Source organism: Vidua chalybeata, chromosome 7 (assembly GCF_026979565.1).
Source record: "Vidua chalybeata isolate OUT-0048 chromosome 7, bVidCha1 merged haplotype, whole genome shotgun sequence".
Classification (NCBI taxonomy): Eukaryota; Metazoa; Chordata; class Aves; order Passeriformes; family Viduidae; genus Vidua; species Vidua chalybeata.
The window spans coordinates 12781148-12882568 of record NC_071536.1 but is presented as its reverse complement, the minus strand read 5'-3'; the positions used below and the strand labels follow the sequence as shown (position 1 = coordinate 12882568).

Here is a 101421-nt window from a genome sequence, read left to right as displayed (position 1 = left end):
CACCCCACAGATTTCTTCCATAGATTATATTTAGATTCCCTGACAACATAAAAGGAATGATTCTTAATTTTGTGCCTCTGTGTACTTTCCATGGGGGCTAAGATGTCCTTAATTTCTCCTCAATACTTAACCACATTTATGTAGGGTCAAACCTGCCTTATGGCTCTTTTAATCTGGTGTATTATCAAGACACAGCGGTGTGGGACACATAGGCTCCTGACTAAACCTAGTACAAGAAGTTCAGAGATGAGCTGAGACTGATACCAGCAGCAACCTGATCTCTACAGAAGTAGGGATTAAACACATTCACCTGCACCCTAATGCAGCTGCCAAAGACAATCCCAAGGTGTGCTGGGCCAAAATGTTCTTTAAGAATTTCTATATGTACTGATGAAGGCCTTAGTGTGACGGAGAACTGGCACAGATATGAGAGATCTGAGGGGAGAGAGGTGGAGGCAAGTGTTGTTTGCACTGTGCAGACTTTTAAAAGGATGGGCAAGGTTTGGTCTTCAGCCTGAGCAGATTCCTCACCTTTACTAAGCTAGGTGAGGTGTTATCAGGCCTTTCCCTAAATAGATCATAAAAACTCGTGCAGGTGATTGTTTTATGAACAAAGGGGGGAAACAACAGAAGCAAAACAACAGCAGTGGCCTCCAAGTCTCTGCTGGGGAAAGAGGGACAGGCCATAGGCAAACAGCCGAGCCCCAAGGTGTGTCGTGGCAGGCTGCAGGAAGGGACAGGGTTGCTTAAAGGTCCTTGACACGGGCACGGTGCTGACTCTGAAACCATCCCCCTGCCCTGGCTGCAAAGTACCTCCTGTAACTGGCTCTGAGCTTTAGAGAATGAAATCCAATTTACCTGCCACAAAGAAGGGCTTGGTGAGGCCTCCCCGGAGCCGGTGGGTAAAGGAGGGCTGCCAGTTCCCACCCCCGAGCTGCCCCCCTCCCAGGCAGACCGGAGGGAAGGGGGAAGGGGCAGCTATGGCAGTAAGTGCAGGAACAATTCACTGGAGAGCCACGGTGCGCTTTGCAGTTTGCCCACTAATTACTATTAAGCCCCGGTTCCTTTTTGTGTTCCAAGGGGCGTCTTCAATGTGGCACTGCTTCTTGGGCCTTTCATGCGGCTGGGCTAACCCCTGAATAGCGGGCTCCCCCCGCCCCTCCTCGCTACCTCTCCCTTTTTCTTTCCCCCTTTTGCTTTTCTGATAGTATTTTCTGTCCATGTTGTGTAAGGCCCTAAATGAATCTTGACTGCCCCTACAGCCGACTGGAGACGCACAAAAGCGGCCCATTCCAGTGGCCACAGCGCCATTGTGTGCCCTAACAATGCACTAATTGGCGGCGACAATTGTGCGGCTGGGGAAGAAGAGGGGCCGCGCGGGGGGGTGGGGTGGAACACGGGACATGGGTCCTTTCCAATCACTGAGGCGGGTCAATAAAAAAGAAAAGTGTGAGGAGCGAGAAACGCGCTCTGCTCCGCGTCTCTCCCGCGGGCACGTCCGTGCCCGTCCCCGGCAGCTTGCTCCCGCATTCCTACATGGAAGTGTAAAGCGAAAAATTGTAACGCGTGGCTGTGCAGAGCAAGAGATGTGCAATCTAAGAGGGTCATCACAATCTCCCAGGCTGTCTCACCATACCAGAGGCTGAAGAACTCATGTGATGAGGACACCACTGAGATATTAATGGGAAAAGGTCACACACACAGCCAAGAAGATGCTGGTGCTGAGGCACTCTGCCCTGGTAGAGTACATGGGAGAGAGAGAGCATATGGGAGACTGCTCACCTGTTTCTAAACTGAGTTTAACATATCTGTATTTTGTACCAGGACAGTGGGATGCAAGGACAGGGTGTCCTACAGCACTCTGCTGGGGTAGGTACTGGTCCTGTGGACTAGAAGCCTGTGGTGCTGTTGGGAGCAGGGGAATGAATCTGGGCCACATCTCCAGCACCAGCAAAGCTGAGGGATAGAGGTATGAAAGGGACAAGTGGCATGGGTCTGAAGCTGCTTATGTCCACTGTTACACCACCCAGGACTCAGGAGTGGTATTTCAGTCTCACACTAAAATACGGCAGGAATGAGCCCATGGACTTGGAAAGCTGTCCCAGTATGAAGCTAGGCCTGGAGTTTGAAAGCTGATGTAGCTGACAAGTGAGGGACAGATTTCAGCTCTATTCATTAGCTTTTAAGATAAAATATGGGACAAGAAATGTCATGGACAATGCTTTTGAGAAAGAAGTATGGAAGGGTCATCCAGTTGCGTTGGCTCAAAATTAATTCAGACAGTTGAGAGACATTGGGTCAGATGCTGAAGTGCTCAACACCTACCCATCTGTTTTCCATACAGCTCCTATCAGCTCCCTCAGAGAACAGTGAAGACCAGCAGGTGTGGAGCACTGTGGTTCCTGACAGAGAAAGCAAGGCTGGCAGCAATATTCAAATTTATGAGGGGCTTTGAAAAATCTTCTGGGCAAAGATGTTTCTCTTATTTGAAGCTGACTAACCTTTGAGAAGCATTGTCCAGAGCAGGGTCAGGAAGCAGGTAATTCTCCTACCCCCTCTCAGGACAGCTGTGGGACTGCTGTGGTAGGGGGGACTTCTACTAGATGTTTTGATAAAGAAGAATTACTTCCTGCATCTGGAAAGAAGCAAGAAAACACCATCCCATATAATGGCATCTAAACAGGGAACAACTCCATAGGAACCATCTCTAGTGGAAGAGCAATACTTTTCTAGTAAGTCCCATGTATCAGCATGGCGTGGAGAATCAATCTTGCCATAACCTCATGAAGGGCAGACACAAGAAGCAGGGAGGACAAACTGGAGCTACAGACCCATGGACAGGCAGGCACTGTGCCTGGATCTAAACTCCCTGGTGCTCTGACTGATTAGGACTGGCGTTTCAGTTTGGTCCACTACAAACACTAAACTCAGATGAGAAGTCTGGTCCTGCAGCCAAAATGCTGAGGGGAAGCCTACTGTGAGCCCAGTGTGAGTAGCAGAGTTGCAACAGCCTAGAGCTGGAAGTGTGCAGAGTCAGGGTACACTGTGTAGAAACTCTGGGACACTGGACTCTTGCCCTTTTCACCCCATGGCCACACAGAGCACAGTAGTTCTCTTATTGTAATCTCTCAGGTTTTATGGTTCAGCATTTCTGTGAAACACCAAAGGACATCCCTGCTGCCAGGAGGAACCCTAATCTCTCCACTTATTGCAAGGTGGACTTATCAGCTGCGTTAGCTCCTAGAATGTGGTGGTGGCAATATCCTCCCTGAGACAAAATCATTCTTTACCTGCTCTAAACATAGTAAACGTGCTTCTGCTTGCCCTCCCATAACAGGCCTCCACACAACTGCTGCTGACAACTATGGAAACATTCCCATGGATTGCCACAGATGCAGGAGGAGGGCTTTATATAGTGAGACTTCTCTGCCTCCCCTTTGCCCTAAGCCCTTCACAGAAGTACTTTATTGTTTTATGACAGTGCAGTTAACACTTGACATAAATCTCTAAGCACAGCTAACAATGTTGATACTGTGTAAATACCTACAGTAGAGACCTGTATTTTATTATGCTTTTGCCCTCTTTTACCTGTTATCACCCAGGGTTAACTCTATGCTAGATGCACTTGTATTTCACAAGGAACCTGCCAATTTTATACACTGCTACAGCTCCCATCTTTAAATACTAAGAGCCCAGCTCTGGTTCTTTGACAAACTGCAGTTTTCATTAGAGCCAGCAGATCTTGCATCTGCTTAAAGGATCAAACATGCTGTCTGTCAAATCTGAAGCAAGTATCCTTCAGAAGTGCACAGTCCAAGGCAGAACAGGACATTTTGCAATACGTACACAAGAAAGCATCCACCAATGTCACAAGCCATTGTGTGACAGTGTCTGATGACAGGATGGTGCTGGCATTTGTTTTCCACCCTAGCCTTGCTTTCCTGGGCATTTGTACCACTGCTTTCAGAAATCACTGCAGAGGAAGGTACAAACTGAGGGAGAGACACAGAATCACAGAATAAGCTGAGTTGGAAGGGACCCACAAGAACTAGGGAGTTGAACTCCTGGCCCTGCACAGCATCATCCCCAAGAGTCATTCAGCCCTGTGCCTGAGAGCATTGTCCAAATGCTTCCTGAACTTTGCCAGGCTTGGAGCTGGGACCATTTCCCTGGGGAGCCCGTTCCAGTGCCCAACCACCCCTTTCCCTAACATCCAACCTAAATCCCCCCTGACACAATTTCAGGCCATTTCCTTTGGTCCTGTTGCTGGTCACCACAGAGATCAGTGCCTGCCCCTCCTCTTCCCCTCACAAGGAAGTTGTAACTGCAGTGAGGTCTTCCCTCAGTGTCCTCTCCTCCAGACTGAACAGACCAAACGACCTCAGCTGCTCCTCATATGGTTTCCCCTCAAGGCCCTTCACCATCTTTGCTGCCCTCCTCTTGGATGCTCTCTAGTACCCTAACATCTTACTTGTACTGTGGTGCCCAAAACTGCACACTCCTTGTGTTTCATTACTTTGTTGCTGCACTTCAGATATTTGCCTGCAGTGTCAGTCAGAAATAAGATTAATTTATAATCTTAAATGCTAGAAAAGCACTTTGGACTGAACTGCTTCATGCACGCTGATTACATCTATTACTTTCTTACACTGATTCAGTAATTTGCACTTTCTTATTTTTAAACAGTACCTAACTTTAATTATAATTCCTTCTTACTTACCTCTAAATGCATCATGATAAACATGATCTTCAACTAAATGAAAGTTCAGTCCTTTAACACAAGCTCTTATCTGACTTGTCTTGCTTTCTAGATGACCCTCACAACTTCATTTTTAATATCTATATGAACGCTAATGCCTTGAAACTAAATTATAGAAAATTGAAAGTCACTTACTATAAGCAATGGACTGACTTTTTAAAAGCATGTTTGCAGCTTCAATGCCAAGTTTTATATTTGTCTATGCTTAAAATGGATGGAATTTAGTCCTGCTTGCCTTGAAGACTTTGTCTGGTTTTAATTGTAACACTTGATTATCTGAGATGCTTTTCACCACCTTCTCATAGTGGTAATACTCAGGCCTTTAAATGGGATTACTATTTTGGAGAGTATTTAGTTAAACAAGAACTCTTTTAACAAGACAGTCCAGAGCTATGTACACACACTCCCAGAATATTTTCATTTGCCCTCAGCATGCTCTTAGTGAAAAGGTATGGTAAGCCTCACACCCAGAAGGTCCCCCTCAGTCCCTAAGGAAAGGAGGAGGTTGCTAGCTCTATTCTTTCAGAAAACCAGTCAACTTCATATATTAACCCAAATATTCTTAATTTTGGTCTGAGAGCTAGAAGGGTAGCTCTTTTAAAATTAATTATCCTGACATTAAAAGAAGAGCTAGAGCTTGGATTGGCATGCTCTTCCCAGGGTTCACAGACCCCATGGTCTCTGCTCTGTGTGGTTGCTTTTTCACACCATCTCTTACAGGCTGAAGTGAGGAGGGGAGGTGGCAGTGAAAGGGCAAGGAGATGTCATAACAGAACTTGCTCACCTTGTAAAGCAAATAAGGAGGAAGAGACGGTCTTGCACATGGTTTCCCTGTGCAGCTTGTGTGGTCCCGGTCAAACATTAACTCATTGCTTGTAGCTGATTTCATCACAGGCATGAAGTCCAAAGGTTCCTGCAGGAGAGAGGAGTGACATTCCTGATGGACTTCTGGTCTTTCTGAGGAGGGGCAGGAAGATAGTGAAGGAGGGGATATATCCTCTTTGAAATATGCTGCCAGAGCATAGGGCTGGGTGTGGAATGCTCTGGGGAGTCTCAGGCAGGGGTTTTAGACCCATGAGCTCCACCACAGCTCTGTGCTGCAATCTTTAGCCATCAAATCCAGATTCAAGGAGCTGCAGAAGCTCCTTAGCTGGTGAACTGGAAGAAACAACCAAGAAGAACAAGAATCTTGCCTGCTCCTACATCCATAGGTGTGAGAACCCTCATAACAGGCAAAATCCTTCCCTTCCAGACCCTCAGTGGTCCCCTCAGTCCACCTGGGAGATGCCTCCTTTACTTAAGAGTTCAAGGCCCTGACCTTGGGCCCTTCTGGCAGAGGACATGTGGCAGCTACACAGTAAGCAGCTGCCTCCTGCAAGCCTCCCAGGAGCTGTTTCCAGGGGTGCCTCAAAGCCACAGTAAGCTCCCCTGGGAGCTTGTGGCAGGGGTCAGCACCATTAAAAATCTAGGAATTTGTGGTTTTCCAAAAACACAAGATTTAACTGGGAATCCAAACCCCCAGAGCCTGATGCAGACATCAACAGTAGTTCCAGAGGCCCTCCTGGCTGAGATCTGGGAACAGTAAGTATCATATTTTCTTAGTTTCAAAAGACTTTAACCAGCAGAGAAGCATTTTTAAGAAAACTAGCACTCTTTCAGAGCTTGTCCTACCCATGGTACAGTACCCACCAGAAGGCAAATTAAAAAAGACGCGTAACTTTTTTTTAGTGTTTATTGAGTTGCCTTTATACAGGAGGGACTAGTGCTCTGATGCAGTCACAAGTGAACCCAAATAAACCCTGCTCAAGTGTCAACAAGCAATTCAACTCAATGGATTTAAATTATAACATCATTACACATCAATAATAAATTAAGACTATTGCCCAGGAGTTGCAGATAATTTAAAAAATATCCTTGTCAAAAGTAAAAAAACCAAACAACGCAAACAATGAAACACATGTAACAGTGTTGCAAATAAGTTAACACAGCAGAACACACACATAAGGGTATTCCAAAAACTCAGGGTGCACTGCCAGCAATGCTAAAATTCACTGTAAGTGGTGCAGGTGAGCTGGTGCTCTGGCAGGAAGGAAAGCACAGGCTGCCAGGGACCACATCAGCCACTGTGCTCTGCTGCTCACACCTGGCTTTCCCTGGCTTTTAACTGCCTTGACTGAACTAAAGTTGATTTGGAAGCTGCCTTTATCACTTAATACCTATGAAACATACATTTTTTTTTGCTCATTAATTTACTTTTGCTTACATCAAGTATAGCAGGGATTCATATAAGGTAACCTGGTATCACAGGTATTAATTAAAATTCAAAACTGAAAGCACAGTTTAGTTTAAGGAAAATTAACTTAGTAGACAAGTGCATAAGCAAAACTGAAACAAATCCTTTTTCCACCAAAACAATAGTGTGTATTCAAGGATTTATAATGGTTTAACATGTGGATTAGACAGGAATAAATAAATAATTGAGCCACTGACACTTGTGCACAAAGTCTAATACACTTTGGTCCTAGACAGCTGATAGCTCTCCAGACCTAGATATCTCTAATGCTGACCAGAAGCGGCATGTTTGCAATTTGTATTAACAGCCACCCTAATGAATTTGGGTGAAATTGGCATTTTAAGATATGACTCAAGCCATCACAGCCACACCAGGGTTTTCAAGTAAAGAAGGACTTTGCACATCGTTATCCAGACTGTTTCCTCACTGTACTGCTAAAATGCAGTAACAGCACTGCGGCTGTTAAAGGGGATTCCTGCTACTGGTGTTAAATGTGGACTTACAAATTCACAGTTAGTATGGACCCAGGCTGACACATGCCACATACTTCAGCAAATAATGCTAAAATTTCAACGGGTTAACCCTCTCTCTAAGGTGAGGCTGACCAAACCCTCACTGGGTCAGCCTTCAGGGAGCCAAAGCTCAATTAAAATTGAGCTTTGAGGAAACACCTTCACTCCCACAGCACTGGACCCAGCTGTGCAAGCGAGCAGGGGGCTCTGTATGGGAGTCCCTGGCCACATTGTGTGGACTGGCCAGGGGTTCCAGGAGAAGCAAAACTACCTGTGACCTGACCCTGTTTTAATTCTCTGCACTTGACATTATTATATATGCACAGCTTCTGAAGGTCTTGCACAACTGCATCTCAGGCTAAGCAGCCCAGCAAGTCTCAAAAATACACATAAGAACCAATACCATCTCCACACTATCCTCTCTCATAATGCCCTCACAAAGCATAGACAGTAAACAAATGTTATGGTTACCATTCCTAGCATGATGGAAACTGTCACAAACAAGGGTTTTAAGCTCCAATGCCAAACACATTGCATCATGGCAGAGCATTTCTAAAAAAAATCATTCACTTCTCAAAATTTAAGGCACCAAAATGAGCAAAAGTGAGGAGTTCCCACACAGCTTGGTGTCTTCAGAGCTGGTATATGAAGCCTGTAGAGCTAACTTCATGAAGGCAGAACAAGCAAACTGATTTACTCAGCTGCTCCTGCAAAAGAGCAGGCCCAGCCACAAGAGTGTTTCAGTTTAAGTCTACAAGTTAATAAAACAGCAGATGCAATCAGGAAATCCAAAACAGGAAGAGAGACACTAATATACTGTACTGTAAGGCACTCCTACTGGGAAGGGAAAATTGGAAGGTAAATTACAAAGGAGAGAATGACTGGACTCAACTGGTTCAAAAGCAACACAATGACTTATGAAGCTCCAAGCCTGGCTATAGGCTCAGTACTGTGAGTAAGGACAGGGACAGATACAGTGGAGAGAGAGGGGAGACTGGCTTGCAACTCAGTGGCAGAAAAAAAATTTAGACCTTTATGATGATTATTCAATTAGTTTTTTATACAGATCAACAGTCCGCTGCAATCCAGGCAGTGACCTTTGGGAAGCTTAGGAAACTCGGTGGCTGCTGTTGCTACAGGGAAAAAGCAAAATTCCACTGGACAGCTTCCCCATTTCATTGTAAAGAGACATCCTCTGCTTTTTTAAAAAATCTTTCAAGGCATTATCATCAATCTATTGTGATACACACACTATCCTAATAATAAGAGAAGCCTTGACAAGAGGGGCTCTAGAGATACCCTGATGATTCACTCCTAACAGGGCCATCAGAGCCTGTGCAGTACTGCAAAAAACTTAAGTTCCTCTCAGAAAAGTACCTTCCCTCATACATACCAACTCCTACAATCCCAGCAGTGAGCTCATATTGGCATGTGCCAGCCAGGATATTTTGTCACATCACAAACCCATCATTTTCCACCACGTTAGACAGACAAAAAACAAGAAAAGCAATAGGAGGATTCCTACACAAGAAATACAAATTTCTCTTTTTATAGATTGATAATACAAAAAGAGCTGCAGTTTGCATCCCCTAAGTAGGCCCAACTTCCCATTAAAGGAAAGGTAGATGGTTAGGGTAAAGAGGAAAAGAGACTTGAGTAAGGATCTCAATAGTGTCCTAGATTAAAATAATATCAGACTAACAACTGTAAGTACCTGTAGAGAGTGAAGCTATGGTCCACTGCAGTTAAACATCCTATTTTTACACTGATAACAAGTTCTGTACAAAGCAAAAGCAGTAACCGAATTACAGATCAATTCCTTCTCAGTCAGTTATGAAAGCATCTTCTCTTTGAAGAAGACAAACAGTATATTTTATTCTTGATTCACAATGAAATGGCATTGCTCAAATCGTGCATGGGTAGGACAAGGCTGAAGTACTAATGCATAATTTCACCTGGGGTGGGCGGAGGGTGCGGGCAGAGTCGTGCAATCTGCAAAGCCCCCAGGAACTTTACCAGCTGATGCTCATCCAGAAGTCTGCAGCGCAGAGCCACATGCAGGCTGTGGGCTGCAGAATGGGCAGACAGTAGCAGTGGGAGCATGGAGCACTGGTAGTACAGCAGAGACAGCCATGCAAGGGTACAATGCTGTCTGAAACCCAAACCACCTGCAGAACCCCAGGCTGAGGCTCCTGCTTGCAGATGGCTCCTGAAAATCAACTGAGGGCAGGATTAAGCCTTTCATTATGCTTGCAAAAATTGGTGACAGAATACTTTATCTTACCCATTCATAAGGAATAACTGGTTTTGGATAGGAGCTAGGCATCCCTGAGAGGACATCATCTTCCACATTACAGCCTGCTCATAGAGCTACAGTGAAGCTGTATCACTTTTCCAAAGTAGAAATTAATATCTATTCATTTTAGGAACTAGCTGCTTTACAACAACACTGGATTTTAAAGCAAGTAGCATGATCTCTATTGCACAGTATCCTTTTACATAAAGCTCTGGGCACTGACAGAATATCATAACATGCTCTTGCTCTATGTCATTTGTAATGGCAGTGGTTTCAGACCCATGATGAATTTCAGCAGTTTTGCCAACACCTTTTTTTATCCTTTAAAACTCTGTTAGCAAAGAAACTGTTCTGTAGTACCTGTACAAACCCAGAGCAACTCCAATGCTGTCTATGTTGTTATTCCAGAGTTCAATTCCAATATCTAACATCTATGATGGAATCTATTGGAATTAGATATTCCAATATCTAATATCTATGCACCCACATGACTGGTACTTTGGAGGTAAGACATCTGTCAAAGTAACTAATATTTTGCAATGTCTGAACCTTGATTCCTTGACTCCGTATGGTTTTTGACAATACACTCAAGCAGCCTTCTCCAAAGTGAGCTGGACATGAACCAGCACTGTGAAGTATCATAAATACCAGAGCATGATGATATGAAAAACACCACCACTTTTTCTTTAATGACCTAACATTATGTCTACAGGTAATTCAAAATAGTACCTGCCAGATGCTGACAGTTTCAGAGCTACTGGCTTTGCCACAGCAGTAATTGTAGTGACACAAGCTGAAAAACATGGGAGCGTTCTGTTTATTCAGCCAGTACCAGTGCAGTTCCTGTTTGCCTGACTAATTCCACAATACTTCCCCAGTGTTTGCATTTCTGAACACACAGGGAATTCTTTGCATGGGAATGGATTTGCAAGGAACATTATACCTTTAAGGGTGATAGCCAAAAGCAACTCATTTCACATGAGGAACAGTGAGCTGAGACAGAGACACCATTGTGTATGGGAAGTATTAATTTTAGTGACAAAGGTGCATGATTCACCAGGTTTATTAAGTATGGGAATCCCTACAGCACTTTGCCAAGAACATGGAAGAACCCTCACTTCCTTCTAAAGAATCCCAATGAAAGAAGGATTTCTGGAAAAGAAAGGCACTGGTCATCTAATGTACAGAGATATAAACATGCTTCTGTATATATATATATATATATATATATATATATATATATATATATATATACTATATATATATATATATAGTATTTGCACTCAAATTTCAGAAAGCTACTTTTTTCTTTGACTGGAGGCTGAAAAAGGTAACCACTTATTTTCCAGTACAAGGCAACTCATTGTAGCATTTTACCTTTTAATGTAAGCATGATGTACCCTGTTCTTTTATTTAAAATACTTCAGCAATTAGTGAGATGCTTCAACAATCAAAACTGCTTTCTGCGCCTTGAATGCAACAGTCTGTAGATTATATAGGAAGCAAAAATCAGTATTCCGTATTTTCAAAAACCTATGTGAGAGGAGAGGAAAAATACACATGCAACTGGCATTATTCTCCTGAAACGATATTTACTTTCTATATACAGATGTGTGTGTGTGTGTGTATATATATATATATATATATATATATATGAATGCTCTCATAGGTATGTAATACACATATCACTGCAGGGTGTGGAAAAGAGTCAGGAATGTGAAATGAGGGGAAGATAATCTAACTGCTCATTGGAAGTGAACTCACCATGAATTAAACATACTGCCAGTAACAACACACACCTCCCCAGTTAAATCCATCATCTACTTCCCTTTACAAAATAATTCAGTGTTTTATACTTCCCTGCGTTCCAGGTGTGTGAAGCAGAACCATACCTCAAGGAACTTCACTGTCCACCATGGAAGTCATTACAGAACTATAAGTGCCTTGGAGCTCAAAGAGAATGCAGGATACAAGCTGCATATGAAAACAAGCAAAGTAGTGTTTCACAATTTTGGAGGTATTTGCTAACTAAAATGGGCAAGACCACTTTCCTGACTATCAATTTAACAGGTCCAGATTAGAAAAACATTTGAAGTAAACTTTAGGAAATAAAAAGAAAACCAATGTGAATACTTAAAATGCCCTAAAGTTTCAGACTGGAAGGAGGAAAACCAACATCATGTTACTACAGACAAGGACATAGCCTCCCATAAATCAAGAGTAACCAGCACAAATCTCAAAGGACTTCAGTGACAGAGCTTAACTGATATTCCCAGCCTGAACAAAGGAGTAGCAAGTCCCATGCTTATCTGAATATGGAGTAGTTCACTGAGGTGATTATAAATATATAAACATAACTGAAGGAATTATTCTGTGTCTTATGTTTGTAAGCACCCCGAATAATGTTTAATGGGAGATCCTTTAAAATGTAAATGTACTGATCCTTTAAGATAGTTCTCTGAAAACATGAGGAAATGGAACCAAATGTCCATATCAGAAGGAGACTGTGGATTTAAAATAATTACTGCTCTATTGGATTCTGTGAAACACCTCACCAGAACCCCTGCCAAGGCTACTAATAAATAAATAATACATATAAATAAGTAGATGATTCATCAATTCTAAATGAATAACATAAAAATTAATGCAGTCATGGCAGCAAATATTTTCTGCCTTGAGATAAAGTGTTCTCCAAAGGTGAAGAAGAAAGATGGTACTTAATTAGCTAGACCTAAAGCATTTCTCATAAACCACATTTTGTATGAGAGCTAACGGCTGGACTTGAATGCAGTTTAGCCATTGGCATTTCAAAGCCAACAAGGCTTTATGGCCACTTTGGCAGCTCTTATTCACAGGTGAAGAAGGTCAGGTAATACTTTTCAAAAAAATTTCTGCCTGTCTAAGCAGAGAATTTGCTTGAGCTGGCAGCTGGGAGAGGGATTCTCTTCAGGCTGGCCACTGCCTTAAGGAACTCATGTGTTCTGATATGACAATTCAAACATGTTGCAAGACTCTTCAAAGTTCTCGTCCATATTCAGTTGCCTCCAGAAGGATTTCTGCTTCTTCTGCAATTCTTTACGCACACACCTGGGACATGGTACAGCCTTCACTTTGCACTCAGAATGGAAGACAGCACCACAGCTTTCACACCTGCAAACACAAATTAGTGTCAAAATTGAATCACATAATAGGACCAGAGCATGCAATGGGCTTCACGTGGACTGTGGGCAGTAGGTATTCCTTGACACCATTCTGGGAGCTCAAAAGCATTATGCTTCATTAGAGTGGCATTGTAAAAGACACTGGCATGGCCACACCTCTGCTGGTGTAAAGCTATTCAGGAGCACTAAAATAAATTGACTTACATTCATTTTGCAGTTGCTGAGAATCTGTCCCAGCACTTGTACTTCACAGACAAGTTTTTAGAAGGATTAATACTTATCTTCTTAGTAACTAGCATTCAGGTATATCACTGAAAAGACATCAACTTTGTTTTATGAAAGAAAAGTCTTGCTTTGAATGTAAATAAGGAGTGACTATATTATTTTACAATAAGGTATATTTCAGCATTTGCAGAAACAGATTCTGTGATTTGCAACAACCATGATATGACTTATTTCTCATTGAAGCTTCAGTGGTCAGCTGTTCTGGAAAGAGTAAAGAACAGTCCACTTCAACAGCAGGAGAAGCTGTCATTTCAAAAGTAAAAATTAAACAGAGGTAAGTGATGTTGTCTGCCCTGTGTCCTATGGAAGACTAGACTAGATGAACACAACTGATCTATGTTGATCAACTGATCAATACACTGAGCTATGCTTCTGGCATTCAAAGCTGTGTTACTCTGTTCTCAAATGTGACATTAAGACTTCAAACAAATCAACTGCTCAAACAAGATGACTGGTTTACTTTTGGGGCATCATGAGACAATGAACTTAATGTCACAGCAGATCAAGCCCCAGCTGCAGATGTTGTTGAGCAATGAAACATCTGGCGATCATGAGTGGGCTACAACTCAACAGTTGGACATTCTCAGCCTTTCAATGCAAATATCTATCTGTAGTGATGAGTTGTCACTACAGCTTTGTAACCAAAGGAAAAAGTAAAAGGAGGACTGTCAGAGGTAAAAAGTCTTAGGTTTCAGCTGGATAATCAAATAATAAAAGCAACAAAACATGAAACTTTAGAGTAATCCTGAAATACAAACAATGGATGTTGGTCACCCTTCGTGATTCTGTAGGACATCTTGAAATGCCTTGCACTTCTTTTTCCTTTCTTGTAGCTATTGTAGTCAAATGACTACATAAGAATCCAAGTGCCCAAAGAATCCATTATAACTTTAGTGGGTTTTTTTTGTTGGTTTGCTTTGAACCTGTTTTTCATGGAAATAAGGTTCTTGTCTTCAAGACTGTGAAGAAAAATTGAAAACGTGAAGAAAGAAACCCCCAAAAAGTGAGAAGCCATAAGGCATGTGGTCTGACAATACTGAGAGAAGTCCATAAGCTAACACAATCTGTTAGCTGTGTCAGCTGTATCTCACCTGCAACTTTTAAAAAACCTGGTCTGGCTGCACTTGATGTTTTATGCATGGGTCCAAACATGGCCTAAATTTTAATAACTGCAGAGCTTTGAGAAGGCTATGCAGAGATTTAAGGAGGCACATTTCTAACGAGGATGAACTGATAAAACTTAAATATGAGTAAGAAAAGGCAGGTGAACAAGGCTATGTATAAAGCAGTATATCTACTGGCTTCCATGCTCTCTTGCAGTAAAACTTGACTGTTGGATTTCCCAGCCCAGTCTCATTCTTAGTCTCAGTCTAAATCTGGTTTTGAATCAAGAAACCAGCTCATGCAGAGATGTTTACAATTTCTGTGCTCAGAGAATGTGTTATTGCCTTTATCCACTGAAGCACATACACACATGCTTAGGACTCATACCCCACTGATTTCTTTGGGATTACTGATCTGCCTTGCATTAAGTGTGCTTACGTGCTTTGCTGGGTTGGGATCTCCACAAACAGACACACTAATGGGCAAGGAAGAGACAGAAGACAGCAGTGTCTTTAAAACTTTACACCACTCTGAACTGACACTAATGGTGATTTTATCAAGCTAATTCTCCCTTGTTAGTCAGCAGTTTACAGTGCCCTGGAAGTTGCTAGAGGGTAATGATTGATGAGGAGTGTAATTTTGTGCTCTCACATCACCACCCCCTATGCTAGCCCAATATTTCTCTACAGCACACATGGAAATGACAAAACCTATCAGAAATTACTGCTGAAATGGATTGAGCAGGATGAGAAAAGAGCCAGCACACCTGCTCTCTCAAGTCAAAGGCCATCAGCAGAGCAAACAAAGACTGATGGTGTTCAAATTTATACAAATTCATTTTTCAGAAATAAGGTCAGTAGTAGAAAAGATTAAAAAACTTTTTTCCTATCACTCAGAGTCAAAACAGAGAGAAAAACTGTCTGAACTGTTATTCATTAGAACTGGTGCAGCAGCTGAAGCTGTGCCCAGGACCCCACCCTGTCAGGCACTAAGCAGAGGCAAACAGCCAGCCCTGATCTCACAGTCCCTGCACTGGCACCCACTGCTGTCATCGTGGGTCCATTCTGGTGCCCCCTGACTGCTGCTCTGAAGACCTATTTTCTGCCTTCTCTTGAGAAGGTTGAGCCCAACCAAGGGGTCCAGATGACAGCAAAGCAGCAGCCTGGAGGAAGGGTGCTCTGATTTGGAGAACAAAGCTGCCTCTAGCTCTGCACAGGAACAAGTACAGAGGACACTCATTTCAGCCTTCACTGCATGCTTGTGTCCCCCTCACTGACAAAGTCACCAGGGCAGGGGGACAAGGCAGATCTTGATCTGCCTTCTGCAACTGGAAGTCACTCCTTTTAAAGTGGTGGAGCTATACTACCCCAAGCTACCTACACAGCTTTGATTTTCCTCATGTCAAATACAGTCAATCTTAACGGGCCCTGGAATGCCAACTGGTTGCTGTTTCTAACCTCACTGCGAGAGATTCTCCAGCGATGCCAAATACTCCACCAACATTATATTCCTTTTTAGACTTTTACAAACAGATTGCTTCCTAGTTAATTCTGAGATCTAATTTTATCTCCACATGTGAGTTTCATAGGGTCTTTTGTTGTTTTCAAGCCTCAGTATATTAAAATGATTTTATTGCTCTGGAGAAATAAAATATATTTTGTAGCCTATAAAAGGCCCGCTTAATAGTTCACTACACTTACTTATCTTTCTCTTAACCCTTGTTGTTGTCATTGCTAATACACAGTTCAGGTGCTATTTCTGAATCCTGACTTATTCTTTGTCTAGAGGCCAAAAAGTCCCTACATCCTTTGTAAGAATGCTATTCACCACTGATAATAAGCTGATGAGCCCATAGCCATTCAGGCCTTTCATGTTTCCTTCTTTAATGAATGATATTGTGACACTGCACATTAATAGCATCTTGCTATTTTTCAAACAGTATTTGAAGACTTAGTGAACACTGCATGTTGTTTTCACACAGACTTGCAGTCTTCTAAGAAGGCAGTTGAAATAGCTTCCTCTCTATTTTGGTGGTTTTGTTTTGTTTTGGGGTTTTTTTCCCTCTTTCCTGACCTAACTCAATTTCTGTTGAGACTTTAGGGGGTGTTCTATGTTTTAAGGATGCTTTACTTGTATGGAGTAAAAAAAAATGCAGAGAATAATTCAATCCTCTAAATAATTTCTATTGCACTGGAGAGTGTAAGAGAAAGGGCAAAGCTCTCCACAGCCAGACAGGCATTATAATGCTCTTATTATTATCATCACTAGTTACAAAAGAAAAGCCTTTCTACATTAAAAGCATATAATCATTCCTTGTATGCTGAGGAAATGCTGATGTTAGTACCTCCCAATAAGTCTGGGCATTTGAAACATATAAATATTTAGCAAATTGTAAATTCTGGCATGTTCTTTTCATGCTTCCCATCTATTTTTCCCAGGATTATAGCTCAAGTAATTCTAGATGCTGCACAACCAATTGATTATGCTCAGATTTCTCCTCTGTACTGCACCACCATTAAGTGCCCCTGAGCAGAATCAGGTGCCTGAAGTGGGGGGTACAACACAAAGACCTTTCACCTTAAACAGACAAAATTAAGGAGGGATAATCAACAGGTGGCCCAGGATGTCATCCGAAAGCCAGGTTTTTGTCTTGTGGGAACCTTACTGGTTGACAGACTTACCAATGTGACTGGTATAAAGGTGGGATGAAGCTGCTGGAACCAACAAGGTTTATGAGGATACCTTCAGTCTCATGCACAGGGGCTGGCTGTACCAGATACAGCACCATTCCCACCTCCCAACAGAAAGTGAGAGGTGAACTGGCTTGCTCAAGGTCAACCAGGGGCTCCTAGCAGAGCTGAGAAGGGCAAAGAGCTCCCCTGTCCCACTGTAGTGCCATATTCACCCACCACCCTTTCTTTTGTAATTTTATATATTAGCTTTCATTTTTCATTTTAAAATCTCCCTTTGTGCCAGACCTTGCATACCTTTGGTCAAGTGAGTAATCCCTTGAAACAAATTTCAGCAAGGATTTGATTTAGGGCTGAACCTTTCACTGACTAAACTCTTCAGTTTCTTCTTTCCTACCATGCAGAGTAAAAGCAGGATTAAATGGGGTTATTCATTATGTTTTCCTTAGATGATGCCAAACATTCACCAAGCACCCAAAACACTAAACCACCTGTAACCTGGCTTTTAAAAAACCCCAAAGAGCAAACCACACTGGCTGAAGTAAGCCTTGCCTGGGGATTCCAGCATGATCACCATCCCACACTATGCACATGTGCCTGTCTGCAAGCATTTCTGAATTGCTCAGCTGTGAATATCATACACAGGCCCTTCAAACTCTGAGCCATTAGCAAAACACAAAGAAAAGGAAAAAGGACTAGCCTGTGTTCACTTACAATACAAAAAAAGCCCGAAAGGCAATCAATGCCGGACACACACGTGCAGCAATATTATTCCAGTTGCCTAGGAACCAATGCAAGTAGCCTGCCTAGGGAGGGATGCCCACATGGTAAATGAATGGAAGGAAGTTGGCATTAATATGACATTGATTGAACATTCTAGTTAAAAACCACTGAGACATAAGGCAAGTAAAACCAACCTCTAAATCAAACTCAGTTGCAAAAGACAATACTTGATGAAAAAGCTGGTATACTTTATTGTCTTCTGTTTACATATTCCAGATAACATTACTGTGCTACCCTGCACAAACAAAAAATGAGATAATCTGGGCCAGATGATTTTGATCAGTTTTGACAGATTCAGGTGAAATTAAATTACCAAGAGAACTTAACATCTACTTAGGTGCCTACATTTCCTCAAAGAAGTGCTGAGCAGATCACTTCAGAGTGCTTTGAACTAGCTATCAGCATCTGATAAACTAAGCTCTTTCAAAAATTAGGTACTAAACTACTGGCACAACTCAGGTGAGCCGGGCCTGGGGAAAGGCTTTCTAGCAAAAGACAAACAAATCAAAGCAAGAGAGAAAATTATGTACTTTGAGTGATGCCTTTGACCTGTGCCAAGGTATTTCCTGCAAATACTGTGTACTGCATATTTCTCCACCTAACATCTATCTTTAATATTCTCCCAAATGCTCAAAGTTGCATTTGTCCCGTGACACAGCATCCATAACACAGTAAGCTGTAACTTTGCAAAGATTTCAGCATGCACAGCCCCAGAGGCTTTAGTAAGACTTGTCACTATGTGCAAAGTGCATTCACAGGTCTTATCAGGATGGTGGCCAAAGATTATGGAGGCATCCAAGCTGGTTGATATAGTCAAGTCTGTTCTGTGGCACATCTATTTTAAACTTGGGTCTTCTGGTTTGTATCTTAAAAGGCCTACATGTCTTAACTGATCAGCAGAACAAATTAACAAAGTGAAAACAGTTTAGCCTTGATAAATGAATATGAGCACAAAAGAGCAACTCTCCATGGTTCACATACATCTACAGTCAGCACATAAAAGGAAAGTAATGGATTAAATTGTTAACAAGCAAGTAACTTTACCAGCAAAACACAACAAATTTAATTGCCTGTGAAAGTAATCATTAGGATGATGACAGGCAAGACCAAAACTTTATTAAATGGGTAACATAATCTTAATCATAACCATGATTGCTTAATTATCTGATGGGACAGAAAACATGTTTTAATAAATTCTATTCTCATTCCAAATGTAATTTTCTCAGTATTCCTTAAGATTAAAAAATTGATTTAAATTGTTCGAAGTTATAAAACAAATACAGCCACTACTATAGACAACAGTGCCACTACCCAGACTTCACTTCTGTTGTTGGGTTGTTGGGTCTTTTTTTAATTTTAGGAGAAAGAAACAAAACCTTTTCCCCACATTAGTGAAGAACAAGCAAAATCAGAGCAACTTGAGGGGAAGTGCCTGTTTGCTAATGGGCAAGGATAGCTCTAACAAGCCAATTTACAGCCAAGGATATTTAAAGTCATTGCACAACAACTGTAAATATAAAATAAGTGATATAATATGATAATATTATATGTTTACTCACCGAATTTAAGCCTGAGGCAAATTTAGCCCAAGAAATAAAATAGGAGGTAGATGCTCAGTTTAAGTTGCTGGAAGTCCAGCAAAAGCAGAGCTCTGAGAGTTTACATTAGCTGAAAATTTGGTCCATGAAATGTGCAATTAATTCAAGAGGCTTTAAATAGTTCTCATGATTTAAAGGCCTTCAAAAACAAGGTGAAATTATGAAATTTTGAAAGAACCCTGATTAAGTATTATATAAATATGGGTAAGATAGAAAAGAGGGAAATAAGGGACAGAAGAATCAAACTGACTGGAAGAGGCATCAAAAGGATGGGACAATTTTTATGAAATTGTTTAACTACTGAATCACAGCTTTCATTAAGATCTGTGCAGAATGGCCACCTCCCAAGAACAGCCAGAGAAAGGATGTATCATTAGAAAGCTTATGACTTTGTGAGCCCACCCTTACATCCAAGGCAGCAAACTGTTGTGCTGCATTGTTGAGCAGGATGTAAAGAGCCTGCCAAGCACAGCCCACAGACCCGCTAATTAAGTGAACTGATTGTGTTTGTTTTGGAACCGTTTGCCAACAAAGGAATGTGTCACACTGATTAGTGAGAGAAGGGTATGTAATATATGTGTATTCAAACCCTGAGGAGTGCATAACCCAGGTATTCACTCTGTTTGCCCAAGGACTGACAAAAATGACTCTCAAGCAAATAACCAGACCAAAGAGAAACACCAGCCCTCAAGAAGGGGCCCTCTTTTTCTCGCAGCTGTATCTATCTAAAGAATACCCATCCTTCATAAATTCCTACTGAACACTGTGCCAGAAACTGCTGAGAGTATTTCGGAGAGGAACAATCTCTTCACCTCAAAGCTGACCTAAGAGACCATGAGGATGGAAAGTTAACAGCCAACTGAGAACCACCTTGGAATTGTAATGGCTACTCTGACAGCTATCACTCTTCTCTCCAAAGAGCAAGAAAGGTCAGGGAGGTAGCCAAAAATCCAAATGCCAGCTCAATACAGACATACATATATACATACACACAGGCACAAAAGCAGGTTTCGCTTTTCAAACATGCAGCAAAGAGCTTAAGTTTGCAAAAGATGTCATGCACCCACTTTTGAATATTTCTAACCTAAAAGCCCAGTTTGCTGGTAAAGTTAATAGCTCAAAAGTGAACAAACATTCAAATGAAAAAAGAAAAATATGGTCTTTAGAGTTCAGCAGCTCTTTCCTCCTCAACTCACCAGCTTCAGCCGGGGTACCTGGCAGTCCACTACTGTGAACAAAATATGAATACTATGCTGTAGGAAGCAATTCCAGAAAACCAGGATGGAGAAAAGGGAGTTGTAGGCAATTATCTCTGTACACTGTGGACTCAGAACAGTACAACTAAATCACAAATCTGAGCTGTTTTACTCAGAGCTCTGTATGACAACTGACAAGGAAATTCTGAACACATGATCAGAATTTTCAGGTATAATTCCAAGTCTTCACATGGATCTTTTAGGACTTGCCATTCCATTTGCCACAGGTTACTCTGCACATTTCTCTATTTCTAACTAGCCTCCTAACCTTACCTTGTCTTGTAGTGGTCAGTACACCTACTTCAGAAACCTCTCTCATCTTCAAGAGATGGAAACAAACACAAATTGTATCCATCAATCTGGCCTTCTCCCTCACTGCTTTGGAGCTGATGAAGCTGCACAGTAAAGCATACAAGCTCCTCCATTGGCATAATTTGCCTCCAGAGCAAAAATTTGGAACTGAAATAATCTGGTTAGTTCCACATAGGTGCATGTGTAGTAATGAGATGGGAAAACTAACTAGGAGGGGAAACAGAAAATGCTGGGGATAAAAACAAGGTTTAGTTATAAGGAATACAAAAGGAGTTAGCAGAATGATGAAATAAGAAAGAGAAATATTGGAGAACCTTTCATGCTGATTGTGTTTTAATTGAAACTATTAACAAAGACTGCTGTCTTTGGCATGACATCAACCATAACTTCACATTTGTGACACATGAACACAAGTCCTTTCTCGCTTCTAACTCACATAAACACAGGAGCTAGAGCAGCTTCTGTTGGCTTGAATTGCCGACAAATTCTGTTTGATTCCAGAGGGTTTTGAACTCTGTAATTGCAAGGCATGTCTGATCTCAGCTGAAGGGCAGGGAAACAATATAGACCCAATAATGGTTTTGTGACCAAAAATCCCCCAGACAAATCAAATTTTAATGTAAACTTGTATTCCCAAATGTTCCTTCAGATTCTCATTAATCTTTTGGGAATATCTTCAATTGCCTACTATGCAGTCTCCACAGACATCTTGTGTTTTATGCTCTCTTAGTCTGCCTTTTAACTCAGCCTATCTCACCATGCACCCTAGATACATTCTTTCTTAAAAACTGTTTATAAACTCAGCCACATACCTTGTTTAGCTTTTATCCACTGCTTTGTCAATACATTTTTTTAGAATAAGACTCTGGAAAAACAATGTGCAAACAACCTTTGAAACTCAGATCAGACTGAAAATCCCTTAAGAGTAGTCCTTGGTTACTTGTAATTTAACATCTTTGTGCATGCAAGGGAACCAGATTCTTAACAAACCCTTTTAATAGACTGGTCCTGATTGTTTCCAAAGGTGGGTCCTTGATTTTTGCCCCTTTCAAATGAACACTTTGGAGAACAAATTACAATGACTGTATTTGAAACAGCCAAAAAATACTTATCTATGGATGAACGCTGTGCTGTCAGATATACTGTCTTTCTGTTAAGGGTGGAAGAAAGTATATCTCCTTTATTCAAAATCCAAGACACTGCTGAAAAACAGTAGTAACACTGCTGTATTGTCAAGTCTGCTTTGGTTTCCTGCATTTTGCTTCTAGGTTTCCCATGTGACTCCTGTCCCTGACCTGGCATCCAGTACTCTATATGATCTGAAATAAAGTTTTTTTTTGTTTAGTTTAGGACTTGCACTTACACTTAACTTTGTTGCCACCTGAGAATAGCAATATCATTAAAAAAAAAAAAATCTTGCATACACAGGCACAGAGGAATAAGCAGACAGAGCAGAGATCTAGCCATAACATTTCACGAGGAAAACACTTCAGAATGGATGGTTATTGTTTCATAATGGATGATTCCTGTACATTATGGCCCAGTGATACCAGAGAACAGAAAGATGTCTGTGATCACTCTAGAAAAGTCATTTGGCTTTTCAGGACACTTTGCAAACTCAAAAGAGCTTTGTAAAAATCACACTGTGTGATGATACTGGGGGCTCTTCCCTTTTTGAACGGCTTTTCTGAGACTTACAGGACCTTGGGAAGTAGCACTTCTCATTTGTTTCCAAGTTTGCTCATGGTGGCCTCCCTGGAGCAGTGATCTACTGTAGCTCCACAGAAATGTACATTAGGGGAATCTAGTCCCTAATTATTTAAATAGAAGGTCATGAGGCTGAGAATCCTCAAGGCTTTTTTAACACTCAAATCAAATGTGTGACTGACATTACCACATTGGAGTACCTGCTTGTAGAAATGTCCTCAAAGGGGTAAAGGATTTCTCCATTGTTGCAAATCTCACAGATGAAACCCTTTTGGCTACAAAGGCTGCAGCTGTACACATGAGAGGTGGCAAACTTGATCACCTTCCCCAAGAAAGGAGCCAGCTTTCCTTCAATAACCTGGAACGAGAAGACAATATTGAATGAACCCCCAGAAACAACCAGAATGACCTGAAGGACTGAGACAATACTTCTTACTACAGAAATGAAGGTACATGCTGTTGGTTAAAACAATAGCAAAGTTACTTCCCAACAATTATAGTTCCACAAAAACACAAGTGATAATAGTAATCATTGAAGCAGCAATGATCTGAACACGAAAACTAACTTACTATCTCTTTGTAAATCTCTACATGACAATAACAAAATATTAATAGTAATTTTAAGTACAAAAATGCATTCATACAATAAGGCACAAAGAAGTAAATAGGAAATGAGTTTAAGGCTTCCACATTATCTCTGACAGCTATGAATACTGCCTTACATTTTTCATTTCTTCTTACTTTTTATGCACATATCACAATTTTAGTTGTTTCTTTTCCTTCAAAGTACAAATTTTTTTGCATGTATTTTGTGAACAGAGTCCTGGCTTTAGTCCTTTAGTAGGTCTGTGTTTCCCACTGAAAACCATTCAAATGTAATATCCTGCTCCTTGCCAAAATGAGTAACTTCTTATGTAAAGTCCTGAAGAGGAATTTGGGGTTTTTTTCCCCTTTAGTGCCCACTTCTCAAATCAAGAAGTCCCAGAGAATCCTGCTAGACCATTAGAAGTTATTAGCACTCCTTGTGTTGGTGTGGAAAAAATGACCAAACCCTAAACTGCTAACCACAATACTCATCTAAATTTGTGACTTGGAGACAATGCCTCAATAAGGGGTGCTATTCAGGCAAAATACTTTCCATTCAGATCAAACTTCTAGAGACTTTAAGGAATTCTGCTGCTGTAGGGAAGAATGAAGATGGAATAAGGCCCTAAGTGGATATTCTTCTCTTCTGGGCTTCCTGTGGTCTGAATGGCAGCTTGCCAGATTAGTGATAGAAATGTGTCATGGGATTTGATAGCAACCTCCTGTAAAAAGGAAAAAAGAATGCAGTAATTGCTGACTGAAGAGTTGCACAGGGTTGTGCCCTGGAACCCAAGAGTGGGGAGTTTTACACTTAAATTAGTGTCACACTCAGTTCAGGTACCCCTTCCCTAAATATGGTAACACCACTTGTAATTTGGGTTTAGTATAAACAAATCTAAAGAAAGCAGAGGTATCAACGCTAGGAAGAACAACAGAGTCTGGAAACAAAGGCCAGGTAGTAAGGAAATAAATTTGTGTTCCAGGGCAACTTCTGCCCACTAGCCAAGAAAGCCACTACTAACAAGTACAACTGGAAATGGAGGTGTATGGGGAGTGCTGGTGCTGATGGCAGGGAATGGCACGGGCTGAAATGTGCCCCTTCTTTGCCTTCAGCTCCAGCCTGCTAACAGCACCTGCAACAACAGGAAGCAGCAATGTTATTGCTACTGCAGATAGGACATCTGCTCATGTCAGAGGAAAAATGACGTTCCTATTGCATCCTGGTATAGGAAGATCCCCTTCAACCACAATATAAACAATGCAGAGAAGCTGCTGCATTAAATACAAAAATGAAGCCATAGTTCAAGGTAGTGATACTGCTAACCTTCTACCAGATGGTCAGAATCTAATTTAGCTCCCCTAAGTTAGGGTTTGTTTTTCATTTTGAAGGAAGAAATATTTTGCTTGCAGACTCCACAGTTACAGAGGGGAGACAAAGAAGTTGACAATATTCAATAAACAGAAAGAAAGAAACAGTGAAGCCACCCAAGCAAGTGACAAGGCTACAGTCACCCCCCAAAAACCCACCTAGGCACCAAAAGATGAAATACACATACAAAGAAAATAAATAAACCACAATGCATACACATTTTTCCAGAGAATTTTCATGCTATAGCAGTGACCTCAGGTCACAACTGCTCAGTTTAAAATGCCAGGCTTAAGACACAGTGCAAACAAACTCTCTAAATCTGAACGAATGTCACTGTCAGCAACAATTTAAAAGTTAAATATCTGAATTGAAGTAACATTTTATATAATGTAATAAACACAATTATCATAATCTATTCCCTTCCTAAGCACTGGGGGTGAATTTAAAGCTACAAGGAACAAAAACTTTCCTGTGCTGAAGAGTTCACAACCAAAGCAAGACACATCGAGTGGGCAGCTGCCCTGAGGAGATGGTGTTATTTGCCCCCCTTATTTATTTATTTGTATGGCTTGTTGTGGCACTGTAGTGGGTGGGCTTGTTATTCTGGCCACTGCAGACATACGAGGAAAATGATACCTTCAAAGAGCCATGCATGCCAATTTTGCAATGTGAATTACAGGCTATTTTACTGTATTATAGGAGGAAGACAAAATGCAGCATCAATGTTATCACTGGTTTTAGCATCTGTAAATTTTGTGTTATTTTGTTTCATCAGAGACCTCAAGGCTGTGCACAGGATGATTTTTTCCTTGCAGCCTTCTCTCATTTCTGTTTGTAGCTAATAAGAATAAAATCTTCATCTCCATTTATGCTAGGCAAGCAGAAAGACAGATTTCTATTTGCTGTCCCAGGTTTACTTGCTGTCTACTCTCTGTTTAGTGGTAAGTTTCACAGTGAGTGCTTTATGGCTTGGCTTGGGAAAAGGAGCACAGAACATGTCATCAAATGTTTTAAAACTTCTCCTGTGACTGCCTCTCCAGAGGTGCAGAGTTGGTCAGTTTAGACATCCCAGAACCATGATGGAAGAGTCCCAGCATCTTCTCCTAGCTGTTACTAGAATCTGATTTTGAATTTCAAGGGAACATAAGTGATTGAAGAATAGAAGTGTGATAGTCAAATGTAATGCATTACCCAGATATCATGGAAATTATGGGAGGAAAAGAAAGACCTCAAGAGGCGGTCTTGGCAGAGCCACTAATATTTACATCAACTCTTTACAGCTGTATCTGCTCCTAAAGCCTTTCAGGGATGAAGACTTCATAGCCCCCATGCGGTCTAATCCAGCACCCATCCATTCTCACTGCTGGATTCACTCCTAAGCTTTGACCTGAACCTTTCCTAAGAACATTTCAGTTTACAAGTCAGTTTACGAAACAGAAACTGTGAAATCACATGCTACAAAGCTGCAGAAAAATACATCACATTTCAGAGGTGTGGCAGTTTACCATAAACTAAGTTAAGAGTATGCCAAAGGAACAGAAACCAAATTTTCACCTTTGACTTATCTCTTTAACGTAGGGGATGTCTCAGCAGACACCTGGCAAAGGATTAAAAATATATGCCTGTCTCTTAAAAAGAAAACAGCATCAAGCTTAAATTAAAATTTTGCTGAGTTCTTCTACTTACAGCACACATAACGAGCAAGGTCTGTTTCTAATCCAAACTCTTTGTACAGCAAGCAATTGTTTAATTGGTCAAAACTATGGGTGAGTAGTGGTTAATGATGACATCCCAGTCAGCAAATGACAGAGAGTACAATGCAGCTTTTTCTTCCTTAACTGGTCAAGGAATCCATCCCAACATCACTGTAGACACAGGGCCATGCTTATCACTGCTGTACCCAGAATACATTGGGGTACACTACTTGGTGACAACAGAAGGAAAACAGTTGTGTCCAGAGGTCCAAAGCAATTTGTGTCTCTGAATAGCCCCAGTGTTCAGATCAGAATCACTGTTCACCTCTCTGGATCAGGAAAAACATTTCTCTAAGCTGCCACAAGACAGAAAGCTATGGCTTTACACACAGCAGCTCCTGCGTGTGTCACATTAGGAATTGTATAAAAATACACACCCAACATGTACATACAAAAAAGCCAGGCCCTGCCCTCAAAGCACTTACAATTTAAACCAGCAAAGCAAACACTGCTTTTTACAATAACAGCCACATTATCTTCCACCTAAAATGGGACAAGCTGTGTTTCAGTGAAGCCTCCCTGCCCACACTGCCCACACTGCAGACCATCCCTCTGGCCAGAGTTTGGCTGCAGGTGCCAGGGCTGCCAGGAAGAAAGGAGAAACCAGGAAATCCAGCAAGAGCAGCTACCTGCCCCACTGCCCAGCCTCCTGAACCTAGCCTGGGAAAGCTCAAGCTGTACTGAAGAGCAAGAGGGGAAGGCAGAAACTTGTCTGCAGCAATGGGAGAAATAAAAGGGGTACAAGTATCTGAAGAACACGTGCTGAAAGGGTGGTGGCACAATTATTTTAGATTATTTCTGAAACAGAGGCTTCTTATACAAGTTAATGTTGTGAATAAAGGTAAATCAAACTTTATTCTTGGAATATCTTTGTGTTCAGTTGAGGAGCAGCATAATTCTGAAGAAACAATTGCACAGAGTAAGTGAGGTGAGGGGAAAATGCAGGGACTGCCAAACACCGGCAGACAAGCCAGCGTTGGCAAAGGCTGCGAGAGTCTTTGTGCAGTGAGAAGGCAGGACACGTGCTCTGGTTTATGTGTTTCCTGATTCACCAGGAAGACAGAAGATAAAAGGCAGCAGTGGCTGTGGTACCAGTTGAAGTCCCTTTGGATGCATCACATTAATATGATTATGAGGGCAATGTGTGATCAGTCAAAGTTTATCTATTTGTCAGGAGGGCTGCTTGCCCCCAGAGGTTTCCTGATCCTTCTATTCAAAGACTGGAAGTTACTCATAGTTCCCTTGCTCTATCAAGGTGATGTTTTCACAAACAAATGGACAGCCAGCTGTCCCCAGAGAACAAGACCTGCAAATGCCATAGACCAGAGCATCCACCAAGCCAGCGTGGCCCACTATGTGCAGAACAGGGCTCTTGTTCACAGACAGCTTTCAGAAGCAGCAGGTGCTGCCCAGGGGCCTGTGACCAGTGTCCCTGTGTCTGACCTTCACAACGCATTTCTGAGCCCACGGCACTGCCCTGCACTGCAGGAGAGGCAGTCCCCTCATCTCTGGCACACGCCGAGTTCCAGCTCAGTCCTGACTCCATCCCTCATCCTGGCTCCCTGGGCTGAGCAGGACTCCACCTCTGAAGGCCCCAGTGCCCAGACCCAGCTGTGCCTCTATGCAGCACAAACCCCCAGCCCCCATTACACACAGCAGGGAAGTCAAGTCACTTTGTCTTCCCTGTTCAATCAACAAAAACTCCTTGTATGAGAACCTACTTACCAGCATGAAGGAGGGTTGCACAAACCAGTCCCATGGGAGAGCAATACAGTGAACGTGATGTTGCAATATATGTTTTCATATTAAAAACCAAACTAGAAAAGTGGCCAAGGGAACGGTGGCAGGACTTTTCAAGTCTGTTGAGAGTTTTAATCCAGAGATGGTAGCCTAAACTCATGACTTGTAATAGCTTTCTGTTTGGGAAACAGAGCAAGACCAAAAACTAGGCATGAAAAAACCCTATTACAGAATTAGAGTTTGTTCCTGAGAGTTGTTCAAATTACAAAAGACATTAATAGAAGCCTCTGGCTGGGACCAACTGAAAAGCAATCAAATATTGATTAGACAATACAAATACTGATTAGATAAAGCATGCAAGACCCCTCCTAACTCAGACTGTGTCATTTCCACAGATGAACTATCCCAACAACTTTAGCAGGAACTAGGGGAGAGATGTGTAGAAACAGAAGGACAAATGAGTTAGCTGTAATCCACTAGCACTTCACAATAGCCTTCCACCCACCTAGTAGATCAGGGCCACAGAAGTACCCAAACTTTACATCATGGCCACATAAATCAGTACTGAAGTCTATCAGATATGATGAACGTTCTGGACAGGAAAGAAAAACCAGCACAGTTTTCAGATATTTCTGAGGTCAGTGAGTGTTTGTTTTGAGGGCAGGGCTCCTGTCAGCATTGCTAGATAAGAAGCAAAAGGTACTGAGTAAGACCTCCATCCCTGCAGGAGTCCATGTTGTGAATTTGAGTGAGAGACATCAAAACTCCTACCCTGTCTGTGCATTTTTACCAAGTTCTAAAAGTGCAGTAGATGTTTACATAGAATGGAGATCATAAATCCCTTTGATCACCTACATTAGGACTGTCAGAACAGACAGTAAAGGGAATACAGCTTGCTGAGCTTTCAGATACACTGTTCTGCTCACTGTGAGAAACTGCCAAGGTTAAGAAATCTAGATTCTCAACAGTGTCACGGTGTATTAGAGCCACATAAAGTGTTTCTGGATTAAAATACTTTTCAAATTAAATCTGCCACTCTGAGTAATTCCTACCATATGATAATAAAAGAAAAATCTGATACAATCTAAACAAAAAAATTCCTTATTAAGATCCAACATAAGAGAACCAACAGATGAAGGATATTTTAACAGAAGCTATCCAGAATCTAAGAGTAGGAAGATAAATCTACACACATCTTTGGGTAGATATTCTGCCAGCTCTGGCACAAGGGGCAATCAACCAGAGGCATCATGTAACAGTGTGCCTGTAAAGACTGTCAGTTCACTGTGGCTAAGTGATCAGGTAATAAACACTGAGATAGAAACTTGTGAAACATCCCCAGTGCTCCTGAATCCTCAGACTGAGACCTGCAATTTTCTCAGGTATCAGAAGCACTGGAGGAAACTCTAGTTATTATCCTCATAAAGGAGATCCTGCTGCTACTGCTCTGCCTAAAAGCCTGGCCACCAGGGTTAAGTATTCTAGGTAAAGTGGTAAAAATACTATAAAACTCAGGTTCTGTATTCCTGCCACTGTGAGACAAGCTAAATTTGCCAAATGGCTTTGTGACCCCGCCCTTGTAAATCAGCTTGTTAATCATTATCGTCATAGAGGCGATAAAGTTGTTTTATGAGCCAACACTGAAGCAGTAACATTAACTACTTATGCAGGGACTGGTGTATTTCTCTGCAGATAACATTTATTAGAAGGCACTCTCTTTAAAGACACAGGTCTGCTTCATAACCTTCTTTTGGAGCACTGAGCAATCTGTTCCTCTTATTCCTCCAGTCTGATCTACATGTCAGACACAAGTGATGCCTGGAGGGTATGGGTTAAGTGATATGAAATCCCTAAAACACCTTGAACTACAGGTTGAAATCTAAACTGGATTGTCCTGGCCTCTCCTCCTGACAGAACAAAATTTATGATTATTTCTCAAGGCCAGACACACACTTGGCTCTGAGAGACAGACACAGACAGAATTTGCCAGGAGGCACTGACGCAATGCAGAAGAGACATGAAAGGCCGAGAGACACTGAGAAAATGGAAGGGGTGGTGGACATGAAACTCATTCATGATCCCCAATTACATAAATTGAAGAGAAAGTACTTTAATTCACAGGAATAATGTCACAAGCACGTCTGGCAGAAGGAAGCTACCCGAAGGAGCAGTCTAACAATCGTCCACAGTTTTCCACCATCCTCTACAGAAAAGGTTTCTGCCCCCATTGGTTGTTTTCTTTCTATCTCTCCAGAAACAGCTAGTCTGAATCATGCCTTTTCCTAACAAATTCAGAGGTAAGCTCCAGCTTTGCCTGGACTTTGAAGCACCACAGAGAATATGCTTCCTGGACTGAATGAAAGGGCAGATAAAATATCCTGAAGAGACTGTCTTCAATTCACCACTTGGATGCTCACTACCCTCCAAATTCCATCAGTGGAAGCTTTGTGGAGGCGGACTAAACATACAATAACCTTTCTTCATCTCCAGGACAGATGAGAAATATGCTTTTAAAGGAACTACCAATGATACAAGAAAACAGGTCTAGAAAAAACACCTTTAGAAACATCTAGTTTGTTCCTCACCCTCCAGCATAACCAAAATGACTGTCTGACTTGCTTAAAAACTTCTCACCAGAGAGATACCACAACAGTCCAGTACTCAGAACAACTGGAAAGTTGCTCCTAATGCCTGCCTCAGATCTTTTGCTGCAGTCAGGAACTTTACTTTACACTCTACCTCCTATTCATACATTGCAACATCTATTTCAGAAACCATTTTCTGACAATTCTCTTGTCTGTCACAGGTAATCTTTGTCACAAGCCAGGACAAGCAAAAGTGGACTGGGACTGCAGGAAAAATACAATGATTGCCTTTACCTATTTGTTTACTGGATAACAAGCAGGTATTTTCTGCATTCATTAAACATGCAAGTTGAGCATTAAAGCTGAAATGGCAAATGCAATCTCTGCCTCACCAAGATTTCAACGGGGTCAGGACTCTGTGATAAAAACACAGACTTGGAAACAAGCGTGCTACAATATACTTAGCTAGGGACAATGCAAGTTGCAGAGAAAATAAAGGGAAAACATTCCCTGGCTGGGAAGTTCCCAGTCATTTATATCTAGGGAACAGACAATGCTTATGGACTGCTAATTTCCTTGAGGATTTTTTCTCTTCCGTTGGCCAGATTCTTAACACCACAAATTCTTGTTATGATTTCAATGCACAATTAATCTTTAGTTCAGAGGAAAAGGAAATGGAAGGAGGAAGGATGATCATGAGGTAAAAGTCGCAGAGAAGCAGATATCAGATCTTTTGTGCAATATACTAATCAGCTGGCTTTCCTTGCTCCATTTTGACTCCCAGTCACCTCTTTCAGACTGCCTGTCTTGTTTATTTAAATTACAGGTGATTTAAGGGAAAAATTATCTCTTACTATTTGTGTGCATGCACACTACAATCAGTCACTGTGCACTGCTATACAACAAATTAAAAAAGAATACAGCAGTAACTTCAGTTGCAACAGGCATGCTACAGGCCACAATCTCAGCTCCCAACAGCAAGAGTGATACCACCTCACCCTCTCCCTCCTCTTCCCTTTACACCCTCCACAGGTCCCCCGCTGTCCCAAAAGCCTGCTCAGCCTGTGGTACAGGTGACAGCAGGGTGGGCAGGAGCAGGCGAGGCCAGGGACTCTGTTCACCCACTGCTGACACCAGCACACATTGTGCCGCACTAACTCATCACCCACACAGGGCAGAGAGCAGCCCGAAAGGAAACGTGCAATAAACACTGCAAAGAACAAAAAGAACCCCACAAAACCAAGTGCCAAATAAATCAAACTACAGCAGAGCAAACTAGATGAATGAGATTTGAATAAACAGAAATCAGAAGCCCCCTTTGACTTGTTTGCATCAGGCAGTCTGCACTGATGGCAGAGTCATTTGCTGTTCACAGTCCCTCTGGAATAAACCCCTGAATATGTTTCACTTTAATTTGCTATTAGAGAGTTACTCCACAAATTAGCCCCTAACTAAAATAGGCACTGGGAAGAGGAAGAAATACAAGGTCAAAAGCAAACACTGCTAATCTCTGACAAGCACACATAGGCAGGGGGTGAGGTGAAGATGGAATTTTACATTGGCTGGGGGAGAGGAAAAACAAACTGGTGACAGTTCAAGTCAATTTATAGCAGGAGACAGAGAGGATGACAAAGTTCCTCCAAGCCCTCCCCCACTCTTCTCACTGAAAGGAAGAAATGCCAGAAATTTCAGCAGGTCTCTGGATGCAAGCTGACACAAGTGAAGAGGAGATGGAATTGTCTCCGTATAAAAACAGCATGCCTGGAAATCACCTGTGCCAGCTCCCCCGCCAGCTCTGCAACAGGACTCACACTCACTGTGTTTCAATCGTCTCTCCTCCTTTCTCCTTCCCTCAAGGTTTCCAGGCAGCTACATGTCAATTTTGTCACACCCCAAGTTCTCCTGATCTTGTTGCAGGGATGAATTACAGGTTGTTTTAAGAAAAACGTATTCAAGCAAAGGTTAAAGGCTGTTTTAATCAAACAAGGTTGAAAGAGTACCAGGAATTTGGCCAGTAGAAAACAGAAAGCACATTACTTAGCTTAAAAACATACGTGACTCTAAATACAGAAGCAAATATGCATTCAGGCAGAGAGTATATATACACTTTTTTTTTTTAAGATTAAGCAAGCAATTGCATGCAGAGATATTAACTGACTCTACATGCCCACTGAGCAAGATGTTATTTCGTGAGTGATAGCATAAAATTAGAAACTTTCCTGCCTTGCATAAGGCTGGATCCGGGCACTTTAAGGAGAAGTCCTCTGAAGGATTTTAGAACAAGAAAGCAACATACCAAGAAAGTGGCTAGGGCTACTCTGAAAAAAACCTCTGCGAGTACAAAGTATATTTAAAAGAAAAATCTTTTAAAAATATTCTTCTCTCATCCAAGCAGGTAGCCCTGAGAGAGTATTTTATTTCTTGAGGAATCTGTTTTTTCAGGATGTTAGTCCTGAAGGAACACCCAGCTGGCTCTCCCAAATCATCATTTTATGTGAAGTACAGCAATGAGTTTAGAGCTCAGTCTTTCACACTGCTAACCTGCATCTCCAGTACTGGGCTTTTCATTCTGCACAGCAGAAAATAACAGAAGAAACCTGTTTAGCACAAGGCAGCAGAAAAAGGGTAACTTACATGACTGCTGCTGCTTCTATGGGCTGAAAAAAATTAAAATATCTCTGGAAATCTCAACTCAAAAGCTCCTGTGAATCCCTGGCACCACTACGGGGTCATTTTAAACAGAGTTTCATTTTAAAAAGCCACATTTATCCCAAGTGGCCTAGATTATATATTCACAAGGAAAAGGACTACAAGTATTTCAAAAGGACTACAAGTATTTAATAAAACCTGTTAAAAATTCTGGTTTCATGCAGTGCTGGAACCAGTCCTACTATTAAAAATATCTACTAATGATCTTGCTATATCTCTAGACTTTGCCTGCAATACCTAATTCAGACGAACTTGTATTCCTGACAGCCACCTGCCAAAATGCTCCTAACCACGTCTTCATCCCCCAGCCTGGCTGGCTCTCCCATGCTCTCTGCCTGAGAGCCACTCTGAATGACAGCAACTCCCTTCCCCAGCAGAGCTGAGGTAAAAAGGAAATGCCAGTAAGATCACTGCCATTACCACTAATTGTAACCAGAGCTGTCAGCACTTTGGGGGATTACACACACACCGGGAATATCAGCTAACCTGAAGCTTCCTGTTCTGCTGAAAGGCTGCTCAGTGCTGGCAAACTCCAGAGTGTGACAAAAATAAATAATGTGCCAGGTGCTTTAAGATGACCCTGCTTGAGCAGGGAGGTTGGACCAGATGACACACTGTGGTGCTTCCAACATCACCTATTCTGTGATTCAGTGATAAAGGAGCCACAGGAAAGTAGACAAGCTGTTTAACTGCTGCTTTGCTATCAGATCTTTTAATATTTATGAAGAGAGATATTGTGTGTTTTTGCCATCCTAGGACTATTTTTGTTAAAAATAGGTTAGAAACTCTTGTAAAATAGCTGATAGCTGTTAAGCATGCACTGTTAGCTTGGTTACAGTAAAAGGGGTTTAAAGGGGTAGTTGTCAGAAATACGGTACTCTACGTACCGTATTACACCTAAGTAAAGCGCACCACCCCCAAGCGAAACGAGCCAGCCTGGACAGAACTGTAATGGGCCAATCAAGTGCCTTAAACCCTCATGCAAATGAAGGATCCAAAAAGAAACCGATCCAAACGGACACAAAACAGGATAAAAAGGGGGCTTCTGACCCACTGAACCCGTGCCGCTCCACGTGGAACATCGGGGACATCGCTGCTCAGAAGACCCAGAGCCGACGCTGCAGCATCCTCGACAGGAACGCTCCTGCTTGCCCGCGGGCCCCCTTGCTTTAGGCCTTTCTTTTTTTATTACGATAAATGTTGAAATAACTTTTAGTACCGGGAGCGTGTTCCCATTTTTAACCATTTTCATATTCCTCTGCTAATATACTTACCTTAGAACTATAGTTACTTTAGAACACTGTCAATCAGGCACAGCTCATAAAGGATGTCATAAAGACAGATATTAACATTATGTCATTGTGGTCTAAGATGCATCTTTACATAGTTCATGTAGAGAACTGTCTGGTATTATTACACTGCAGTAACACACTGCAGGACTTACACCTCTGTCACACATGCTGTGTCAACCCTTGCTTGGGAGGCTGGGGATGTGAATCAGTGTTTTCCCAACAGTGCTGAACTCTGAACTGTGGCAGCTATGGCACAGATGATGTGCCTGGCATTTTGCTGCCCTTGTTGAGCACAGTCAGTTTGCACAGAGAACTGTAACAGACAAATCTTCAGTCATCTCAGCACAGCCAGGCCTGCCCAAAACCTAATTCTCCTTCTCATTTTCCACCTCCTGCCCCTCGAGCAGAAAAAGGGCTTGCCTAAAATGAAAAGAATTTGCTGGTACAGCTACATGGATAAACCTCTTTGGTAAATAGAAGTTTAAGATGATGCAGCTTATATTGAATCACTGAATGACACAAATGACAGCAACAGACTTTTTCATGGATATAACTGGGTTTGCACTCATGATTTCACAGGCTCAGCTACGTACACTAAGAGCAGGAGGGCATTTGTCATGTACCCAATTCAGTAACACTTCTGAAACTACAGCAAGCCCAAAGTATGTTAGCCAAATCCCATTTTTATCAATCAATGCAGCCACATGCACAGACTCTGTGTGGGTTAGATGCTACATCCCATTCTTCTACTGTATCAATAAAAAGGAACTGCTGGGCAGGGGCACCACCACTGATGGGCTTGGAATTCATCAGGCTGTATGTTACAAATCTATACTAAGCATCTATCAGCAATGGTATGAGGACTGAGTTATCAGAAAAGAAGTTTTACTTATGAAAAAAACAGCAAGTAAAAGGCAAAAGAAGTCCACATCTTGCATTCCTTGCTTTTGTTGGGACTGATGAAACAACTTGTCTAAATCAACCTAAAGCTTTGCATACATAAAAAAAGAGCATCTCTGATCTACTCCTTCACCTGTGTCTAGGAGGTGCAATGAAAGTACAGTGTGGGTTAAAAGCCTGGAGGAGTGAAGGAGACCGCATGATTTCTTTGCTCTTCTAAGACTTTCTAATCCTTATCTAACAATATATTAGGCTCAAATTAGGTAGAACTTTTGTTTCATTGAAGCTCATTTTTATTCCCCGCACTCTTGTTAGGAAGCCTTATATGCATAAAAACTTGACCAGAAACATTAAGATTTCCCAGGGAGGAATGCTTCTGTGAGACCAACAGTCCAGCAAGCCCAAAATGCTCCCAGGAGCTGTAATCAGTGCTGTGTGTAATCAGTGTTCCAAACGTCAGAGGAAGATGAAATCATTGATCTGTCTGTCACTAGGGGAGACATCTTCCTAATCCCTTCAGTATAGTACATCTAGTCTGTAATCTTATAATCCTTTTATTTTATGTACTGTAACTGTGGATATTCTCATTATGGATACTTAATCCTCTCAAAGATGATACATTTCTGGCCTCAGTGACACTATTGTGGCATTAAACTCCTCATACCCATTGTGTTTTGCAAAGAAGCATTTCCATTAAGGATTTTTATGCGTCCCTCATACTCACTATATGATCTGAGCCATATTATTGTGAGAACAGGGCTCTCCTGTTCATTCTTTCTTTGCACTGTTCTTCACATTATTTGTAGGTTCATTTATAGGTAGTCATGAAAGTTGATCCGAAGTCAATAATGTTTTAACTAAATTTCAACAGATTAGTTTATCTACAATGTTAAAATGAATAAATTATACTACATTAAATCCCTCTATGGACATACACATTCAGAATGAAAACGGCCTTAATGCAATTTATGTCACTTTGCTTCCAAAGTAAATGGAGATAAACCAAATGAAAGCCACTTATATTTTCAATAACAGTATTTACACAGTGATTCAAAGTAATTCAACTCATCTTTTTAAATTCCCATATTTTGTCACTTCATTATTTTTCCCTGGGTGTTCCTGTATAAACAAGTCTTCAAATTATCATCTTTTTAAATCTCCCATCTTGCTCACAATTTCCATCCTTGACATGCAGTAATTTTTGTCCTTATGTGGAACCTTTTCATTTTACTGTATCTTTTAGAGTTGGTATAACCAGGATGAAATAATTGCCATGATTAAGAGAGTTTTACAGTAAAGACCATCACAGAATCACACAATGTGTAAGGCTGAAAGGGCCCACAGTGGGCCATCAGGACCAACCTCCTTGCTGAAGCAGGGTTATCCCAGAACATGTGGCACAGAACTGTGTCCAGGCAGTTCCTGAATATCTCCAGAGAGGGAAAACTCCACAACCTCTGGGCAACAGGTTCCCATGCATGGTCACTGCACAGTAAAGTTCTTCCTCATGTTCAGGTGGAACTTCCTGTGCATCGCTGCAATAATTTTTGCACACTTGTGTATCTTGTTATTTAACATAAAAAAGAGGCAAGATATTAGTTAATTCTCTATGGATGAACCGTTTGATTTTGGAAATCACCACAATAGCCCACTCTAGTCTTTTCAAAAGCTCCCATCAACGTGCTATATGTAGTGTAAGGAGCAAGAATTACTTTTCAGAAGAAATACAAGACTCTTGTCTGAGTCAACTGAGGTCCAAACCAATATCTAACAGTATAAAAATTGTCAGTTTCAATAAAAGCAGCCCCATAATCACGTCTGTAAAATCTAAATGGACAGTTTTTAACTCCTGTTGCATGAACTCTGTTCATACCTGCACAAAAGTATCAGTAATGTCAGCAGAGAAGAGAGTTCACACCTCCAGCAGGTTTAGGATGAAACTATGCTGGACTGTTAGCACATCATGGTCTATAAGACTAATTCTTTTTTCCAGTATACTATGTCTGCTAACACCAGCATCAGGAGTGAATTCTTGCTTCCTAGCAAGAGGAGATCTCCTTCTTGAAAGCTTTAATTGACTGGAACAACCCTGGATAAACTGCCTGAGATGCAGAGGGTTATGGGTGATGCAGGGCAGACGATATGAGGTTGCAAAGACAAACAAGTGTAGCCCATGAGGCAGAACAGGCAAGCTGTGGTGTTTGTGCCTGTTAAATCACACTTGATGTTTCTGCCTATTCAATGTGAACACACCTAATCAGTTATCTCATCTGCTGACACCAGGATTCTAAGAACATCTACCCCACAGGAATGCCCACAGATAGACCTCTGTAAACTTAAATGTAATCCCTGAGGCCTTGGTCTGCAGCAAAACCTTCCATAGCCCATGGATGCATTTCTGTGTACATACAAATAAAGACTGTCACTTGCTGCCTCTTTGGTTACTCAATCTGCACTACAAGCCTTTGCTAACAACACAACTACCAGCAAGAACCACTGCCTCACCAGGATTTGGGAAATTTCCAAAATTAAGGAGAGCTTGTTCCATTTTTTTTTACTCTGATTTTAACCTTACAATAAAGTCTTCCCCACTAGAGCCCTATCCAAATGGATCCAAGTGACACCAGACAGCCCAAGTATATACTCTGCTAGGTTCATAATATCTAGGCCTTGTTAAGCTTGGAAAGATATTTATATTGGATTTTATTTTAGAATAGTATTACAAGCTGCTTCATCTACTGCCAAACAGGCATTTCAACCTTTTTGCAACTAAGAACAGACCCTCAAACCCCATTTTTGAAACTCAGCTGCTTGGTAGGAAACAACCATATTTTCTAGGATCTTTAAAGGGAACCTGGCCAGGAAACAAATCAGAATTGAGCTGGGACTAACCAGAGTAAAGATTGCTTATATCTGCAGATTACCCCTCTCTGCTTTTCTAATTCACTCACCATGCCTTATCTTTCCATTAATCTTTAATAAACCTTTTAGTTAATTCCCCAAATACATGCAATCTACATGACAGCAGGAAACAGTGCAAAAGCAGTCCATGGATATGAGGAAATAGGCAGCAAAGGAATCAAAAGGAGGAAAAACTTTCAGGATTAAAACAACCTAAACTGCAGGTCAGTGGAAAATGATGAGCAACTGGGAGAAAGCAGCAGTAAGGGGCAAAGCAGACAGGAGGGAGGGGCTGTTAAGGCTATTAGTATTTATCTGACCATTGGATTCATTCTCTCAATGGGGCCCTCCTTTCTTTCCACTCTGCATCCACTTCGACAAAAACAGTCAACCCGATTTCAAACTTGGAGCCTCTGAAATGTGGAAAACCCTCTCCATGCTGACAAGAAGGATATAGCTAGATTAAAAGGTAAATGTAATTTAACCCACCCCAGCAGAAATGGTAATCAAATTATATTGCCTCTAAATACGATAAGTTTGGGACTGGGCCCCTCCGGGGAAGAGAAGGTGTCTTGCAAACACAAACACAAAGAAACATGTTATAGGAAAGTGCTAAATCAATGCATGAATTATGACTTCTACCCTCCTTCTCTCCCCCAGGGTGCTTGATAAGCTGCTGCTTGCTTCTAAAATATCTACTACCAATGTTAGGAACTGATTAAGCAGCTTACAAAGCACTGGGGGCTAATAGACAGGCCCACCAGGGAGACAGCAGCTCTGGAGTTAAGTAGCTCACTTTTTCATGGCTTGATTATTAAAGATGAGATAGCAGAACATGCTGAAAAGATGTGGAAACCTCAGGCAACTGGCCTTTGTATTTTATATATGGAATCATTTATATCCTGTGATTTTACCAGCCAACAAAAGCCATGCTTCCTGTTGTTCTGTAGTCTCCAGCTCTGAGGGGCATCTGAACAACCTCAACTTAATGTGTCAACTGAATATCCAGAACTGACTATGCTAAAAAGGCACCACTAGAGAAGGGAAACATAGGTGAAAGAAGCTTAAAATACTGTTTTACACGCCACTGGCAACAGCATTAGTGTGAACACAGAAGTGCCCAGGTCAGCCAGCACACTTCACCTCATTGCTTCTTTCACTGTGCATCTGAGCATTGCAGCACATTCACCTTAGATTCCCTATTCTCCCTTTTTCAGCTCTTTTTTTTCCAATTTTGTCTTGTTTAATCTGTTACAGAATAAAATTCTGCTGTTCAGGTAAATGTACTTCAAGGTTCTTGCTTAGTTGAATCAATAACAATGCAAAGACAAATTCTGCTGGCACATTACCTCTTCCATGGTCACATCTGTCATGGTAACACTGCAAGGCCCAGCTTTGTGTAGTGGGCTGACTGAGGTTTGGGGGGAAGGGGGGATGGGAGTTAGGTTCCCCCCACCCCCTTCCTCATGGCAATGCTCAGCAGACTTTGTAAATAATCATGCTGCATTAGGAACTTTACAAACTTCAAAATTCCCAAGCAACTACTCTTTCAAGTAAAAAAATAAATACTACTTGTCACCTGTGGGCTGAGACTTTGATGAGAATTTATTGAGCAGATGAAAAATTTCTCATAGCAAAGTTCTCTTCACGAACTACAGGTTTTTTTCAGTCTCTTTCCATCCTTATTTGAACACATGCTCTAGGCTTTCATCCCTAATTGATGCCACTGTTAACCCATTTTTATACTAAACTACAAACCACAGACTCAACTTGGAAGTGCAGGTATTTATGCTATGAATAGCTAGAAGAGAAATGCACAATTAGCTCTGAAGGCAAGAACAGGCTCCATGTGTAACAGGTAGAATAAAGCAAAGACACTCACCTGCTGAAGGTCTGCCAGAGAATAAAGATGGATTTGTTGAAGAAGATACTCTCTGGGGAAGATCCTGAAAAGAGAAAAATGGGTATGTGTCACACCCTTTTGACTGGGAAACTCATAAGTTTCCTCTCCCCACCAAATAACAGCAGGACAGTCATACTAGAGAGAAAGAAACTGGAATTGTATCACCCTCTAAGCACAAGCTATTTTTACAGTTTTCTGCATGGGCACAGCAGTCCCACAATAAGAATAATTTCTGTGCCAGTGTCATTCTCATATTGTCAGGTCATATACTGAGACATTAATAGCCACTGAAAGCTCTTTCTGATCACAGATGATGATTCTTTAAACAATTAATGCAGTAATAAAAACAAATAATGCAAATAACACATCAGAAGTATTTCTTATGGTCTCAGATAAGATTCCTGGTCTGCTACAAAGCTGTAACACTTAGTTTCACATGTGATTTATGGTTTTGTAACTGAAATAACTATATTGGGAAAAAGGCCACATAGGTACTGTTCTTCCAAGATCAAGTTGACTGATATCAATTCCCCTTTCCTTACAGAAATATATGTATTGGTATAGACTCTATAATGACTTACTTAAGAAAGCAGTATTTACCTTATGTAAGCCAAGTTTCAGGCAAGACCATTGCTTATATACTGACAGACCTGATAAGTAAAGCAAAATTACAGGAAACTGAACAGAGAAGAGATGCCCTAATTAGACTGATCAGCAATAACATGAAAAACTAGGTTAATATAACACCACAGAGAAAAAAAAAAGGACATTGGAACGTTAAGTAGATATTAACTAAAAACGTTTATGAAAATGTATCTGCTATAAAGATGTCAAGAACAGAAAAAGAACATCTATCTTTGTGTCCATGCAGAGAGAAACAACAATCTGACCAGCTTTACTTTCCATCTACACAGAACAAATACATCACCACACTCATTTCTCCTGGGGAGGGGAGATTACTCTTGCAAGAAAAGCAACAGAGTATCTTAAGAAGTGAAACCATTTCCCACTACATGTTCTCTTTCAGAGAAGAAATTGTAAATCCAGTTCCTAAATCTCCATCACATTGTTTTAAGGCAATACAGAAATCAAACTCTTCATATTATTAAATGCATGAACAAAGCTCTGGCAAAAACTGGTTTGTAATGGTAGAGCTGAATGGCAGTGAACAGAGAGACCACTGCACATGTTCAAAAACCCCAAAGATAGTGAAAGGCTGATATGAACTTACATGTTATCTTGATATGAGACTATTGAGAAAGCACATAGTAGCTCAAAGAAGAGATTTTAGAAGCTACAACAACATAATCAGCTAAACCACTGATGAAGAGAATAAGACTACCAAATGCAATCTCTCCACAGCACACGGATTCTAAGAAACAATGAAAGTAACTCTGTTTCTGGTATTCCATTAGTTGTCTTAAACAGCCTTATACTGATAGTTTTCAAAGCTGGATGTACTGAAGGGACTAGAATCTTTCAGTGCTGCTAAGGTGTACAGTACAAATAATTCATAATTCCTTATGTACTTTTGAAAATAAATTTATTGGGGTAGGAGGAGAGAGTTTTGCAAGCAAGGCATTGACAACTGCAGACCACCCAGCTCTTCTGGAGCTGGACCGTGCCACTGCTCCTTCTCCTCATCAAGTCTATCCACTCTACCCACCCAATTCTCAGCTGCAATCTCACTAGGGCATTGCCATTTTCCCCTTTCAGCTCTGTAGGTTGTACTTTGCTCCTTTTTCAGGGGACTGTGTTGCAGTGGCTCTGCTGCAGCACACCTTCAGAATACATTTGGCACAATGTCAAAGACCACTGGAAAACAGTCAAAATCCAGACATCAGACAACATATGAGACTGGAATTGCTCATTTGCACATAGTAGACTTACTAAAAGATAAGGAGTCAACTCTGAACAGCATTTTAAAGCATTATCTGAGCATTTCAGCTCAGACAGTACTTCTTTCACTAAAATTTATCATCATTCTCCCTGATCAATCAGGTAGGCACTAAACAGCTTTGCAGAAACTGTATTATCTGCTGATGTCCTTACAGCACTGCTAAGGAAAACAATTAGCTAATGAAACATTTCTTGTTCAGGAAATAGCCTGAATAGCCCATAATGCAAAACCTGTAAATGACTAGTATTGATGACTAACCTCACACTCCCCTACCTTCAAGGATGGCATTTTATTTCCTCATTTCCTGCAAGTTCTAACTCCTAGTAAAAAGTGTGCAGGTGAAAAGCAAACTCATGATCAACCAAATTCCTTTGTCAGGCGAGTCTCAGCCAGCACAGGCCCTGGTGACAAATCTTATCTCTATACCTGTCCCGTTCCTTAAAACATGCTAATTTGCAGCAATAGCTCTGCAGAGCTGGTATCCAATGCACCTCCTCCCTTCCAAATCTACTTCCAGGAAAAAAAAAAAGTAGGCACTGCCCTCCCAGTTTTATGCAAAACATATATATACATGTGTACATATAAAAAAAAATATATACACACACACACACATATATATATATATATATACTCAGCACTCAAGTGAGAGGAGTGATTATTTCCATTGCTACAGAAACTGAGACATAAAAAACCCCTCAGTAAGTAAGGCTGGTCCAGCTTCTGATTTGCAGCCCTTCTTATTGACTTGAAAAATTAAAACTGGTTCTCTGTGGTAGGCCTCAGAGAAATATCCGGGCACTCAAAGCTCCCAAATGCAACAGCATTTACAGAAGTAAACGCTGTAAATGAAGTAACTGGGCCAGTCCCTGCATGATTCCCAATAAATGCAGAGGTGCAAAACACTCCTTCAACATATGCTCACACCACCAAAGGTGGAAACCATATAGAACCATGGCTGTGAAACCCTGAAATTGCCTAGAACAAGGCAGCACAGCCCCCACTCATATAAATGAAGTGCTTTCACCACACCTGTGGCATGCTGAGCAACTGCTTCAAAAACAGGTCTTGCTGTGCTGCATGTCTGCAATTAAGTTCTTCTCCAGAAAATTTCTATTAGTCTGGTTTGGAAAGAAAAATCCAAAGCTCAACAGCTACCTGAATGTAACTGGTGAAGCCACCTCCCAAAAATGCATCTGTTCATTACCAGTTTTTGTCAGCCTCTAGTAGGTGGGGAACAAGCATATAACAGGCACCAAAATACCAAACCCAAACACATTTTCAAAAAAACTCATGAAATGCAAGCAAATCAGTTGGGGCAGGAAATCCATACAGATCAGGTACTCCAGTGAGCAAGAAAATGACTGATGCCTGGTTTCCAACCATTTGCTTGCCTGCACAGGTTCTCTGAGCCTAATGAGGTCACGGCTGACATAAAGTCCTTTTCAGTAGGAGGCACACGGGACTAATTCAGAGCCTCTGGCTTCCCAACACAGAGGCCTCCTCCCATGTAGCCAGTAGGAAAGTAGTGTCTATGCTCTCTCTGTCACTCTGTCATCTACAACTGAAACTGTTCAAAGGAAGCCAAAGTCAGTAGAGAACAGCAGGCAAGATGGGGCTCACACAAACACCACACCACAGCATTTGCATCCAGACGAAGTACTACAAGGCATCCAAATCAATCTAAAATTACACTCTTGTCCAAAAATCTCACAGAGACCTAGACTAGGCTAAGATAATGACACTTAGGAACACTTCACTAGAAAACATGTATTTTGTTTCTGCACAAGGTTGCATCAGGAGCTTTGAGCATGCTTAGATTAATACAAGGCCTTGATACAAAAAGACCAAAACATGTCTGAATTTTACTTTTCCCTTAATATAAAGGTCCTTTATAAACACCAAATGGGAAATCTCTGATTAGTCATTTGAAAGTAAAATAAAATGTCAGTTTTGTAAATCTTTTGATTGATGTGCTACAAATAACTAGATTTTTTTTTAATTGGTCAATTAAGGGCATTCAATAAACAGTGGCCTTTCAGTCAAATCTTAAGACAGTAAAGAAACTGGAGTGAACTAGACAGAGGTCAAATGCAAGATGTTAAGTCTCATCACAATAAAAACTCAAACCTCTGCAGCTTCAGAATGTGACCTATGACCCTTCAGAGGCAAATGGTATCGAGTGCACGTCCCACTAAAAGCACCTCCTAAGCTTTCCCAGTTTGGAAACTCCCAGACGAGTTTCACCATTGATGAGTCACAGGACTGCTGTGCTGTAAACCCTGGCTACCAGTCAGGGTTTAACCTGCAATGAACAAACCAAGTTCAATGCTAACCAGCCTCTAGCTTTGCCAGTTATTGTGAACAATGAAATCCAAAGTCCTATTGGTTAAAGGTCTCTAAATTGCTTTATTGTTATGTCCTAGATATAAACACAATCAGTACAAGCAGAAAAGAAATACACTATCCAAGACTTTTGATCCAACTAAAAGAAAGAAGTGAGCATTCTCAGTTTCTGATTATTATTCTTTTTTGCTTGATACTTTGTAATCTGAAGTATAACCTTCAGGCAAGACAGAAATTTCATCTGTTCCTTCTTGGGTGATCTTATCAGGTAAGTATTTGCACAAACGAAGGTTATCTTTTAGTGTCCTCCTGCAAACAGAACCACTGATAAGAGTTTACTTTTTGCATTTGGATAAAGTGTGTAGTCATGGTGCTTTGTTAGCACTAAGTAATTGCTCTGCATTTAAAGCCTGTTTATCACCAGCCTAGGTAATTTTTCTTCAATGGGTTAAATACCCTGACAGCTCTGCTAAAGCTACAACCAATTAATCTGCCTATGCCTGACACTATAACCAAAGTACAAACGTGATAAGCAAGGGGAACTCTTCTTTTTATAGTGCAATCAAAAGTAATCAAGTTAGGTGGCAGGTGGGCACAACCAAGTCTCCTTCATAGCAAAAAGCCTCTTAAAACCTAGGATGTGAGGGGGAAGGGAGGGGAAGGTGGCACCAGGGTTTCATGTGCCAGCCAGGAGTGTCTGGTTAGACCAGGTTGAGAAGTGTATGACTGAGCTGTGACTCACAGGGGACACAGATGACCCGGTCCAGCACAGCACTGCATTCAGCCTCCTCTCCACCCCTCTGCAGGAAGCTGCTACACCCACAGCTGGCACAGCACCAGGGTACCAAGTCCTCTTCCTCATCCAGCACAGCTCATACCCTGGCACTGCAACTTACACCTTTGGAGCTACTGCACTACACTGAAAAGTAAAGCAGCTGAAGGCCAGCACATGCTGATTATTGCCATTCCCGTGGCTTTTTGGCCCTGAACAATGGGCAAGAGCCCACTTTGGTCCTGTCCCTGCAGCCATGCACCAGCACCAGCTGCAGCCACATGTGGAGCAGACAGGCAGGACCTGTGTGCAGTCTCATCTCACTGAGACTAGCTCAAATTTTTCAGTTACTATTTGGTTCTAGAAGTACAGAGGGGTATCAGTGAGTTGCTAGTTATCCCAAATATACAAGGCAAGGTAAATAACATTTGCTGGGTTTTTTCTTGCAATTCATTTGATATGGACATTGTCAATTTAAGGTAGAGAGAGAACAGCATCAGAGGTGAGGGGAAAAGGCAGGATTTTTTCCAGTGTTGCTAATTCTTATAGTTTTCTTCAGGCTTTTGATTTTGTGATTCCTTGGAAATCTTAGCTCCTGGAAGTTTGCTGGGAAAGAAGAACCCAAACTTTCCAGCCAACAAAAGTTACTCAGAAAAGCAGGGCTTTGGGAACTTAGTGACTTTAAAATCAAAAAGTAAAAATAAATTAATGAATTTAAACCAAACCAAAATACTACTTATTCATTTAGTTCTTGTGGCATTATACCAGATTCTTTTTTTTTTTTTTTTTTCTCCTAATTCTATGAGCTTATGCAGAAAAGCATGTGTGAATCATTTCACATTCATGAGGTATGGACACTTCTGGTTATGTTCTGGGAACAGTCACTCCCACATATCTTCAGCCCACACTAAGTGCTAGATTTATTAGCAAGCATGTCCAGGTAAGGTATTATTTTATGTTGTTATGAAATTCCCCAAGAGCACCCTATGTTAAAACAGTTACTCTTATCATCCATCAGCGATCCTGAACCAGTTTATAAACTTCCTACTGAAATGCAGTACACCAACTCCCTCTCCTTTGTGGCTCCTTGAGCAAGGTTACAGGAACATTGTGAAAGACAAGAATTACTACAGATTTAACTCATGAATCAAGTACCACTGTTACTAAAAGCAGAGCAGAGAATTAGACACACAGTTTCATTTTGAAATCAAATTAGTTTAGATCCCCCAATTTACTTGAAATTAAGAATAAGAAAATGGTCTTTGCTTTTGTCAGGCACTCTTGAACCTTTGCACTTTGCTGCTGTAAGTTCTGATATAAAAACACAGGGACAAAAATGGCACAAGTCATATTTAACATGGTGTCCACATCTACCAGGATCTTGTTTTTAAAGAATTGTTTTTTTGAAAGCAACTTGGTCTCAAAGGGTGAATGGAAAAGAGATGAAAGAGATGTAATATCACTCATCTCTTTGACAAGGAGATGCAGGTGTGCCCCTAGACCGTAAAACGCTAACGTGAACTGAAAGACCCACCTGTCTTCTGGAAGACTTACCATGGAAAGCTTTGGCAGGTTCCTCAGCTGGATGCTTACCATGGTAGAGCATTAACCTGTGCTTTTGACCTTCCCTTGACATGAACAGACAGCAGCACTGCCTCCACCCTGGCTGCTCTGGCACACATCTCAATGCTTCAGCTGTTTGCTACCTCTAGTTGAAATGAAAGCTCAAATTCCACCTTAACACCATCCCCTCAGTTTTAGCCATGCACTTTTTAAGAGGCTAATTTGCAAGATCCTACATGCAGTTACCTCTTCCAAAAGAGAGAAGAGTTGAAGCGAAGACCTGAAGGTAGTCTGTTTGTATGAGCTCCACCAACAGGCAATTTTATTTCAGCTACTGCAATGACTACACGCATACAGGATCTAAATAAAACAACAAATGGCTTGTGCATACTTCTCTGCATTTATTTTCTCACCTTTCCTCACCTTGGGTTGTTGTTTTGTCTTAACACTGGTTCCTCTCAGGATATGTAAATATCCTCTGTGAATGAGTTTCTCTCTCAGCCTCTTTCCAACCACCCATGCAACAAATTTTCTTCTTCTGTTGGTCTTGCCATTATCTCAGAGCCCCGAAACCTGTTTCTTCTGTTTCTTCCCTGATCAAACTTTCTTTTTGCAGTTTACTGCTTTCAGAACCTGTATCTTTGTTCTCCTGCTTTGGAATTTTCCACTCCCCATATGGCATAAATATTGCAAAGAAAATGGAGAGTCTCCTTCAACAGTCTGGAGATGACTTAATGACCTTCTGTTGTCCTTGGCCTGAAAGATGACATAGCTCCAGCTTCACATACATGAGGTATTTGGAGGTATAGTGATTGCATTAGATAATCAGTATTCCTGTGATGTGTTTAGACAGGTTCCCCAATTGCCACACAAATATTTTGAAAGTAATCTATTCCTGTGTCAGAAGTGTTCTGTCTAAGGCCTCACTGTTGGAAGTGACAGGACTCTATTGTTCAGCATAACTGAATTTGGACTTGTTTCACCTTGTACTGACAGACCAGCCAGCTCAGCCATGACCACGTCTGCAGCACTGGAGGTGCACATTTAACCTCCTGTTATACAGGAAGACCAAACCAGAGCCTGCTAAGTGATGTATCTAGCACTGGAGTTTTGCTGGGGTAAAACTGATGTATTGCTGTTCTGAACTGCAAATTTAGATGTACAGCTGAGAGAGCAGAGAGCCCAGAGGGCTTACCAGATGGAGCTTGAAGGTTGGACTAGGTTACCCTACCCTACAGTAGATAGGCAGGCACCTGAACAGTACCCCAAAAATCATTCTGACAGTTCCTTCACTTGAAGAATCTTCAATCATGACAAGAACAAAGCAAACCCAGAACAGAACTTGCATCATTCAGCACAGTTTCATAGAATACCCTAATTATTTAATGGACTCAGATTCTGTTTCCTTCCCAGCCATCCATTTTATTGACTCCATCTTGGTTTGTCTGGGCCATTCATTCACCATCTGCAGGCAGTGGTGGAATCTCTACAGCTCCACTTGCACTAATTCTGTGTTGGCTCTAGGTTTCAGTCCTGTATGCCTCTCCATGAACAGCATCCACACAAGCAAGGCAATAAAAACAAGTGAGAACTTGCTCCCTAAAGACATTTGAGGCAAATGATGTGTTGCAATACTGAGGTGGCAGTTACAGTTAACTAGGCATAACAACATCCCTTGTAAAACAGGGAGCTCAGCAACAGGCTGGGAATCTCATCTGGCTAACATCAGAGGAACACTGCTGATACGTGCTGGTGGAGGGCCTTATTTCACCTCCCTGCCAAGTCCATGTTCCTCATTTTTTCCCCCTGCACATATAAAAGCGCAGAATCCAGTGGAGCAATAGGTGAGAATAAATCATTATAACTGACAAAGGCCATTTTTACTGTGAGCCTTCTAACTACTTTAAGGATTTCTTCTGTCTTTTCCTTCCTTCCTCCCTTTTTTTCTTCCCTTCTTTCTACTTTGTCACTTGCATCTTCAAGGTTCACAACGTGGTTTCAGTCCTGAGCTCCTTGCTAGATGCCAAGTTTCAAAGTTCTCAAAGTACCTATCTCGGCACACCAAACATTATAAATAACATTTCCACATTTAAGCTAACTGGATCCTGAGCTAACCTGGTTTATAGCCATCTGGAATTCTTCAGAAAAAGTGACTGTAAGCATTGTAAACAGTTTTGTCTTCACAGAGGACACCAAGAGTTTCCAACTTCATTGCCATCTTCATTTTGTGATCTGGGTTGAAGAGCAAGGCATAGATTTAAAGTAGATGATAATGCAAATAGTATTAATAAAAGAAACCTCTGAGTGATCTGCTTTTCCCTAATAAGGCAGGCTCTATCAGTGTCCCAGAGGCAGCAAGGTGCCAATACAATTAATCAGTCTGTTTTTAGTTCTCTGTAGACAGCAATATTAACAGTTTGTTTCAGTCTGTTTATATGGGTCTGACAGGTCTTCAAGATGCTGTGTTCACTCTCTTGTGATTAATAGTTATTCACATACTAAGGCGAAGACCAAGCAGAAAAAGAATGTTTTTAGAGGAGGACAGATAACTGTATTCTCTCTCACCACCTTTCACTTTTAATTAGGAAACAGTACTAAATTTAGGAATGCTGTCTCACCATATTGTTTAAACTCCTCCTTTTCTTGCAACTTGCCCCTGGGATGAGCCAAAGGAAAATTTAAAATCACATCTTTTCTTTGTTTACTTTTCAGCTGTGCTCTATAAAGTCATCACATTGGTAGTGAACATCTGCACACTGGGATACTAGATAAAGGTAGGAAAGCCATTGGGAGCATTTTGTGCAAGGAATAAATTCCTATGGGAAAAGAACTTCCTTCTTTTCATCTCTGCAAACCTCTTAGGGAACATCTGAGGAAACAAATGAGCACCAAAGTCACCTCAATGGAAATTTCAAAAAAAGAAGGAGCTGGACTCCAAGGTGTGTATTGAACATTCCTTCAGGAGCTTTTACACTTTCAGCAAGTCCTATAATACAAAACCAAATCCTTCTTGGGCTGGTGTCCTTCTCTCCACCACACAGCTTTAATTGGAGATGGCATGAAAAATAAGAAAAATGAACATTAGGAGTATTGTTTCCCAGTTTCTCCTACCCATTTCATTTTGACACAGGGATGTCTTCTCTCTCCTCTCTGCTCCAAGAAAAGAGCAGACTCACATTTCTGTGATACATTTTGTCCATTCTCTCTTCTACTTCCTCAGCAATTGTCATCTCTCCATTTTGGAGATTTTGGGTTGTTCCTCTTTTGTCCTGGTTTCTTCATTAACTCAATTTCCTGAGATTTCTTCCTTATTTGAAACTCCTTCTGATGGCTTTCCCTCATCCCTTTTTTTACCTCTAGTCAATTCATTGCTATGCTAGGCCTCCTTTGAACTCTCTTTTACTGTCTTACCCAAGTCCATTGAGTTCCTTGCCTCCTTCTGTCTATTTTAATATGAGAATTACTTTTTTCAATACTAATCAGAAAGCATAATTTTCTTTCTTCTACTTTTTCTGAGTAACCTTCAAAAATCTTACTTTACCTTTAGTTTTATTGAAGAGGATGGCATAGAAAACCAGTTCTGCAAGAAAATACCATCCTCTGGAATAAAAGAAAACCATCTTAATTTTTAAAATGCTGTAAGCTGCCCTAGCAAATAATAGGAATTGAGTAATAACACACAAAAACATATTAACCCACAGTGCATCTGACACAAGAACTCAGGAATGCTCTCCATAAACCTGTTGCTGTATCCTTCTCCTACTTGTTCTAGGCAGTTCATCAAAGCAATGACATAGGTTATGTACCCAACAGCAGACCAGCTCTCCTAACCTGGGATAAAGACACTGGTGCAGCCTCCTCTCCTTTCCAAAGAATTCAGGTCCCTAGAACACCGTGTTCAAAAAACAGTCACTGATGGCACCTGCTTCCTTGTCCTTTGGCAGCTCACAATTTCAAAGCAGTGGCTTTCCTGCTTGAAATCTTGTCTTAAAAACTGGGGTATATAATGCTTACAGATCCATCAGGTCACCTGCATGTGCCCAGAGCCCCTCACTTCACAGTATGGCATGGGCAGAAACATCTTTCCATCTCTTTTGGAGATCCACAGCAAAAACTACTTGGCCTTTTTAAGATCACAACAGTGGCTTGACAGTTTTAAGAAAATTGCTCATTTTTAACTTGTTAGAAAAATGCAGCAGCAGCTGAATGGACTAAGATACAGCACTTCTAAAATGAAGTTTACCTTTTATAAAACTCCTGTTTCCACCACAGCAAACTGAATATGAAACCCCTTTTGCTGTGCTGTGACTATGTATTTGCCAATAAACAAAACATTCAGTGCAGCCATCTCATGGATACCAGCTGAGCAAGAGACCAACATAAATCATATGCTGGGTCACGTGCCAGGGGACTACATCTGAACTCTGGCTGAGGCCATACCACAGAGGAGAACAGAAGTGCTGGAAAGGTGGTTGACTCTGCCCCCCCTCATGCTTTGCCACACTGTGAGGTGTTTCAAAGGTCCCAGCAGTGGCTACCTCACTGTGATGCCATGACAGGGGGCATGAGGTAGCAGATCTGACTGAAAATACTCACACACAGCCAGAAAGCCTGAGGTGGAGTGAAAGATGCTCACCACAATGTGTGATGCCCCAGGGCTAATAGCTGTCAAGAACAATCTCAGATATTCAGACCCTAAAAAATAATTTTCTTCAGCAGAGGATAACCCAGCTTCCCAGGGAAGTCAGATACACGCACAATATCTTTCTCAATGGGTAATGCCTACAGAACCAGAGTGTGAGAGAAAACAAAACAGGCAGCAGGAGAGGCAACATGCCAAAGAAGCTCCATCCTTGTGCTGCAGGCTGGCTGTGGCTCTTACCTTCTACGCAGATCTTCAGCCACTGCTGCCCTGCAGCTGAACAAGTAGGCTCGCAGGGATTTTAGCTGCTGTCTCAGGCGGACCACAGTTGCCAGAGGTTCAACATGACTGTACAACATGGGATTTTCCTGCTGGATATCAATTAATGGCTCCTCATAAACATATTCCAGGAACTCTTTGGCTTGCTTTGATACCTAAAAAATAAGGCAGTTTAGTTAGGCTTTTCTCCAAACTCTTTTTAAGCAGATCTCCCACTCTGTCATCTGTCAGCTATTCTATGCATCTGAAAACTTAGTCTGTTAACAATTACAAATGGAGACAGAGATGAGAGAGATCCAACTCTCTCTGCTTATAGCCAAGTCAAACTTCATCAGGCCCTTCAAAATTGCATGTATGAGATAGCTACTTACCCAAAGTACAGTGATATCTACAATCACATATACTTTTGCTGCACAGTAACATAGCTTACTGTATTTTTTTGAAGTCTAATATCTGAATAACCAGTTTCTTCCCTGCTAATATTTTTCTGTTTGTTCACTACTTTCTTTTTGGCAAAAGGCAAATTGTTGTGCTTTGTAAAATACAGATAAATAAAACTGAATCTTATTAGTATTACTCCCGAAGTTCCATCTGCAAGAAGTTTTTTGTGCATTTTTCATGATAGTGCCCTGTTTTATCTACACCTGCAAAAAGCTACTGTAATCTCGATAAATGAATGAGACTCTTGATCCTTAAGTAAAAAGGCCAAATTCCCTCTCATTTCTGATTTCTGCATTTTATCACAGCTGGAAAAGAGAAGATGGGCTTACATTAAATGAGCTGCAAATCACCTGAAACTCTGCTACAGAAATATTACTGGTTCCACAATTCAATTAGTCCTCCTGGACCTCTAAGTCAATGTTTACTCTAAGACAAGGGAGGGATGAGTTAGGCTAACAAAAATAAAAAGGGCACACATGCCACAGCCTCTTGAGATTTAGGAAGTTATTTCCCTTCTGGTGCTGTAGGTAAGAACAATACACATCCTTATAAATAGTACCAGTTCCAAAACCATCACAAGTAACTGGCTACTGACAGGGGAAGCTAGCCCCAGATGTAAGCTTTTCACAACATTTAATACAAATCTAAGAAACATGCCAAGACCAGCCTTCCCACAAATAACTACACAGATAACAAGATGTGCAATTTTAAATATAGCAGACCATAACTACACAGGTTTCCCAGGCCCTGAAGCTGTATTAAATATCCCACCTATTTACATTAAACACCCCACTAATTTTCTTTTTTTATTTTTAAATATCCTGCATGTACAAAGAAATGTGCCATCTGAGTGGAATCAGAGCAAACACTGCAACACAAGCAACTCAGATTTTGTATTTATCAAATTTAATCAAATTTTTCAAATTTATCAAATTTTTAACACTATTTATCAAATTTATCAAATTTTTAAACACTAGCAAATTTATCAAATTTATCAAATTTTTTAACACTAGCAACATTGATATTTTATTATGCTTATTGCAGTGCATTTATAAGCTGCAGTTAAACAACCTGCTTTTACAATCATTAACCATCTGACTGCAGTATCTCAGCAATCCCTTGACAACTTCTGCATCTATAGTAATTATTAGACCTCTTCCACCAATGAGCAAATCAAAGCATGTATTCCATGATTCCTGAGGAGGTGTGTGAATGCTTGGCATATGAGTGACTAGCTCCCCCCATCAGGAGGACCAGTGCTCAGTTCTGTCTTTGTCTATCTCCTTGCTTTAAGCCTCTGTTGAGGTGATGACTCCTCATCCACCTGCCCTGCTGTCTTGGGAACTGGAGGGTGGTTCCTGTCCGAATACTGCACCCACACCTGTACCCCACATTGGGCATCTCTCCTGAGGCATTAGGAGCACAGAAACAAAGAGATGCCAAATTGAGATCCCCTGAGTGACTCTGCCATATGCATACACTATGGTGACCAAGTACTACTGTGCACCACTGGTGCTGCATGGTCTGAATGCAGCCTCTAAGGAGAGAAGAGCAAAGCAAACCTTTCCCTCTCCTTGCCAATACAATGCACCCATGGAGTGCTGATTACAGGAAAAGTAGTTTTGCTCAGCATCACTGGCTGACAGATAGGTGTCAGTCCACTCTGCATGGCTGACACAGGCACACATGTCTTGTAAAACATTAACTCACATTGCCAAACACAGCAGTGTTACAAGAGGCTGAACACAGTCTTGAAACAGGAAGGGTTGGGCGGTCACAGTAATTCATTATTTTAGTACACATCCTAGCATACTCACAGTCCCCCAGCTTTACTGGGCAGTAAAACAATCCTATTAAATCAGCCAGAAGGAGTGAGAAGACGCAAAGTGCAACAGGGTTTCAGCTTTAAATGTCATAAAAGGATGGATGCTAACATTTCCAGACTTTTCCTTTTTAAAGCCCGCAAACTTACAGTTCAAAATTCAATTTACCATCAGTCAGCTTGAAACCTTCTGGCACAGGGAGTTCATTCCCTACTGTGTTTGTCTGGCATTTTGTGCAGGCTGAAAGCCACCTGAAACAACCTGCCATATTTAGAGGCATGCAAACAGAGAAAACACTTGGCCTAAGCAAAAGGAAGAAAGAGTATTCACAAAACTGCCTCTTTTCTTTTGCCTTCACACAAACACATGAAAAATACAAATATAAAAACAGTAGGAGACATGGGGGAAAAAGTGAACCTGGGGACTGAGCTGCAGCTTTGTTTTGACAGAAGAAACATGTCTAACTGCTAAGTCCTTTCAAAGAGCTTCTGTTGCAGCCAAGATTTCTCTTTTCCTACCCATGTGCTACCAGATGTTAAGTGCATTGTTGTTTTTCAGGATCCTGGATATGGGAAAAGACAGCTCTAGAGAGGTTTATTGTTTCTGATTTTCATGACCTCTTGCCAAAAGCAGACAAGAACCTCTCAATTTCCAAACTTAACTGATGCCACAGCTTATTTTACAGCTGCTCCTCAGATGCTGAGCTCATGTAACATAAAAAGAGAAACATGCCCAGTTACACTGTAGAAGCTTGTGTCCTACAGTACTTTTTGGTCCTTGCTTTACCAGAAACAGGACAGACTCCAGAAACCCCTGAGGAGGTGGGAAATAGGTGGCAGTGGAAAAAAATGCAGGTTTGCAAACTCTTCATTCAATTTTGGTTCCAATTTGGTGGACTGACAGACACATTTCAGACTGTGTAAAAACAAAGAAGCTTTTGAATCCTGGAGCCCTCTCTCAGTCCTGACCATCAAATGTGATATGTGCTTATTTCCTGCAGGACCTCTTTGGAGTGTGTGGCCAGAAGTACAGCCAGGAACATGTCCCCTCTGCAGAAGCTCCACTTTCAGGCAGTGCTGTGCTACGTACAAGGGGCAGGGCAGTGTGCTTATCTTCACCTTCCCTACCTGCCTTAGTTCTTGCTCTGATAGTTGGGGATGATGTTGTTTTTTCCTACCTGAGGGGTTGTGTTCCTTTGTTAAATTCACCTCTCTGAGCACTTTCACACAAAGACAGGTAAAGCAGCTGCACAGAATTTGCTTGTGTTTCCAAGGCACCTCATACCTGTTCTGTCTACAAAAAGTGCAAAACAAAATTTCTCACTATTACAGTGAGATGACAATAGATTCGGCTTTCAATTAATGCTTAAGCTTTAAAGTCCTACTTCTTTTTGTGCCTCAGCTGCCTATACCACAGGAAATAGACTAGAGCATGGTTTTTACACTGCAGGTTTAAAAAAAACCCAGTTAATTTTCTTGGCAATATTACTTGATATGAGGTCTTTGCCTCACTATCCACCAGCCCCATATCAGGTCTGCTATACTACCATGAGGTAACAAGTTTAGTCCTTGGTAAAAGCATTCAAAAAAAATAACTTTTAAATATTCCTAACTTCTAGGCATGGGAGGGCTTTTAGTCTCCACACCTTGGAGCTTTGCAACTTTGAAGAATCTTGCATTTCACAGAGCAAGACTATAATTTTCCTGATAGCAGGCTCTACCTTTTAATAATCTCCCCATCTGACAAATTTTCTTCAAGAGACCTGCTTTTCCTCTAATAGAGCATTTACTGGTTATTTTTTTCTTTTTCAAATAGCACATAATAATAATATTTGCAGACACAAAACATCAAACAGCCTCTCCTAACAGTGGCTGCTAGGTCTGAAGCTCTAGCATGGTCTGGATTCCTTATGAGTTTGTTATTCTTTCAGCATATACTGCCTGAGATGGCAAAACAACACTGTTACTGGGTTTGCTGGTATAATGCTTTGAGGCATGTAATCAGTGCCTCTATCTAGCAACCAGACACCGAGGCAGCAGAAAATAGCAGATTATAAAAGTTTTAGAAAAGCTCTTGTGTGGCAAGTGAACAACTGTAAAATTTTCTTGTTATGTTACTTTCATCTGTTTGGTTCAATTAAGTGCTACAGCAACGTCCTTCTAGTGTCCTCAAAATGCTCATGCCAAGAGACAGGACATACTGGGCCTTACAAACACTGCATTTGGCAAGCCACTTTCCTATAGGCATTTCCACAATTTAGCATCCATCAGTAAACTGTGCCAATCCTTAGTCCCTGGTGGTCATGAAACAGGTACTCCTCAAAGCTCCAATAACTGCAAGAATTAGAGCAGTTGTTGTGTGCTACCTCTCCCTGTCCCTTGAACAGCCAGATAAGCAATGATGAAAAAGATGCCACCAAGAAGGAGGAGCATCGCTGCTCCTGTGGAGGAACACCTTAGATCTGGCCAAGGAAACTGTGATGAAAACAAGTCTTGTTAAGAGATCATGGCTCATTTTATCAAGAGGGACAATGGAAACAGTACTAGAAGACAATGCCTGCAAGCTTCAGGCTGTTGTGTTTCTATCAGCAATTCAGCTCACTTGCTAGCACTCCAACCTGCAGGGAGATTACCTTGTATTTGGAAGTGTCCCAGTTATGAACCAGCCGTGCAGGGATAAGGAAGCTATCATCCACATGGCAGGTGCTGCAGTAATACCATCCACTGTAGCTGCACACCTTGGCTTTCCCATTGGACAAACCTATGGAGCGCTGGCAGCCTAGAGAAAAGAGAGGAACAAAAGTCTGGGTCTGTACACCAAGATAGAGGTACACATTCAGGATGGAGTCAGAAAAGTTTGAGATCTTTTTAATATTTTATTTATTTTACCCAAGAGACATTTCTCATTCCATAAAAAAATAGAGAAATAAATATCACTATTCTTGGACTAGCACTGAAAAAGCACACACTAACTTGGGCATCTGTGACAAAGAGTTCAAACAGCAGTCAAAAGATACTTAGCACTTCTCAAGAAACAAAGGCAAAAGACTTACTTGTGAGACACTGGTCATTTAAAAGCCATGGCCATCCAAAAACCATGGCCTGAAGCGTAGACAGACCACATTCTACTGTATGCTTGTTCCAGAGAGCTCCCATTTGCCTCACAAGAGAATGGGCCAGCATCGCCTGCCTGCAGGAGTGCAAGCCAGCTCCCGCTGGCAGCCAGAAGGGATGCTGACTTGGCAGGTAAGACTCAGCCACAGAATTAGCACAGCCAAGGCAAACCACCGTCAGATCATGAATAATAACTGAGCAGCAGTCACACTGAGAATGAGTAGTTCTTGACTAGCAGTAGTGCCACAGCTCAGTTTCCAGCAGGGTTTTTATTTTCCTTACAATTGCATTACTCTGTGTCTTACAAGGTCTGAGGTCTGCCTGACACTTTTTTCACAGCTAGATCCCTTGCCTCTTCCCATGTTCTCTTGTGTGGAGTCCCTGGGGAAAAACAATGTATTCAAAAGCTGCTGCTTTAGTTGGAAAGAACTAATGCAGAGATCTCCTTCACCTGACCACCTGTTTTCACAAAAAACATAAAAATTCAACGTACTTGACACTTCTGTCTTTCAATAGTGACTAAAATGAGCCAGAAGGTTCATATGATGTTAGGGTAGATGGCTGAAGACAGACAGCACAGTCACATTAAACAACCTGCTCAGGAAGTGAGGTTAAAAATGTTTGGGTAAGATACATCATGTGGTTGTTAATAACACCACTAGACACAGCACACATGACAGAATTTCTGTTTTTCCTTCAAATGCCGGTGTCCCCATATGACATTTATCGTTTCAGCCAGAGCACCAGAGCTCCACTCTGGCATGTGCTGTATGCTCAGACGGTCTCTCCTGCAGCTGATTAGAAATACTGAGTAGCAGAATCCTTGTACATCACTTTTACTGCAAAAGCATTGATTAAACAGAGTTTTTCAGACAGAGTTCAGATAGAAGACCGATTGCTTTTGTCAATATAATTAATTTCATTTAGTGTAATTATGTGACTTCTCCAGCTGAAAGCATCTTTTCTCCCAGTTACACTGACTTGAGGAAAGATTGCAGGTCAGCTATTCTAGGCACAAACTGAGCTCCTCCTTTCCTACATCAAATGATGTCACCATGTCCCCCTCTGCTCTAATAAAAATCATATAACCTACCAACACAATTAGCATTTCCACCTCTTTCACACTCCAGAGCCATCTGGCCACTGATTCTCTGCACTACCAAGTGAATCAGGGAACATGTCCTGTTTCCATCCCCTTCTTCCCCTGCCCTATTTTTTTTTTTTTTTTTTTTTTTTTTAAAGAAAGGACATGTAGTTTCTTGGAAAAAGTAAACATGTAAACTGGTCAGTTGATAAAAGAGATAATTATGTTCCTATCTTCTCCTTTCCCCTTCATAAGACCAGAGCATAAGTATTGATGAAGTTCTAGTGATAAAGCTATGTCTGAATGCAAGCAGTCTCCCAATTCAATGTCACTGAAACCTTATAAACATTCCCCACTACCCAACACTTACTTGTCTGGGGATGAGGATGGGACAGGACATACTGATTTCACCTAACTAGCACCATGCATTCCACTGGCTGCTACCTTGTCTTAATGCCCTAAATCCTGACTGTTAGACTGAAGGCAAGAATAAGAAAAGGTCCAATTTGAACTGCCAAAAGTCTAGATTAAAACATTTGCAGATGAGAAGTAACCACTTTAAGGCCTAATTACTTGCAGCCTCCTAGAGCCAGAAACTCATTCCAGTCCACAGAGACAGTTTTCTCAGAAGAGTGATAAAGCACAGAAATGCTATGGGGCTTCTCTCCTCCTCCCTATATCCAGCCCATAAGAACTGAGGTCTCCTCTCAGGGTGAGGAGAGTCTCAGCAAGCAATTTTGGATGCCCTTCATCTTCAGAAAGGGTGGTTTTATGAAGAGAAGGAAGTGGAAGAAATTTGTACCCAAGCAGCATGCATTGCTTTCTTGCTTGTTACAGCCCTTTCCTGAGCCCACATTTATTCCCTTGTTCCTCTTTACACCTAGTATTTTTCATTCCTCATCATATCCTCAAGAAAATATGTTCTGCAAAGCTACATAACAGTTGTGTAGCTGGGGTTTGTTAGATGATAATATGGCACTGGCATCCACTTTACATCTTCCCCTACTTTCCAAGCTTTGCTGTTTGAAAATCATCATCTTTTCCATTCCTCTCTGTTGTGATTCATAATGATGGCTATTTCTACAACCCTTTCAAATCAAGTTATCAAAGCACTGATTTTCTTTGATGTTATGCAGTTCAAAGTGGTGTAGTGTGACAAACATATTTCTGTGGCATAAACCACTTATGCTACTTTGTTTTTTTAAGATGGAAAAAAAAGATAGATCAAGAATGAGAGAAAAAGAAGAGGAAGAAGGAATAGCCATTGGTTTAATGACCTTGGAAATCCTGCACCTGGGCATTCAGGTACATTGACTTGCCATGATGTTTACCAGAAGCAAAGCTAGTACTGACTCCTGGCTTAAAACTCTTGAGCAGGACAATCCTCTCCCAGCAGGGCAATCAGATGTAGCTGACCATCTCCAAGATGGATAACACAAGTCAACAGATAGTTTAGGGTTTGGGAAAGGGACCATGTTTGCAGAGAAAACACTTAATTTCCTACATAACTAGAGAAAGCACCATGCACAGGATGGGAGAAAAAAGCAGCAGAACTTTCACCAAACCTCTCTCACCTATTCCTAATGCTCACACAGAATATTATCTATATAACATCTGTACAAAGGTCTGGCAAACCCGGATCCTAATGCAAAGAGATCATCCCACCCTAAAGAACGTTACAGAGCAAGCTACAGAGGGAAGAAGTGGAGCTGTAAGGTATACTTAGCAAAGAGAGGGAAGGAATCATCCCAAACCTTTCATCATGGAAAATACAACAAAACAGCCTTGGAATCAAGGAAAGAAAATAGGGGTTAGAAAAAATAGCAGCAAGAAAGTGCTGTTGAGCACAGATGAATCTCTCTCAACAACACGTCTGTGAGCAGAGCAGGAGTATCAACATCAAGAGGCTCATGTCCAAGTGTGAAGCCTTCAGGAAGAAAATAGTACAGAAGGTGAGGTTAAAAAGTTGTAACAAAACTCTCTCCTTGACTTAAGGTGGTAGACAAGTATGGAGGAGGAATCCAAGACATCTGAACACAATTCCTCTTCTCTGAAGCACAGAAAACACCACTTTCAGGTTGCTGCATACTCTTGTGGTCAAGGAAGACACACACAACTATCCTTTTTATCCAGATACCTTTCTCTTTAATCTTTTAGCAAGAAAAGACTGGAGCAGCTCCACATTGAAACAGAGAAAATGAAAAACCAAATTAGAATCAAGTACACAACTGTTTTCCTTATTCAATAAAGTTCCTTGCTCAGTAACAGGAAAAAGCAAGTCCCTTGTGATTGTGTGCCATAATTAAATCTGTGACAGATTAGCATAGAAGCTAATTCATTTAGAAACAACATACAATACAAAGAAAAGAAAATGATCCACAGACTTCAAAAGGCTTTCAGCTTGATAAAGGCATAAAGCAGACTAAGCAGAAGGAACACAGCAACAAATTTTCAGTGTTAGATCAGACATACAACATTGCTCTATCAGCTCAGCACCAACAGAAATAAGGTGAGAATTACTTCAGTTGCTTATCTTTATTCCTGTGCATCTATCCCAATTCAGTCCACCATGGGAAAACTCAAATTCACAAGGAAGATATACTAACAATCCAACTCAGTTCTCTCTTATGTCTACACAGGTTTGCATTATGCTTTGTCCTTTTCCCACCATTACTTTCCAGAGCAATTTTATTTCAACTAAGTAGTTAAAAACTTATAAACCTCCAAGCAAAGTCTGACACTACTCACCTTGCCTACATTTTCTGTGAGCTTCTTATGAACTTTAAAAAAAGACAACAAAACTTTAACAGATTAAAGTAAAAAAAAAACAACCAAAAAAAACCCCAAACAAACTGTGTTGAAACCATGTAGGTTTGACCCTACCAAGTTATAATTACCTCAGCAACATATAAAACTCCTATCATGTCAGCAATGTACACATCTCAATTATAAACTAGACTAGCTTCTCCAGAAATAAGGAAGGCTTCACGCATCCAAAGGATGGCCAAACTGTTCCAAGTCAATGGAAACCTTGACTATCACCTATAGCTCAGGACTAAGTGCTAAAATAACAGACTTTCCATCTTAGCACCATTTGAAGGTACAATGCTTGTCTTTCCTGTCTTACACATTCCAGTTCAGCTGACTTAGCCTACCAGTGCAGGCTTGGTGGCTGTGGGCTGAGGAGACTGGACACTCCAGACAGTGATCCATCCCACTCTATGGGAGATGTCTCACAGGCACCCAGCTTCAGAGCAGCATTCCAAGGAACATGAGAGGAATTATTCCCTAGGCACCCAGTCTTTCTTCAAGCAGCAAAGATTGGATTGGTGTAGACATCCAATATTTAGATGGCTGGGGGTAGATAAAGTGAACAAAACCCTTCATATCAGTCATACTGAACACACAGCGCTGTGACTTCCTTTGCAAAGATGAACAATCAAGAAAAAAAACCCATGTTGGAAACAAGTCAGGTGATAGCACATGTGGGTGCATACACAACATTCTGCATGCCTGTATTGTACATGCCCTTTGTAGAAGACAGCATACAGGCGTGCTGCAGCTTACACAGCTAAATTCTGCCTTCCCAGTAAAACTAATAGTAGTTAAGCCTGCAAATATAACACCAAAACTCAAAAGTCAAAGTGTAAGCTTGCATTTCACATATGTAAGTCAAGAGTAACATTTCATCACTAAATGAGAACTAAAATCCTAGCTGTGTCAAATGACAAGCAACAAAACTATACATTTGGAGACTAATTTTTCATGTGCTTGGATTTCCCCTCTTGAGTTTTACCAGAAGATAGATTCTTTTACCTTTTGTGTCAAATTCTAAGAGGTGGCAAAGTTACGTTCTTCCCAGAAAATATGCTGTGAGGAAATTACAAACAGATTTGAAGACATACTTTACACATAAGCTGTTGTTTGTGACCCTTTTAACACATGGCCAGTTTGCATTCTCCTACTGCACATTTTCAAATCCTTTCCCTGTGTTCTCAGGACAACAGTGCTGAGGAATAACACCACACACCTCAAACTAATCTGGTACTCTTTTCCCCATGCCCTTATAGGATTAAGGGTGCTTTGCTGAGACTCTGAAGTGCTCCCTGATAGAAGGAAATGGGATCTACCATGGAATGACTTATTGGTAGGATTCAGTAATTCACCAGCTCTTGGGTCAGGAATGGGAACTCAACACTGGGCCAGCTCTTGAAGCCTGCCTGCCAGCTAGAAGTAAGGAGATAATGTAAGCATAATTAATAATGGCATTCCCACTTATACAAACATTCATGTTTGGTTCTATACACTGAGAAGGCAGACCAGAGAACAGAGCAAAGAGCAGGCCAGCCATTTGTGTGATCAGAACAAACACTGGTGCCAGCACCCTTAGCCAGGTCATTTAGCAAAATGAGTCTCTACTTAACCCAGTTTTCAATTCTGATCTGTAGTTAGTTTGAAGACCACTTACCCCTGCACTGCTCACTCCCTGACTTACACTGAAGGTACATGTCAGCACAGGTACATGTCAGAGACTACAGACATTGCAAAAGGCCAGACTGAGAACCTAAACCCTTCCTAGCAGCTGGCCTCTGGTTTGTTCTGTAATTTCTTTTACGTTGCCCCTGATTTGATCTACACGCAATAGTTTTGTAATAATACACTGCTTTGGCATGTGACAGAAGAGGGAGAGCCTTGCCAATACACACACAGATGCCTTAGTTTTGCAGCAGTGGACCCTAAAGCAGCCGTTTTCCTTCAGTGTTTGTCCCTCAAGGCTGCACATCTGCAAGGACATTCTTATGCTAAACAAATGCACAGGGCACTTCACAGGACTTTTTTTCCAGAACAGCATTAGGAGGGGTTCCCTGTGATGCTGGCTTCCCTGACATCTCTGAGATGCACACATCTTTACTACCTCTTCTCCTCTGTCAAATTTTATTAGAACAGTCAGGTGGATCCAAATTTCATGGGGCAAGAGTAAAACTGAGCAAACAGCATTGCGACATAAGCCTTGCTTTCTTAGGAAACTAAATTAACAGCCATGGCCCAAACTAACTCAGGAACCTGGTATGAACTGCAACTGCAGAGAAAGTGTTGTGCAGATCCCGTGCCTTTCTGGGAAGGTAAGGTCTTTAGCAGCATTGGCTTGACTGATTTAAAAGATGCTAGCCCAACAAATAAAGCTCTCTGTTGCATACAATTCTCTAAGAACCTCTGGGTTCTCCAGAGAAGAACTGTGGGGGTGTGGGGGTGGTGTATAAGTGTTGGAGTTTTCACATCTGAAAAATACTTCCTTTTGTCCAGAAGTAGCTTTTTTCCATCTCAACAAAGGTGAGACTTGGACATTTAGGCTGCCTGATTTGGGCATTCTTTTCTTTGAACTCTAAGCCAAAAGATCCCTCAAGACTAGTTTCATACAACAAATGGACCAAAAAGGTCCCCAGACAACCAAGAGTTCTTTGGGGGTAGAGGAACTCATACCTAGCACCCACAAGCCAGGAAGAAAGGCGGCATAGCCAAAAACAGCCCATGCTTACAATAGAGACACGTTCACACCCAGCAGAACTGAACTCACAATAGTACAATAAATTAGCACGCTGCAGACTTGTTGACAGGGGCAGATTAGAGCAATGGGGTCACCTATCCCCACACAGGCAGAAAAGGCACCCTTCAAGGGTGCCAGGGGGAATATGTACATTCATCAGCCAAGACAGTTGTATCAGCAGTTCCTCTTGCAGGGCTGAGACAAAGAAGTCACTTAAACACCAGTTGATTGCAAAGTGCACATCAGGGCACAGAACAGGCACTGAACTGATCAAGTACTTATCTAAACTGCACTTCCAGGCAGCAGCAGGCCAACCCCAAACCAAATCCCATGAAGGTGAAAATCTCACTCTGTGAAGGTGCCAGCCAAATGCCAGGAGGGTGAAGGACCCAACTTCTACCAGACAAAGCCGATAGTTTTTACTGTCACTTCCTCTAGTCATGCCATCCTAGAACTGCACTGAAGAACTCATCAATGAAGATTAAATATCCTCTGTGATCATAACTGATCACTGATAAACAGTTTTAATCAACCCAAGTATGTGGTATCTTCTGACCTTTGTCCAAAATGAGCTGTCATATGGCAAAGCACTGTGGCCCAGCACACTCGTGTTTTGAAACATGTAGGTCCACGGCAAATAAAGTGCTCCCTGCTACACAAATTCCAGTCACCCTTGTTTGGAAACACTCCCCCCACTCCTCCCAACAAGTCAGTGACCTTGTTTAAACGTGGTGTATTTTCCAAATACTAACTTAGACCATGTATTTTTCTGCTCAGCTGGTTTAGAAATCCCACTGCTAGCAGTGGAAGTTTTACTTTTAAATGCATAGAAATAGGGCTTGAAAGTCACATACAAGACTAAAAGACTAAAGCCTAAAGTGAAGATACCTAAACAATAAAACCTCTACAGTGCAAAACATTCCTAGGGCATTTTACAGAGTCTCAAATACAGGGAAGGTAAAAAGCTGCTGAAGCCTTGGAAGAAAGAGAACAATTGAAATGAAACCAAGCACAAAACAAATACAGTACTTAGAAAAAGTACAAGCCTAAAAGCCCTGGACAGGTGAGAACAATGGTTATTCAGAACTAAAATGTGACAAGAGTGCTAAAAACCTTCCAAAGAACCTTATGGTATTTTATTATTGTGCTGCATTTCTAGGTTTATCCTCTAGCATTTTTATTTCAGTGACATGCTACAAAATAAGTGTTGGGTGTAACAACGGTTCACTAAGGATTTGCTAAATTCAAGGATGCTTCTCAACTATCTGTATTTGAGAAGTTTCAACTGTAAGGCTTTTTGAGAAGTTGAACAAAGTTGACATCGCACATGACTATTTTGTTTTGTTTTTAAAATACACTTGCTGCCTTGCAACCTATTAGGAAATATTTTCTTTTCATTAAGGGAGAAAAAAAGGAATTTTATTTTTACTGCAGTAGGGACTGATTCCAGACCAAGGGGCTGAGATAAGAGCAGAGGTTGCATGACCCGTGCATGTTGCACTGGGCTGTCCCCCAGCTACACACAGGATCACAGCACTAGGTGCAGAATGATTCCTTGAAAGACAACAGCTCTCCATCTGCGGCTTCATTTGACAGGGCTGCAAGCTCAGGAAATAGCACATTTACTAACCCTGGCTTCTCTGCACCTAGTGTTCAGCTCAACCAGCCAAGTCATTCAAGCCTTAATAGCAGTATTTATCGTTTTGGCAAGTGAGAAGACATGGAGAAAGCAGGGAGGAAAAGACAGAAGGCACCCTAGAAGAGGAGCAAGGAAAGCCAGACAGAGAAATGAAAGGGTGCAGAGCACATTTTCCAGAAGGCAGAAATTCCCACATCCATTAGGACTTACTGTCTAAGTAACAGAGTTCCTGGCAGACACAACTGACTTCGCTGGAAAAAATGTCTGTTTTAATAAAGGACAGGGGGAAAGAAAACAAAAGGTGAAACAGAAAAGAGCCATCAAAAGAACAGGAGCTATGCAAAAACAGGAGGCAAGGGCAAAGGCCATTTGTCTTCCCCATCTATAGAAAAGTGATGTCCCGTGACAAAGAAATAACGACAGTGAAGAGCACCTGGGGATATTTGCTCCTTACAGACCTCCAGGAGAACTCCTCCAGGAAAAAGCTTTCCCTAGAAGCTTTTCTCTAAGCCAAAAATATAAATAATGGCCACAAAATTAAAAGGGCTTATAAACTCCCTGCCTCTCCACTGCTGATCAGTGGCCCGTTCATCATTTTTTTCAAATTACAACAAGTAATGCCCTGCCCTCTGCAGTAAAATGGAGTTAGAAATGTGGAGAAAAGCTTTTGTATCTGCTGATCAAGCAAAAGACAACTTTTTTCCAACTGCCCTTCTGACTCCAGGGTATCAACACTTTGTCCTCCCTGCCCCATGACTACATCTGACACCACTGCCCTGGCTTCTATCACGAGTTGAAAAGTGCCAGCCAGACTCCAAGATAAACCTGTCAATAGCGAGGCACAGACATTTACACTCTTCTCTACCTGCTTGTGAATATCAGCTGTTTGTCGGGGACCAGTTCCTTAAAAAGCTTTTACTGAGGGAGAAAAGGAAAGGGGGATGCCGAGAGCATTTCAAACAGGAAAAACGGGGAGGGGAACCCCACAAAGACTGCAAAGAGAAAATAAATTTTAAAAAGCCTGTCCCCATCAGGTCCTCCCAGCAACCTTCTTTATCAGAGGTTCATTGTCAATCAATTAGCCAAGGCAGCAGGGGTCTGGAGGAAGGGGGGTAGCTCGAGAGACAATGGTCTGCCCTGTTGTATTACTATTTAATCGCTTTTCCTAAATAAATAAAGCAGCCCTGAGGTGCTGTCATGTCAAGAGAATTTATAACAAAAAAACCCTTCATTTTTCATTGGTCATTACTTTTCCTTCCCTCCCACCCCTGCAGGACTAGAGAGGGTTATTACTGTAGCCGTAAGTTCCATCTTTGTGTTGCTTGCCTTTGATTCCCACTCGGACCTTGCCACTTTCTGGCACTAATTTGTCAGGCTGAACAAAGGAGGGATTTGTACCTCCTGTAAGGTCTCAATTAGGAAAGGCTTCTGCTGTATTATGTGCCATTGGGACAGGACACAAAGACGGTAATTACAGGAATTTGCACTAAATGGCTGAAGAATTCACAGCAAAACTTTTCTTCCCCCCCCCCCCCCCCCCATCTTTCTCCAAGCTTACCCCTCCCAGCAGCCCTGGGGAAAACCGTTCTCAATGCCTGCAAGCTGTAATTACCAACAGCAGGCCCCTCAGGTTAAACAGCAGCCCAAGCCCGGAACGGCACAACTGCCTGCAGGGAGCAAGGAAAAGGAGAGAGGCTCAGTTCGCCTATATCCCTCCTCAGCACAAACTTTTCTGAGCCAAACAAGTTCCCCCAGTTTCAACTAAAATTATTTATTTCTCTGCACCATGGTAACAGCTCCAAATTCCAGCCAGCCCTAAGGGTCTCAGGAATGGCAAAGGACTCGCTCCTACAGAAAGTGCTGTGAATCCCCATCCTCGGGGACAGAGAATCCCAGTGACCAGCTTCCCACAGACCCTCCAAACTCAAGATTTTCTCTGCACAAGAACATTTGTTCAGTTTGGCAGACTAAAAGGAGACCACAGGAGTATTGGAAATGTCTCAGGTGTATCAGGAAAAGACATCATGCAACCCTAGTCAGAGCACCTTATTTCTGTGGGGAATACATGAGTGAGAGGATACTAATCATCCCATGTTCAGGAGAGGGAATCCATCCTTTCCCAGAGAAAAGTCTGCTCCCATACTACATAAAGCAAGACTAAAATCTGTTTCACATTGTAGACATGTATTTTGTTGCTATCCCAGGGCCCTCCTATTTTAGAAGAGGTAATTGAAAATATTCGCTTGAAACTCTCCTGAACCTTAGTCAGAAGATTAAGCAAAATATAAAACAAATTACATCATACAAATGTGGCCAAGAACAGAGCTGGATTCAGGCAGAAGCCCAAATACTGTGACCAAATCATTAAGTGCAATGATGCCAACCTTCTTGATGTTCCAGCTGCTAGGTGGGTGCCATGCACTGTGGAAAGATGAGCAGGAACATGACCTGCAGGTGACTACCAGAGAAGGACAAACCCAACTGCACCCACAGACAATTTTGAGGGCAGTCCAGTACATCTAGGGCCCAGGTATCCCTTGGAAGGGATTCAGGCCAGCCAGCAGGTCCTGGGCCCAAACAGATACTCCCCAGAGTCAGGTGTGGCTCCAGAGCAACAGAAGAACCACACCCCAAAGCAGCATGGAGAGGAGGCAGGACCATCACAACTCCCGTAATACAAGAGAAAAAGTCTCCAAAAGAGCCGTTTCTGCTTGAGCTGACAATTTCTAAGTGAATGTAACTAAAGCAAGTCAGAGACTATAGTTTAGGCATAAGGTGCCCAAATTTGCTCCACACAAGTGCCCTTGCTAAAGTAAAATGACAATGAACTGCATTCAGACATGTTCTCTCTATTTTCACTTCCTTCCCAAACTGGATAAAAACGTGATCTTGCCTATAGGACTAGAGTCAGACAACAAATTCAAACGCCTTTGATTCTGCACCACCTTTACAATGTCCTGAATCAAGAAAACAGCTCAGCCACCCTGCAAGGCAGCCCTGGCCCATGTAGTGCTGTATGTGCAGGATCTAATGTTTCAGCCCTGCTCATCAAAAGCAGATGAACCTCTAAATACCCCATAGCTTTTTCTCCACATTTGACAGAGAGAAAGGCTAAATACAGCCACAGTGAGAGGCAGGGAACAGCTGTGCTGCTAAAACACACACATGCTCTTTCAAGTGATTTTCTTTTCCTGTAGAGGGGGTGTAGGTGCAGATGCTGCAATCTGGCTGCTCACCTGCACACTTGAAGCTCTGAACTGTGAGCCCTCTCTCTAGAGACAGTGTGGTCAGGATGCTCAGGAAGCTGGTGGTCACAGACTGGCGCTTGGTCTTTCTAAGATCATTTCCAAAGGGCCGATCTCCAGGTTTGCTCCTAAGTGTCACCTGTGGGTTTTGGGTTAAACTTCGAGTAGCATTGGCTGCTGCTTTCAGTGCCTCCATCCACTCCTGGGCCCTCTGACGGGTCTCTGCACGCAGGCGCAGCACATCTTGGGGAAAAATGACCTGAAAGCAAGAGTCACAGCCATCCTGAGTATCTGTCTGGACCGACAGGCACACATCCACATTGTAGCTCAGCAGGGGATCTTCATCAAGCCTACCAGGCTGGAATGCCATGAGATAAGACCTGTCCAAGACAAAAGTAAATGCCTTCCAGTTATTCTGGACAGTTAACCTGTAAAGAGTCCCTGATTTCAAAATATTTTGGTACTCTTTAGTGTTTTCAGTCAAATTCATGGATAGGAAGAGCTCCATAGGCTTCTCTAATAATCCATTTGTTTGAGAAAGGTCACTGTTATTTTCAAGCTTTGGCACATTCTCCAGTTTGTCCTGCTGTTTTGTAAAAGCAGGCCCAGAAGAATGCACCGCTTCCCAAAGTTTCTGCCCCCAGTCCAAAGTCTCCCAGGAGGACTCTGCCTTCAGCTGTAGCTGTGAGCCGTCTGACAGGACAGTGTCCACCACCTTGGTTTCACTGCCACCAGTAACAGCGACCCTTTGAAAACGCATGAGTGGATACACGGTGGGAAGAGTCTGGTTGCCACTGCTGTCCAAGCAATACAGGTACAGTTTGTACTGAGAGAGTTCAGCATAGCAGGTTTGCCAGTAGCTGTCATTGTCTCTTCTAACTTCCAAATATCCCTTCTTCAGAAGATTTGAGAACACTGTCTTGTGTTCTGGAGGAAAAAAAATTAGAATATTATGATTATTTTTTTAAATTGTCTCAAATTTCTACATCATTCTGGCTTCTACATCTCTCCTACCCATACATGGCATACCTGAAGATAGGATCACAGAGACAATCCTCATGTCATAGGTTATAATTATCAAACACAAGCACTAAAACTCTACTTTTGAGCACCCATAATACAGCACTTTTTACCCAGAGGTATCAAAACACCTTACAAAAAGGGAACAAAGAAACAGCAGACAGAGAAACAAAGCAGTTTTCCTAAGATATCCAGGACGACAATGGCAGAGCAACAAAACACTTCAGGTCTCCAAGAACCTAGTCCAGAAGTGGACAATACTATCAAGTAATCTACTGCCAGCTAAAACAGTATTTTGACAGTGAAAAACACATAAAGAAGAAAACACCTTACCCTCTCTTTCCTCCTCCTTCCCAGGCTCAACTTCATGTTTTCACACACACCACCTCTGTGTCCCCCATCTTAAGCAGCTCAGAGGGAAAGGGCATAGTGGTATCTGGTCAGCTCCTCTCTGCTCTCCTTCCTTCTCACACCTTTCCCCTGCTCCAGCATGGTCCTCTCCAGGGGCTGCAGTCCTTCAGGTTAAACACACCCCTACATGAGCGCCCTGTGGCCACAGTTCCTTCGAGAACTCCAGCATGGGGTCCCACATGGGCCTGCAGGGAGATCCTGCTCCACCACGTTCTTCCCAGGGGCTGGAGCACATTCTCATCCTCTGACCCTCAGCTGCTCTTGACACAGCTGCCAATGCTGTGCCCTTCCTGAGATGTGTTCTGCCAAAGAGGCCTCACCTGTGGCTGATGGGCACAGCTGTGTCCTGTGGAGGGGCTGCTGGAACAGCCCTGCTGCCTGCACTGCGGACAGCACCTGGCACCTGCACTGACCCGGCAAATGCAGAACTGTGCCCAACACAGCAGTTTCCTACCACATTTCAGCACAACCTGGGACCAGAACATTTTGTACAGCTCTGTTTACTCCAGACTTTTGCTGGTTTATGAGAATCAGGCTCAGGAGTAGCAGACATGACCAAAAATGAAAAGAGGCTGCCCAGAAGGATTCAAACACATACACCTGAGTGTCTCAGCACTTCAGGTGCTTTGGAGCAGACCATTCCACAAAACCAAGCCTAAGGCAAAGTCAAGGGGAATCTTCTTCATCCACAGAAAACCAGCCATACACAAGTCACTCCAAGCACTAAAGTGATACAAATTTAAAAGGAATTATCTAAAGCATTTCTGAGATTTAAAAAAAGGGTTTCCATATAAAATTTGTTCCAATCTGATTTGCACCACTTCAGCCACCACAGGCAAGATTCATATTTTCACCTTGGGCTAGGCAGGTGGCTCTAGGCAATTTTTGTTGGTCCCTGTATAAATTCAGAGGCATTCATAGTTACACTGTAATACCAACTGTAACACTTGGCACCCCAAAACAACGCAGGCCTGAGGAACAAACTCTTACTCCCGTTTGAGTTCTACTTCACCCTTCCAGTAAGGGTACCTGTGCTGAGTCTTGGCTTACAAACAGTGACAGAATTAGCAGACACAAGTAAAGGTTTCTGCCTCTAATTGTGTATCTCCCTTAGAGTCTGCTATTCCTGGCACAAGAACAAGGTAGCCACCTGGAAACAGCTCCTCATCCATTGCCCAGCGAATTAGGTCACAACAAAATCAGCATCAATTGACTTTAACACACAGTATTACAGACCACAGCAATACAAGAGCTGGTCTACTCAAGATTTCCATCCTGAGGCTGACAGCCTTTGAAATAGGCATAGCTGGGGCATAAGACATTTTCAGCATCTCAGCTTAAACAGTTACACTCATGTTAACAGGCCACACTCTAACAACCTTTAGACATCACCTCTGAGTATACTGAGGATGCCTGCAACACAGAGCTAAGAGAACAGAAACATCTAGACTGGATGAAGCTTGGAAACAAAAACAGACCTGTACAGAAACTACATCCCCCATCTGTACTGGGCTTCCCAGCTAATAGGTTGCCAAGCTTGCTGGCCAAACTGCTCTCACCACTGCTGGCTAAGGGGTGAGTCTGTCTGTCCTCCCTAAGCACAAGGAGAGTCAGGGACTCACGAGTATTTGAGGAACTTAGTTGCTGTCCAGGGGCTTCCAATACCAACTGGGGCAACCTTGGGCTGTAACCTTCATTCTAAGAAGATGCTCCTGCCTTTGGCTGCAAGTACTCCTGTAGCTGATTCTCAGTTTCTTCTATGGGCAGGAGAAAGAATCAGAACAGCAGCAGTGTAAAAGCTTTTGCCAGCTCTTCAGCAAAGACCAACTTTTAAGGATTTATAAGGATTAAGCAGATAAGCTCCAGTTAAACTTAATGAACATACATGAAAATTAATTGTTTGATATACTTAATGTTGGTATGGAAATCTCATGGGGGTTAAAAATGGGGGAAGGATACCACCTTGCACTCACCCTAACAGAAAGGAGGCACTGAGGTTTTGCCTTGACAGCTCAGCCTCAGCTTCCCCATTTACCCACATGCTCAGAATGGAGCCTGCTTTTAACACCATGCTCAAAGGACTCCATCTAGAGAGATTTCCTGCAGATATAGCAAAAACCATAAAAACAATTTTAAAACATGCTATTTTGGCACTAGGTCTAAAAAGGTCAGTATAACTATACCTTGCATATCAATAAATTACTCGAGGGTATTTCAGCTAAATATGAAAACTGAAAGCCTAATCTATAACCCAAAATGTTAGAGAAAAAGCACACTTTGATAGCCCAAATGGATAGATGTGCACACACATGGACACACTGAAAGAGAACCAATTTTGTTCACCATACATCTCTGGCCCAGACATTCATTAGTATTTCTGCACTAACTCAAAAGCCATTAATTTCTCTGAAACCCACACTAATCCCTTTGTAGTGCAGATAATGGACAGCCATTCTAGAGTCATCTTCCCTTTCTATTAATCCAATCAGGGAGGCAGTGCTTCTGCAGCTCCAACTGCAATCTCTCTCGCTTCCATCAAGTACAGATGACTGTTCAAGCTTCTCCATAATAAGACAACTCATAACCTTCCCCCAGCCACCCCTCCTTCATCCACACACAGGTTTGCTTGTCTTTTGTTGAATTAGAGAAAGGCTATCTCTCCCTGTCTTTCACAGAGGCACCCCTCTCTCCCTCCTTCACCCCACTCCTTCCCTTCAAGCTCTGTGAAATTGGCTCCAATGGCTCTCTCGCTGAAACTGGGACAGAACCAGCAGCCACCCTGATTAACATTCAAATGCCTCGTATTGTTTAGGTCAGGGCAATAGATGCTGGCACAGACAGGTTGAATTCGTATGCTGCACATACACACACTTTACAGCTCTTCTCCTTTATCTCTTCCACATGCACTGTGACAGATAATACCTTTTTACTCACAGAGCAAATGGTACCATCTCTCTATCCACCTTCCAAACACAAACTGCATCTCTTTCCCTCCTTATGGAGACAGGCAGAGTAAATTGAAGAAGAGTAAAAAAACCCGAAATAATCACAGTAAATAGCTCACATATGAGCCATTTGGAGTTATAATTTCAAGGAAAGAGGTGGAAGAAGGCAGAGGAAAACAAAGAGAGACTCAGCAGCTGGAGACAGAGTAATATCTTCCTCAGCATCTCTCCTCTCCATTGGGAACTGCCCCCTTGTCCCAGCTAGGAACCCTGTACATAGCACCAAAACCAGGCCAGCCTAGCACCCACCTACCACTCACCACACTTGGGGCAGCTGGTGCAACCAGCACCCCTAGAGAGAGAGACCAAATGTTGTATCAGCATGTCCAGAAGATACTCACTCCAGAACAACTGACTGTATTTGTATCTCAGCTGGCATGACAGGAAAGCTTACTCTGTTTTCCACCTCTGAAGCATTTCTGACAACAGTCATTCCAAGTAACTTGGAGAAGAGCAAAAGCAGAGATGCCTAGTTTGTGAGGAGTTTGCATCTTGAGGGGACACTCCTCTCCAAATTCTCTAATGCTTAGGAAGTGATGAGTGTAAGTTCAGATTTTTTGTCAGTAGTTTTCCTCTCGGTTTTTTACAAAACTAAACATTTTTACAAAACACTTTTGGGACCTAAAAATGCTCTCAAATTGGGTTGGACTAGTCACCTTCTTGGTAGGATTTGCTCAATCAGGGACAAACTGTGCCTCAGATCCACAATGTCCACTATCTTCCTACTTAAAAACACAGTCTTTTCTTCCCACCTGTTTTCCCACCTGGGTCTGCAGATATGTATCCTTCAGTTTGTCAGTGTGCAGGTGCTCAACACAGTGACAGCTCTAGAGTTCCCCAAGCTCATAGGCACAGCAGGCAAACAAAACAGCTACCTGGAAAAAGTACTGTAGCACCCACACTGTCAGGAGTGGTGGTGTTTGAATGATCTGCTGTGTTTAAAATACTGTGTTTTAAAAATCCAAGCCAAGCTTCACTGCATATTACAGAAGCAGTATTCTCTCTTTGTTTGCCAGGCCACATGCCCAGAAATACAAGAGCCTGCCTTGAATTTGCTTACATCTTCTGTCTTTGCTAGCTCTGCTTCCTGCTTGTGCCCCATAGCACAAACAGGGTTTATTTCTAGCACATGAGTTCTTTCACGAGCTGGCCAAAGATACTGCCCCAAAAAGCACAGCTTCTTTTCAGGTCCTTTTCTTTCTCGGCACATGGAAAGGATTCAGTGCCATTTTATTTGTATTACGGTTTAGTAGTAGAATAGGCAGTGCTGGGTTAACAGCTGGAGTAGATAAAGGCTTTTTCCAACCTAAATTATTCTATGATTCTATAAAAGAGTAAGCAGCAGGAACAGAGAAGCCCACAGTAATGGGTATACTATGATGGTAAGGAAACAAAAAAACAGCGAAGAGTTAATGTATGCAGTAAGTGGGACAGCTTTGGAGGACTGGGAGACCTCTGCAGGCTCCAGAGGGAAGTCCTTTACAGCAGTGAGGACTGACAGGAGTTGCTGAAGGCCCTCTCAGTATTTCACAGCATTCATTTAATTTGGATTAAAACCCTGAAAAGGGATGTCTTCTAAGGATGCAACCACTACGACTCCTTCAACAACCCCTTTTATCCATCCTCCAAATACATTCTTCAATCTTTTCTGGAGAATAATTACTAGCCACAGATACGTGTCTGCAAAACATACTTTCTTGCTTTTGTACTTCTCTTTTCAGATCAGCTCACAGTAGCAGCAAACTCTTTGTGAAGCTCTCTTGCAAACACAGAGGGAAGAAATAGCACAGCTACCTTGTAAAAACTGCACAGCTGCTGAACAGAACAGGCAAAGGAAACAGGTTAAAAATGTATATTTTCAGAGCACAGAAGCTCTCCTTCCTCAAAGAAGGTACCTCTGCCTTCCAGCATTCCATACAGAAAGCTCTTGGAGGGCACACAGCAAGCACTGACTACCTTGAGAAGTGGGTCCACAGGAATTTCATATCACAGAATCACAGATTAAGCTTAAAACACTATCAGGGACATGTACAGACCTTCAATGGCTATATTTTAATGAAGTTTCTGTGGGCAGATGAAGTTGTCACACATCAAACCCAGGAGATGCCCACAACACAGCTGACAAAAACTAAGAGCTCTGTCTCCAGACTTCTGAGTGCATTTCTGTTCTGTATCCTTTCCACAGAAAGATATAGAACAGAGACTCCACTCTACAAGAAGCAATATATCTCCCTAGACAAAAGTAACAGCAGGTGTACTTGCCTTTGTCAACCAAGAACACCCTTCTTTGGGCTACAGCAACTATGTCACAATAACCTACACGTTTGTACCAATATATACACTTATACATACTTACACATTATATATATTTATACCACACACACATCTCCCCAAACACAAACACTTAGGCACCTGCTTTCCATGTTCCAATATAGCTGACTTACCTGGAAAACCCAACACAAAAAGTTTGTTTTAACCCTAAACAGGCCACCTATTCATAACTGGAGTCAAGCCACTATATGCATACATGCACCCCTTCACAATCCCTTGATCTTTAGTTAAGCCCTGCCTTTATTTAGATTATAAAAGTCTTTGTGGCTCTAGCTGCTGTTCCTCTCCGCAAGTGCTCGGTTCATTTCCGGCATCTACAAAATAAATCATGGAGATGGAGACACTGGATCAGTGCTTCCAAAGTCCTGAGCAGAACCTCTTCAGTGCAGTGCTTGGGAAAGGAAAAGGAAGAAGTATCACTTGCTGAAACACAGCTTCATACAACCAACTGGAGATGCCTGCCTCAGTCTGATAACAACACTTCCTGTGCCCCACACAATGCTGGCAGCAATGCCTTAATATTGACAAATTGAGTGATTTAGTTTCTGTTACTTGCTTATGGATTGAAAATTCAACATTATTTAAAGAAAGAGAGCAGAGATCTTGGGCCTTACAGTAAAGCTCTGTATGCTCTCTTTTTAATGGCTGCTCTTTACTTTATGAAAACTGCTTTTGTTTGGATTTGCCATTCTCCCAATAGCTTTAGCATTGAAAGCCTTTCTTAAGTTTGGTAAAAGCATTCAAGGAAATTATCAGAAATACACAACAAATAAATAATTTTTTCCTGAGTCAAACTGAGTAATAAGACAGAAGCAAAAAGTAAAACAAGCTTAGATATTTAAACTATAAAAAGAACAGAAATCAAGGTAAGTTTAAAAAATGTTCCTTAGGCAGGCAAACACACAAAGCCACATCAAAGACAGAAGAGCCATACTGATTTCTCTTCTTTTAAGAGTTACCTCAGAGTCGGATTTTGAGTGGGTTTTTTGTGTTTTTTAACATCCAGCTCCTCTTTCAAGACAAATATTAAAATCAGATAGGAAATTCCTCATATAAACATAAACAAAGCACCAGCACAAACCTGTGTTTCCTTGGATATCTTCTCCCTTGGTTAATGCCAGGTAGGAAAGCAGAGCACAGTTATTGTCCTGACCAGGTGCAGGGGGCTGCTGCAGGGAGGTGCCTGTGAAGACCACTCTCCAGTTTACATGGCTGATATCAGAGCGTGACCTGTTGTGACCTGGTTTGAACATGGAGGCTTCCTCATTCTGCACCAGGATGTCATTCACTGAGCGAGGCCTATCTCTCCGCCGCTGGCAGATCTTGAAGATATTAAAAGCTGTGGTCTCCCCTTCCCCTGCCCAAGCAAGGTTGTCAGCAGCTGTTCCCCTCTGCACCATGCATTGGTCTTTGGCAGGGAACACTCTCTGAGCTTTGGTTTCCAAGAGACCATTTTTGCAGTGATCCCAGATGAGGTTACTTTTAGCTAAGGAGGTGACGTTCCTCAGGTTCCTGCTCTCTGTTATTTGATCGAATACCTCATGCCCAACCAGTTCCGGGACCTCCTGCACGCCATACACCTCAGAGGGCTGCACAATCTTTTCAAGCTTAGTATCAAAACTATTGAAAAAGTCTTCAGTCACTTCCAAGGCAGGGCTAATGTCATCCACTTCAAGAGCCTCCATATCCTGTGCTGCTGTGGGCTCAAGGTGTTGTGATGTGTTAAGATACCACATCAATATGGACTTAAAGACCTGCTTCACATCTATCCTTGGCACACCATTAACTTGGACGTGGCGGGCAAACACAGTAGCCAACTCCAACCCATAGTGGCAGGAAGTAACCAACTCAATTTGTCTTCAGATTGAAGATCTAACACCCACTGACCAAGTGGGCTATGGTCCCTGTATGAAATCAGCTCATAGAGATGAAGAGTAGCTGTAAAGAAAAGCAAAACATCTCATCAGCAAGAGTCTATTCCCAGGAAAATATGTTTAATCACATCACTCCTTTCACAGTCATAATCCCCTTCATTTAACTTTTTCCTTCAGTTGGCACCAAAATTATTGTGTATGAAGAAACCCTTGGTGGTTTCTGTTGTTCACTCTGTATGAACTCTGTGTATAACCACTTTTTGAACTGAAAGCTGCAGAGAGCTTGATGGGACACCAGATGACAGGAAACCGAAGTGATACCATTTGTTAACCAAGCTTTAGAAAGCTGCATTGAGAGGCAGCCACCTAAGGAATGCTTCATAGAGTTTTCCTTAGGGTTCTAAGAAAAAGTTGATAAATGACAGGGTCATGACATAGGCCAACCAGCCTCAAATAGTTTGCCTTTTTGTCCAAGATCACTTGAACTCGCAATTTTATGGAGACCAACATGGTTTTACAGTGGCTACCTTGTCTACCCATCTGCATGAACAGAACTGTGACATTTGCCAAATAAATCAATGCTATGAGGCTACTGCAGAGCACTGCACATAGTTTCTTTCTAGAATATCACTGTGAACCATGTAGCAACCTAAGCTCCAGAGACAATGCAACCTACCAGCAAAACAAAATATACCATGTCATGCACTGTCACGAATCCCCAGATTTTTATTTCCAAACCACTGACTGACTGGGCAAAACATAAGACCAGCAAGGAGCTTTAAGGATAGAACTATTGAGAGCTGTATTGACCACCTGAGCTTATACCTGTGAGGAGGAAGGGAGTTTCTATTCCCTATGGTGCAGTAAGGGGGTGTCCCATTGCTCCTGCCACACCAAGTCTGCTGCTGTCTAACTTCTCAATCTTGAAGCTCAATCCACAGTGCTGCCATGCTGAAGGGAAATGCACAGTAGGTATGTTTAAATTGGGGTAACCTGTCAAATGTCTCTGAGTTCTTGGGACCTGGAGACTGGGCAGGAGAACAGCCCTCAAGTCTCCTAAGACAAATCACAGTACCCAGAGCCTGTACATGCAGAACAGCTTAAAGTCAGAGTTTTGAACATATCAGCTCAAGTCCTAGAAGCAGAAAGCTGCATTAGCTCAGAGCTCTACCTAGATTAATACACTCCTAACAAAACTAATTAGCTGGGCTGGGCCAACAATTAGCAGCCCATTAGCTTGTAAACGCTGCTGAAGTGCTACCAGGACGCATGAAGATTTAAACTAAGCAGGAAAAAAACATCTATTAAACAGCATCAAAACCAGATAATACTATTTAAGGTGGGGTTTTTTAAATCCATAACAGTCTTTTAGCCTAACTTCTGTTAGGAAAACTGCTTATATAGGCACCCTTTTCTATAGCAAGCCAGAGGAAGAGAGGAAGGTGGCTAGCAACCCCAAAAGAAGGGGGCACAGAATTCTGTAGCACAAACCAATCTCCTCCATAATCCCCCAGTGGCTTCCTCCCACCCCTGCTTCAGTTGTAGCCAGCTATGACACACTTGTGCTCAAAAGCAGCAGCTCATCCTCCCTCCTAGTAGATCTGCAGTTCAGACTATGATGTCCACAAAGACACTCCAACTAAATAACTTTCAAAAGCAATAACTAATCACATACACAACTCTGGAACATCAAGCCCTCACACAGAGATCTTTCTCCTCTTAAATCTTTGTAAGGATTCACTTTGCTAGTCTCATAGTGAACCAGGGTAGGATCAGCTTCAATTATGTGAATACAGAGTAAGACACTGAAAATAGAGACAAAACCACAACCAGAGGGCTGAAACAAAACAGACCTGGAGTCATTTCAAATCAGAACAGTATGGGAGCAGACTCTGCAAAGCTGTGCAATTGTGCCAGTTGACAGCAGTGGGAAATTAAGTCATCCTGGGCATATCTGCATTGTCAGCTTAATGCAGCATGGAGTTTACTCTTGAAGCTCAGTCCTGCCAGCAGCCCCAGAACAGTGTTCTGCTCCCTGGTACCACAGAGCCTGGGAGTTCAAGGAACAGCCTAAGGGACATCATGTGGTACAACCTGTCCACTTATTCTATACCCTTCTGTAGCTATTTTTATAGCAAGAATGGTATTTTGAAGTTGCAAACTGCAAGAAGCATTCACTAGAACAAAACTAGCACCAACATAACCATAGGCCTGCAGTGAAGGCTACAGCCTGGTCCATTCAAGATGCTGCCTCGTGAGGATTGGCAGAGGATGCAGCCTTGCACTCCCTCACTCAACTGGAGTGGCAATCACTCCAGAAGGACATGTGACATGCCACTGCAGCATTCCAGTGACAGCAGATACAATGTTGGTCTGTTCTTTAAGTCACTAGGAAAGGTGGAAAGCAAGGGATAAAAATTGACACTTACATTTAACAAGCTCATTTTTAAACACCGGAGGCTTCAAGCAGCTGAACGTTTCTCTGGATCCTGTGAGACAGGAGCTACCAGCCAGCCAAGTGTGGTGATGCCAAACTACAAACTGACCTCATAGCCAGTAGGATGCTGAATCACATGGTCATGAGAAGATGACAGGCCCCTGTATCACACAGTTCATAAACTGCAGCATTCATACCTTCCCAACTAGTCTGTTTGCCCTGCTCAATAAAGACGTGAAAGATGATAGCAGTGGTGGCAGGCTCATCCTTCCCTACACCACCAAAAGAGTTGTACCAGTAATTCTCACTAGCACTAGGATCCTGCAATTACATATCATCCATAAATGCAATTAGGCACTTTCTGACAGTGGCACTCAACAAAGATTTAATTCAAATGTCTGCATGGATTTGGTGTCAACTGAAAGCAACTCTGACATGGCAGTAAACAGTTTTATCAAAATCTCCTCCAGGAGGGAAAGCAGTGAAAATCACTTCCTTCATGGGAAGGGTAAAAAAAGACAAACAATAGGATAAGTTAAACTCCTTTTAAGTTACTATAAAATGTGTTGCTTTATGTATTTTCTTGAAATACCTTAAATTTTCAAAGACATTCAGTCTGAGTCAGTGAATATGAGAGGAATGAAGAAGCATCAGCCCAAACTATTATAGACTGATGAAGGTATGGACAACTATAAGCTTGGATTTGTCCTCATCCAGGCCCCTGGAAACTAGTCATAGTGAAAAAAGGATGAAGGAACATGCTGCATTGCACTCAGCAAAAACTGCTGGCCACAGGGATTGCAGCAGCTGAAAAACAGTTTTCTGTATACCTACCTGCCCAGCATGAACATGCAGCAGTCAGATAATTAAAGTGCACTTACAACATGAGTAGTCATTACAATCACAAGTTTATAGTGGCCTCATCACATACATGGCTGAGGTAAACAGCAAGGATTACTGGTCATAGCACATTAGACACTGAAGTTCAGTTTAGTAAAGATTACCTCCCTTGGAGAAGCCACATGGGTTTAACTTGGGTGACAGCACAGTCTGACAGCAGAGAAAAATCATGAATGACCAACACCAAGGAACATACACTGGAAGAGACAATTTCAGTCCCTGATACATTTTCTGGATCCTTATGGGTTATGGAAAATATCCAAGCATTGCATGGCAAAATTTAAAAAGCACAGAAAACGCTGTGAAGCAGAGGGGAAAAGCAGAAAGGAAGAACAGAAGTCTTCACACAACTTGATAAGCAATCTTGTTGGTTTTGGTGCTCAGAGGACTTCCCACCTCTCTTCCAGATAGTAGAGATGCTTAACACAACAAGTGAAACACAACAGATAAATAGAGACTTCCCCTTTCCTTTGGTATTTGGAGAGAGAATCAGAAAGGAACTATCAATGATGTTCATGAGGAAATGCATAAATTACAGGAGCTCTCAGTCAGTAAAAGGTAGCCAAAGACAGGTAATATTAAAAGCCCCTCAAGTCTCATTGATTCTTAATGACTCTTGAGCTCAAATTCCTGGTGAAGATTAGGGTTTCTGAGAATCTTATCTCAAGAGCACAAAAGGAGTTTTACAAGCTATGTGTATGCAAATAGAGACCAGGGGTGCCTCAGGCACTGGGGATCTTGCCCTATCCCCTTTCCAACACACCGGAACCTTCTGTGGGAACCAGCTCTGCTTATCTCACACTGCATTACAACTGTGGGCTGAAACTCCAAGGCCAAGAAGGGAAACAGAGAGAGAGATTCTTTCAGCTGGGTAACAATTGGGTAGCAGAGCAAATTCAAGCAGCCTAGGGACTTTTATTTCTGTTATGCTGTAGGCCTGGACCACTACAGTCCAGTTCATGGGCTATGTGTTGTTCAGACAAACCTAATCTGAACAAATCTGAAGAAGAGGCTGATGCACTGTCTCTCTGAATGCAATCCACTGGGGCTGGCACAGCTAAGTACCTAATGAGCTTTTCTACCTATCAGTCTGAGCAACCTCAGACTGCAACCTGAATGCCTTCCAGTGGTACTTCAAACAATCACAACCTACAGGTTTTGCTGCTTCAAGGATTTCTGACCTGCTCTGCAGCTCACATCAGACAAGTATTGCCTTGAATCTAAACAGGACACACTTAGGTCAATGACAGTCTTTGAAAACCAGGCTCTTCTGTGCAGAATCCCTGAAAAAAGGTATGAAGCTGATGACTTAGGTGCTACCTAATAGTTTAAAAGTTGAGCTGTATTTGTCAGGTGGGCACACCCAAATGGACAGAAGAGAGAACAAGGATGCACAGATGACTGTCACATACACAGCTTTTACCATTGCCTATGCACAGAGTGCTTGCACAAGGAGCTGAAGAGTCCTGCAAGAGTCCTGGTTCAAGACACTTCCACTCCGAGTGGTTATGAGCCCCAGAAAATGCAGTGGCCAGCTCTCTGAGCAGCAATCGAAGGCTGCACTCCTGCCTGCCTGTCACACCCATCTTGTAGAGGCACCTGATAGGGAGGAATTTCACAAGGGACAACTGTAGAGAGCGAGCATCAGCTGGGACACTGTCCCTGTGCAAACTATCACATTCTCTTGGATCCTGGCTGTATTTTGTTCCCATGGCACAAGGCAAGCCTTTTCCCAAGTTATTCCAAACCCCCAGATGGCCTACTGCTGTGTACATCAAGTGAGACAGAGCACACAAGCTTGTTAGATTCACCATTTCAATGGCTGGAGGAAATTTACAGTGCTTCATAAAGAAGAGAAAACTACAAGAAACTTTTCATATACAGGGAACCACAATTTCAAAAGGTTGCCATATGACAGTAAATGGTTAGTTCAACGTCACCTGGGTAATTGTCTTTAGATCACATTTTTAAAGCCCTTCTCCAAAGGCCTCTTTCCCCAACAGACAAACTGAGAAATGCATTGCTTAAATTTTTCAGACTATCCCAACTTTAAATGTCTCACAAAAATCTCTTTTGACTGATATTCCTGCACAAAGCAACTTGCAATACTCAGGAAAAACTCACAAAAACTGGAGAAAGAGACTCCCTGGTCAGGAATGCTTGGCTATAGTGTCAACAGAGGGTAGCTGAATGCAAACATAACCATTTCCAAGTTGCAAGCCCACCTGTTTGCCAGCCTCATTATCCTTAAGGATGAAATTAACTGCCAACATTTATCAATGAAGAAGAGCTCCCACATCCTGTCTGCTAGACCCAGGGAGAGGCAAACAGCAGGAACAGCCACAATTAACTTGGGGCCTAATTACAGTCAAGCTAAAAGACAGCGGTGATCTCTTCCACTCTACAGAAAACAAAACAAAACAAAACAACTGCAAAAAGATGAACTGAAGAAAGAAGTGAAATCAGGTAGGAAGAAGAATGCCACGTTCCATGAAGGGAAACAGATCCTTAGCAAGGACACATGAGTCTGGCTCTGTGAAGCGCAGATTTTCCCCAGCTGCTGACCTCACCCAGTGCCTTTAACAAGGAAACTCCCCAGGCATCCTCCCCGTGTGGAGAACTAACACATCACAGCTCCAGAACAGCTCACCCAGTGATGAGCACAGAGCAATGCACAATAAACAGTGCTTGCAGTATACATTAATTTTAACTGTCATTTGGAAACACTGATTAAAACACCAGAAATACTAAGCTGCAAAGAGCACAACAGCCTGCACTAGAACAAAGTGGGGCCAGAGGCTGAGGAGCACCCAGGAGTGGAGGAAGACAGACCACCAGAAAGATTTCTTTTCCAGAAACTGCCTGCTGGACAGCTCTCCCAAGATCTTTATCACTCACTGGTTTGCCTTGCAGCCGCCTGACACACATCCCTCCTGGCTGGGGAGCAGGAGGGATGTGTAATGAAGGGCTGTAATGAAGGGCTGTGTCACTTCCTGGGGATGAATAACCATTTAAAATCTCAGCAGCTGGACTGGGATGAAGGATAAAGGACTTTAACAAGGAAGGGAACAAAAAGCCAAGCAGACTGACCACAGGGGAGCAGCTGGAGGTGACACACAGCCCAGGCTGCAGCCAGCCAAACCCATCAGCACGTGGGCACTTTCTTAGGTCACATCAGACTGAGACCCAGACCACCTCCTCTGCATGCTGCTTGGTGGCTGCCTGACCTTGCAAAATCCACAGGGACAAAAAGAACACAGCAGTGCAGTCATTTGGCCCAAGACAAGGCTCTGAGGTCCTAAACACACCTGTAGCCTCAAATAATAACCCAAGGGAGTGAATGATTTCTGTGCTGATATTCCAGTTTTGTCTAAAGTGGTGTAACTTGGATTTTACATGCTGTCCTTGTCTACAAGAAGGCACACAGACACCACCAAACAGCCTGTCACCTCCTGAATTCAGCACAGAGCACAGAAATTGTCAGGGAACAGGGTATCCAAGAGGGGTGATAGAAGCTCCTCCAGTACAAGAGGAAACATGATTGAACTAGACAAGCAGGAAACAACAAACATGACTCAGTCTAATATTTCTAATTGTATCTGCCGCTACAGAGTGCTTGGCTCCTGCTAGGATGTAGAGCAACTTTGTATATGTCAGGTGAAATAAAACTTCTCTATAAAAACCCCCCAAACATTTCTTAATGCAAGCTGAATTTTTGTAGCTATCTATTCACTCTACATTTTCTAGGACTAGGCTGAAGAGGAAAGACAGTCAGTTCTTAAATGTTTGATATATATGTATTTTTTTTTTTTTTTTTTAAAGTTCGGAAATTAGGACATTTTCAATTTGCCCTTGTTGAGCTGTGAACAGAAGTAAAAAACATAGCTGGGAATAACAGCTTGCATTGCCCCAGAGGCCCAAAAGAAGGTAAGAAACACACCATCACCCACAAGGACACAGAAGACCATTTCTTCCTTGAGATGCCAGCACAGCTGTAGAAAACACACTTGACATCCAAATCTGTACGGTACAGCTTTCTGAGTAGCCCTGATGTGCAGCTGGAGCTAACTCCTCTCTTCAGCTGTGGTACCCGAAGAATCAGCTGGGACAGTACAAGCCATTCTACACTGAGACCTGGATTTCCTGTAACTGTTAGCAGTTGCATGCTGACATTGAAGGGAATACAGTGCTTAACCACAGCCTCTTTTTCAGACCTCAAACTAAGCTCTTACCTCGTTTTTCAAACAGCCAGGACCACAGTGCTTTGTCACATATATTGGCAGGAGAAGGAGAAGAAGCACTGATCCAAATAACGCTGAAGTTCGGCAACCTACCATAGCAACCCAAATGCTCAGGTCCTGGCAGCCCTGCCAAAACAGCCAACCCTGTGGGATGGCTGTAACCACCAGCACCGCTACAGAGTTGTGTGACTACCCAGCATAAGTGCTTGCTCTTTCCCAAACTGAACTACATCTTCATTACAGAAAATTTTAGCAGAAGCCCTGTAGAAACCTCAATGCATCTGATGATACTGAAATGCTAACAATAACCTGCTTCAGGTCCTGCAGGAACAATGTATCTAGCTACAACAGATTGATAAAAACTTTCACTCCACTGTACAGTGCTCTGTTTCACATTAGATTTCTGATTTAAGTCCCCAAATCAATTCATTAATTTTGAATAAATAAGAAAAAGAAGGGGCAAGATGAAAATTACTGTTGCTTAAAGCGTATGGGCATTGGACCAACTAAGATTCAGATGCTTTCTTATTCTTACTGCAACTTTTTGTAGTCAGTTAGTGGGGTATGCAGTGCTGAAAGTGAGATTCGTCTGTAAAGCTTTGCAGGATGAGGTCAGTTGTGCATATCTGCAGAACAGATCAGGAGCAAGTCATGATGCCCTATACTAACGTACACCCAAGGTTCTTCCCTCACCTCACCCTGCCAGGGACCCCAGGATTTCTGCTGATACTCCAGCTAGCACACATTCATTCCCATATAACACAGACTCTCTTGTCAGGCCTAATTGATTCCAGAAGCTATAACTCCACTGGCTGTGCCTGGGTGCCTGCTCCTTAAAAGAAGCAATTTTACTGCAAGGTAAGAAGAGCACGGTATTATGTCACACTGTGGGCTATTAAAATAGAGAGGGATGTCAGCACCCTGTGCCTACACATACTGGAGTCTGACTCGAGGAGCACCCAAATTCCTGATGAGACCGTGAGCCGGGTGGGGAAAACGAAAGCACGGGGCCTTTTTATGCAGAGAGGAACACGTCCTTCCAGACGAGCACATGACTACAGGCGTGTTTGTGCTATAAATGCAAACGCGGCCGCGCCCGGGCCCTCGCACACAGCCCCGTACGCTCGGGCGGACAGGCAGCGCGGCGAAAGCTGCGGGAAGCCCGGCCCGGCCGCCCGCCCAAGAGGGGCCGGGGAGCCTCGCAGCCCCCTCCGGCCCCGCCCCGCCCGCGGACCACCGGAGGATTTATTTACCTGCGCCCGGGCCGCGCTGTGCCCGTGCTCCGGGAGGGGCCCGCGCTGGCCCTGCCCGGCGCCGAGCGGCCCCTCCTGCCGCCGCGTCCTGCCGCAAAGCCGTCCCGGCCGCCGCGGGAAACGGCTCCGCCGCACCAAGGTTCCTGCCGCCGCCAGCGCCGCGCCCGCGGAGCGCCGGCCTTGCGCCAGCCCTCGGAGCGCGGATCGGCGGCCGCCGCCCGTCCCGGCCACCCGCCAGTCTCACTTCCCTTAAAATACAGCACTAGAAAACCCACAGATTCTCCTGTATAAACACCAAGGGTAAAGTTGCACCTTTCCAAGTTTAAAGCAGCCGAGATTCTCAGGGAGCTGGCACTTGGCTTCAGGAGAGATGGGAAACGCAAAATTCTAACCAGATTTTAACAGTCCCAAGTGCGAGCTCGCTTACCTAGGCGCGAAGGCTGCAGGGAGCAGCGTGGTGCATGAATCCAGATCGCCACAGGGCAGCAAAAGGAGCTCTAGCAGAACCTGTTACCCAAGGAAAACAAAGACTTACACGACAATTACAAATGGCTTGTTTCAGGTAGCATGGCAACCCACCCAGCAATAGTGGTCTCGTAAAAATAACCCCACGGCAAGAAATAGCCATGTCTGGATTAGGGATGCACCTGAATTTTGACGTCCCGTGTACGCAGACCACCTCACCAGCACCGTGCACGGGTCTAAGCTCACGGGCGCGGTGGTGTCTCACTGGCTGTGCCACAGGGGAGTCGGTGGTGCCGTGCTGAGCAGCAGAGACAGGGTTAGTGCTGAAGTGGAGCCACAAGATGTGGTGCTGAATTGAATCCATAAAGCGGATTCACAATCCACAGCAAAAGGCAGGTCAGCTTCCACCAGTAGTTTTTCTTCTCCTCACACATCAACCATTTAGTGTATACTGCAAAATGCAACTGGCACAATTAACAAAGTAGTATTTGAATGGGTTATCTCACTTCAGTGACAGCAAAGATAAATGGCACACAAAATACCAGTTAATCTGGCTGAAAATTAAGTAATCTTTGCCTCCAAAAATAACGTATTACTAGACCACCATACATTCCAAGTCCTGCTCCCAAAGATGAATGGCTTCTTCACTGGGTAACAGTCAATGATTGATCTTTTTTATTCCAATTCAGTTGTATTCACCTAGATCCTATAAAGGACAAGGCAGTATCATTACCTGCCATGTTATTTATCACCATCCAGCATTTTGTCAAATGGTACTTAAACATTTATGTCTTAGGCTCTTCAGAAGGAAAGAGACCCTCTAGAACTCCTGTGTATGACAATGTTTCAGAACTTTGCCTCTCTTCCAGTTACAAACTAAAAGTTTCCTTTCAGACCCAACCAGATCATGCACAGGGCATGCTGGTCCATTACCTGGGGGGATACAGCTGTCAGGGGAGAAAAGCAGGCCATATGTGCTGTAAAATAACATCTATCTCTTCCTTGCTTCTGATTCCTCTAGTCGAGATTTTTGTTCCTGCAGTCTGTGCGCCAGTGGAAAGAGGAAAAAAAACTCCAAATATCAAAACTATCTTTTAAAGCTGCAGAAAAACACTCTCAGTTCTGAAGAAATAAGAACCTTCGGAAGTTTTTTTATTGTTATTACTATATATATTTTAGAATGCAAGCTTCAGATTTTGCAGTTTTCATTTTTAAGCATATCATTGTCCCCCAACATGAAATCACAAGCTGTTTCCAGTAAGATATACTGGTTAAAGACATAGCAGTGGCTATCTATCAGAACCTTCCACACAGCTTGACTTCCAGCTTTGTTCTTATTGCTCACCAACCATCAGCACATGGCCCAACACTGAACTGTGCATGAAGCCACATGGTTGTTACCTGTATGAGTAAAAAAATTGTACATTATTTTTCCATATGACAAAGACATAAAGGAACTCATCTTCCTGCTATTTGGAATGTATCAAATGTCATTTTTTCCCTTAGTTTCAACACTGTGCTGAAAGATGGAAAAAATGTCTCTCTTTAGCAATACCGGAAACAACTTAGCTGCTTTCCTTGTGGGATAGTTTGCAGGACCAAGTGCTCCTTCAGTCTGAACATCTTCCATGAGTACTCCAGAATCATCTTTCAAAGACCAGATCATTGCACCATGTATTCCTAAGTTTGGCTCCTGTTGACAAGAATCCAAACCTCCTTCTCAAATTGGGAAACTCTCAACAACCCTCTGGACACATCCTTTGCTGGCATAATGTGGAAGGAGCAGTGCCCATTTATTGTGGCCATTGACCGACTTGACAGCTCATACCAGCTGAGCATTAGACCCACCAGTCTTCCACTGCCTCTGAAAAAGTGGCCTTTTTTCACACGTTTTAATTACTCCCTACATAGAAGCTATTTCCTCACAGAAAAGCCATTAACCGGAGCGTTCAGCACAAGATGAAGCCTTTCTGATAATTGTTGCTTGAGTTCGTGTTTGTGAAAATAAATATCATCAGATGATTAAATTAAACACCACAGCCAGCTCGGCTATACACTATTTTCACTTATCATGCAAGAACGGGAGATCAAAGAGAAAGGCTCAGGTAGAATTATCCTAACTCTTCCAAGTTTGGCTGATAGCTACCCATTGAACACACTAATTAGCTTCCTGCTTGGGGTGTGCAGCACAAAATTAACCCTCCCAAAATTAGGTGGCATAGCCATTTTCATGCTCTGTAATCAACTGCATGCAGAAGGATGTGTCTCATCTCCTCTGTATAGTAAAGCAGCAGCTCTGCCCGATTCTGATTTTGGGAGCTCTTGGGTCTCCGTCCCTTTAGGAATTTTGTGTGGGCGCGAGGAGAGCTGTGCCGGGGGAACATGAGGAGAGGCTGGAGGCACCCCAGTCCTGCGGAGTTTCTGCCTTCCCTTCCCTCCTGGTGAGCAGCCATGCCCGTCTCTGCGCTCCTGCAGTGAGTAGCAGCACGGCTCTCACAAGCCCCCTGGCACGGGGGCTGCTTAAATAAGGAGATGGTTTCCGAGATGGAGTTTCGCCCAGCACTCGCCTGCTTTGCTTTCTTGGGCCCTGGAGGGCAGGAGAGAAGAGCGAAGCAGCGGGCAGCGTAGTCTGTTCCCACTGCGAGCCCGCTGTCTTCCCGTGAGCACACACACCCACACAACCAGAAAGCTCTGCTATTCTTCTGCTAATGGGATTGGCACCGCTTAAAGCAGTCTGCGAGGGTATTGTCTGCAACCACAGCAAGAGAAACATTATTCAAAGGCTATTCAGGCCCCAAAAGAAGCGGCAGAGCAGAGTAATTATCGAAGACTCTCCATTAACGAGGGCATCTTTGCTCTTTGTCTGTGTTGGTTTAATAAGGGCCACTAATGGGGCCGGGGGAGGGGTGCACTAATGCTTCTAAACAAACCTCCTTCCCTTCCCCACCCCCGCACTGTGAGGAGAGCTGCCTTTATGGGCACTGACAGCCGGGCTGGGAGTTACCATATTGCAGAGTGACCTTCGGGAAAACTTAGTGTGAACCCAACCGCATTCAGCCCCATCCCCACCGAGCTGCTTGAAGCATCGTTTGGGTAGCTGTTCTCTTTTTAGCCTTTCCGTATTTCCCGATGCTTGCCAGACCCTTTTGTACACCCCCTGCCCGACCTCTCTCATGTCATCTTGTGACCCTTCATGGCTGGACACGACGGCACTGAGTGGCAGTAATGAGGGACGACAGTGCAGATTAAGTTCTCGCAGCAAAACCTGGGGCTGCTGTCCATTATTCAGCAGCTGTGACTGGGAGATGCTGCTGGGAAGGCACGACTGGAGTAGCCTCCCCTTCCCACACTGCTGGAGAAGGCAGGCTGGGATTTAGCATGGGCCAATGTCTCCTACCTTCTGGCTGCGAGCAGTTCTCTGGTGATGAAGAGATGGACTGAGGTAAAAGCAAGCATGAACCTCTATCCCGACATTCTTCAGAGCTACTTTCAGGACCATGCAGCTAAAATTCTTCTGAGGGCTCCTAAACTGCTCCCATCTTCAACCACCAGCTGTAAGGGACCAGCCAGTTTTTGAGGCAATTGGCAATATTGCAGGGTCAGATGGATGCTGGTCACTAAAACAGTGCAATAGGCCCAAGAGGTCTCAGGAGGTGTCTGCAAAGGACAACACTGAAAGAGAGAACTGTAATGGTACACACAGATATGAGTATTAAACAATACAGCCTTTTCCAAGGTGGTGTGGATACAAAGTTGAGAACTGTTAGAGTCATTTTTAGCCAATGAGGAATCTCAAGAACAATAGAAGGAAATTATTTCTCCAGCAGTTGGGAAGGTCTTTTACTGAAGCCAAGCTAGGGATACTGTGCTACTCTAGCTCACCTTCAAGTAGATGGTTGTACTGTACAACCAGAACATGGACTGCAGAGACAAAGCAGTGCCTTTGTGCCTGTACATGTGCAGGGCAGCAGTCTTGGGAACCTCACTGCTGAGCCTCTTTTGTTATGATAAATTATTTCATTCAGCTGAGGTATGGAATAACAAAATTCTCTGCACAGGCACCCACCCCGTCCTCTCCACTTAGGCAAATATCCTGGTGCTAAAGGTTTATCACAAACAGAGGAAGAAAGATATGTAGAGACAGACTCCTCACTTAAACCACCTGACTGGTTTGAAGAAACAGCCTCCACAAAGGAGTTTACCCTTGTTCCCTCAGGGCTTGGTAGTTTTGAAATTTTCATTATTTTTGCCTTTTCAACATTTCACCAGTAACTGCATCTCTTCTAACAAAATAAACTTCTCCAAGGTGCTCCTCTGAACACAATCTCTATAGGATAAAAACATCTCTGAACAATCTTGCAAGTCAAAGAAAAAACAATCACCCTTTACACACAGAGAGCTAAGCCTCAGTGAAATTAAATAATATGTGAGGTCATTCTTGTCATGGTAGAGCTAGGAAGTCGATACAGTTCTTTCTCCAGAGTCTTATTGCATCGTATCAAGATCACTGGTATTCCTTCACCCTCTTGAACTGCACTTCAGGATCATACTCCCGATACAGAAAATCCATCCTGTTTTCAGCATTTCCTTCTTCATGTTAATCAGTTTCTGTTTATATTCTTTTTTTTTTTCTTCTTAAAAGAATAATTATTAAACATGCATAAAGTAATGATTACTAGTAGCACAGGACCTGGTCTCTGGCATGGGCTTTGCTTTATAAGTGTCTTTAAAAGTCCTCCTTCTTTGCCACTAGCAGATAACACTGCCAGCTTTGTTGCAAATGAAGACAATATTTGAACAAAAACAAAGCAGTGACTCAGAAGGAAGAAATGAAATCTCATTGATATCCAAAGCAAGGGGAAATTAACAGAAAGGTGAAAAAAAAAGTTGGTTTATGGCTTAGAAGATATGGATACCATAAAACAAGGAATTGCAGCATGTAAAGGAGGGATGGTCAAGGCAGAAATTTGTCATGAAAAGGGGGAGTCTTGAGACTCCACATGATGGAAAGCTCAGTGAGCAGCTTGTGCATGGCAGGCTGAAATGAGATGATCCTTTAGAAAAGAGGAGAGCTCACAGTATTGTATCTCCCAGTGACAGAGATAGGATGGGCAATGAGAGACTGGTGAATCTATTTCTTGGAACTTCAGCCATACTAGGACAGCTGAAGGTGAGGCATCAGGTACAAAAGAGATAGAAACTCAGCAATAAGATCTTGGAAGCAAAGCTTCGGTCTAAGAGCTACCATCTTGTCTGCAAGTCTTTGTCCAATTTATTCCCCTCCAGGTCTAGATATTGCAGTGAGCAGGGAATGACTACATCAGATATCATCAACCCAGTTCTATTTAGACTCACTCATTAACACCTATAGTTTGGTACAGAGATATTCTCTCACCACCCTCCCCCTCTATTTATCTATTTTTATTATTATTATTCATTCTGCGAGCACTTGAAGCTAATAGACAATGAGCGTAAGTGGATTTCTCCAGGTTGTTCTACTTCACTCTACTGCTGTTATCCTGTTACACTTTAAATAAACTATCTAACTGGGATCTGATCTGAATCCTACTAAAACAATGAATAGGCCTTCATTGGCTGTGCAGTTCTGGATTGTGCCTCAAACTGTGTTTGATTTTATTTAATGTAACTTGAGACATTTATTCAATTGCACCTTTGTCTTGAAACCCAGGGGAAACTAGATTGGAGTAAGGAGGAGTAAATTATGCATTTCCAGAAAATCTTTTGTCTATGTTTGCAGGGAGAAGACATATTATATGGGACAGGAAGCAGCTATTAATCTCTGCAAGTGGCATCCTGGTTTAGTTCAATGCAACTTCCCTGCTTTGTCTTTGTATCCTTAGAGCTCTTCTTTCTCTACTAAATAGGTCTTGTTCTGCCAGTTTAGCAAAAACCTGTCCCTCTAATGCCCTCAGCTGGTGCTTCCTGCACCTCCTTTTCATTCCTGCAGGCCATTCTCCTGGATAACAGGAGTGGCACAGAGAGGCACTCACTCACTCAGCAGCCTAGAAGATCAAGGGTTCACTAGAATAGGGGGGACAGTAGCGACCGTGTGACATTTTTCCCTGTCCATGCAGCCCCATTTAGAAAGGTTTACAGGCAGGAATGCCAGATTAGGGTGGTGACTTTCTTCCATTACTCTTCTGGTATGCCATGGGCTTCCTGTGTGAGTTAAGCAAGCTGCTTTAGTCTCCACATCTCCACTTCCCTGTCAAGAAAGGGGAATGCTGCTGCAAGGGTACATTTAAGAACACTTAAACTCTATAGGACTGATAGGGACTGAGAAATGAAGTTTTCATTAACTCCTGTCCTGACCAGGAGTGGCTTCTGTATCCCTGCACCGTGTTTAGCCTCCCCATCTTATGGAGGTATAGGCAGCCTTAAGGGATGCAGCTGAATGTTCAGTACTCTCGTTTCCTGACATGTTTTCTGCTCTGCTCTACCTGCCTATGAACTCTCCCTGCTTACCTTTGCTCCAAGCCCATCTCTCTCCTTGTCCTGGCCCCACCCAGTGTCTTGATCCTTTGTGGCCTGTTTTGGTGCAGTCCATGGTTTCTCCAGCTTCCCCGTCATAGGCACTGACCTTATTCTGGTGTCAGGACATTGCTCACTTGCCCTGTGAGGTCTCTAACACAGCAGAAGAGAGGAATATCTGTACCATGGGAGGCAGCTCAGGGCAGAGTTTCCCCTATCCAGCACCAATCCTGCCAGCTTTGGGACGGGGAGGAACACTAACACCTCAGTGCTGTGCAACACTTCACTCACCTGCCGTGGGGCCCTGTGAGCAGCCATCCTGCACCCAGAGCCTGGGCCAGTTCCCCTGCATAGCAACTCAACCCTGGGGATCCTTCAGCCAATTCAGGAATGTCTCACAAGACACTTCTCGCATTCAGCGTGGATACAGCCTATGTGAGCTCCTTGCTGGGATGCAAATGCTGTGGGAAGGAAATATTGAAGCTGGAGTGAGATGAGTGAAGAGATGTTTTACAGCAATAACTTCCACTCCAATCCCCCTGGAAAGGTTTGGATAGAGAGCCCTGACCCAGATCCCATCTAGAAGAAGTCTGAAATGCCAAAGCTTTCACAAACATAATCTATTGACTCTACCTTAAAAGAAAGTCTACAACAACTGACCACTTGTAATTGCTGCCGCTAGCAAGTTGCTTTTATTTTCTCCTATGAAGTTACAGCCAGACCTTCAATGTCTGCCTCTGTACTTCTCTACAGTGACTCTTCATCTTAATGCTAATTTAATTAGCAAGTAGCAGAGCAGGGAACTCTGGTTGATGTTTTAGCCTTTTAGGTGCAGCTGCAGTTCCATGGAAGTTAGAGCAGCCTCAGGGCTCTTTTTCTTTCTGGCATAAGGACCAGAGCTCTCAAGACCATAAATGTGGCCCACAGGTATAATTTTCCCATAGCCACAACTGCTATACAAATACTATCCTGAGACCTAAAATCATCTTTACTCCATCTATCCATCATGGTACTCATGTTCAAAGTACATCCAAGAATGTGATCAGTCTCAATAGTGTGTGTTATAATAGTCTCAGCCTTTATAATTTTAACTTTTAAATCTAGGGAACAAATAAAAAGAAGGGGAAAAGGCTGATAGAATTAACAGGGAATCCAAGTAAATAAAAAGGATGCATTGGTGTGCATGCAGATGAACCTCTTAGGTGATAAAGGAACATAGGTTTGCCTTGGGCAGAGGAGTCTCTAGAGTGTCACCTATAAGAGAGTAACAGCTTTAAGTACTTACTGCATCCTGTAAGTGTAAAGCCCAAGCAATTAAGCTTTAGACAACTGTGTCACAAGATGCCAAGGAGAAAAGCTTAGGCACCCTGTATCTGAGTATACCCTGAAGAGGGCTGAAATATCTTCTATTCCACAAATCAGACTGAGCTGCAAATCAAAACTATAGTACTTATGCATAGGTATCTATGAAGTCAATGTCATTGTAATGCCTTCCCATCTTCAGCCCTTTGCAAGATCCCCCTTTGTCTGGCTTCCTTAACAGGATCTATAGCCACTGAATTACCGTGACTTGCATTTGAGTGATTATTTTGTGTCATATCTAACATCCATCTGTCGATATGGACCTTCCTACGCGATATATTACATTTTGCCCACCATGGCTCCTCTGCCGGAGCACGTGGCCAGGCATCACTGCCCTCTCCCGGACACAGCTGCCCCGGCACGAACGCCAAGCCCGGCTTGCAAAGCTCTGCCCTGCAAGCAAGCTTGTTTTGCCTCAGGCACTGGAGCAGCATGATTGTCCATTTGCTGTTGCCCTGACACTTAAAGTAACCCCACTGAGCATTACAGTGACAGCTGATCTTCTTAGAAGGAGTAAGGATTAGTTGAAATATAACTAAACAGATTAGAGGTGGTGCTCACTAGGATTGGAAGTCCACATGTGAAGAATTCTGAATGAGGAAATGGATGTATTGTAAATTAAAATTTGTTCTGATTATGGAAAAATATCTTAGCTAATAAATTTAAGCTAGGCCAGATCAAGTGTGGTTGCATTTCAGCTTCCAAAGACCCTAAATTCTGGTTGCTAATGTGCTGTCAACTGCATTGTTACAGTGACAGAGCCCTAGTGAAGAACAACGAGAAGATGGTGAAAGAGTCAGTCAATATGTTTCACGATGTTACCTTGTGTTTTCAAGTCTCCTCCTTGGGTGCTTTGGAGAATTTTGCTTGGACTACTACTTTGTGTATATATGTACACACACATAGTAACACAAGTGCTCCCGGTGTTACAGGTCCTGTGTATTCATAGGAATACGAGAGACAACTTATTTCCTCAGAGGAAGTTGGGAAGATAAATCCAGTCACAACAGGAAGGTGCTCAGATATAGAAGAAATTGCAGCTACAGCATTTCAACATCTGAGTGTCTCTGAAAACCATGTGTAATTTCCTAAGCAGATACGTTCAGTCCTTCTAATTTTGCCAGTGATGGAAAAAGGTGCATTATAGTAATCAACAGCACTTTACTTTCCATCTGTGTTTCCTCAAGAATTGTGCAAGGTATCATGATTCATTCTGACTGCTCAAGCCATGAGCTCCCTCTAGCATCAAAAAGGCTTAATGCAGTTGGTACCTTTGTCATCCTAAAGGAACAGAGAGCAAATATAAGGAAATATCAGTAAGATGAAGGAAGTCTGACCTTTTTCTTCTTCTTTTGACAAAAAACCATCAAAACCAACCAACAAAACAAAAACAACAAAAAAACCCAACAAACCAAAATCATGTGCACATAACTAAACACTGTCACCCTAAGAATGATGAGGCAAACACACTCACAGGACAGGAAAGGGCAGGATCTTAGTTTACATCCTAATCCATAAAATACAGGTACAGATTGTACAAGTCCACTCTGGTTATCAGCTTTCACAGGAGACCAATATAAACTGGCAATATGATGATTCTGGCCTTGAAGATCTGCTCATTGTTTAGACGAGCATTGTCACCAGGAAAGAAATAAAAAGAAAACAGAATGAACTTGGATAATAAGCAGGTGAAATGATCTTTTACAGTACCTCAGACCACAATATTCCAGTCGGGCATTTAGAGATTCTTTCCTTCCATTTTATAGCATTTAGGAGCAAAACAGGATTGTTTCAGTGGCTTTAGAGGTCCCATTCCCCAGGAGTACCTAAATGGTGTTATTTGAGTAAATCATGTGAGTGAGAAAGGCATCTTTGGGCTACGGTTTAAATCTTCCAGAGTGTGTTGGCAAGTTTCCTTTCCCAGACCCAAGGAAAGAAGAAGTAATGTAGCCAACATCTTTTTTGGTGGCATTTGGGAGTGGTTGTAGAGGTGACAAGCACAAACATGCTAAAGCCTGTATGTCTCTGCTTCACTGACTACAGTATTTCTGTTGTGCCTGGGGCCCAGGAAGCCCCTCTCCATGGCACAGCAATTCTCCCAAAACACACAGAGAGCAAAGAATGTCAGAGTGAGGCAAAACTCCTGACAAGATAGGAAAGGTCAAATGGATTTGCTGCTACACACAGTTGCTGGTGAAAACTGCAAGCCAAACTAGTACATAAAAGTAACACCAACCTTTACACCAGTGCTTAGTAGTTTAGAGAGCTCCTTCTCCCATGTTCAGAAAAAAACCACAACTCTGTAGTCCAGGCAGACAGAGTAGATTTCAGTTGTTTGTAACAATCCCAATGACTCTGCACTAGTGTCTGCTGTCCTGTCTTTGACATCCAAGTCTTGTCCTTCATACACATCACATGTCCATCAGTGCTTCCAATATTCCAGAAAGATCAAGCACCTAATTAAACTCCCTATGAGGCTTCAGTTTTGAAGAGGCTGTTAATGCAAGAAGGATCTTTCTCTGTGATATATCCAAACTGGTCCAGATTTGCTGGGATGATCATAGACTTCATTCAAGGTTGCAAGTTGCAGAATAAGTAGCACTGAAAGTCCAGGAACCTCTCCTTCTCCCTTCCTACAGACTGAGATGCTTTAACTTCATGCACTCATGTTGTGGCCAGAGAGTCCCAGTGACCCACACACAAAACACATGTTGTGGCTTTCCTCAGGAAAAGAACAGCATTGTGCTAAGCAGGGACACTGCAGCCTCTGCCATGCCCCCCTACTGCCAGGGCAGAGGGAAAAGACTCAAAGGGTGAAGTGCAGGGCAATCAGCTGATGCGGAAAGCCAGGTCAGGCCAGGCTGAGATAACCACATATCTGTCAGTGCTGATACTCCAGAAGTGGTGCCTAATGATGTTGGTAATTGCTTAGTACTCATCTACGTTTAGAACTCTGGCACTGCCTCTCCCTTCAGTGCTACCTTTTCTGATATCTTACATGCACCACCTCATAGACCTCCTGTCTATGATTGCATGGGCCACCCCACTGCAACCCCTCTCTCTCCACCTGTCTGCAGAACAAAGCAATGCCTGGACACTGGCTGACAGAATCTGAAAATGAATTTTTGATGTTAGCTGAAGAAAGCAGAGTCACTAATGATTCACAAACCATCCAGACCCTTCCCAAGAGTTTGACTTTACAATTCACTGAAGACTGTCATTTATAACAGCTGCTAGTGATTTTATTACATTTCTTAAATTTCAATATCTAATTAGAATAAACCCTCTAATTTTTCTATAATGTCAGCTTGAAAACAGCTTGGAGACTGTATTCTCTAATCAAAGGTAAAAAAAATCAAATTTCTGAGTATGTAATTATAATGAAGACTTCAGTGACTGCTCAACACAGAAGCAGCAATACATGGTAATAGCCATGCTAAATGCTTAAAATTCTTTTAACACACAAGCAAATCACCTAACACTTCAGAAAATAAGAATTTTTTAATCACTGTCTTTGTCAAACTGCTGTACATTCTATAAACAGTTTCTGAAGTTCTTGCCTTACTGAGCTGTCACATGGAAACAAGCTCTTTGCTTTTCATAGGATGACTGAAAGGGGCTTTCTGCCAAGTTGTTTTTAGCAGTTACTGTTCAGCTATTGCATAGTTTAGTTACATGTGTATGCGCACTGCATGAGGCCGCACATACACACACACATCTCAGGGGTTTTGCAGCCTCCAGAAGTACAGTTACTTCCTAAATTTGCCATCTCCTGATGTGTACAGAGCAACCTGCTGCAGAAAGAACTGGCAACATTTACAAGAACTGCTACTAATGTTTGTTGTCTGAGCAGGGTGCACTTAGCCAACATCCATCTCTTACAAACCTGTTGGGCTAACTGGCATCATCCCTCCCAAAGTCAAGAACTAGGGAGAGGACAGCCTGGGAGAGAACATACTCCTTCTAAACAGTCTGAAGGAGGACTGGGAAAGTATCCTCTCACTTCCAATGCTGCAGAAGTAGCTGCATGACTTAGTGGAGTTCAACCAAATGCCATCACCAAGCTCCTACCTCTGCCTTCTATTGCAGTGCTGCTCATTAATTCCCCTAGAAATCATTTGATTTAACATGGTAACATCAGAAGAAAACCAGGGCTCATATCCATCTTCTATTTCATTGCTTGTTCTCTCATCTGCTGGATATAGATGGTGGCTGTGTCCCCTGCCCACACTTAATAACTCTGCAGCCCTTGTTTTCCAAACAGCAGAACCCTCAGCCTATCTCTTCTGCTTGATCCTGTAGATGACAAAAAATTTACAGCAGGGCACAGACTTTCCAAGGAAGGAGTAAGCTCTAAATTATAATTGTCAGCTGTCTACTGCCACTTAAAACAAACAAAAATCTGATAAAAGTTAGCAGTAGTTTTGGATGCCCCATTCTGTGCTCATTCTCTATTGTCTGACATTGCTTGTCCCTGTATAAGTGATAATGTTATAAATGTGGATTAGAACATCAAGATGTGCATTAGCAATGAGAACCAACCATCACAAAATCAAAGCCTGCTCTACTCATACAATATATGAAAACATCAGTTAATGTAAATAGAAAATTTAAAATAGAAAATTAAAAAATAAAACTAATAAAAATTCCGAAAGAATGGTATTTTTTGTCCCAGTGCTTTAAGACATTATGAGCACTCCTTTCTGGCACAAATTAATCAGACTATTACCTATTACACTATGTAGCAATAGTCAGGTAAATATAATTTCCCCTCTGTCTCCCTTCTAATGGAAAACAGGAATTACAGATTTGAACACGAATTCATTTTTTTCATCTTCTACTTATAAAAAATGAAGCTTAAATTTCTGACTGCATCATTGTTTTTAGACTGCTTTCTGAAGCAACTCATTTAAACTGGGATGTAGTAAAATGACACTAAAAATTAACTTTAATTTAGTATGTGGCCTAAGTAGAGACTTCTTTTCTGGATTGGGGTGGACAGGAACAAATTTGTGTGTGTGTTGCTGAGAGGGTTTTGTAGGTTTGTGATAGCTTGTGCTCAGGTCCACAATGCCAGCTTGGCTCATGCTCCAGGATTTCAGAACATACTCTATGGGCTTCTCAAAACCAAGAGTTAGTTTCGGTGCACATTTTCTTTGTGGTACAGACTTTCCTACATCTTTCTCCAGTATTCACTGCTTCTCTTTCAGAAATTTCTGACACAGCTCATGGTCACCTAGAAGAGAGCTACAGTACTTGGTTGTGAAACTGCACTTCTCAGGTAGCCAAAAGTTAACCATACATTCTAAAACAGCAAGAAGGAATCAGAGTCGTTGCTGGTCAAGTAGTCAATAACCTAGTTTGGTTCTTACTCTGTGGGCAAGGATGGTAAACTCTGGCTGACCTGTGCAAAAGAAGTTCTGCTTCAGGTATCAGCCTTGGTGAATGCTATGCTTCAACAATGGTAACATCAAAAAATTGTACTCCTGATTCCTCAAAATCTCAGTACTCACCATATTCTGCCAGTTTTGCCTTCTCAGCAGCCTTAAATAATTCCATCTCCAGAAGACTATGTTTTATCTAGACAGCCAACTGTACTAACCTTCCTGTAAATCACCTCAGTAATGGGAAATAAATTTTTTTCTAAGTTAGTAAACAATACTACTTCAACATACTGGAGACAGTACAGACATAGTAGAACGTACAGACAAAAATACCTTGGAGAAATTAAGGGACAGCAACTGGAAATCGGAAAAAAAGCACCCAAATAGCATTATTACCAATCTGTAATAGTATTAGCACTACCTGATACTAGATCCTAGGAAACTCTCCAAATAAGATTAACATATTATCTTTTCTTATCAGACAATGCTACACAGAGAGAGGAAAAAAAAACCCAAAACCCCAGCAATCTTTCACTCCTCTAATATCTCAAGACACTCACCTATGTAAAAACTTTAAATATGCTAGCTGTTGCCCCTGTTTCTGGGTTTAAACAAAATATTTATCATGGACTCTTTTTATCATCTCACTGGTATATCAGCAGCAAGACACTGAATAATGAACACAAAGTATTCCAGGCATCTCAGAGCAGGCAGCATCACTGCCTCACACCATGCTCTCCTTGGCTATGATGCCAGTCAAACTTCGCTGGAAACCTTGTTAATCTTTGTAACAGTATGCCCAAAAAGTAGTGTTTATCTGAGTGCAGAGGTGACTCCAGGGCATCTTCTTTTTGGAAATTCCAGGCATTCAAAATTAAATACAAACCTGGTTTCCCTACCTGAAACCATTTTAACTGCAGTCAGGAACCTACAGTGCATTTCAAAATAGTAAAATTTCATTGCTAAAACCTCCTGACAACTCTCAAAGAAATGCGAACTCATCAATTCTGAAACATGGACAAAAAGAGCGAATACAGCTTATGAAGTCTCTCTCAAATGTCTTCTGATAATTATCAAGAATATTATATTTGTTAGATAATATATGAAATATCATATCTTGCCATGAAGTACTTGTGTCTTATGCTCTAAGTATTAACTATTAACTTATTTTAACTCTTCATAAGAGATCAAATAAAACAGACCTGACAATGGATACACAAAGGAATGAACACCAAGTAAAAGTTTGACAAAGACAACAGAAACCAAAACCACCACAGACTGGCATTTTATAAAGTGCTTTATTTCCCAGTTCTTTCTTATTTTTGTTTGCAAGATCAGAATAAACATCAGTGTACCACCGAAA

At 42.3% G+C, this 101421-nt stretch overlaps 1 protein-coding gene across 8 annotated transcripts; it reads right to left on the bottom strand.

The window, feature by feature from the left end:
- Positions 1–2557: 2557 nt before the first annotated feature.
- Positions 2558–77484, bottom strand: PLEKHM3 (pleckstrin homology domain containing M3). Of its 8 annotated transcripts, none has more exons than XM_053948169.1 (11): positions 76732–77484; positions 68875–69810; positions 56890–57035; positions 51955–52148; positions 40474–40537; positions 22957–23114; positions 12948–13010; positions 11753–11834; positions 11238–11393; positions 5544–5672; positions 2558–2635 (listed from the first exon to the last, which is right to left on the bottom strand). In XM_053948169.1, the coding sequence occupies exons 1-8, from the start codon at positions 77384–77386 to the stop codon at positions 11786–11788; spliced, it is 2265 nt and encodes a 754-aa protein (XP_053804144.1). In that variant the 5' UTR covers positions 77387–77484; the 3' UTR covers positions 2558–2635; positions 5544–5672; positions 11238–11393; positions 11753–11785. The 8 variants fall into 8 exon arrangements, with proteins under 8 accessions (XP_053804144.1, XP_053804145.1, XP_053804143.1 ...); XM_053948170.1 differs by having other exon boundaries at positions 11238–11344; XM_053948168.1 differs by having other exon boundaries at positions 11238–11834.
- Positions 77485–101421: the final 23937 nt, after the last annotated feature.

What these genes read in the sequence shown, in the direction of transcription:
- PLEKHM3 (XM_053948165.1), bottom strand. Translation starts at nt 77,386, where the DNA reads ATGTGGTATCTTAACACATCACAACACCTTGAGCCCACAGCAGCACAG. An exon ending in AGATATCCAAGGAAACACAG is followed by an intron (nt 69,811 to 76,731) that starts GTTTGTGCTGGT and finishes TTTTTCCTCCAG; the next exon opens with AACACAAGACAGTGTTCTCA. An exon ending in GCTGAAGATCTGCGTAGAAG is followed by an intron (nt 40,538 to 51,954) that starts GTAAGAGCCACA and finishes TTCTCTTTTCAG; the next exon opens with GATCTTCCCCAGAGAGTATC.